The sequence below is a fragment of the Melozone crissalis genome, unplaced genomic scaffold (assembly GCF_028551555.1).
Source record: "Melozone crissalis strain CALT ecotype California unplaced genomic scaffold, PUWL_Pcris_2 ptg000061l_1, whole genome shotgun sequence".
In the NCBI taxonomy this organism is placed as follows: domain Eukaryota; kingdom Metazoa; phylum Chordata; class Aves; order Passeriformes; family Passerellidae; genus Melozone; species Melozone crissalis.
The window spans coordinates 9,494,671-9,616,917 of record NW_026535839.1 but is presented as its reverse complement, the minus strand read 5'-3'; the positions used below and the strand labels follow the sequence as shown (position 1 = coordinate 9,616,917).

The window sequence follows — 122,247 nt, the reverse complement described above, 5'->3', positions numbered from 1 at the left end:
TGAGTTCAACTAGGCTTTTTAACTGGGCCATTCTGAGTTCTGTCTGCCTCTGAAACACATTTCACTTGAAAGTAAGTTGATTTTTTCCTTGATTTATATGTGTTGGTTTGTCTCACATTATATTTTCCCCTTTTTCCAGTCTCTGCTTGATGAACCCAATCCAAACAGTCCAGCAAACAGTCAGGCAGCACAACTTTACCAGGAGAACAAACGTGAATATGAGAAAAGAGTTTCAGCTATTGTCGAACAAAGTTGGAATGATTCGTAACAGCTGCTGTGTTACTCTCCATCCTCATAATCATTATGTACAATTTAACTCTCAATAGAAAGGCTACCAGAAATTTCAAGTGCCACAGTTCTATGAATTTGCATAAAAACTCATTTGCAAACAAAATTAAGCCCTCCAGTTTAGGGGAAGCTAAAAGCTTGTGTATCTCAATTAACGTCCTTTTTATTGCATGGTAAGAACTAAGTTATTGCTACATAAATTTGTAATATATCCTGTTTGTATTTTTTTTCCAAGTGTATAATGTTGGTGTGGAGTTTTCATGACAGAATATACACATTTTGTAAATCTGTACTTTTTCAAATATTGAATGCCTTATTTTTGAATTCTTTAGATTTTTAAATTGGAGAAAAGCACTTAAAAAAAGTTTTTATATATGAATATTTCATGTAAAACTGTTAAATACATAACCTTAGTGCAAGACATTCTGCTCTCACTCTTATCTTTTTCCAAGGGCTTTTTTTTTGTCCATGCTGTTGATAACCCTGCACTTTACAAACAGAAAAGTTAATCCACAATGCAACTGTCTTCATGGCATGACTTTGCTTCTGCACCACAGCTTGACTTGACTCTGTGTGTCCTCAGTTGTATGAGGAAGAGACATTTTGGTAGCTGCCAATTACAAATGGGGAAACAGATAAAACTATTTTGCTAAAAGTCCCATCTTAAACCAGCAGCAGAATTGCAAACATAACCTGGGTGACCGGGCTTGATGAGAACATATTCTAATAAGTTTTATTTTTCTGAAATACTGTATTCTACAAACCTGGAAAATGTCATCTAAATCTGCCCTATATTCACATAGTGATACTGTAATATAGTTTTGAATATCTTCTAATAATTAAAGAGGTTTCCTATGAGTTTCCCTTGGGGGTAGGGAAAAAATTAATCACCAACAAAAGAAAACATGTCTGCAGATTTAATGGAGTTATTCTTTAAAGCTGGACTGTGTACTGTGTGGTCAGGTCTCATGTCTGTATCACAGAGGTTCCACATATTTTTAAATTGACAGTTTAAGGAACTTTGGCTTTGTTTTTGTGTTGATGTGGTAATTTCTTACTGTATTCTGTAAACCAGGCTAGCTGACTGCAGTAAAGAATTAAGCCATGTTTTTTCTTCCATCATTAAAATTGTAACAACTTTTCATAATTCCAGCCAGCATTACATATATATTAAACTCCCCAAATCCCATACCAGAATACATGGCCTTTGGTGCCTAAAAAGCAGTGGAAATTTATTTCGCCTAGAAAAGAAAGTGTTGTTTATTTACAGCAGTCATTACTAGAAGTTATTCTCAATGCACTGAAACAAAAATATCAATTTATACCTCACACCTGCTTGTAAAGGTCTGTGGCTTCCAGGAGCAGCACTGAAGTTTAGAAATGGCACTCAGAATACTGCCAAACCAGACTCTGACAGTAGCTTGTGGAGTAAACTGCTGTGCCTTGGATAAGCATTAGTGTACAAAGGCTCAGAAAATATCAATGCTGTGTAATAACTTTGCTCTCATTAAGTCAGTTTGCTTTCCTTGAATTGCTGAATTTGTATTTAGGAATTTTTCAATCTATGGCTGATTAATAACAGAAACTCCAAAGGATCCAATTTGCTTTTGGTTGTGGTGAAGTTTCAGTAACACTGACAAAGTGGTGCTACATGGCTTAAAACATCAATGCAAAGATTTTTTTGTTCATAAATATAATATGGAAAAGCTTCCCCCTTCTTAATCTAAACTTTGAATTTTTTTTTTTTTAATTTGCCTCCTCTTTCAGTATTTTTGTTCCTTTGACGTGTGCATGAGCTGAGATTTGCTGTTCATTAGCATTCACATTAATTTGATTTTTCCTGAACAGCCAGTTTGGCCCAGTTATAGATTGATGACACTCAGAACATGTTTATGTGTCTCTGGGACGTGTGAGAAACAAAATTGGAGCAGAGGTTTAATTAATGATGGGCACTGCAGGCTGCCTGTGCAGAACCCACACTGTTCAGGGACAGGAGTGTCTGAAGGTGTCTGAGAGCATTCTCTGCAGAGGGCAGAACTTGGAGCCTACACCTGGAAAATGTCCTGCTGTCCCTCAGACAAAGGTCCCAGGGTGGGGAGGTGTAGGGAGCTAGAATATAAGAAAATAAAGGGAGTATAGAAAGTAATCTTACCCCTAAGGAGTTGCAGCTGGGATAATTATTAAAGATTAGGGGTAGCCCTGATTTTAACAGGCCACAGCTGAAGCCAATAAGAAGAAGAGTGCTATAAAAGAGTGGGGTGGCTGGTTTAGGGGAATTGGAGTCAGTTGGCTGCTGTGAGAAGGAGTCAGTGCTTGGAGGAGCTGTCCATGAGAAACACCAAGAAGGTATGGAACTTACAGTATGGAACCCCTGAAATACAATGACAACAGGGAGGAGCATTCCCTTGCTCACCAGATTTCCCACAGTAACATTTGCAGGGAATGTGGGAATGGTGAGAATCCAGGCTCCATGGTGACCTGTGGGGACACACTGGGACAGAGGAGCTCCTGTTTCTGCAGGTGGCATCCTGGAGCAGCTGGGGGCTGCACAGGACATCCCCAAGGGGTGTGGGAGAAAGGGTGACTTCTGTGAGCCCTCCACTAATGCTCATTAAAACCAGAGAGCACAGGTTAAAATCTGCTAAAACTTGCTAGAGAACAGATAAATTACCAGGCAGAAGGAAGCAGGCCAGAGGTCATGGTGTACAGGATGCAATGTGTGTGAGCTGTCAGCACTCACTGGTGCTGCTCAGGGCCACAGATTCCTCTTGAAACCTTCACATGCCCATGTTCAGCATCTCCAGTGGGTTTAGATGCACTGACTGTTCCGGCCTGTGTGTTCCTCACTGCTCCCACCTCCTGCCTTTTGGGACCATCTGATCACTGGGCTGAGCCCTGCAGGCTGCCCTGAAGCTGTGTGTGGGTGCTGAAACAGGTCAGGAGTGTGGGTAATGGACAGATGAAAGCCCTTCTACAAAGAGTAGGAGTGATGACAAAGACAAAAAGGTTCAAGTGCCCTGATTCACAAGAGCACTCAGTAGTCACAGTGGCACAATTACCTTCTTAAATACTATACTGGGATGCTTGATTTTTAATGTATTGGTAGATGTAATGCACTAAGCTTGTTAGGACAGTGGGATTAATTAAGGAAGGGCTGATGGGTTCACATTTTGGATTTATAGCTTCTCATGGGGCTTTCGTTCATTGATATTAAACAGTTCATAATCACTTCTTTTCCATTGGATTCTTATAAAGATTGAAAAACAGTGGAGATGTCTTTAAATTATTCACCCCAGAGTTTTTGTCCTATATATCCATGTCATTCCCCTGATTTTACAGTTGGACAGACAGAGGTGTTCAGGTTTGCAGAGTTCTTGTGTCAGTCAGGAAGCCACTGGTGGGGCTATGGGTGTGAACCATTCCTGGGCATTCCCCAGTCTGAGTTTCAGGTATAAAACCACCTTTGCCTTCAGGTTTATCACACTAACATTATTCATAAGAAGAATCAAACGCTGCACTGCTCGTGCTGCTTTCTTCAGATCTCATTTCCCTGAAGATGTCTCATCCAAATGCAGTCCCAAGCCAGAACTAGGGGACTTGGATCTTCAGAAATGTGATTAACTTCACTCGTGTGAGTCGTCCCATTGGGATTCTTCACCATAGTACAGATAAATGTGTGTAATTGAAGAATCAAGGCCTTAGGCTGTGAGAAGTGAAGAAATCACAGCTTGAGGTACTATATCTGCAGCTTCTTTGTGGGAGGTTTTGTATTAATAGTCAATTAATTCAGTGTGTCAAACAAATAAAGCTCTTAAATATTTAGAGATTAGGAGGTGCCTAATAAAAAATTTACAGGAAAAAAGGAAGATTCCCTGATCACTACAGGGGCATTGAGATATTCAAAATAAAACAGGTAGGATAATGTAGACAGTTAAATACTTCACATTTAACATGTCAAGAGTCTGTGAAAAGAGCTTTTGATGTATATAAAAATGCACCAGGAGAGGAAGAGACTTCTCATCCAGTCAGACTTCCCCGCCTGTGTTTTTGAGGTTTTTACTGTTTGTGGAAGCTGTCCCAGGCAAATACTATGCCTTATTTATTTGGAATTGTTTTCTGGAAGAGGAAAGGTGTAATCAGCAGGCAATCTGCTGTAATGTGTGAGTTGGCAAAGCAGGTTCTCCACCTCTGCTTTGGATGGGGCTCCGTGGTGAGTGGGAAACAGTGACCAGAGACTCTGGGTGAGTGGGCAGCATTTGTGTGAGCAGTGCCAGCTCCAGCACTCTGTTTAATTTGTTGTTTAAGTATTAAAACAATTATCTGACCTCCTCTCCCTGATTTTGTTAATCTTTCTAATGGAACAGCTTCAGCACAGTACAGAATGTGTGTGTCCTATTGTCACACTGACAATGGATCACAGACCCTCCTCAGCACACCCAACTTCCTTAGAAGTGTAAAGTGGTGTAAACCCTTGGATCCAGCCTTGGGCCATATGAACACCCTGTAGCTAGAGCAGTAAATTATTTAGGAGGTGTTCTTTTTATTTCATTAAAGTTTTGGGGATAAAACCAGTCCAAAACTAGAAGACCAGCAAGGGAAATGTGTTATTGCAAGCAAGTGGACAGTTTTGTTGAACATAAATCTTCACAGATAATCTCTGGAAATCTCTTCATATTCATGATGGTGAAAGAGGTGAGAGGAAAAGGAGCTAAATCTAAAAAAAAATTAAATATGCAGAATCAATGAGCAGACCCCATTAACAGGATGCTGCACTGCTTTTGCTGTGCATTCAAAGGATATGAGTCTTCTAGAAAATAATTTATCTTGGATTATATGTGTGTATGTACATAGGAGAGGGCTTTTTGAGCTATTGTAGAAACTTTAGGTAGTAGTGTTTGAAAATAATTGGGCTTTAGGATTTGAGGAGTTTTTGCTTAGCATTGTTATTGCTCCTTGAATTCATCTCATAGCTCAGCCACCATGAGCAGAGAACAAAAAACAGGCAGAACTTTTTAGACTTTCTGATAATGACTGAAATTAGCATCACAAGCTATGGAAATTGTGATATTCCCTAAAGCTTTCTTGTCATTATCCTCGGTTTCTGCATTGAAAATAAAGATTTTTAAGACAGGGTATCTTCTGTATTTGGTACTATCCCACTAATGGTAACATTCAGCCTCCGTGACTGCGTGAATCCATTCTTAATGCTTGTGTCTGCTGTGGTCTGTGTGAAAGCTGCATCCTGCCAGAAAGCAAACATGCTCCTCCCAAGCAGGGGATGTTGTTCAGCATCCAGATGAGCCCTTTTTCATGATGTGGTCAGAGCATGCAGTGCGGGATTTTCTGAGCTGGTGCAAATGTTATTAGAAGAAAGTTTGTTTTAAAATCCCACTATGTCAGTGTTTCAATCAGGAGTTCAGTGAGGTCATAAAATAAATTATTTTTGCCCTTAAACAAGTGCCAGAGCTGGGTCCCACCACACTGCTGCAATAAGGGAGATGTGATTTGATGGCACTGATAACAGAGACTTGGCTGTAGAGGCTGTTAGCACTGAAGGTGGGCAGATGTCCCTGCCCCAGCCTCCACCTGTAGCACAGGGTGTTCAGCCCTCAGCCCCTAGGACTGAAAAGATCTTGTGTTTCTTCCCCTGTTTTTCAGTTTGGGTCATTAACTGCCGTGTCTGATGCATTTCTAAGCTGAATAATTTTGACAGCTGCCAATTTGGTACACATACCATGGGCTGAGCTGGGAGCCACCAGGCTGGGGAGGATTCTGGAGCCTGAGCAGAGGCTCTACCTGGCACAGCAACAACCTCAGGCACAAAGGGGGCCCTAAATAGATATTCATCAGGGAAAAAGTTGGTCAGAGAAAGGTCACCCCAAGCATCTGAGACCCACAGAGGTTTTTATCCTGGATAAACCTCTGCTTGCAAAAATCATTGAACAAATTCACATTGTTTTCAAACCCCTGTTGAACTTTTAACCGCTCTGCCTCAGTGTTAGAGTATTAATTACACTGTTCATTATCATCACATTTATTTATTCAATAAATAATATTTTTTATATTTTATGACTTTTTTATAGTTCTGTCAATTTTGAAATTGATTTGGTATGGCTAGAAGATTATGGGTTCAGAGGTTTGTCTAGAATTCTGCCAGATAACTGCAATGTCCAGTAAATATAAATATTGCTATTTTATTACTTCATGTTAGTTCTATCATTATGGGACTTTAGGGATTTAATTCTGAAATATGATAATTCACACAGGCTGAGGCAAATTGTCTTCAATGACTGATCAAAATGGGAAGAAGGCAGAAATGCCATCTCCTCTGAATTAATTATGAACCACACAGCTCTTGTTATTATCTGTTTACACATTATTGGCCTTGTGATGTGCTGGTGAGAGATTTTCTTTCACTGTCTGGTCCAAACGTACATGAAGACCAATTTCATTAAGAAGGCTGCTCGCCTGCCCTGTTGAAAGGGTCATTGTGTTAGTTATTACAGTGTTTTCTTTGTGCTGCCTTCCCCCGAATTCCAGTAACTATTTTGTAGAAAAGTTTGAAAGTGAACTTTTGATGCCTGTGAAAGCTGCTTCATTGACTTTATTGACTCCAGAGCCTGAAGTTCTTTATCCACAGAGATCTTTTAAAGGACACTAAAAAGTTTCAGCCAAAGCTTATAGAATTTGGTACTTATAGTATAGTTAAGTATTTTAGACCCAATGCTGTTCCCATGGAGACCTAAAGGAATTTCCCCATTGAATTCAGTGGTAGCAAAGCATCCCGTTTATTGGGTGGGAAAAGGACTGGACTGGAGAACTCCATTTGTTGTTCCCAGTTTTGTTTGTGTGCTCTCTCTTCTGCATAAAGAAATAGCAAAATTAAATTTTAGGCATTTTCAGTGAAATTTTAAGTATTTTCATTGTGATTCATCTGCTTCAAGCTTGTGTTTGTGGATAAGGGAGTGTGTTGTTGTAGGGTGATAACCCATGGCAGGCAAAGGCAGAGCTCTCCTTTCACTCACTGCTGGTGCCTTTCCAGGCCGTCTGGGATGTGAGGAGAGTTTCAGTGTCCCACTCTCCTGCTTGGGAGAGGTCAGACAGAGCTGGAGCTGTTGGCAGGTGGTGTCAGTGCATCTCTCTTGGGTTCTGTGCCAATATTCTTGAGGACACTTCATGTCAATTTGTGGAAGCACCAACTTGTTAGCGCTGGAATTCCAATTCTTTGCTTAATACTCAAAGAAATCTCAGGTAGACTCATATTTAGAACGAGCTTTCCCATGCTGGAAGTTTGGGATGTTGCTCAAAGGGTTGTTGAAAGTCCCTGCTGCAGCCATGGCTTCAAGTGGGAGCTCTGCTGCAGGCTCATGGCCAGATCCTGCAGCTCTGGGGTACAAACTTACGGGAAAAAATAAAATTGAGCTCTCAGATAATACAATACGGTGCTAAAAAGTGGTTTTGGTTGAAGCTGTGTCATTAAATCCTTGGCTACTGAAGTCAACAGATTTATGATTGATTTAGCCAGAGTGAGGGTCTTGTCTATAATGAAGTCCTTTCATTTTGTCTCACTGAGATTCCTCTTGTTCTTTCTTAGTGCCTTATGACACATTGACTCCATCCTTGCCTCAAACAAAGAGAAATTATACTATCATGATAGCCCTTTAAATATTTTCTATTTGAGGACCTACTGAAAAGGCTCCAGAGGCAAATTCTTGGTTTAGAAGTTGCTATTTATGTCTAGACACATCTGAATGTTGTTACTCTTTGAATGTCCTGGATTGCTTGCTGCTTTCTCTGTAGAGATGGATGAGTCAAGAGAGAGAATGCATTATTTTAAATTAACTTGAAATAAGCTTTAACCAGCTCAGGGTTCTACTTGTTGCAACTGGCTCCCTTGATAAAAATACATAACAGAATAAGTGACACCACAAGGAAAATCCTTATTTATTGATGTTTTAAAGCAGAGCAGAAACAGTTCTCAATACATGGCATTGGATTCTGTTTGCATATTATTATTTGAATTATTATAGTGTCTCAGACTCCTGGATATGGCAGGGAGCCTACATGGGCTCTACACAAACAAATCCAGTGCCTTGTCTTTCCTCAGCACAGGTGTAAGGCAGGTGATGACAGGAAACAATCAGGCACAGAATGGAAGAAAATAACAAAACCAAAATTAGTGCCAAGAGAACTACTGGTCTCTCTTTGCTAACCAGTTATCAAACATCATAATAAATCGATAGTTAAGCTTGGTAATTTATATATTTCATTAAAAATATGCACACCTGAAGTAGAAAGCCAGATTGTCGTCAGTGTGTGTATTTCAGCTCCACAGGCAGGTTACACAATACAATTCTCACAGACCAGCTGATCTCCACCTCTCTTTTTCTGCAGTTCTGCATTTCTTAAAGTATTGTAAAGCACCACAAGTTAAATTGCTGCTTGTTTCTGTTCCTTCCTGCAAACTGCATTTGCTTACCAAGCAGGTGAGAGTTATGAGGGTCAGCATGAAGAGCAGCCTGGCTCTCCAGCTGTCCTGGTGCACATCCATCTGAAAAAGGATGGACTCACAGCTCTGAAATTACACCTTCCTTGCTGTTTTGTAGGTGTTTATCTCACAGCATTCCTGGGTGGGTTATATTAACAAATACTCAGTTCTCTAGGATTTTTACTTCATGAGAAACAGTTCCTCTGGGTCAACCACAAGACTTCTTGTTTCTGAATTTGGTACAGGCAGGGCAGGACTCACTGCAATATTAGGAGGTAAAATGTTCAGTGTGTACAGGTACAGAAACAGAACAGAACCATGGAATCATTTAGGTTGGGAAACACCTTTTAAATCATTGAGTCCAACTGTTAAAATCTCCCTATCTGCCCTGGACCTCAGGGGTGGAGCTGCACAGACACTGAGGGTCTGTCCTGGCTCTGGCATCCACACTCAGCCCAAATGGGAGCTTGGGCAGCATCTCCAGCAACATTTCATCCTTAAACCTGGCAAGAGACAGACCAGTTGTATGCAGGAGAAGTGAAACTCTGGGTTTACATCACTTGAAAGACCACAAAATGTCATTAAATCTCTGCATATTAATTTCTCCAGCTAAATTGTCTCACTGCTGACTGCATGCTGGGTTACATCCATTTTCAAAGGATGAAGCAAATATTCCAAATGAATGATCAAAAGAATATTTTCCTCTTTTTGCATTCTGAGTATGGAGTCTATGAAACATTTATTCAGGAAATGAAGAATTAGGGCCTGACAGATATCTCTAGTGTCACAGAGTAAGCAGGTTATCTGGAGATTTCTAGTGCAAACAATCCTGCACTTTGATGAATACACGAGTAATTGCCATTACAAGGGGTTGAAAGCAATATTAGATTGAAGTTACAGTCGTTTCAGCAATTATAAATAAATTCTCAAAATTAAGTCGATTAAAATGAGAAATATCTTTTTTTATCTGTGCATTTCTTAAGAGAAGAATAACAGAGAATTGTGGTTTAGAGTGTAAATAATAATATTTTTGTTGAGCAGGGGGCTGGATGTAAGGGAAATAGATTGATGCCTGGTGTCTTAGGGAATTCTGCAGGAGGATCTGTGAAATGCTGCAGTCCTACATGGTCATAGTTTGTTTGTCCTTGATTTTGTGTCTGACATTCGTCTGGGATTCTGACACTTTATTTTCACTCAGTGTTGTCGTCAAAATGATGCAGACCTTCTCTGTTAACTGGAGTGTTTAGGAGCTCTGAGACCTTAAATTGTAATTACATTGCTTCAAATGTCAGGTTCTTCAACATCATATCACTGCTGGTGATAGAAACCTAAGCAGCTTAGGTGATATAAACCTAAGGAGCTTAAATAGCTTCAGGATGCCATTTAATGTATGGGGAATCTCCCTGCCCAGGGAACCTGACAGGGGACATCTGAGTCACGGTGACAGCCTCAACAAGCAGGCAGGAGGGTGTGATGAGCTCAGAGGAGGTGAGCTGATGATGGTTTGCTATTTATAGATGCACAAAGAGGCTCGGAGACAGGAGCTCCAGGCAGGGGCCACTCTGCGCTTGCTACGAAAATGATTCCTCGTCAGAGCTGCAAGCAAAACACAATTTGTAGCTGGCAGAGTCTCGGGGTGCCCTCCTTGTATGAACACATGGGCATGCCACAGCAGCAGCAGCAGCAGCTTTTGATGAGAGCCTGAAATACAGCACGTTTTAGCAATTCACTGCTGAATTTCATCTCTCTGTTCCTTGGTGTGTTTGGTTTTACAGTGAAGGAATGAAATGATGCTGTGTATCCTCTACACTAAAAGCAGCCTCCTCTCATTATTTTAAGCTGAAGGAGTGCCAATTTAGATCAGATATAAAGAAGGGGGTTTTTAAAATGATGGTGGTAAAATACTAGCACAGATTGCCTGGAGAGGTGATGGGTCCATTGAAACACTTAAGGCCAGGTTGGACAGGGCTCTGAGCAACCAACACCATGGCATTGATGTCCCTGCTCATTGCAGGAGGTTGGACTAGAAGACCTTGAACAGGTCTTTTCCAACTCAAACTGTTCTGTGATTATGATAGGATAATATTCAGGAATTAATTATTCCAGTTTATTTACTGGAAGACTCTCTTCTCAACCAGTCCGGAAACTAGAGTTGTAGCACTTAAATCCAGTAACCTTCTCTTCAAAGAAACACTGATGATTGCAAAAACCAGTTGTATCTAGCATCCCCATCACCTTCAATCAAAACCAAAGAGATTGTGTTTGTTTCAGTCACTTGGTAAAAAGGTGCAATGGTTTAGTGATTTCCTTAAAAAAAATAAGGGCAGAAAGGGCAGACTGAGCTCACAGTTCCAGCTAGAAGCCTCACAGTCATTGCTTGGAGACCATGAGCTGTAGCTGTGGCACTTTCCAGGACCATTTGTGTCCTAGGTAGGGCTAAAGAGTAGTTTGGGCCATTTTCAAGCCACGGTTTGGCCATGCCCCTCTGCACCAGGGAGGGGATGGCATTAATACTAAAGGTGACAGCAACCCTGTCCCCGCTACTCCCGGTTCCAGAGAGGAGTCTAGCACCTTCCATGCAGTCAGGGAGGCGCTCCCTTTTTACTTGAGAAAAGAAAACATTCAATTAGATGAAGCTATAAATTATTTTCTCAATACTCATAGAATCATAAAATAATTTGGTTTGGCAGGGCTCTTACAGATGATCTCATTGCGATCCCCCTGCCATGGGCAGGGACACCTTCCTCTATCCCAGGTTGGTCCAGCCCTATCCAGCCTGGCTTTGAACATTTCCAGGGATGGGGCAGCCACAGCTTCTCTGGGCAACCTGTGCCAGGGACTCAGCACCCTCACAGGGAAGAACTTCCTAACATCAAGCCTAAATCTCTCCTCTTTTAGTTTAAAAACCATTCCCTCTTGTTCCATCACTGCCAGTATAAAAATCCCTCTCCCTCCTTTTATAAGCTCTTTTAGGTACTGGGAGGTGCTGTAAGGTCTCCCTGGAGCCTTCTCTTCTCCAGGCTGAACAACCCCAATTCTCTCAACCTGTCTTCACAGCAGAGGTGCTCCAGCCCTCAGAGCATCTCCATGGCCCTCCTTTGGAGCTGCTCTAATAAGATCTTTCCTGCCTTTCTGCTGCAAGAAAAAAATAAGATCTTTTGTGCCCCCACCCCACCTCTGCATGCCTGAACGCAGCTCTGCTTCTGCTGTGGCTCAGACCCATCCCAGCCCAGGATCAATGTCATGCCTGTTTCCCAGATGCTGAGCCAAGGGCTTAGGGCTGAGCCCAGAGCCTGCACACTGTTAAACCCCCATGGGATGAGCTGGGAGGGAGCTCATCAGAGGGAGCTCATCACCTCGGATCAGGCGACACTGAAGCCACTGAAGCCCCTGTCACAAGCTTAGAAAGGTCAGCCCCATATTTACAAAAGCCCATCAGAGCTGAATTGTGCCCTGATTGAGATTATACTGGAAGGAAGACCTGGATGTGCTGATGTTGACATGATTTCCTGAGAAAGTGAAATTGAGGCATTTATTTCTGATGGTTTTGCACAGCGCAGAGCTCTCAGCCTGATTTGTATTCAGCTGCTGCATATTAAGACTGGTCATTGCTCTTGTAAATGGTAGATAGGAAGAATTGCTATACAGAGAAATATTTTCTCTGTTTTAGGGTAGATTTTAGCTATAGCCCTTCAAGTCCTGATAACCAAAGCCAGAGTGATGTGTCTGGCATTCTCTGCCCTGCACTCCCAGTTATTTATTCTGTGATGTGCAGGAAGGAAGGAGACGTGTGCAATCTCCATTCTTGTTACCAGGAATTGTGCACTTAATTCTCTGTGCATTGTACTGAAAATGAACTAGTAAGATGTGTTCTGCATCAGCAAAAAGGCTCCCTTATTCAGCTGGAATGAGAACATGCACACTTTAACTCGGGAGTAAAGAAAATCGCTGTAAACGATTTCTTTAAACAGAATCTGTTGGGTTTTGCCTTCAATTTTTGCTGAGAGCGAAGATTCTGCAGAGTTTTTTTCTCCTTTTTCCTACCCAATTGCTAACCTTGCTGTTGCATGTGTTTTTGCTGCTTCTAGCACTTTTCATTCTGATGGCAGTTTTTCATCTCTTCACTAGCTTATGGCTAAAACAGTCCTGGTAACAGGAATTCCAGTTACTCACTCTCCAGAATAATTATTTCCATTTGTTCCCACTCTGGTCCTGGGGCAAAGGGCTTCCTCGTGTCTGGCCTTCATGGATCTGTCCTCCCAGTTCCTCTGCTTTGTTCAAATGTCTTTTCTGCAGGCGTTAACACCAGGTGACAGCACATCCCTGAGATGTATTTTAAGTCATTCCTAGCTAATAGGTGATCTGTACATATTAGGACTTATTACTAGGACTGGAATTTCCCAGCTGGCTACTCAATTAATAAAAATGCATCAGCATCCACATGCATAATTATGGAAATGTGTGTAATTCTGTGACTTATTCAGTCTGAAAACTTTGCAGAATGCTTCACAGACGGGCTGTGAAGTACCACTAATCACAGCACAAACTCCAGACACACACAGGGAATGGAGTGGGTTTTCCTCACACTGTTACTCAATAAGTCCCTAAAATAACCAGGGAAACATATTCAAATCAGGATTTCCTCACCCACTGTTCTTTGTGTTAGCTACTACCTAGATCCAAGGTGTTGTTTCTGTAGCAAAAGTTAGAACAGAAAATTGCAACTCAGAGATTTTTACTGAAGCAAAGTCATTGGGGCAGTGTGTGATTGTTTAACAGTACAGACCTACAGCTTTATATGGTGCCTAGAGCTTTGAAAATTACATGTCTTGATGAATCTGAAGCATCTGAAGCTGATAGATATCAATTAATGAAAGAATCACTAAAATTAGAGAAAGAGTAGCTTCTTACCTGCTCCCTCCAACTAACAGCTGGGCACTGCTCTGTACAATCTTTTCCCCATCAAGGTGTGTAGGGTGAAGGTAAAACCACTGCAGTTCTGTAAAGGCAGATGTTGGGGTACAGCATGAGCACCTCCACACCAACCTAACATGTTCCAGGGAAAGGACCAACATTGGGAGCACAGGACAAGGCACTGCAGGGATGGCAGAGAATCCCTCTGGGGACAGAGCCCCCTGTGCTGGCACTCACTGAGTGTCCTCAGCCTCACAGCTCAGAGATCACCTACAGGACAAAGCCACCTGCTACACCTCATCTCTGAATTTCAATCAATACAAGTTAATATCAATTTTTCCTGGTTTGGTTGGGCCCACATTAGACTAACCTATAATCAGCCACTTTATATGGAAATCAGTGTCAGTGCAGTCCTGCTCCAGTCGAGCTGTATCAGTTTATGGATTCACATTAAGTTCTGCAGCAATACAACTTTCCTCTGCAGCAAAGCCCTCAGAGAGTCATCAGCTTCCTGTAGCATCAAGGCATGGAAATATGAAGTGAAGGCTTAGGACATTTCAGCTGCATCAAAGTTATGAATTCTGCCTGAATTCATGAGGCTGCTGTATTATTTAATGCCTCGCTGTATAAAGACTCAGAGCTTTGTTTCAAAATTTATGTTGTCTGCTTCAGGTCTGAGCTTAAAGAGTTTTGAGAGGAGCAGCCCAGTGTCACTTACTGCAATGATCTGCTGGAGGGAGGTGAGGTTGCTGACCTGGGTGAAAGGCAGAGCAAATCTGGGCTCTGACAGCAGTGGAAAAGCCCCAGCAGAAAGGAGCAAAAGCAGATGTGTATTTAAGGGCTGTGAAGAGTGGATGTGTCTGGTGATGGGAGGAGTGGTTACAAACACATTGAGGGCTGGAATCATGAAGCAGCCCATGCATGCCCACGGAGGCCAGGAGGCAAATGACAAAATTAAAGCAGAAACCAAGTGATGATGTGGGTTCTGAAGGGCTCAGAATAGCCTGGAGACGTTTAATATGCCACTTAAATCTGTGTGCACGCTCAGCCTGTGAGTGAGTAAATGCCTTGTGAGCCTGTCTGCCTTCCCCTGAGAGCCCTGAGCACAGCGAGCCGGCTCGGGCTTTATTCCTCAAGGGTTAAACTAGAAACTGAAGTACCCTTGACTCTGAGCTTAAGTGAGGATGGTTTTGAGCACCCAGCAGTCTTGCAGCAGCTGGAATGTGGAGGCTCATTCCTGAGCAGTAATGCCTGTGCACAGAAACTGTGTCTGTAGAGACACACGGACAGCAGACACACGGACAGCAGGGACACACGGACAGCAGCTCCCAGGTTTGTGTTGGTCCTAAGCCCCCCAGTATTGATCAGAGGGGTTTCAAGGGTGCTCACCTGCATAAAAGTGGTCTTTAAATACTAAATAAAATAGCCATTTAGAGTTTCACCACTTTGAGGATCTTTTGCTTGCTGGGAGCAATGTCTGGGCACTCATGGACTGTAGAGCTGCTTGAGGAATGAACCACAATGGATGAGCACAGAAAAATAAAATACTGACCCCAGATCATAGCTTCTAAATTCTACCCAAATCCCTTTGGCCAGTGTTTCACACTGGCCAGGCTTTGCTGGCAATAGGCACAGGGACCAGAGAAGACACTTCACACTTTATGATAAGAAAGAAGAAAGACTTCATCCTTTATGAGAAGTAACCATGTGAAGTCAGAACATTCCAAGAGCAGAGGCCTCCTTTGGCTGTTTCCAGCTAATCAACATTGTAAAGTCAATGCAGGCACCTTGGGAGATCTTCCTGGGATGTGGGGCTGGGACACTGACCTCTCCATACCCATCAGGAGCCAGGGCTGCCCACAGCCTCAGAGCTGGCTTTGTGTCTGGCCTCCGTTAGACCCCCATGCAGAGGTACCCAAAACTGCCTTTCAGGTTATATCCAGGGAAAGGATGGTTTCCCTTCACCCTCCAGGGTTTGCACACCTAGGCTGGAGAACAGCAGGCTGTGTGACCCTGTTCACCAACACATCCACACACAGGGCCAGATTTCTTTATTTTTGGCTGCCTTGTGGTGTTTTTTCTGTCTTCAGTCTGGTGACTCTGTCCTGCAAAGGAAGTGTATTTAGGGAGGTACATCTATAGTTGCAGCCTTTTCATCATGTTCACTTTCCCCTGTAGAGAATATTTAACTGCTACTGCTGGAATGATTCTCCAGTGGTTCACTTACTAATTATTGAACACCCATTACAATTAAAGTACTCTCTTCTTTCAACCCTGGGGATAAATTTTAGAGTATTAAGATTTATTTTCTGTTTTTCAAAACCAGTGCAAAGCCGAACTTTCTGTGTTGCCCCTGGGTTTCACACTGCAAACTTGGTCAGTCAAGCATGCAAAAATCTGGTAAAATAAACCCTGGAGACCAGGTTTTAAATGGCCCTTTCACCATCCAGAATTCTCTTCTGCTGAAAGTAGTTGGCCAAACCCAGCACATAAGGTTTAATAATAATTAATTACTCTATGCCAGATAATGAAAAAAGTGGTATGGACAGACTCCATGTACATGTACCAGTTGAAAGCATTACATTTATTTTCTTCTGGTGCAAACCATCAGTAACCAAATTTCCATTAACCAGTGATGGGTGTGAATGGTCAAGAAAAATACTTAGTCAACAGAATTCCAATTAGAGATCTGTGAGTGTCCTGCTTTAAATATAGCAAAGTAAGGAAATATTTTCCCAGGAGGATGGTCCTCTGATGAGTAAGTGTGGTTCTGGGTACTTCACTGTAGCAAGTATTTGGCAGGAGCAAGACCAGTGAAACAAGCCTCTCTAAGTGCCTGAAGAGAGAAGGAGAAGTGGTTTCCTTTGTGAATGAATCAGTCCTGCTTTGAAATTGTTCTATAAAACATGGAGAAGCTTAAAAGTATGGTGAGACTGTCTCCCAAACATGACTTTTCATGCTGTATTTACAGCACGGTACTATTTATTCCATTTCTTCTGATTTGGAGGTACTGCTCAGATTTGGATGGTTGTTTGTGCCAGGTGAAGGATGCTATGAGAAGCTACAGAATATAATCATTGCTTGGGAAACATGAGCAGCCATCCTTGCAGCTGGGGAGGAGGTAGGGTTGGGTTTGGTCCCAAAGACGAGGGCGTCAGGAGAGGGGAGCTCTGACTTCACTGCAATCCTCACGCATTTCACAGTCATGTAGCTGGGGTTTGCCTCAAAACTCTGCCTTAGCTGCATCACACATGAGTTTGAGACATAATTAATATTAATAAAGCCCATTATGTAAAATTAGCCATAGCCAGGAGATTCTTTAAAAGGTGAAATCATAATAGTCATGATCAGAGTGTCTGTGTTGCTGGGAAACTGAGAGCTGTCCTGGGCTGCTCCTCAATATTTGCCTTTCATTAAAGATCTTTCCTCCCTACCTGTGGAAAATGGGGTTTTAAAGGAGAGAAATGACAATGACTACAAAGAAAATTCTTTCTCTGAGTTTTGGTATTTTTTGCAGTTGGGTCTCAGGTCTGGCAGGTAAAAGACATGTGGAGATTCCTTAGCAATGCTGCCCTGCAAGGAAAACCAGCAGCAGCACAGGTGGGTGTAGGGCATGATGCTTGTTTGTTTGGGACTATTTCTGGGGGATCCTCATTACTCATTCTTCCATTTTGTCTTCAGAAATTGTGGGGCAGGTCCCAATCAGGTGCTGTACCTGCAAATCCCTCCATTTCCCAGCACAGACCTTGGCCACTGACCGGCAAACACCTCCTTCAGCCACTCCAGTATCTGTAGATCTGCCACGAGCATTTAGGTGCAGCCTTCAAATAGAGCAGCTACACACTCTTGAAAAACCTGCAGCAAAAGAACCTAAGCTTAAAAATAATCCCACAAGTGGAGCATTCAGCTAATCAGGAGTTCAGATTGTCTGGTGTTCCTGTGCACAAATCAGTTGTATTTCAGAGGCTGGAGCAGGGAGTCACCACTGGAGCCTGATTACAGATTTTAAGTGCTGCCTGATTAAATTAAACTTGGTGCTGTTTAAGGCTGATTTTGAGCAAATGGGAAAAATCAGAGATGCAATCCAGGCACTTTAAGCTGATCCAGATTTTGAGAGTGAAAAATTCAGGACTCAGACCTAGATCCAAGTTTTATCCTGAGGCCCCTTTCTTCAGAGTGGGCTGATTCAAAATCTTGCAAGGAAAGTCTCTGGGCTATTCCCCAGTAGTAAACTTATATTTGCTTAAGAATAAATTACTTAATTCTTAAGGGCTCTGGAAGGCTTGTGTCCTCGGCACTGAGTTCACCAGAACAAAATGCTAAACCACTGAGTGGTTTACTCAGACACAGAAATAGGCATCAGCAGGTATTTCATCAGTTCCTACAGTACAATCCAACCTTTGCAGGTTGGCACATGTATTCTCTTTCAGCCCTTTGATTAACTGCATAGTACCAAAACCATACGTATTTATAGCTTGCAGAATTAGATAAATTCTCCAGATGTGGCTTCCTTTTAGTTATGCTGAGATGACTGGAGATCAAAGCCTTTGATCTGCAGCCTGACTGAAACCTGCTGCTGACACAAGTCTAGAAAATGATGCAGTGAGGGGAACTGGCCACTCTCAACTTGCCTCAGAAGCATCTCAAACAAAATGTATGGGATGAAACTTTGTGAAGGATATTTCTATACACACCATTGAGTCTCTACTCCTGAAAGTACAAGGCAGTTTTCAATGAACCTTTTACTCTTAACAACATATTTAAATAGATTGATTTTCTGTTCCAGCTCAGAAGTGATTTAAGACTTTTCAGTGCATGCATGTCCTCTATGATACACAGAACTGGCAGGAAATGTCATCATGAGCTAGTTTATAACCTCAATTAAGGCCATTTCCATTGCTCCAGATGTGTAAAGCAGACTTATAGCTGAGTTCCTGGTATAGGGAACTCCCTGATGCATCCTAGGCTCAGCCCTGCCAGCTCCATGATATCTTCTTCATGACCCTTGGAAAAAATGATGAATAGCCAGGGAATTGCAAATTCAGGCTGAATTCTGGCAACATGAGCACTTTGTACAAATCTTACTGGTTAGGCAGATAGCACAGCCTGAAAACCCTTATCTGGCACCCCAGGCTGGTCCAGCAGCCCCAGTGCAAAGTTCTGTGTGGCCACTCCTGCCTTCTCTATCCCTGCATCTTCCCAAGCCCCACAGCAAGGCCATGAACCCTCAGCTCTTTGGGTGATGCTGCCAAGTTCTGACTCACATGGCCACTTGCATGAGCTGTTTGCTGTGAAAGAAGCTGATAACAAAACACAACACACAAAACAAACAAAAATAAAAACAAACAAAATAAATAAAATATACAATATATTAAATATATATAATATTTTTATATTATATATAAATATATAATAATTTTTATATAATATACAATATCTAGAATATATATAAAATATACAAAAGAAACAAAATAAATAAAACCAAACAAAATAAAACCCAACCAACCCACTACAACCAAAAAATACCCACTCAAAAACCTTATATTCAAACTTCAGTAAAATCAGAGAATGGACAGATGTTCATTGGAGAGAATACAGAAATGTACTACCCTAGAGAGCACAAGAAATGCAATTTATTTACTAAATCATAAATTCTTTATCAACATCAGAAAAAGAACTATAATTTTAATATTACTGAAAAATATCATAAAATATTAGCTCAAATATATAAGGGAAAATTCAAAAGGTAGAAAACCAAATCAAAAAGGTAGAAAAACAAATGAAAAAGGTATAAAACCAAATGCAGTCAGCAAGAGACATCAGGGTCAACAAGAAATAGTCCTTAAACCCATTAATAATGTGAGGAAAAGCAAATGAAAGGTTTGTCCTCCTGAGGGGTTTGGACTAAATGATCCTTGGACCTTCTTTTGGACCAAACAGACCTCAAGGTTCATTCCAACCCATTCTATGCTTCTATGAATTAATGCCTATTTCACAATATTTAGTAGAAAGTAAATAGTGAATAAGAGTTTACTAAATTAATACTGAGGAAAAGAAAATTCAGCACAGATTAGGGTAAAATCAGGTTAAAGAATACTTAGATAAATTAGAAATTTTGAAATTGGCTGGGGCTGACTTAATCCTGCAGTCCTTGAAGAACTGTAATCTCAGAACTATTAATGGTATCTCTGAATTCCTGGATGGGCTGGGGTGATAGCAGAGAACTGATGTATTGCCCATCTTTAAAAGGTGGGAGAGGTGAAAGAAAAAAGAACAGGAGAATTGTACGACAGCCAGCTTACCCTCAAAATCTGGAAAAATGCTGCAGCAAATAGACACATATCTGGAAAATAAGAAGATGAGCAACATCCAATACAGATTTGCCAAGCACAAGCCATGTCACAGAGCCCTAATTTAATTTTAAAGAGTGAAAGGCCATGGGGATAGAAGAAAAAGAGGAAATATCATATATATTGGCTTCAATAAGGTTTTTGACACACTGAGGGTGTTCTGCTTTTTGTCCTGTGCAGAATTTCCCTTTCTTATATAATATCTTTAAAAAATAATCTAGAGGAAAATGAAAATCTAATATTAACCAAATTAAAAGACTCTTTTAAGTTTAACAATTCAATATAATGCATAAAACAGAGGATAAAGATTACAATTTGTGAAGGCTGCCAGGACAAAGTTCCCCCCACCTTTCAAGAACCCTTATGGGGGTTCACACCCCTCTTAGGTGATGAGATTTTGTGTCTGTGAAATGCATGAACACAAGGAAAGGTGTGAGGAAGGAGATCTTCCCATTGCTGGCTCACCTTAGACAAGGACACCCTGTTTGCTCTTTTTTATGGTGTGGGTGTTTGGTTGTTGTTTTTTGTTGTTGTTGTTGTTGGGGGGGGTTGTTTTGTTTGTGGGTTTTTTGTTTGTTTGCTTGCTTACTTGTTTTGGGGCTGGTTTTTTTTTTCTTCTTCTTCTTCTTCTTTTTTTTCTGGAAGTCTGCTGTTCTCTGTTACAACCTTACCTAATGGAGACCACTAGGGAAATAGGGAATGGAAAAGGGTGAGACTGCAGAGAATGAGCAATGGTCTTGTTTTTGAAATAAGCACAGTGCAGTAGTGCAGGGGAAGCAGAGATGAGCACAGCAGAAAGTCAGCAGTGAGCAGAAAGATAAATGACAAGTGCAGAGCTCACAAGCCAAAATATGGCCCTCTGGAGCTGTACAGAGTGAGTAATGGGCCCTTGCACAGGCACAATGTGTGGTCTGAGCCCTCCAGCCTCTCAGGGCTGCCCAGCTGAGCTGAAGGCAGGAGCAGGAGAGCTCTGTTGTGTCCTGCAGAGCCCAGGCACTGCCCCCAGCCTGATATTCTGACACACTGTGCTCTCCGTGGGGCAGACTTTGCCCTCCAGCCTTTGTGGGATGTCCTGCTGCCACGCCAGACCCAGCAGCCTGCAATCACCTTCTGCAATTTTATCTCTCTCTCTATTTTTATGGCATCACCCTCCATCCCACTCCACCTGTGTGTCCTCATTGCTCTTGGCTTGCAGCTCTGGAGCACACAGCTGCCCCATCAGTACCTCTGTAATGAAAAGAGTTTACAGCCTCCAAAAGCCCCAAACCCATATGGTTCAACATCTGATTTGCTTCAAGGCACTTAAGTCACAAGTTAAAAGCCCTGCCTTGTGCACATGCCTGGGAGTCAGGGTGTGGATTTCTCCAGGAAAAGGTCTCCTGCCTGCCTTTAAAGGGAGCAGCTTTGCTTTGATGTAGCCACAGGTGAGGAGCTGACCTTGTCTAACCGTGTGCTCCCTCCACAGAGCCCTGGGCTGCTGGGCATTATTACAGCTCATACAGAAAACCAGAAGCAGAGTCTCACAGCACCCTGCTAACCCTGCCCAGGCTGGATTTACAGACACCTGAAGCCCAGTACAGATGTAGGTTTGGGTACTGTCACATGCAAAGTATAGATATTGTCACATATTCTTCACTTTTAAGGGAAGTGAATGTTCTCACAGCTCCAGGTCAGGTGTGGGCACTGACAGACATTAATGACCCAGAGCAGCTGCTCCCTCTCAGCTGGGGCACCCTGTGCCCAGGAGCCCATTTCAGCTCAGCCCAGGAGCCTCCACCTCTCCCTGAGCTGTGCCAGGGGGTGCTGGGCTCCAGCTCAGCCCAGCCTGTGCTCCCTGTCCCTCCCCTGCCTCACCCCAGCCTCTGCTCCCTGTCCATCCCCAGCCTGTGCTCCCTGTCCATCCCCTCCCTCAGCCCAGGCTGTGCTCCCTGTCCATCCCCAGCCTGTGCTCCCTGTCCATCCCCAGCCTGTGCTCCCTGTCCATCCCCTGCCTCACCCCAGCCTGTGCTCCCTGTCCATCCCCAGCCTCTGCTCCCTGTCCATCCCCTGCCTCAGCCCAGCCTGTGCTCCCTGTCCATCCCCAGCCTGTGCTCCCTGTCCATCCCCTGCCTCAGCCCAGCCTCTGCTCCCTGTCCATCCCCAGCCTGTGTTCCCTGTCCATCCCCTCCCTCAGCCCAGCCTGTGCTCCCTGTCCATCCCCTCCCTCACCCCAGCCTGTTCTCCCTGTCCATCCCCTTTCTTAGCCCCAGCTCTGTGCACCTCCTGCCATGATGGACCTGCCTGGGAGCTGCTGGATGCTGTCTGACCTGGATCACCTTCCCTGGGCCTCACCTTGACCTGTGGGTGTCCTTTGGGCTGCCCCATCTCCTGATGGTGTGGGCTCCTGGCTGTGACCTGTGGGGCTGCTCTGCCCCCCTTGCTCAGGTACTGGGGGCTTTGCTGGGTGTGTTACCAGGCTGGGCTCCTGCCTTCCACCCCTAGAAGCATTTTTAAACCTTAAATCTCTTTGTTCAAAGTTAAGTTTAGTAAAATGACTAGTGGCAGAGGCTGATGAAGTCAGTAAAATATGAGCCTTCCCCAGGACTACAGGGCTGGTGCTGGGGAGATGATGTTGTCCAGGGCCACCTTATAGCTGGTAAATGAAAGTTTTATTTTGGGGTGTAGGTGGATTAGGCTTACTACTGCAGTGTGGGGTATGACATGCCCTTTTTGGGGTGCAGGAGGGCAATGGGAAGTTCAAAGGGAATTTCAAAGGGATGCACCCACAGACTCCAGCTGACACAGAGCCACCACATGCTCCCAGAGCCCTGTGCTCCTGAAGTATTATGAATTTAAAAAAGGAGAAAAATTATATTTATAGGAGATATGAATGATTGAAAACACAGGTACTGTGTGTCTAGGTTGTCAGTGTGGAAGATGTTGCCTGACTCCCTTGGCATCCCAGCCAAGACTGAAACCCAGGGATGTTGGTGTCACCAGGAAGGGAGGCAGGCAGTGACATCTGTGAAGCACTCTTCAAACGTCTGACATTTTCCTAAAGAAGGCCACATGATATGAAAATTACCCAGCATTTTATTCTGCTGGGTAATGGAACTGATCAACCCAAATAACTGAGGGTTTATCCCAAACTGAGGCTGAATCTAAATTCTGACAGTTACTGCTGCCCACAGCTTGTACTTTTTTTTGTACTTTGAGCCATTTCTGCTGCCTTTGCTCCCTCCCAAGCAGAGGCTTTCCCTGTGAGCCCTGCAGACCTGCACAGCTGAGCACTGCTCCCATCTTTCTGCACCTGGTGCACATCCACTATTTTGCCTGGATTAATCACTGGCTGCAAGTTGCAGTTTTCTGCACCCTAACGTTGGCACTGAGCTCTGTCAGGGGGGGAAAAACCTCTTTTCTGATTATTAAATTGTCTATCCAAAGTTGAAAAGTGTGTTGCAGCTGAAATGCTGATAAAAGCCCTAAATGTGGAGCTTGCTAATACAAAGCTCTAGCAGCAATTTATCTGGTTATCAGGCAGTAAATAAGACTTACCTGCTATTCTTTGATCAACCTTTTTTCTGTTATGAACTGCATGTGTTGACAAATTATGTCACCAAAAAGAAATCCAAGTCTTTGATGAAATAACAGGAAACATGCATGTGCTGGAAGGCTAAAAATTTAAATAAGGCTGCTTTAGGATTTTGGGTAGCAGTGGTGGATTTGCTAAAGGTGCATGAGGAAGGGCTGGGCTGGACATTGGGGGGCAGGAGAAGCTGGAGTGGCCTCAAAGGCACCCTGAGCCCCACACAGGCTTTGAGCAGTGTTTCCAGGACAGTGGAACTGCAGCCACCAGATGTGACTGATTCTCTTTGGGTTTGTAACAATAAACTGGCAGTTTCTGTGAATGGATGCCTCTTTGGAGGATGTGTGCCTCAAAGAGAGCTGCGCTGTGCAGTACCCCACTGTGATAAGCAGCTCTTTAAGGGTGAGATTTGGATCCAGGGCTCTGACACATGAAACATTATTATTATTAGAATGCTAACAGCGATGCTTGAAGGGTCCAGTGGAGCTTAGACATGAGTCTTGGTCAAATTCCAGCTTTCTGAGCCATTTCCCAGAATATCAGACAGAACTGAAACCAATAGGTTTCCACGGCTGCTGCTTGAAAAACACGGCCAGAGAGCCAAGTGAAAGGAGATACCACAACAAGGGAGAAGTGTGAAGCTGGAAAGCACAGATTTGGCCCTGAATTCCCCCAGAGTCTGGAGGCTTTTAGATCCAAATTCCTCATTTGCTCCATCTCAGAGTGTGAGGCTGCCCCTTGCAAACTCTGCCTTGAACTCTTCCCAAGAGCAGGAGAGAGGCTGGGACTCTTCCTGAGGTCAGTTTTTTCTGCTGTAACTGAGCTCTGCAATCAAAATCCCCAAAAGCTGGTTCTTCCCTGACTGCAGGCATGTGACTGAGATCAGCTTCTGTCAAGTGTGAGAGGTCCCAGACTGTGCCATGCTGGGGTCCAGCTGGCTCAGCCTCTCCCTGTCTCAGAGGCTGCATCCAGGAGCTGTGGTGGTGGGGTGTGCACAAAAACCTGTTCCCTGGAGTATTTTCTCCCCCTAGATGTGTTAGTCTAATACTTAGGGGGACTGGCTCAAAACTTGATCTCTGGATATACAGTTATATTTACCCACACAGGACTTGGGGCTCTCCTTGGTTGTTGCTGATTTATGAGCTTAGGATTTCTTCCAGCAGATCCAACAGTGCACTTTATCACTTTTGAGTTCACCTCTTCACCTTAATGAACATTAGTTGACTACTAGATCAGGTATTAGGAAGAAATTCTTCCCCATGAGCATTGTAAGGTGCTGGAAGAGGTTTCCCAGGGAAGCTGTGTCTGCTCCATCCCTGGAAGTGTTCAAGGCCAGGCTGGAGCAACCTGGTCTAGAAGAAAGTGTGGCAGAGGGATTGGGATAAGATGGGCCCTAAGGTCCTTTCTAGCCTAACCATTCTATCATGATTAATTAAACAATATTACGGTTAAATTATCCTTTATGTAGTAATATATTCAAATTAATAAAAATTAAGCCCAGAGGAATTAAACAGGAATCTTTCACATATTTTTCCAGTGGCTCCAGCACTCATTGATCTGAGTCCTCATCCCCTTTTACTGAACATTTCCCATGTGAATGGGAGCTACTCTGCCAGAGCAGCACTACAAATTGACCTTGTCCAGCACATTTTAGCCATGGCTGCTCTAGGAGTAAATTCATTTCTCCTTCCCCACTACTGGCACATGCAGGATGGTCAGGTAGACCCTGCAATTAACAGGGAGAGACTCACAATTCATCTTCATCCCTCTCATATGTAGTGCTCAATAAATGCATTTGATTGCAGCTTTGATGGAGCTGCTGGAGCTCCAGAGGGCTCATGAAATCAGTGTGTTCAGTCAATTTTTAACCTGCAGAAGCAACCAGAGAAAGGTGCAGATCCATTTGTTGGGAAAACAGCTGAATTGGAGAAATGAAACATCTCACCAGGAACAAATATTGTTTGACAAGGTCGGGGGTAGCAAAATACTTTCCACGGTGTTTTTCTGCCTGAGGCACCTCCCTTTTGCTGCCAGTGTAACATCCAGGAGGGGTGATGGGAACAGTGCTGAGATGGGGACAGCTTTCCCCTGCTCTTTCTTCTTTGCCTCTCATCACAGCCACCAGCACAGCATGGGGAAAAACCCTCAATGCTCCTTTGCTGCCTTTTTGCTAAATTAACCTGCACAGGGGTGATAGCCATGGAGGAAAAAGGGGATTAGCCTTTCCAAATCCCTCTGATCCTCAGTTCTGCACGATTCCTCTGGAGACATTTTTCACTTGCAGTAAGTGTAGAAGCATCCATGGGCTCCTCCCAAAGGTCTGGGAATGGTTACTGAGGAAAGCCAACCGACTGCAGCCCCTTAGGGGAAATACTGGGGGTTTCTAAGGTGGAGAGGCTGCTGACCACCCCTTGGGAGAGGAGGCACAACCAGGTGGAGCTGTGCCCCTGCCCGAGCCTGCTCGCTCCTGGGCTGTGCTGCACAGACTTGCCAGCTGTGGCTGCCCACAGAAACAGGCTCCATAACCTAGAGGGAGCTTTGTGATTCCAGACAAGCCTTGCTGCACCACCTGTGCTGGGGCAGGTCTTTCTCCTCCCCTCTCCTTAGAATTCACCCATTTGTTTTGTCTGCATCTGCTGGATCTGGCAGGAGAGTCTCTGTAAGCCCAAGGAGTAGGAGGTCACAGCTGTGCAGGAATCAAGGACCTTTTTAATTTAGGAAAGGGCCAGAACTGCCGTGGGAAGCCTGGGATGGATTTCTTCTAAAGCTTTTTTGTACTATTTGGGTGATGTGAAGAGGACTGGACATAACCTGACTCCATGAGAAAGCCAAGAGACCAGCCCAGCTGTGGTAAAATGTCTGTGGTCTCCAGACCTGCCCTAATTTGAACTTGAAAGTGAGCTCCAAAGCCCTGCTGCTCACTTTTGAAACTACAGCCTTCTCCTTGTGCAAGTGAAGTTCAAGCAGCTTGAAGGCTCTTACATCCCCATCCCTGCAAAGAATAAGCTCTGCCTTCCCACCACCCCTCTCTGCAGGGGAACATCAGTGCCCGTGGATGAAGCTCTGGGAGGATTTTTTTGAGCTTCCTGTAGTTATCTCAAACCTTCATCTCTCAAATGCAAAGGCTTTTATAGCCTTTGTATTCTATTAGTGTAACACTGAATGCCCTCGTTCTTCAGGTATTTATAGCAACTTCTGCAGCTCCCATAATAACTCTTGGTGGCTCAGCACCTCACAACATGATGTCTTGTTATCCCCATTTCACAGATGTGGAAATAGGGCACAGGGAAATTAAGTGATTTCTGCAGGATCTCCTGTAACCCACTGCAGTGCCTTGGCTGTGCCACCACCTTCAGCTGGGTCTCAGCTCAGGTAGGATATTGTGGGCTTCTGCTGTTCTCTTCATTTAAGATTATATAAAGAGACATAAATGCTAATTCTAGAGCAATGCCCTGATTTTCAGCAGCTCTGAGGAACCTCACATGTCTCTGGACTCAATGCAGACATCCAGGAACTCAGAAAATTAGGCTGAGTTTCTGTTGCCTAAATACTAAAGTGGTGAACTTGCTGGCAGAGCAGGGGATGAACAGGAGGGTTTGGTTAATTCCTGCAGCTCCCCTTGGTCTCAATGAGGAGCTGAGCTGCAGGGAGCCAGGGCCAGGCCCTGTGAAGCAGGGCAGGGGTGCAGGGCTGCCCAGGAGCTGTGTGGGCACACAGGGGATCAGGGCATAGAGCAGCAAGGATCTCCCCCCTGGCCTGATGAGGGTCCCAAGCACACTGCTCTGCCTCCATGCCTCAGTCTCCCCACCCACACATCATGCATGGTAATAGTTAACCACCACACTGAAGTGACAAACAGCTGGGTTATTTTCCAGCTTGGGTTTCAGGTCTTTGACTATGTGACAAGAGTATGATGCAGGGGCTGGGCTATTTGGATACTTGATAAGCATGATGTTGTTTTGCAAGGTGATGCCACGTTATGGATTAAGTTCTTTATTCCCTAATGATGGAGCAGCTTTGGAATGCTCTGTGCATGCAGGCAGTGAAGGATGACTGCTGGGCAAAGGGCTGGTGTTGGTATAGGAATATTTCTCTAAGCTGATGGACAAACAGCTGCTGTGGGATGGTCTCATGCATCCAGAGATGTTTCCTTTTTTTCTGCACAGCAGACCATCACAAAGCTTGTGCACCACCAAAGAATCTGCTTTGCTGGTGCCATCAGTCACAACTCTGGCTAATCACAGAATAACAGAATAGTTTGGGTGGGAGGCATCTTAAAGATCATCTACTTCCATTCTCCCTGTAGTAGGCAGGGAGACTTACACAAGACCAGGTAAAAGGTCTAAAGAATGGCACTGGACAGAGCTGGATCAGCAGGTGCTCACCATCAGTCCCCATCCTCATCAAAAAAACATCCAAAGCTGAACCTTCAGCTTTTTTGAGGCGAGCCTGCCTTGTCCTGAACCACACTGCACTTGAGACTGCTTGGGGAAATTCCAGGAAAATGGCTTCTCCCAATAAAAAACTGTATCAAGACAGCTGTTGGTAAGGTTTTCATTAACCTTGCTCTGGGAATGTCTATTATTTCCAGCCACAGTGTCTGGTACTGCTTGGTACTGAGCACACGTGGGACAAACCCCTCCTGCCCCAAAAGAGCAGCAGAGCAAAGCTGTGCCTGCTCTGGAGCCGTTTGCACAGGACATCAAAGGTCTGCAAACCCCTCTGTGTCAGTGCCACACAGATGGAGTCCTGGAAAACTGGCAGGTACCAGCACAGGACATTTTTGGAAGGATTACATTTGGTACAGCACAATAGTTCCTTTATAGCCAGGGCTTGATGTGCTGCTGGTTCACGATGGCAATTAGCTGGATTAAGTTGCACCAATCTAAACAAAGTATTAATGAGACAGTTCCAGTAAATGGAACAGGCAGCACTCAGCCTGTGCCAGCTGCAGGGGCACTGTCAGGCATTTGGGATGCAATGTTTGTGGCACTGGGGAGGACAATCACAGCCAAGCCATGAACATCCACCTGCTGTGGTGGCCTCTGCTGCTAAACAGAGCAGGATGGGGAGCAGCAGCACTGCTGGCATCCCAATCCCAGCAGGCAGGATGGATCCAGCCCCCAGACAGGCAATGACAAACACTTCATCCTGGGCTCAGAGGAAAAGGTGAAGCAGCAAGGCTGGAAGTAGGACATAAAATCAGATTACAGCTTTGCTGTGTTTGAATTGCATTGTTTAATTCCAGTTTCTGCTGCTCTAAGACTAGACATCAAACAGAATGTTAAAATTATTTGAAACCAAGCTACAAGTCTCAACATCAGAATGCCTATTATACTTATCTGTGACCTTCTCACCATTAAAACCACCATATTATCATTATTGTACATTTTCAGATTATTATTAGGCTTCTGAACTCTGCTGCAGCTTGATTTATAGAAACTGCTTAGTCACTGGCAGCAGTGCTGTGCTGGGAGAGGCAGAGATGCTCGCTGGTGTTTCAGCACAGGCTCCTGCCAAGAAGCAGGCACTGCCCTTGATAGATCATTGAGAGCTGGTGAGCATTTCCCTCTCATGTAAAACTCCTGGAACAGCTGCAAACCAAACCAACCTTCTTCCCTACCAACAGCAGGGGTGAAAAGACTCAAGGCTCAATTAATGCACCCCCTCCAATTGTTTTGGTAGATTTGTCACCCTTTGCATGGAAAGAGACCTTCTGGTTTGCTGTGTGCCCTGCTGGGAGCACTGCTGTGGCCTTTGGGGAGGCAGAGCTCCTGTGAAATTGGGATTTAGGCCTTGGAAGGAGCAGTCTGATGGGACAGGAGCTGTCAGCAATGTGGGAAGGAGGCAGGTTGGGATGGGAGTGGGGGGGGCTCAGCAGGTCCAGGCACTGAAATGTAATGTGGAGGAAGCACCTGCTGCTTCAGGACATTAATGATGTTTCTGTGACCCCATGCAGGGAGCAAATGCTCTGAGCAGAAGCTGCAGACAGGCCCTTACATGAAGGGTGTTTTCCCTGGCTTGTACACGCACCAGGGCATAGTAAATGCTAATAACTCACAACCCTCTGAACAGGCCAAACTACATTTCTTTTAGTTACTTGCTGAGTAATGACTATGCTGAGCTCTTTATAAAGTGTAGACAAAATCAGAGTCCTCAGCCCTGTATGCCCTGAACAGGTAGGGAGTGATGTTCACCACTGCTTCAGTCAAACTTGCATCATCCCCAGCAGCCCTCTGAAACCTGCAACTGAATTGAGCTGAAAATAAAACAATGGGTATCAAACACTTCCATCCTGATTTGAGATTTGAGGAAATGTTTCAGCAGCATTAATGAACTGTGCCTGTTTGCAACATGCCGGTATCCTGGAGATTCAAATCCAGCACTTCAAAGAACACACATTGGTTAAGTAGCTTAGTCTTTAGTTTTATTCATGCTGGAGTAAACCACTGCCAGATATTTTCAGGGAGCTAGCAGGAGAGAAACAATGGCTCTATTTGGCAGAGTCCAGTGGATGAAAAGTATAAAAGTATAGAGTCCTAAACTGCTGAAAATAGTGAAAAATAACGGATTGGTTCTTCTCTCTTCACTCAATACCTTCATTCTTTTTGACATTTATTTTTTTATTGCCTTTTCTCCTCTAATGCATTGTGGTGACTCATGTGAAAGGTCTGTGATAATGTTCCATTGCTGTGAAGTCACCAGATAACCACCACTCCTGCTCAGGCCCTGCACACATGTATGTTTAGAACATAGCCAGAAATGGGCTGACATTAATAGAACAGGGTAAAATGAGAGGTGGAAAGAACATTTAAAAGCAGGTGCTGAGGAGTCCCACAGCCAGAAGACAATGATTTCTATATCTGTTGGAAATCAGAAAGGGCATGCAGTAATCCGATACACAAAGATATTTCATGGGATAGCTGGTGCCACTGCAGCTCACTTCTCTCTCCTGTTCAAATAATTGGACTTGCTCACAGATACAATGCTTGAGTCAATATTTTCAGGAACTTTGCAGCTCAGGTCCAGACAATATCTGGCACTTTTTGCTGTCTCAAAGAGCAAACCCCATTTCATGTAGATCCTGCAGATGTGCAGGGCTGAGCTGGGATGGAGCTCTGGAGAAGGGACCCATTGCTTGGTTCAGCCTTGGATTTGGTGCTCAGGAGGGAGGTGCCACCTCCCTTGAAGTCTCTGTGCCCAGTTCTGAGTTTTCCAGCTGGTTCAGAACCTGGGTGTTGCTGTAAGGAGCAGAGAGCCTGTTCCCAGGAACTGAACTTTGCTCTCTTAGCAGGGACATCCGAGGGCCATGTTCCAAGTAGAGACATCATGGCTTTGTCTAATAATAAACCTATTGACCTAGGGCATTCGGGGGCATGAATTCAATAAATTTGTGTTTTACTGAACATAATGTCAGCCAAATCCCTTCTAGCCAAAGGCCATCTCTTCTGAAGCAATCAGGGCCTTAAATGCAGCAAAATAGAAAATTTATAACTAAAAATGGAGTGAGAAGTGCTGGCTTGACAATACTGCACAGGCCTGCCCCAGTCTGCATTCAGTTCTCAGCTATTCTCTGCCTGCAGTCCAATAGTAAAGTCATATTTATTTTCTTGGCTCTGCTGTGTTAATGAAAAAGCCACTTAACAAAACAAATAGAAGGAAGGACATTTGCAACCAATTATGGTATTGCTGATCAGTCACATTGTGCTGGAAATTACACACTGAAGTTCAGCCCAGGCAGCTGATCAATGACCTGGTAGCTTGGCACCGGTGCACGCCATCAACTTAATAAATCAATGTAATTCCAGTCCCTGTGCCAGCATATATATGTGCAGTCAATATGACATCAATATTATATAATGATGGTTAAAACTAATTGCCCAAACACTGAGGTTGAGGTCTGTTATCTGCTGTGCAACCCCACCAGCGCTGCTCCAGCGGGCAGGGTGGAATTTGGCTGTTCCTTAAACATACCCCTGGGCATCACTGAAAATCATGGGTTTAAGGTTTTTTTTTGTTTTTTTTTTTCTGGAAACCACAAGGGAAGTCAGCACTCCAGCATGTCATTCAGGGCTGCCCAAGCTGCCAGCCAGCCCTCAGCCTCTGGGAGGACGTGGTGTGCACGCCGGGGCCTGGCACGCGCGGCAGGAATGGGCTTCTCCTTGGTGGCAGATGCACATCTTGGCTGCTTTATGCATGGCTTCCTCTTCTTAATTAGCTCTGACATTTTAGCTGTTGGAATATGGGTTTGGTTTAGGAGTTAAGGCTGAAAACTCTGGGAGTTTTCTGTTGGAAATGAAGTTTGGTTTAAGTGCAGGGAATCTGGGATGCTTCTAACTGAGTTTGAGCTCTGTGGGCCAGGGAGCTACAGGAGCTTCTGAGAGTGCTGGGGTCACTTCCTCCCACACCTGTACCCCCAGCTTCAGGGCTCTCTGCTCTCGTGGTTCACTCTTGTCACAGAAACTACATGGTTTGTATGTATAAGAAACCTGCAATTTATATTAACTATTTAGAAACAGCTTTTTTAAGGGTACCTGGACACTGAAGACATCATAATAGGATTTTTGTAAGTCCCAATCCTCTCAAGCCAAGTGATTTACTCATCTCCCCACCTCAAATGTTTTATACACAATATCTTACCTGGAACCACAGCAACATCCACTCTGGCACATAGACCAAGCCATGGCTTCAGCTTTTCTGGGAACACACCTGGCCTTGTGTTATGTGGGACCTGCTGCTTGTCCCACATCATGACAGCAAGTAAAGGGACATTTGGGCTGTACACACCCACCTGGGCACAGTAACTCTGGTTGTGTCCTCACACCTCAGCTGCATTTCTCAGATTCATCATGTCCTGGAGCCACTGGAAAGGTATGTGAGAGATTTCTATCTCATTCCTCTGTGCTTAATTCTTATTAATTCAAGTGTTTTACCACATGAAGGATATTTTAACTGTAATATTGATTAATCAGTCATCAATGAATCATGATAGAATGGTTTGGGTTGGAAGAGACCTTACAGTACATCCAGTTCCAACCCCCGGCCATCTTCCTCTATGCCAGGGTGCTCCAAGCCCCATCCAATCTGGCTTTGAACCCTCCCAGGGATGGAGCATCCACAGCTTCTCTGGGCAACCTGTGCCAGGGCCTCACCACCCTCACAAAGAGGAATTTCTTGTAATAACCAACCTCTGTCAGTTTGAAGCCATTTCCCCTCATCCTGACACTCCAGGCCCTTGTCTGATCAGGCTGATCTCCTGTCCCCCTCTGCTCTGTGCCAGTGCCAGCTGCAGCTCACTGGTGGCTCCCAGCCCTGCTGCACCTTTCCCTCAGTGAATGCTCTGTTATCAGCACATGTTCATATTCTGGGAGCCTGTACAGGAACTGAGCCATGGCTCTGCAAGGTGCTCTGAAAAGTGGAGGGGAAAAGGCAATCCCTGATCTGAGTGTCTTCTGTTCTGTTCTGCAGGCACTTGGAGCCAAGGGGATACACAGCACATGCACACACACAAAATATATGTGTGTATATATATATATATATATACACACATATATATGTGTGTGTATATATGTATGTGTGTGTGTATATATATATGGCAATGACCTTTCTTTGGTACCATAATTTGATTTGCCTAATGCTTAGCTGAGAGCAGAGATATGGAGCAAGGAAAAGAGGGAAGAAAACCCTGATTCACGTTGCCCAGCCACAGCTGAAGCCAGGTTTGGCTGGGATTTTGGCAGAAGTGAGCTGTGAGGATAGTTCTGAAGGAGGAGAAAGGAGTGGCTGCTCAGATTTTATCAGGATGGTTTTCCCAGGCTTAAAAGAAAGCTGGGCAGAATGTGAGTGTGAGCCTTGGGAAGGAGCTGACAGCAGCATTACAGAGCCTGGTGGGGCAAAGGTTGTGGGCTGGCCATATGTGGGTAGGTGGTTGGTTCAGCCAGGTAAGAGGAGATGTGCAAAGGTAACAGGAATAAAGACTAGAAGGCAAGAAGCTCGTAAATTATGTAACTGAAGGGCTGGTATGGCTGTGGAGTGAATTGATGTGGCCTTGAGGGTAGCTGCTAAAGCTGAAGTTTGTAATAACTGATGGAAGAAGAGAGAGGCTTGGAGGAGATTATTTTAAAAAATAAAGTTTTAGACATGATAAAAAGAGTGAATTTGAGACACAGTTCCAAGAAATCCAGCCTGGTATCACTTTGTTGAGAAGGAAATGGAGAAAAGAAGGAGAATGGCAGAAAGCAATTACTGACTGGGGGGTGGAAAACACTGACTGGGCTGCTCTATAGAGCTCTTGCAGTCTTTCTGAGTTATTTGGGTATTTTCCCAATTTATTTTTTGATTTATGATTTTTTTTTAATATTGTAGCTGATCCTGGTAACTCACCCAGAGTCACAAAACATTGGTGATTGTGGGTGTGCCCAGCCTGGTTCTTCCTCATGGGACACCAGCTCCACACCAGCTTGGTTTCTTTTGATATTTCCAGAAGTTCATAGCAGAAAAATACTCTGAGAAAATTTTGTCTTGTGGTGGTTTATGCTTTATAACCCTGGCCATCACTCAAATAAAAAATGGCAGCGGTCTGTGGAAAAAAAGAAAAATAATTGAAAAATTGATTCTTACTTATGTTTTTCCAAACCACCAGAGCAGTTTACCATTTCTGGGAAAAGATGCAATCAGGCACCATTTCCCTTAATGTCAGAATGCAGAATAATGCTTAGATGAATTTTTCAAAGAAGACACTTTTATATTCATGCTGTCAAATGGAGAAGCTGATTATCAGCTTTTTCTTTCTCTTACCTTAAATATTTACATGTAGAAATGTTAAGTGGATTTGTTTTCCTTCCTTAGTGTGCTTGGTTTGGAAAAAAAATGGGATTTTACATTGATTTTTCTGGTTTGTTTGTGTTGGAGTATAAAACCAGAATGTAGAACAGCTGGAATTGGTTTGGGGGATTTATCAGTTACACTTGGAGGGCACCATATCTCAGTATGGTACAATGGGTGTGAAATTCTGGATCCAGCAGCATCAGCAGCAATACTTCCTTCAGTTTTCATTACCTTTGTTAGATAAGAATAGAATAACTTGTACTCCTTCAAGGTTTCTCCAAAATAAGTGACTTCTTTGTGATCATCTCCAAACTGGAAGCTGCCTGACTCTATTTGAGCTCCCAACCACAGCAGCAACACCTGTGTTGGTGTGTAGAGAACCCTTCATCACAGCCTGGGCTCAGGGTTTGCACAGGAGACCCCAGATTCCTCCTGGGGATGGGATGGGATGAGATGGGATGCGATGGGATGCGATGGGATGGGATGGGATGGGATGGGATGCGATGGGATGGGATGGGATGGGATGGAGGAGCAGGGATGCTCCTGATCCCTGGCAGGAGATGTGGATCACACCTGGGCCGTGCTGAGGAGGGAGCAGCTCTGTGTGCTCCAGCATCATCAGCTCCTGAGAGCTCTCCTGAGGCTCCTGTGCAGCCAGGAGCTCTCTGAGGCTGCCAGGAGCCTCTGGACCTGTCCCCACAAGCTGTGACAGACATTTCCTCTCCACAGATGGTGATGAGGAAGGTGAAGTGATGCATCCCAGACTCTGTCCCCACCAAAAGATGCAGCTCCCGAGGCTCCAGTCTGACCAGTGGACCCAGAGCTCTGCAGGAGCACTGTCTGCTGACACACACAGCCCCAGAGGAGCCCTGTGCCTGTCCCTGTGTGTGGCACACACACGTGGGCATCTCCAGCAGCCTGAATTGCAGCTCCTGCCTCTGCCATCCTGGTGACAGCAGCACATTTGCATCAGGAGCCTCCGGGTGAGTAATCCCTGCCTCTGCAGCTGCAAATCCTGCAAACTCCCTGTGGCAAACCTGCTGCTGCTCTGGGCAGGGAGGATGCACTTTACTCCCAAAGCAGGGGATGAGAGACTCTGTGGCAAGGGCTCCTCTTTGAAAGGGCTGAGCCCAATGCTCTGCACTGTTTATTATCAGAATCACTGATCTCCAGAGCATTAATGCCCCTGCCTGCACACACTGCAGCCTGGCTGCCTTCTGCTGAGTATCTCAGCCTTACTTCAGCAATGCTGCTGCTAACTGCAATGAAACACTGGATTGAAGGGATTCACCTGTTTCAGCCACTTGTCAGGATGGTGCACAGTGACAGGAACAACCTGAAATGGCCGCATTTGCCCAATTCCTGAGCTACAGGTGTGCAGCCAGGCAGACCTGTGCCTGTCAGCACAGAACTGTCTAAAAATTAACCAGATTTGCACCTTCCCTATCTGTCTGCAGATAAGAGTGTTACCCCAGAGGCAGGCAGGGGATGTTGCTGATAGACTGAACCTGGGTGCTGGGGAACTCCTGACTTTGACCTTGGCACTTCTATCACTGGAGCAAAATTCTGCATGCTTCTGTTTGCTTACATGGAGATAAGGATGCTGGTCTCTGGATTAAAAGTGTCATTAAGGAGGCACATTATGATTATAATTATTATTTTACAAGCTGGCAGGCCTGCTGCTGAGGTTCTTCAAGGAGTGTGTGCCTTTGCAAAAGGCTGGAAGAAGCTGTACAGGAGGATTTTCTCATACATAAGCTGAGGAAAAGGATTATCTATGAAACAGCTAACAGTTTTTATTTACTGTGAAAATCTGAGTCTCGCTCTCAATTTCCCATCAAGATAAAATGCAGGCATTTGGTTAAAATGGTAACTTAATGCTCCAGAGGTTTAATTACCACCACTCTATAATCAAAATCAACACAGAGTGCAAGCTGTAGCTCCCAACTGCAACAAGAAATGCAGCTTCCCACAAAGCAGTCAATAAAAAGAAGATATATAGCATGTGCTTGGATTTTGTGGTCCTTCCCACAGCTGAACTTGCAAATCTGTTATTGCTAATGGTTTTCTTTCAAACCTCAGGTTCTCCCTCAGCTTTTATCAAGATCCAGAGCTCCTTATTTCTATATTTTAACTTTCTCTGGGTATAATATCTATATACAAGGTAATGAATTAAGGGAATTTGCAGTGCTGGAAGCTAAATTTCAATTTTTTTTTCCTGTACCAACAGAAAGCACTGAACTAATATCCATAGTGGTTATTATTGAAACTTTATAAGGGCCTTGGTTGGAAAAAGTGTCATGAAAGCAGGGATGTTTTCTGGGCTGAGGCTGGTGTGATCCCTGGCATGGATCTCCATGGATCAAATGATCCATCCTCCTCCACTGCAGTTCCTAGTGCTTTTCTTTAAGGACTTCAGGACTTCTGGGTCACAGGACCAGCTTGGGTCTTGCTTAGGACATATTTCCCTCTGCAAGTTGAGATTTCTTTTCTCCAGTGCATTTTCTGAATGGGGCCATAGTGCTGTGCCAAGTGATGATCCCTGAGAAAATTGCACCTGCTCTGTATTTTGTCTGTTCCCTTGCAGGTCAGGTTCCTTGTGAGCAAAGCTTTTACCTGTCCTGCCAGGCAGAGGGCAAGGTGTCCAGCACAGGAATTGTTAACAAGGCAATCCTCTGCCAGGGGCTGAGCCCTGGATTTACATCCTGGGATGCTCCCAGATGCTGCAACAGCAAGCACAGAAGTTGCTCTCCAAAAAAAAATTTTCTATGGTTTCTGCCCTCTAAGCAAGGGTTAATTTTCCTCCTCATCAGCCCCCCATTAAAAGCAGCACATATTTTGTGACCTGCTCCTACCGACTTGTGGGAATAAGAGATACCCTATTAGCAATCCCTGTCCAAACAGTGCTGCACTGGTTAGTGCCAGCACTTTCCATCCAGCACTAGTATTTGTTTTTCCATGCTCTTAATCTTAGAAATTGAATTGAGTCTGATAAAAGTGACTTCCTGAATATTGCATAACAGTTTACGTCTGTCAGGAGCGAAGACAAACAGACCTGACCTTGAACTGGAAAAGTTTCCTCCCAGCAGGTAAAAGCTTCCAAAAGTCTGAGCAGGGGCTCCCTGTCTCCTCACTGTCCTGGGGCAGCAGTGAGGCTTCCCTGGCAGCCATTCCCTCCATAAAAAAGCTCAGTAAAATGCTGTGGATCCTCCTCTGGGACCTGAGAATCCCCCGGAAAGAGCCACAGCAGGAAGGCAGCTCCGTGTTCTTGCTCCGAAAAGGAGGCAGAGGAGAAATCCTGTCCATATCTGGCAGGGTTTGGCCTCCAGGGATTAATTAAAGGCTTTTTCAGTTTTTCTTTCAAACCTCACAACATTCATCCCCGCCTCACTGAATAGGGAAAAGGGAGAGGCATTTTCTCTGGTGAAGCACCAGGCTGTTTCAATTTTCAGTTTTACATTGCAGTAATGTGCTTTTCCTAAGGGAATACCACAGGAAGGGCAAACTTTGGCTTCTCACCACTGGAGCATTACGTCATTAAAACGAGCTGGAAATCTGAGCAGCGGGCAAAACAAATTCCCTAAACTCAATAATTCCCCCTTTCCTTGGTGCTCCTGTCCCTCTGCCCTGCCCAAGGCAAGGCAGGTGGAGGTGTTGAGATGGGGACCAGTGAATGAGGAGTGGGTGATGATGCCACAGGAGCAGGGAGGTGTCCTGCAGCTTCTGAGCTGCTGGCACTGCTGGGGCTGGGACCAACAGAGCTCTGGGGAAGCCAAATCCTTTTTTCTTTGCCTCAGGCTTTTGGTGGTGGCTGCAGTGGGGGAAGAAGGTGGCTCTCAGGACTCCCTGTGAAACATTTGGGATCTTATGCACAGCTTTCCCACTGCCAGAAAAGTGCAGGGCTTGGGAGACTCTGGGTTTTGGGCAGCATCCTGAGGAAGCTGCACAGCTCCCAGCCCACCCTGAGTGTGTGTGTGGTGCCCTGCAGAGCCCCAGCTGTGCCCTGCAGGGTTTGTTTTCTGACCCATTACCTATTCCAGTTTGGTTTTCAGCTGCTTAGGCTTGATTATTTTAAACCCCTCTATCTGATTATCAGCAGCCCAGCCAGGCCAGATATGGGGGTTCTGGGGGATCCCCAGCAGTGTCACAGAAGGATCATTTGCCTCATTCATGCTTCTGAGGGCACTGGGCAGCTGAGAGGGCAGGGGGAAGAGTTACAGGGATATTCCAAACAGGGGAAGGCAGCTCCCCATGAAGCCCCTGTGCCACAGCCTGAGGAATCCCAAACTCTGCTGCAGGATGCAGGACCTTGCTGCATCCCAAACTCTGCTGCAGGATGCAGGACCTTGCTGCCATGGGCATGTGGGTGTTCCTGTCACTGTGCCCAGCACCCCCAGGAGACCTCAGTGCTGGACACCATGGCACACACCAACCCACACTGGCACAGCAGGATGCTTCTGGAAGCAGAGCAGCCCAGGGACACGCTGGCATGGCAGGGTGCAGCAGATTGGGACCCAAACCAGGCATCCCCGTGCAACCTTTCCAGAGCTGCCTCGCTCCTGCTTTTCAGCTTCCTATTGTTGTCCTAGAGCTGTTTTTTCCTCCTCCTCCCCCCAGCAGGATGAAGAAGCCTCCAGCTGGCCTAGGAGGCTTATCAGCTCTGTCTGGCTGGGTGTTAACAGTTTATTTGCATAAGTACCTGTCCCCGTCATATGCCGCCTGCCTTTGTGACTCACTGGAGCTGTTTATTTTTCCTCCAGCAGCCAGGCTCGGGCTGCTGCTCCCTGAGGTATGCCAGGGCAGATGCCACCACCCCAGGGCATGTGGGATGCCTGGCACGCTTGGGGCAGGAGCTCACCCTCGCTGCCTCACCCGCTCCTCCTGCCCTGCGGGACCAGCTTGGAAATTAAATGTAAAACTGGTCGGGTCCTGATTTCTCCTGGCTGTCAAGATAAAATTAAACTGAACTCCCTCCCATTTCACACCTCAGCAGCTGTCCCTGGCTGGAGAGAGCAAGGCTTCACCTGGGACCACAGTCTCACCTTGAAGGGAAGGTGATGGGCAGCTGCCTCCTCCCTGCTGACAGCACTCATTGGAAGGGACCCACACAGATCAAGGAGTCAACTCCTGGCCCTGCACGGACAATCCCAGAAATCCCACCATGTGCCTGAAGGCGTCGTCCTAAAGGAATGTGGACAATGTCCAAATGCTCCTCGGCTCTGTCAGGCTTGGTGCTGTGACCATTCCCTGGGGAGCCTGTTCCTGTTCTCAACTTTCCCCCAGGGGAACAACTTTTTCCTGATATCTTTATTTTAAGGAGCTGAATGCCTTAAAGCATTTTCTGACCTCAGGCCTCAGCTCCAAAGGCAGAGGCAGCGTAACCTGCCAGACAAACCCTTGGGGCTGTGCTAAAGCAAGCACTGTGGAGCTCTGCTCCAAGTGTCGGTGCTGACCGTGGAGTCACCTCCTCAGCCAGGAGCCAAGCGATCTTGTTTCTGCTCATTAGCTCTGAAAGGTTTTTCCATCCATAATAAGAAAGTCATTAATGTTAAACTTCCACTGCCAGGTAGGATTGATTTGAAGATTACAAGCACTATAAAGGGGGGATGCATTGCATATACAATGTGTTAAAGTCCTGGCGTGCGGGAATTGTTGCTTCAATGGTTGCCTGTCATCTGTGGTGCTCACCAAAGCTCATCTATGGAGCTCAGGCAGATGTGGGGCTGCTCAGTAGCCTGGAAGGGGTAGCAAAGAGTGGCTACTTTCAAAGGGAAAAGGTAAATTCAAATCAGTAGCATCCTCTGCAGAAGAGCTGTAATCCTGTCCCAGGAGATGACAGAATTGGTGATTTAACAAGTCTCCATGCTCTTCTTGCTGTGATATTTTATTAATATGGCGCATAGCCCAGATGTCCTCAGTGTTCACAGATGGGAAATGCTCAGTATGAGACCCCCCTCTCCAAGGAGCTACCAAGACTGACTTATCTTCTCCTGAACGTGGCCCTGGGTGCTGTTGTGCGGTGTGTTCTGCTGATGTGTTCTGCTTCCCCTCCATGGCTGATGTGTCAGTGGATCAGCTGTCCATCCATCCACCCATCCATCCACCCATCCATCCACCCATCCATCCACCCATCCACCCATCCATCCATCCATCCATCCATCCATCCATCCACCCACCCACCCATCCACCCATCCATCCACCCATCCACCCATCCATCCACCCATCCATCCACCCATCCATCCATCCATCCATCCATTCATCCATCCATCCATCCATCCATCCATCCATCCATCCATCCATCCATCCATCCACTCTTGGATGTAAAAGTTATTTTAGACATATATCATTCATCATATGAAATGCTTTTGACAGTGAGCAGTGCAGGTGTGTGTTGCTCCTCTCACTGGGAGATGGGATGGATGGATGGATGGATGGATGGATGGATGGATGGATGGATGGACGGACCTGGTGAGCAGAAAGAGGGATTTGGCTCAGCACATCCAGCCTCAGTTCTGACTGTGTGCTGTTACAGGGCAGACCAAAGTGTGTGAGGAAGAAGAGAGCATGGCAAGGCAGGTAACCAGTAATTTCCTACGAGTATGATCACGGAAGAGGATCAGTGGATTCAGTTTGTCCAAAGAAAAATGCAGAAGAGAAAAGAGAGAGAGAAAGAAGCAACCAATACAGCATATGAACCATTCAAAAAGTGGTTAAAGGAGCAGAACCACAGAAAGATAAATTCATGAAGCCAGGAGAGTGCTGCTGCAGGAATCTCATTATAAATATCATGTTCAGTTGTAGATCAAGAAATCCTCAACTTTCCATCTTTATCTCTTCTCCTTAAATGCATTAGCAGCTGATTTGTCCTTCTGGCTACTCTCAGGTCTTTCTGAGATGTTGTTTCCCATTCCGTGTACTTCCCTCATCCAGGCTGGGTTTGCTGCATGGCAGCACTGATGGAGTGTCCATGTCAGCCCCTCTATGGTTAAAACCAACCCTGTAAGCAAAGCTTCATAATTTTATTTATGACTTTTGGATGAGATAATGCTTTTCCACTTTGAAAAGAAAGCTCACTACTTCAACATTTATTTTCTATAAATGCCATGGCATTTATATTGCAACAGGAGACTATTCAGTGACATTATCTGATAAATATCTTGTTATACAGCTGCAATTTACAATGCATATATTTTTAACGGTGCTTCTAAGCTAAATTAAATGCTTCTAAAATATGGTACTTAAGGAAAACAAATGTCTGTTCTAGCAATTTTGTTTTTCAGGGTGCACTAGTTTTTTTAAAACCAGATACCATCTTCATCCTGTCAGGCAGTAAATTATGCACTTGCACTTTCATAAACTCTCCCCTTGGGAACTTAGTCAATGAAATGGAAATGTCTTTTTCACACCCTCCAACTCCAGAGAAATACAGGGAAATAGCCAACTTGGTTATAAACTGAATGTCTAGAGGGAATCCATATGAAATGTGGATTAATGCAGTCCTGATGCACGTATTGTTTAGCATATGTACCATTCACTCAAATGGTGCATTGAGTTGTGACTGGGATCATTAATGTCTCCTTTTTTTTCTGAATTGGGAGAGTAATTGCATGTTCCATGGTGGGATCTGCAGGTGCAAAGACTCTCCCTGGCACTGGACTGTGAACCTCCCTCCCAAGTAGGACACTGCAGGAGGAGGAAGGCTCTGCTGGCCTGCTCAGGGAGTGGAGCACGACAGCATTTACACCTCAGCTGGTCTTTCCTGTGTTGAGGGGTGGGATTGGGCAGGACAAGGGCTTGCAATGGCATGTCCTGCTTGAGGGACAGCCTTTCACAAGGGAGAGCAGAGCTACTGAGGCAGCTGAATTTGACGTTCCTTGTACATCCCTTCTAAGTGAATTATTAAAATCTACTTCTGTTTTCACCATCCATCACCCAGAACCACAGAGTTTTGCCTGTAGCCGTCAAATGTCTTCACATGAAGCCCTGTGTGGTCCAAGGAGTTGTGTTATCCCCTCGCCACATCGTGTGTGCAAAGTGTGAGAAGGCAGCAAGAAGCCAGCAAAAGAAAAGGGAGGCAGGAGGGGATTTGCAGGGGACTCTGCTGAGATGCCCAAGGACCCCTCAGAAGCAGGAGGAGCTACAGCAGCTCTCCTGAGCCAGGAAGGGCACTGAAGCTGTTCACCTGACCACTGATGGTCCTCATTTTCCCTTCAAGAGCCCTCTAAAAGCCCCAGCTCCTCCACTCTGGGGAACGCAGGAAATGTGAGGTGTATTAGATGCACTCAGCAATAGCAGCAAACTTAGAGAAAACAGGAAAATCAACAGCAGCAACAACAAGAAAGGAATCTTGAAATTTGGCAGGAAAAAATGCAGTGCAAGCCCCACAAGAGCATGAGTATCTTTGCACAAAGCCACTTATGGATGCATTCCTTAAAGGTAATCCCTTCAGACACTGTGAGGCTGCCATTTCTTTGAAAGATATTAAAGCAGCTGTTGCTAGAACACAGAGAATTACTGAGCTATCTGTCAAGGGATGGACATTTGTAATGCTATATCATCTACTTTTTTTTTTTTTTAATTTACAGTTTGTTTTCATACCAAATTTCCAGCTAGTGAAGGTAATTGAGACTGCAAACAAAATCTCACTATCCACTGATCTGCCAAATCAAATTTTTTCTCCTGTAAGTATAGTGTATTTCCTTAGCTTCAGAGAGGAAAAGAATTATGCAGAATGAATGAGAAAGAAAAGGGGTTAGTTTAGGAAGGGATTAGTTTATATAATGACCATAGCAGCCATCTCTCTGTTATCTGTCATAGTTCATTCCCAAAGATGTGAATTATTATCATTGTCATTTAGAACAGAGCTTGTCATTTTCCTTCTGCTGCATCTGCTTACCACTGTCCAAATTAACACAGATTTTAATAAAAACCAAATATCCTGACTATAGCTGGGATATTGGATGACCCCATCTGTGATATGGATGCAGCAAGATTCTCATCATCTTTGTGTTGCCCTCCTGGAATGACTGTGCACTGCCCTGGTCCTCCAAAGGAATTAAAGTAGCCATGAGGTGTTTTGATGACTTCTGGCTACCAGAGGCCTCAAAAGAGGGCATCAAAGGCAGTGAATTAGTAGCTGTGTGTCTCCTGTGCTGTTTTCAAGCTCTGTGGTGTTTCTGGGGGGTCTCCAGGAGATCTCTGTCCCTGGAGCATCTCCCTGCTCCACGATGTCCTCCCCACACTCAGCACTGGGGCTGGGTGGGTGTCACAGCAGAAATGGAGCTGAGCTCCCCTCGTGGCCTTTTCCCTAGCCAATGTCAGAAAACAGAATAGTTCTAAAGATCTTCAAGATGACATATGATTTTTGCTCTCTTTGGGGACTACTTGTACTCCCATGGACCAGTCCCATCCACCTGGTTCTCCTGTACTATGGCAATCAAATTTGACGCCAACGTGGCAATTGGGCTTTCCTCCTCCTCTCTCCTGTCTGCACTGAGATTTTCACTGGTCTCAACTCTTACTGAGAGGTGTATTTCAATCAAAGTCTTGAAGAGCAACTATTTCATATGATTGTTCTCCTGAAGTTGCTTAAACAATTTTGTATTTCTAAGGTGAGCCAATTCACCCCTAAAATTCAGGTACTCACACCTCATCTGTCCAGCAGGATGCTCCTCCAAGGTGGGAAAGCAGCCCTGAGGTGACAGCTCTGCAGCATTCTGGGGGACTCAGGGTAAGTGATGGGATAACTCTGCAGAACTCACAGAAAACTCACAGAGACACTGTCCTTCACTTCAAAACATCTGTTAATTCTACTTTTGTGCTCATCATCGAAAGGCTGCCTATATTTTTCCTTTCAGGTTTGTGAAAATAAGCACCGGTGAATGAAGATGAAAGAGAAATGTTGCTGGTTTCTTCCCTGGAGATCGTATTTCTTACTTGTTGCATAACTGCTTATTTTAGCATCAATCAGCCAAGCCTTTGTTGTGCAGACAATTCTGTCCTTTTAAAGGATTTGTGCAGTATTGTTTCTTCCAAAATGCTTTTTTTTGTTGTTTTTATTATTAGATTTATTTCCTCTCTTAGCAAATGCCAACTGACAACACCCTGCAACACCCTGTCAGAGCTCTTCATAAGTGTTACATAGATGTCATACTATGTAAACTGAGCGTTGTATGTAACATACACATGACCTTTCTGGAGAATCATCCATCAGGTGCTGCATGTGCCACATTTATACATTTGTACACAAACTGTGTCTAAGTGTGCATATATGGTAGCCAAAAATCTCTTAATGAGAGTACTCAAAAAGCAGAAACGTCTGAACTTTGTCGGTGCAACTTCATCTACACCCTTTTGCTGAAGCAGAACAAGACTTCAGTTGCATGTGCAGACACTCTTTTCCATCTGCATGGCTGTGTGTGCAGTGAGATGGTCAGCGAGGGGCTCAGCAATGCCTATTGTTCAGCACATGAGCCCAGGCAGAGCACATTATCCAGAGCATTATTCACATGTCTGACCACTTTTGGATTTCACAGCAATAGAAAATGCAGCTCCAGTATTTCTCCGTGCAGTTTTCAAAGCAGAGCAAGGTGCTCAAGTTATGGATGGTAAAAATCTACTGAGGGTGCAACCAGGCATGCTGTGGACCTGCCATGCCCTGCTGTGACCTTCTTTAGAGGTGTACCCCAGAAATCCTGGAGAAATGGCCCAGAGGGTGGTAAGGCTGTAGCATGCAGCACAGGAGCAGAGCAGGGACCTGCAGGTTCCTCAAAAGACAGAATTATTAATTTCCTCGTGGCTTTTTCTACAGCACTTTCCACTAGACTGCCTCAGTGCTTCAGCACCTTCATTAATCCTCCCCAAACACTCATTCTGAAGATGGGTCAGAGTGACACATGGATGGATTAAGGTCAGTTTTGACTAATTCAGGGTACTCCATCTGAAAAGCATAACGTCTGCGTTTTCAGAGCATTTAACATGATACAGCACTTCATACATGCAAGCACAGCACCCACTGCTTCCAGCTGCACAAAGATGGATGTCAGCAATTCAGGCTAAAGGCTTCCAGCCACACACCACAGTGTGGGCAACACGGTCATCAGCAGCCAAAAGTTTGGGTTAATGACTTGGAGTGTTACACAGCCTGTGGCAAGGGCATGTAAAGAATCTCCTTCTTTGGGAGAGTTTTATCCTTTTGTCACAGTCTGCCTGTGTCCTGCAGCCCTTGCATCACTCCTTGGGCAGTCTTTGGTGATGCAGGTAAGATGAGAACACGGCCACAATTTGTTTCCTTTTTGACTTACAGAGCAGATCCGTGCTGCGCAGGTGTCACAGAGAAATCAGATTGTGACAGTGTAACTAAGAACTGCATTAGAGAATGTGTGCACAAGAAAATCTCCAGAAATTGGTATGGAATGCCTCACTTTGGACACCTCTCATGTCCTAACCAGGTAACACAGTGACCTTCACAACATCCCTTAAAGCAGACTGTGCTGTAGATGGGGTGGGATCTGCAGGTGAAGTCCTGTCAGGGTCTGTTCTCATGAATCCCATTGCTCTTGTAATCCAAGAAATGCTTTTTAGTCAGTAGCTGGTGTTTCCTGCTCCCTGGGGGGCTGCTGAGAGGGCTCCGAGCACCTGAAGCAGCAGGTGCCCCAAGAGCAGCATTTTGAGAGATTTCAGCTGCCAGAATTGGGCATGTTTATTGCTGTGTGGTGAACTGCTCTTCAAAACCCAGTAACACGACTAATTTGGGTGGATTTATCTAAAAGACCATAAAAGGCTGCTTCGTGCCAAATTTCAAGACCTTATTTCCAGTGTTAGTCCTAAGAACAACAGCAAGCTCAAGAATGACCAAAGTGATGCTCTTCCCCTACTCTGCTTTCATCCTTGGAAGCGCCAAAGGACTTGGAACCTTTGGAAAACATCCAACACAGACTGCCAAGGCAGAAAGTTACAGCCTAATTCATTCAAGTTTGGTAATTTATAACAAGCCACAACAGGGATGTAAGTTGGGGAGCATCTGGCTATTGTAGCTCAGGTTCCTAATGGTTTATAATTGGTAAATCACAGTTTAAGGGCTGACCAGCTTAATGAATCGAAAGGGATGATGGCAGATTGTCACTGAAAGAGGGTCTTTAACTTGAATTTTAATCTTCTGCAGCATTGGTTTAAAACAGTGCAAGCCAACTTCTGTAGGGCCCCTGGGAGTTGGGGCAGATATATGCTCTACATCCAATTATTATTATTATTATTTTAATTTAAGAAGCCGTTTCTATCCCGAAAGCACTGCTGTCGTTGTTTTTAATCCTGTGCAAAACAGCTGGCAACAGGCAGCCCTGAGCCACCCAGAGCCCGCAGCGCTCGTGTGGGGCGCGCACGGCAGGGTCACGCCGCGCGGAGCCGCCGCGCCGCTCCGCACCTCTCCGCGGAAACTCTGCCAAGTTTTCTGGGGGGAACGCGCACATGCACACACAGCACGGCCCGGGGGGGCTCCTGTGCTGCGGCGCATCCCCAGCCCCGCCGCTCCTCGCCCCTCCGGAGCGGCCGCGGTGCCGGCGCGGAGCCTCCGCGTCCCCCCCCCGCGGTTCCCACGCCCCGCGGCCGCGGAACTTCGTTGCGCGGGTGCGGGAGGGAGGCAGCAGCTCCGCGCCGCGGCCCCCGCCCGCCCCGCGATGGGCAAGAGCCGTCTTTTTGACGCAGGAGAAATGGCAAATTTTAAGTACGTCATTAATATGGCGCCAAAACCCTTCTTTTTTTTTTTTTTTTAAGTATAAGCTTATTTTTTATTTATTTATTTATTTTCTCAAAGGTTGGCGAAGCCGCCCCGTGTACGCGTGTGCACAGCGCGGAGAGGGGGAGCGGGCGGGCGCGGGGGGTGGGGGGGGGCGGAGAGCGTGAGTGTGTGCGGGTGTGAGTGTGAGTGCGTGTGCAGGGCCGGGCTGCGGGGCGCCGGGGCTGCGGGCGAGCGGCGCTGGGGCTCCGGGCAGCGCCATGGGGCCCCGGCGGCCGGCGGGGGGGTGACGCGGGGCGGGCGGCGGCGGCGGCGGCGCGGCCCGCGATGGGACCCGCGCTGCCCGCACCTGGCCCTGCCGCGGCACCCGGGGAGGGGAAAAGGCGAAGAAATTGAAGATTTGGGGCGGCCGAGGCGGGGGGGGGGTGGGTGGGGGGGTGGAAGCACCGCCACCATTATCCGTCCCTGCTCCGAAAGTCGCTTCCCCGCCTCCCTGCCGGAGCCGGAGCCCGGGCGGCGGCGGGGCGCGGAGCGCCGGAGGAAGTGCGGGGTGAAAAAGAAAGAGAAACAGGCGGGCAGGGCTCGCCCCGGCCGCGGCGGAGCGGCCATCTCGGCTGGGAGCGGGACCGCATCTATGGAGTTACCGGGCGGGCGCTCCTAAGGAGGGCCCGGGCGGCGCGGCCCTGGCAATGACACCGGATTGAGCCGCCGAGGGGGCTCTCCCGGCCGGGGACTGCGGGAGCATCCCCCGCCCCCGCCTCCTCCCGCCTGTCACCCCAGAGACCGGCGCAACTCCGGGCGGACACTCCTGGCCAAGGTAAAGGCTCGGCGGGGTGGCGGCGGGAGCGGGCTGGCTTTGCAGCGGATGGTTATTTTGCAGCTCCCCCTGCTTTTGCTGTATATATGTCTTTTTTTTATTATTATTTATTTTTTTCCCCTCCCTCCCCCGGCTGCCGGGCGGGGGGATGTGCAGCATTCCCGGGGCGGATGGCGCACGGTGGTCACTCTCCTTTGGAAGTGCGGGAGGGAGGGAGGCGGGGGGACGTAAACAAGAACTTTTCAAGGCTCGGTTCGCCGCTTCGCCCCTTTATTCCCCGAATTAATGACTGCGGCAGCGGCCCCGCGCCCTGCCCTGCCCGCCGGGGGAGCGGGGGACGCCCCGCGGGGCCGGGGCGGGCAGCGGGGGCTCGGCGGGCGCAGCGCGGGGCGGGCGGCGCGCTCGGAGCGCAGGGGCCGCGGGCGCGGAGCGCTGCGCGGGGCCGGGATGGCGGTGCCCGGGGGCGTGGCGGCTGCCGGCTCCCGCCTGCCCTCCCCTTCCTCCCCCCTTCCCTCCCCACCGCGGGGCTTTCCCCGCCGCCTTCCCCCGCCGCACCGCGCCGCGGGGTCCCGGGGCTGCCGGGCGCGGAGGCTCCGCCGCTTTTCCCCCTATGGCATCACCCGCGCTCGGAATCATCCCGCGTCCTCCCGCGCCGTTGTCCCCCCGGGCCGCCCCTCCTTCTCTCCCCGGCCACCTGCCCCTTCCCTGCTGCATCCTCCGTGCCCCCGCCGTGCTCCTGCCCCTTCCCCACCTGCCGAGCCGCTCCCAGCCGGGATGCGGGGCTGGGAGCGCCCCCCCGGCTGCCCCGCGCCCGGGGTGGGAGCGGCGAGCTGGAAGTTGGGAAGCGCTGGAAAGGCGGGAGGCTGCTGGATTGTCAACCTCGATCGCAATTAGGGGGAAATAAATTTCTCTCTCTCTCTCTCCATACCTATACGTTTTGAGCGCTTTTTGAGTGGGAAGAGAAGGATGGCATGGCATTCGCAGGGAGAATTCTCAGTGCCTTTCTCAGCCCCCACAGTGAAAATTGTTTTGAAAGGCTGAAGCCAGGACACTCCGACCGCTTGGACAGTTCTATGAGGAGGTTTTGCTTGGGGGAAAAAAAACCCAATTATCTGTTCTCAGCCTTCTCCCCAGGGGTACGGAGCCCAGCTTTTAGGAATGGTGTTTGACCTTTAAGCATTTATTGGCTACTGGGGTTAAAATAAGCTTGAGATAGGAGTAAAAATAGCTTGCAGAAAGGTTAAATCGAAGGTTAAATTTGTTTTTCTTAAGAAAATTGAGGCTGATGTTCAAAAATGTAGGCTTGGAGCAGAGGATGGAGGGTACGTGTTAGGGGATCTGTAGGCAAGGAGATGCAATTCCTTTAAAGTATTGATAGGGTTTGACACCCAAGTTCTGAAAGTTGGTGGGTGAGTGGATTCAGACCAGCTCTGGTCTTTACCTTTCTGTGGGTTTTCATGATTCACAAAGGTTGGAGTGTCTGTAGCTCCTGTTGATTTCCTCTGAGTTCTTGATGCTCAAGAGTCCTGCAGGATGGGACAGCTGGCTGTGGGCATGGAGCTTTGCTGGTGTCCCTTCTCATGCCCTGTGTCACTGCCTGCACCTTCCCCCAGGAAGGCAGGGGTGGCCCCAGTGCCCTCAGTAACCTTTCTGATTACCTGTGCTCTGTCTGGGCTTGCTAAAGAAAAAATAGATAATTATAAGGTAACGAGTAAGAAAGGCAAGTAAAGTTATAAACGTGAGTAGTAAAGGAAAAAAAGCCCCTTGTAGGTGTGGAGAAAGGCAAAGCACAGGAAGTAAACGAGCGCTTGTTTTGTTTTAAATTGAAATGAGATTAGATTTTGCCCTGGGGAGCCAAGACAGCAGCGCTGGTATGGAGGAGAGGAGGGATGGCTTGCTCCTCACCTGGGCACCTGAGCTTTTGCTGGAAAGCTGGGGCTGGCAGCAGCCTGTGGAGGAGGCGAGGGACAGACGAGCCCCGGCAGGCAGGGGCAGGCTCTGCTGCCCAGAAAATGGTTGTTGTAGGTACCAGGATCCTGCTCTTTAGCATTTGCACTTCGCAGGGTTACCAGGGAGGTCAGGAAAGGCTCCTCCCAGATGGAGGGGCTGAGCACCTCGGTTTGCTGCGGGTCTTGCTGGCCCCGCTGCCGTGCATCCTTCGGTCCAAAAGTTTGTCCTGTTACTATGAAATTCGGGCTGTGCCAATTTGGGGGATGCTGCTGCTCTCTCCGAGCCTCCCGTGGCAGCGCTTGGCTCCGGAATTTGCTCAGGGGAAAAGGCAATGGGACGAGGACAACCCTCCCACGGCGTACCGGCTGGGATGTTCCAGCCCTCCACCCTTTTTATTGCACTTTCTAACAACTGGCTGGAGTTCCTAGACAGAGGATAAAAAGCACATTAGAGCAGAGGGGGAGCGCTGGGGGGATGCTCGGGAGCAGCCCCAGGCTCGGTGCCAGCCGCGGGCACAGGTGGCCCCGGGACGGGGTCCCCGAGCGGGGTCGGTGGCCGGAGCCGCGTGCGTGCCGCTGGGGGCACTATGTTCTGTTTGTGTTCCTATTTCTGGGCTGGAAGAACAAACAGGGAAGTGGTTTTTCTGCAGTCTCATTGCAGCTCACAAACAGAGCACATCATTGAGCCGGTGTTGCTCTCAGCGTCAGAGGTGACGGCGCATCGGGACCGAGCGCGGCGCATCCCTCGCTCAACCTGCGGGAGCTGGGAGGAGGTGATGACCAAACCCTTTCCTTTTTTTTTTTTTTTTTGCTGCAACTTATGCAGGTTTCTGTGCCTGTTCCCTGTGGAAGTGGAGAGCACAGGCATGTATGAATTTCTCTGTTTGCTTGCCACAATTCAGAATGGTTCGTTCTTGGAAGCAGTGGAAACAGCCTCTGCACAGGGTGCTGGGATGCCGCTAAGAAATCTCCAGATCGCACGTGGAGTTGATGTGCAGAAGAGTTTGCAGGGAGCTGGGGAACATCAGGGGGCTCTCCAGAGCGCAGGGCTGCTGGAGGGGTCTGCAGAGGAAGATTTCTGTGCTAGCTGGAGGCTGGATGAGGCATTTCGGTTCAGTGTGGATGGGAGCGGGTGCCTGTCCCTGGCAGTGTGCCCAGTTCACCTCAGGATTTGGGCACAGGCATCCCGGTGTGCCAGCAGTAGTTGCCTTCACCTCTCCCAGGTTGCATGGGCTGGGCAAAATTACATTGCCAAGAGCTCCTCTCCAGCCTTCCCCTGCTGTGAGGCAGGACCAGCCAGCCTGAGGCCATCATCTCCATTTTAACACCAATCCTGGTGCTAATTTGTCCAAGGACATAGTGATTTACATTTGTTTAGGCTGATGAAGGGCCATCATCTTCCTTGGTTTAGCATTTATCTGCCTTTCTCAGCTTTGAACAAAGGCAATGCTAAACATGTGTTGGTTTGCAAGCAGTTCAGTTTTTGGTTTCCAGGCATTAGCCAGGGCTATGCCTGTGGATTTGAGTTGCAGACACTTCAGGGGGATGTTCATTTGTTTATAAAAGAAACCCACATCTGTTTCTGTTTGAATTTTTTAAGCAAGCCTACATAGAAACCTTTCACTTGGTTTCTGGCTCTGTAAAAACTAGATTTTGGGCCAAGTTTGACCTAACAGTGACCTTTTCAAAGTATTACAAATTTTTTTGGTATTTGTTTATGACTTTATTAATGATGCCATGTGGGGAATGGGTCAGTTAAAGGTGAAATTAACTTCTAATGTAAACAAAAGATTAATTTTGGAGCAGAGATGGTGTTTTGCTGGGACTTAAGTTGCTCAGTAGTTCACCAGCTGAATTGCTCCTGAGAGAGCTTTTGGGAGCTGGAGCTGCAGCCCTGGGAGGGATGTGGGCAGTGAGCCCTCCCCACCCCCAGCCACGATGCCAAAAGGGTGGTGGGAGCTCAGCCACCATCAGACTTTATAACTCTGGGATACAGATGGGGAAATGGCCCAATTACCCCTCTACAGTAAATTCCTCTCTTTAGTGCCATGTGGTTTACTACTGTTTGGCTGCTCTGAGGATGAGTCCCTCAGAAACAGCATCTCCTTAGCACAGCCTGGAATGTAACCATTTTCTGGAATAGCCTGGTTTTGGCCAAAACTTTTGTTCCTTTCAGGCACACAGTACTTTGTGTGCCATCCCCTGCCCAGCCTTTCAGTGCTGCTGTTCAGAGATGTCTGTACTTTGCTCAAGCCAGAATTTCATTCACAAATTTAATGCAGTTTGGTTTGGAGGATGCTGTCTTGCATCCTGCCAAACAGTGGCAAAATGATTTACTGAAGTACAGATGCTATTTTTACCTGCAATGTGAACCACTTCTGTATGTGAATATCAATTCATCTTGTTACCTAGTGAGTGTGTTAATTCTGTAGGCAGCTCTAGGGCAGAAGCAGGATGCAGGGACAAGTTCAGTGAGAGGGATGATCAGTGCATCTCCTCACACATACCAGCCCAAACCAGTGCCAGCCTCCTGCTAGCTGAGCATTGATTGCAACCCTTTTTCCCTGCTTGGAAGGAGAGTGATGTCAGTGATGCTGCCTTGCTGTAAAAGCAAAGATGGGAAACCTGGGAAATCTCACTGGCTATCAGTGGCATTCCTTTGCTTCACCTCAGGTGGTTTTTTTTCCCCTCCTCTTGGCTTTGGCTTATTTAATCTCTGTGATTAGGAACTACAGAATCAATGAAAACATTGCCCTGTCTTTCTGCTCCAAATGTCTGTTTGTCACTTCAGACCAGTAGGAACCAGTTTCAAAGGTTGAGGTAGGATTTTCACTACAAGTAAGTAAGCTGCAGTTGGAGCTATCTTCAATTTCATTTCCCCCAAGCAAAATCTAATGGCTATTTGGAACAAGGCTGGTTTAATAACATCTGTTTCCCCTTGAATCACCAGGGGAAAAGTATTGATATTGCCATATTCTTAGGGAGTGTTTTAAGTCACATTTTGACAGGGCAATGCCTTACCACAACACTGATAGTTAAAATGTTCAGGATATTTTGTAGTATTTTCCTTTATAATGCTGTGATAGCACATATATTGTAAAATACACCTATTACAAGGTTTTTATATGTTTATGTGGAACATTTCCTGATGTTTGGGGGGAAATGTCATGCTCTAGCTTGCTGTCCCACTCTGTGTGCTGCTTGTACCTGTTGCAACCAAACCACACAAACCCAGTGTTTCATTATCATTCCCAGTTACCATTTGTGGAAGCAATAGTGGGTATACCATATGAACACATTCAGATTCTTCAAAAATATCTCAGAAATACTAGGAAGATTTCAATGAGGTTAAGACTGATTTCTGTGGATGCATTTTTGGCTTACATCCTGTTGGATAGCTGTCTGGTCCACAAGTAGCCCTTTCCATCCAGAGCTGCCCAAGCCCTGTATTGGGAGCCACATTGATCAGCCACATTGGTAAAATCTGGATTTTCAAAAGTTAAAATACCTTTCTTCTTTTTTTTTTCCCTGAAGCGCCTACTTTGAGTTCCGAGTGCTTGGTTCCCAAGGGGTGAGTTCAGGACAGCCTGCTGATTTCAGGCACTCCTGTGGCTTGTTCAAAGTCTCAAAGCAAATCAGCTGAGCTTGAAGCGGGTCTCCTCATCAGTGCAGTGGTAGCTGCTGCTGTGATTTTAGCTCTGGGAGGATGGAGAAGTCAGGGCAGCTGAGCAGGAGGCATTTGCCCACCCCTGGGAGCTCCAGCAGTGACAGTGATGGGGAGGTGCTTCCTGTGTGACAGATACTCCCGAGCTCTTAAAAGAAATAGCTGGTGGCTGAATGGGAAGATGAGTCACAGGGTAAAACCCCAGGCTTGTGGTACCCAGGGGTTCTCTTCAGCTCTGGGATGCTTGTACTTCCCCCTGCAGACATACCGAGAGTGTGCAGTTTCCATTCTCCTGTCTTCACACTCTGCAGCTGGGACAGGTGGTTCCCAGGACATCTCTTCCCCCATCCAACAGCACCATGGTCCCTTGAGGACATCCTCCAGTCCTCTTGGAGCTTCCTCCCTTGGCAGTGCTCTTCAGAGGAAGAGACATTTGGATGCAAATCCTGCACAGACAAATTTCCATGCAAAGCTGAGTGATCCACATGCACCCACTGTAACTACTGGGAGCGGGAAAAGCTGGTAGAAAGACAATTAAAGTTTTTTTAAAAATCCATGACAATTGTTTTCTTGCATTTCTTTCAGCCTCTGGGTAGTTGTCTGTCCTGAGGGTGAGGACTGACTGGTGCTGGGGTAGGAGGGGGTGCAGATATTCATGTAGCAGTGCTTTGGTGCTGAGATGAGTTTTCTGGACATGAAGTGTAATGTTCAATTTCTTTTGTTCCAGATGGAAGAAAAACGACGCAAGTACTCCATCAGCAGTGATAACTCGGACACCACTGACAGTAAGACCTTTCATTCAAAGCTTTGAACAAGACTCTCACCTCCAGCAGTCAATTATTCAAAATGCTTGAATAATTACTTCACAAAGAGTGGAGGAAACTGCATTTACTGGGAAGTCTGCACAGTGAATAGTGTGCAGGGCTGGGTTTGTCAGAAATGCAGCAACAAGCTGATATCAATTTATTTAAACACTTGGCTGTGGCTCCTCTTAACTGATGAGAGTGTCTCCCTCGTGTGAGGAGTCTGGGCGAGGAGAGCTGCTGATTGCAGATCTGCTAACCAAGCAGCAAACACCCTTTGTAGATGAGTTGTCCTTTCCTGTGAGCTGCAGTCTGAGACTAGTTTTCTCTTGATTCGGGTTGTACCAGGGGAAAGGGAAGTTTTTCCTGGAGTCAGAGTAAAACTGGAGCAGTTTGCGTTGTTCCCTCCTTGAAAACTGGAGAGTGATGTGGGAAAAGGGATAAGGCTCAAGCCAGCAAAACCTGCAAGCCCACGCTTGCTTTTCAACATCTACGTCACTTCATCCTCATTCAGGAAGGCACAGAAGCATGTGTTCAACAATAAACATGTGCAAATGTGCTGAATTTTGGCTATAAATAGAGCACTCTCCTCTCCCACCTATTCCAGGGTTTCGCCCGCTGCACACATAGCGCAGTGCCTCGGTGTTCAGTACCCTCAAGGCACCAGCCTAATCCCTTGTCTGGACTCTGGAGTTTCTTACTAGTGGCTCTTGGTTTCTTACAAATGTCACAGTAATTTCATCTGGGCCGTGCTGGGAATTTGCTCTCCACACTTTACAGGATCTGGCTGCTGGATATCTGAGAACGAAAGGGACTTTAGTAAAGACACTAAACTTCTGGGCTTTTTCCTAACAGGATGATGGAGAGATTACAGGGGGTTATGGAAAGGCTGATCTTGCTGGGTTTGGCTGCTGTTCCCACAGCTTCAGCCAAAAAAATTGTCAGTGTGAGTGTAGTTAGCACCACAACTGCAGACACGAACCTGCTGTTCTGCTGCCAGCAGGGACCCCCGTCCTGCTGGAGCCCAGGGGGCCTGGGGCTGAGCTGTGCCTACAGAACGTGTTTCAGGCTCTGTCAACACCCTTGCTTCTCGTGAAATGAAACATCTCTGTGTCAGAAAGGAGTTTGTTTTGGAAGCCATGCTCCAAACTTCCCGTCTCCTAATCCCCAGATGCTCAAAGGCTTATGGAGCCGAGCTGTGCTCGCTGCCTTCCCTGCCTTTCAGGGGTAAGGCATCCTTAATCATGGTATTAAACAACATGGCCTTATCTCTATGGGGCTTGGATATTTATGCTGCAGGTGATATCTAAGCTTTTGACAAATGCTCTCCTGCAGGATGGTTGTAAACAGAGTGGTGACCTTCTTTTTCATGCCTATGCCAGCAAAGGGTAGTTGTGTGTTATCCAAGCCTGTACAGCTGTAGCATCACATTGTAGCTTGAGAAGAGGGGGCAAGGTGGAAATCAGTGGCTGATCTCTCCATGAAAGCTGTGGAGCTGCTGCTGCTGCACTCCTTGGAGCAGCTTGCTGAGTAAGGCAGTGTGTCCATGGGGCTGCAGCATAGGGGTGTCTGCTCTGGGCTTTGTCCACACAGTCCTGTTATGCTCTGAAGTGTTATAAAGAATTTCATTTGTATGGAACCCTCTTTATTAACACCTGGCCTGCAACTTGCAAAAACAAGCTGTGTTTTGGGAACAGGTGATGCCACCACGTTTGGCCTTCATTTTCTGAAGTACAAGAAAGTGCAGTGCAAGTAGAGAATACAGGTTGGGCTGGTGCCTCTTCCTCTGCCAGGAAAAGTAGGCATGTGAAATTTGCCTGGGCTCAGCTGCCTGAGCTGGAGGAAGAACAGTTTCCCACTGCAGTGGTACCACAGCCTGACCCCTGAGTCAGCTCAGCTCCTGGCTCCAGCCTGTTTGGATGTTGCTTATGTGCACAGTGCTGTTTCCTCCTGTTTAGCCCTCCAAGGATAAAAAAAATCCGTGTTAAATAGGCCTATTGGTAGTTATTTTGTTGCAACCTCACAGAAACATTTTTATATACTGTAATATGGAGGGTTGTACCACGGTTCAGAAGACTGAACCGTTGTCATTATGATACGGAAATTCCAATAATCAGTTTGTTATTTATTATAACAAATAGAGTCTTACATTTAAGTGAAAATGACACAAATGGGTTGGATAAAGATAGTAGTGTATGGTTCCAGCACATTTCAGGCTTTAGCTACCCTTCCCTTTTGGGGTGGCAGCAGTGGTGATGATACTGCACCAAAAAAAGTCATGTCAAGGTGTTATTCCATCTTAGTGCTGACCCAGAGTGTTGGCTGGGGCTGGAGCAGAGGGGCTGGTGAGCTAAGGAAAAGCTTTGACTCTTTCCCAGGTAACCTGTCTCTGTTGCCTTGTTGCAGGTCACACCACATCCACCTCCAGATGCTCCAAAATTCCGAATACCAAATCCCCCTGGTCGCGGCAGAAAGAGAAGAAGCCCTCTGAGGTACGTGGGCTTTTAGGCTTTCCCCAAAGGAGAGGTTTCCCATGGGACTGCACTTGCCCAGCTGTGACAGCCAGTGTGCCCATGGCTTCTGTGGGCAGTGGGTGCCAGGACAGGATATCCCCAAGAAAGCAGAGCCACAGCTCCCAACAGCTGTGTGAACCCAGCTCCCATGGGGAGGGAGCTGATGGGGACACACAGTGAGCATCTCTGCTGAAGGCTGAGGGTCCTTGTGCCCTTCCATCCCTACTGAGGCAAGTAAAGACAAGTTAAGTTTGGTGGGGCTGGTAGGTCCTGCAGTATTGGGGTGTTTGCATACCAAGATTCCCTGGTTTGGGTGCCCCTCTGGGTGCCCTTTTATTGATGGCACAGGTCACAGCTCTGATGGCAGGGGAGGGTGATGTGGAGACTCCTCCCATGAGCAAGTGGGAGGCGTGGAGAGCTGTGAAATGAGAGCACAGCTGAGATGCAGGTTGTGCTGTGTTGGTTTCCCCTGTCACAGGCTCAAGGACATCAAGCTGAGGCCATCAGAGCCTGACCTTGCTGCAGGGTTCCCCTGGCAGGGGTGGGCAGTGCTGCCACTCTGGGGACACTGCCCAGCTTCACCTGCTGGCTCTAGTGCAGGGTCTGGGCCTTGGGTGGGAGGAGCTGTTTGTCCCCAGGACTGTTGGGAGGGGTGGTGCTGTGTCCTGTTTTTCCTTTTGTGCCTCGGATACATTTCCACTAGCCATGGAAACTATACCAGGCATGAGCTGCTGTTGTAGCAACCGCAGTGTTTGGCAGTGGTCATCTTCATTTCAGCAGCAGCGTGAGCAAAGCCAGAGGGACATTGTTCCCACATTCCCTTCCCTCTGCACTGGGGTCTGGAGTCAAACAGTGCTAAGTTTAGCACCAGATGAAGCTGGCATGGCTCCTGTGAACTCCCCATTTCACCTCTCCTGACGCTGTGGCCTGGTGAGCACAAACCTCTGCAACATCCTCCTTTTGCATCAAGCTGAGTAGAGATTTTGAGGTTTTCCTGTGGTCACTGCCTGAATTACAGCTGCACTTGGTTCTTACTGCTCTCATAGGTTTACATTGAAATATCTGTGTTGGCAAAGGACACAGACTGAGAGAGTTGAAGTTATTTGTGCATTGGGTAAAGAGAGGGACTGGAAAGCTGTTACTGCCAGCTGAGTTAGTTGGAAATACTCCAGAGAGCAAGAACCAGGGGTGCAGGTGTCACTGACTGCTAACAAGGCTATTGGAAAATTGAATATTAGCACTGGTAATGTTGGGTTTTGATTGTAGATGTGTCTCTCAGTGTGGGTGTGGGGGAGATTTCTGTGAGCTGAATCCTCCTTTGGAAAGAGAAGCATTTGGAGCATCTCCTCCTCCTGTGGCACTGTTACCCCTCTCTGAAATAACTGCTCATCCCTGTGCCTGGTGTGTCCATAAAGGCTTAGGTGAGCCCTCTAGGTGCTCTCAGGAGTCTCTGCCACAGAGATGCCTCATGTTAGATGTGGGAAGATGTGACTCATGTCACAGCAGTGTCACAGCTGCCACCCTGCTGCTGCCCAGTAAAATCCTTCTCCAAGAGTTGGGGCATCTTTCTGATTCACTGGTGCAGACACATTTCTGTTATTAATATGAGTTAGTTTAATCATCCATGTAGGATTTTACCTGGCTGCTACTGAATATAAGTCCAAGATTCCAAGTGAAAATGCTTCTGGACTTGATGAAGTATGGTAGGAGCTGGATCCAAGCTGCTGCTCTACAGCAGCTGGAGTGAAAACTAGATATTAATCCATGGCACCTGGGGAGACATCAGATGCCTGCAGAGGGCTCCTCCCTCTGCTTACTGCTCCATTATCCCCCAAGGAGGGTTCTCAGTGAAATGTAGCTGTGGAACAGATAAAGTGGAGCAAAATCTGAACAGGTCCCAGCTTAGCAGCAGTTGGGACAGAAAGTGAACCTCTGTGGCTTATGTGAACTGAGACTCTAGGGGAATTTGGGGAGGCCATGTGTGATTACTCAGGCTGGAGTTTGGCCAGGATGCTCAAGCTGACAAACCATCTTTTGCAAAAGCATGGTGGGCACACAGGCAGATGGAGCAGTGCAGATCTCAGCTGTGCTCCCCTCTTGCTGCTGTCTGGGTCTGCTGGAAATCAGCACCAGTGAATCTCAGGGCTCAGGACATTGTTGGAGGTGGATGGAGTATCACCCCAAGACTTGCAGCTGTGCAGGGAGATGGTTTGGAGATCACTCCTGTATGAATTTCCTCTCCAGCAGCATCTTCTAAACTTTTCCATGAGTGACCCAACTTCTGCTCTTCCTGTGAGCACCCATGAATGTGTCTGGTCCAAGTACTGTGGGGTTTGGCACATCCTCCCAGGAACACTGAGGGATTTCAGGCACGGACTGTGACCTGCATCATGTCCTCTTGGAGCAAGTGCTGGGAGCTGTAAAACACAAACTACACTGCTATCAAAATACTTCACATGAAATAGTGAATCACCTTTTCTTTTGTCCATCCTGCTGAGGATGGATGTTGATCTCATCATCACTGACAGATGGAAACCACAGGAGAATAATAGGGAGAGCAGGATGAATGCATTAGCAGGTATTGAACCCCCAGCCATTTTGGGTCTGGACACATCTTTTCAAACCACAACTCGAACTCCAGCTTTACACATTGTAGCTTTATCAAGAGCTGCAGTGGGTGCAGGCCTGTCCTGAGGGATGGCCATGCTGGAGGATGGGCTGGGCAGATGGCAAATGGCCACCAACCTGTCCTGCCCTTCTCCAAGTCATGTCCCCTTTCTCTGGGAGCTGCTGTCCCAGGGGAGCAGGCATTCCTCCTGACAGCCCAGGCAGGAGATAAAAAAATCGAAAGCATTAGTGTTACATAGTTATTAGTCAGGTCAGGGGGTGATGTTTATTATGAAAGACTCTGTGAGAAGGGATTAACTATACACATTAAAAACCATCGGATACAAGGCATCTGGAAAAACAAGCTTCTTAACATGGAAAAGTACTGAGCTGTTTGTAAACATCCGCAAAGGGGCCATTGCCAGGGAGGGTGATTATATTTATCTGTGCCTGTCACGGGGCTCTGCCCGGGCTCTTTCCTGACTGTCCCAGGCACCAGGCACTGTTTCCTTGGCTCTGTCCCTCGCAGAGGTGACAGCTGTCCTTCCCTGCCCCTTGCCTGGGCAGCAGAGCCTTCAAGGCTCAAAGCTGGTGCTGGTGGTGCCCTGGGCATGGCTCTGCTGCACTGCTCTGCCTGGAGGCAGGGATGAACGTGGGCAGCTGCCAACAGCTTCTTGCATCTGCACTGATAGCAGTACCAATCTGGTGATTTTAATTAATCTCATTAGTGCTCGTTTGTCTCTTAACTTGTCTGCAAATGGAGCGTGCTGGCTGGTACCCATCTCCCCGCGTCCCTGCAAGGAGCTGCTGGTCATGCTCCCCACCCTGGCAGCTGGAAGGAGAGGATGCTCGCTCAGGTAATCCCTGCCGTGGATCTGGATCTGCAGCAGGAAGTAGCACACGCCTGAAGCACGGATTTCTGCTTCTGTTAGTGGCACATCAGTGCAATCCTGCCCCCGGCTGTAGAGCTGCTGGGGATGTGAGCACGAGCCTCACATCCCTGGTTTGACTGCAGCCTTCAAGCCTCTCTCCTGTTCCTGACAGGGAACAGTTGTCAGTGTCTAAGGAGAGAATCTAAGAACAAGGCAAGTGTGTAATGCTAGTCTGTGGTTCTCTCTGCCAGCTCCCAGCCATCAGCAGCCCAGGGACTCCCTCGGATGCTGCCTCTGAGTCACTGCCTTAGCTGCTGTGTTAGTCATTACCTCCAGAGCTGTTTGAGATCCACAGCGCTCACCTGCACTGCTGGAATATATTTGGGAGGGACAAAAGCCTGCTGTTTTGTGCAGAACACCTGCCTGCCAGCCCTGCAGCCGTCCTTCCTCAGCTGAAGAGCCCTGTGCAGTCTGGGCTGTGCTGTGCAGGTGCTGCTCCCACCGGACATCCCCGCTGCCCTTCTCCCTCGCTCCAGACCTTCAGGAGGAGAGGGGGCTGCAGCTGCAGGCAGGGCTCAGGATGAAGGGGAAACCACAAATTTATACAATTTACTTTATTTTCTGCTTGCCTTGTTTAGATATTACTTCCGTGTTTTGAAAGGCGCCTTTTTATATCTCTTTACAAGGATTTAACTCCTTTCCCTTCTAAAATGTAATTCTTACTGCATTGGATCATGGTTTTTTCCTCCTGCATTAGGTATATAATGACCCAGTGCAATGTGAATTTAGTTCCTGTGCTCTTCTGTGCTTGGAGAAGAGCTTTAATGGATGTGGCCAAGCAAGACTGGACAGGCTTTTATGGGGCTGGATGGGGAGAAAATCCCTCTCTGTTGAAAGGTTTGACTGCAGTTTGGCTTTGTCAGTTTTCCCTTGCCAGCGTGGGGATAACAGATTAAAACCATTGTCTTCTGAATGCTGAGAAGGGCTGGACAAAACTGCTTCTTGTTCCTATTTTGAGTTCTGGTGTTCATTGAATCTTTAACATCCAGCATTTCAAGAGGAAACAAGACTAGATGAAGAGATAGGAGGCTGGCTCCCCAATTGGACATGGGAGTTCAGGATTTCTTCCCCCACAGGCAGATGGTATCTCCTTGCAAACACACTCCTGGCACTGCCACGTTTCAAAACCTTGCTACCGACTATCAACTCTCTGCTTATATTGGAAAGGGCTGGAAAAATGTGATAGAGCAGCAGGGATGTAGGACTGGGAGGTCCAGAGGGCAGTGGGATGGGGCAGCCAGGGCTGCACCCACAGAAGTGCCATCTCGAGCTGATATCAAGACAGTTTGTACAACCAAAACCTATTCTCAGGGCTCCCATTGTTCCCGTTGTTTTCTCTTTCTCTAAAAATCCTTGTGACTCATGAGCTATAACAAACAATTTTATGCTTGAGAGAGTGAAGGGCTAAGAGAGCTAGCTGCAGTGAGGAGGGAGTCCTGTGCATGAGGCAGCTGGAGGCTTCCCTGGTCCCAGTGTGGATGGAGGAAGGTGGTTGTGGCTGGGGGTATGCAGCACTGCCAGGACTGCAGTCAGGGAGGGGAAAAAGAGTGTTGGGCCAAAGCCTGAAGAAAACTTGTTATGTCAGTGTCAGGAAGCAGCCCCACACCTGCCTGCAGTGACCTGCTGCTGCCCCTGCTTGGAGCAGTGCTCACAGCAGCCACCCACCACCCCTGCTTGCTGTGGAGGGGTCATCACTGTGAGACACACGTGGCTGCTGTGGGTGTGAGGGCATCAGGGGGGATTACAGCTCTGCTGGGTGATGGAGGGAGTGAATTCAAAGGTGAGATCTCGGATACAGGCTGTGACCATCCCTTCTCACCTCTCCTGTCCACCCTCACCCTAGTGAGCTCTGTGTTTTCGGCACACACTTCATTTTGGGCTGCTCTTCTCTTACATTGTGTGCCACTGCTTTGGAAAGAGTTCTTTTCACTAAAAGTTTTTAGGGACAGAGATGTTACTGTGTATTTAAAAAATGGCATCCCCTCCGGGCATTTGAAGGAGGAGGCACTGAGCTTGCTTATTCCTATGCCCCAGGAGCAAGGTCTGAAAGCTCCAGAGTGAGCCGGGTGCAGATGCAGGGGAAGATGTGTAACAGAACTCCTGCCAGCTCAGGAAGCCTGGTGTGCAGGGACCCAGCCTGCTGGAGCCCATCTGTGCTGGGCTGAGCTCTCTGCTCCCTCTGGGGCTGTTGTCTCCTGGGCTGGCTTGCAGCAGGCGCCGGGAGCCGAGCGCCTGTGCCAGGGATGCCGGGGCTGTGCTGGGGGTGCCGGGGCCTTGCCAGGGATGCTGGGGGTGCCGGGGCCATGCTGGGGGTGCCGGGGCTGTGTTGGGGGTGCCGGGGCCTTGCCAGGGATGCTGGGGCCATGCTGGGGGTGCCGGGGCCTTGCCAGGGGTGCCAGGGCCGTGCCAGGGCCGTGCTGGGGATGCCTGGGGCGTGCTGGGGATGCTGGGGCTGTGCTTGGGTTGCTGGGGCCATGCCAGGGATGCTGGAGCCGTGCTGTGGATGCCAGGGCCGTGCCAGGGATGCCGGGACCGTGCTGGGGATGCCGGGGCTGTGCTGGGGATGCCAGGGCCATGCTGGGGATGTCAGGGCCGTGCCAGGGATGCCAGGGCCGTGCCAGGGCTGTGCCAGGAGTGCCGGGGCCATGCTGGGGATGCCAGGGCCGTGTCAGATCCGGCACAGCAGTCCCAGGCTGGCTGCTGCTTTCGAGCTAATTAAAGCCAGGGCTAGACGAGTGTTTCTTCTCATTTCGATGGAAAGCCTAAAACAGATCCAGCTCTGGCTCTCACCCAGGAGCTGGTTTGGTACAAGAGGGAAGTCATTACTGCAGGATCAGAGTTTGGTGGTTTTGGGTCTGTTTGGGGCAAAGGGGAGATTTGGCAGGCTCAGAGCCACAGTGCAGTCACTGGGAAAGGCAAGTCCTTGACAGAGCACATGGAGTGGGGACTGAATGGCAGGGAGATTGCTGGCCACTTCATTAAGAGGGGTTTGTGAGGGAATCACAGAGCCTAGAAATTGATGTGAGAGTTGCAAGGAAAGGTGGTGGAGAGGCTCCCAGTGGGGCTGGGTGGTGATGGGGCAGAGGCAGAGAAGGAGGAGAATGCTGGAAAGCAGCACAGCCTGGGAGTCCTTAGCTAAGGGAGGGATGGGAAGCAGCATTTCTGATGCCTCATGGCATGTCCATCATCCTTCCTGTTGTGGTGAGGCACTGTGTCCCTTGGCATCTCCCAGGGGTACGTGTTCTTCTCTGAGGTTGTCCAGCTGTTGGACAAATTGATGCTGATCCATGGAGAGCTCCCAGAGATGCCTCACAGGTGTCACAGGGAGAGGCTGCAGGGCTGTGTCCAGTGGGAGAAGCAGCAGATCCGCACCAAGGTGGAGCAGCTGATGTAAAAGGTGCCAGGGGCTCAAGGAGGAACCAAATCCAGCCCTTGCCTTGCAGGTTTCTGCCATACCTGAAGGAGCATCCCGCCAGTGCCAGGCTGGATCCCAGTGACACGTTGGGATGTGAACATCAGAGGATGTCACAATGGATTAGCTCAGGGTTTGGTTGGGTTTTTTTGGGTGGTTTTTTTTTTTTTTTTTTTTTTTTGAGATACAAAAGGAACACAGCTTTTGCTTTAAAATAGCAAATTACAGAAATTACAAAAGTACTGATGTATTGTTGGGGAACACCCAGTGACTTCTCCTGTTACTGGACTGCCAGGACTGGCCCTACTGGTGTGTCAGTCCAACACCACAGACAGGTTGGCAGCAAGGATGGGGAGGTCCTAGGGGTAGTCCAGATTTGTCTGGCCTGTGGGATACAAGGGAGATTAAGGTTTTTCCCATGTTCCTTTCTTTGCCTGGAGTCTGAGGCTGCACAACCACACCGACCTGGTGTGGACTCCATGTCCATTTCTTTTGGAAATATGAAGGAAAAAATATCTTGGGATTTTGAAATTTCACCTTCTTTTTAACTGTGTTTAAAGCTGACAGTAACAAAGGGAGAGGCTGGCCCTGGGCACTGGTGTGATGCATCCTGAGCATCACTAAACCTCCATGAGGTTCCTGAGCAAGCAGAGGTAATAAAGGAACGTCTTGGTTTGGCCTTTCCCAGTGCTGGCAGATCGATAGGCAATAACTGAGATCCCATTCAGGGCTGAAATGGGAGGCCAGAGCCTGGCCAGGGCTGTGGTGGAGGAGGAGAGAGCGGGTGCAGGGCAGCAGACAATCTGTCAGCTCCCACGGCCGGGGAGAAACAGTAAACACTCCTATTGAGGGAAAATTGCTTGTTTTCTGGTACCCAACTTTCTCTTCATCGCCAGGTCCTCGGTTCATCAGTGCCCAATTTATCCTTTATTTGGTTTTCATAAATAATTCAGAAGAGTTTGAGTAGAATAATTGAGTCTTTTCCCAACCCTAATCCCAGACAATTCAAAACAAAAAGACATTTAGATTACAATTTGAGCGTATTAGCTGTTGGGAGATTTCCAGACAACTGATCTGCTTTCCTTTACAATTTCTGTGCTGTTCTATCATTTCTAAAGTGTTCTGCTTTGATAGTTAATAATTTGAGCATATCCAGTTCTTCATGAAAAGACAGAGGCGTCGCTGTGATAAAGTGCGGGCGCGCGTGCTGCCGTCGGATGGGTGAGCTTATCTGTTTTCCAAGAAGGACTAAATAAATGAAGTAGTGAGATTGCAAATCCAGCCTGCAATGTGCCTTATCTTCAGGGAAATAGATACAATCATGCTTATTTGGCTTAAAATTAAAACTAAGCTTCTATTCTGGTGCGAGCTGAAAGGCCAGAAGGGATGAATTTGGGGAAGACTTAATGCAGGAAACCACAGGGTTGGGATCTGCACCAGGCAGAGGGAGGAATTATACCAAGGGCTGGTCCCATTGCTGTGCAGGTTCCTCCATCTCCCTCCTTATCAGTGGGAGGAGGGTGATGGGCCAGGATTTTGGCACTGTTCCATGGATGCCCTGGTGTTACCCAGAGAGACAGGGCTTGTCTCCTCACTGCTGGTGCTGACCTAGCAAAAGAAAATGGTGATTTTTGCTTGGGGTGAGGGTCTGGGAAGGCCACAGCTGCTGTGGGTGCCTGGAGGCCTCAGGGCAGGGTAATGATGTGGCTGGACCCTCCCAGTGGTTGGTTGTCCTGCAAAGGGCAGTCCCACTCCCAGTCCCACTCCCAGTGTTCTGCACTGCTCTGAGCTGGCTGCCAGGTCTGGGCGCTGAGGTGGAAGCAGGAGCATGATGCCATCCTGCCCTGCACTGCCCTGAGCAGCTTCCTGCCAGAATTGGGTGTATTTGCCTGCATGAAAGAAGGATGCAACGCTCCTGCACCCCACAGCATCAAAGGAGGTGTCCTCAGGAGGCACCTGAGCTGGCATTGAGGGAGGAGGGTGCTCAGTGTCAACAAGATCCAATCCAGGTCATTCAGAAAAGCTTTTGGGTGCCCTGCACCTTTGGAACCATTCCTGCTTGCCTTTGCCCACAAATCCCTAGGTCATGTGTGTTCAAAACAGTGTTTTCTATAACAATATCGTGCTGTTGCCAGGTGAAGGTTAGACTGAATATTAGTAAAAATTTTTCACTAAAGGGTGGTTAAGCACTGCCACAGGCTGCCCAGGGCAGTGGTGGAATCCCCATCCCTGGAGGGAATTAAAGACAAGTGGATGTGGCTGTTGGGGATGTGGTTTAGTGCTGAGCTTGGCACTGTTGGGTTGAGAGTTGGACTTGATGATCTTGTAGGGTTGGACTTGATGATCTTGTAGGGTTGGACTTGATGATCTTGTAGGGTTGGATTTGATGATCTTGTAGTGTTGGACTTGATGATCTTGTAGGGTTGGATTTGATGATCTTGTAGGGTTGGATTTGATGATCTTGTAGGGCTTTTCCAGCTTTAATGATTCTGTGCTTTGGGGATTGTGTGGTGCTGGTGGCCAGAGCAGGGGGTGGCACCTACCCCATGGTGGCCTCAGCCCTGTGTGGTTCAGGCGCAGGAGAGCATCTCATCCACCCAAGCCAAGAGCTCTGAGGTGTGAGGGATCACTCAGGGTTGTGTTGTCCTCGTTGGAGCTGGGCACTGGGTTAAGGAGAGGGTGTTGACCCAGGCTGTGACCTGTCAGGGCTGTCAAGAGCAGGGTGTATTTCTACCCTTTGTTTTAGAAAACACTCTACAGTGGGATTCCTGCACTTGTTTGGATCACAGACCCACACTGCTGAAGGGACTATAATATCTCACATATCCCTTCTCATCTTTAATTAATGCCTCTCAATATTTTTTTAATTTCCCACACTGGCAGTGTGTTAAAAGGTTACTGTGGTGTTTGTAACCATGTGTGTGTAACACACAGAGGCTTAAAGGACCCTGATCTTTCCCAGACTGAGCTGACTGCAATATGTAGGCTGTTAACTGTGTTTGTGGAAGGATGTGCCAAGACTGGGTCTGACCAACTCAAATCAGGTTTATATGGGCATAGTTAAAAATGTCTCCAAGCAGCTGCATCAGAAGGAGAGTACCAGTGAAATTCAGAGGTCCCAACATAGCAAAGGTTGTTTATATATTGTATTAACTCTAATTGGGTTAGCAGCTGAGGCTCTGAGGATTAAACAAACTGACCTAAATACTGGTCTCAGTGGTCTTACTTAATGTCTCGTTTCCTGCATTTCAGTCGATTTGCGTTCCCAAATACTCTCCAAAGTGTGTTATCTTTGTGTCAAAAAATGTAAAACTATCCTGTATTATTTCTTGTGATTCTGACAAAGCAATTCTCATTTGGAGAGCAGGCTGTGAAGAGATTAAACAATATCCAAAGAAAACACCTGATCCACCCCAGCCTTGTGGAAGGAATGCAGAAGTAGCAGGGAGGGAGTGAGATGGTGTCCAGGCAGGATTGCTGGCACTGGCAGTTATTATTCCAGCTAATAGCAGATGGTAGAGAGGAGAAATCATCCATTTTCATTTACAATTTATTTTTGTGCTGCAAGAGGCAGGATTGCTCGAGTCATTGCCGTCAGGCAGCCCTCTGGAAGGAAAACCTTACTTACCGTGAGGGATATTTTTAGAATGAGTTTTTCATCCTGTCTATTGGGAGAAGATGCTGCAGGGCCACGAGTGAGATGGAGAATGAGCCCATTCACTGAGTGAAGGACTGGAGGATTTTCCTGCAGGAGGGGACCAGTGTTGATCTCACAAGGGGTTTATTGAGTCAGGAAAAATCTGTGTGGATATGTAAGCAGCACCTAGATCACATTTTAGCTGGATAATTTCTGTATTAAGCTTTTGTCTGTCCCTGTTTAGGACAATGAGGTGATGTGATGGAGACATGAGGGTGCTTGGGGCAGTGAGGTGGCCTGAAGGGGACACAAAGGTGCTCAGGATGGTGAAGTGATGTGAGGAGGATATGAAGGTGCTCGGGACAGAGTGGCTCTGTGTTTCCCATACCTTCATTCAAGACAAGAACATTTTCTTGTGGCCTGTGAAGGCCAAATGTGGAGAAGCCCAGTTGCTGTACATCCCTTGGCATTTGGAGTAGATTTGTGTGGTTGTGCTGAAACCATCAATCCTCTAAGATAAAGCAGCCTGTTTCTTCAGTTTAAAACTAATGTTTGGTCTGCATCTTGTCCAGGCTCACATCCTGTGGCTGGATTTCCTGACTGCCCAGTATGGGGAACCTTGAAGGGGTTGCAGCTGCAGGGCTTGGGCTCTTGGCACTGCCTGGCTGGAGGGGAGTCCCTGCCTGTTGCCGTGTTCTCCTGCCCAAAACTGGCCCTGCAGGGGCTCAATTTGACACCCTGAAGCCACTCAATTGGTGATGCAGACACCCCTGTGCTGTGCCTTGGGGGCAGTTCCCCTGGACACCCTCCCTGGACCCTGCACTCAGGACGGTTTATTCCCCTGCAGGTGTTCAGGACGGATCTGATAACAGCCATGAAGATCCCTGACTCCTTCCAGCTGAGCCCTGACGAGTACTACGTGCTGGCTGATCCCTGGAGGCAGGAGTGGGAGAAGGGTGTCCAGGTACCAGCAAGTGCTGAGGCCATCCCTGAGCCTGTGGTCAGGTAAGTGAGCAGGATCTCCTCCATCTGTTCTGTCCATGGGGAACATGGTCCTGATTGGGAATCTGTCCTCTCTGTGGGGTTCCCTCTGCCTTGGTGGGGTGCACACCATCTGGGAGAGCACGTAGAGGTGATGCTCAGGATCCTGGGCTTGCACAGGGATGCACGGGGACCTCCCACCACATCCTGAGAAGTCCCTCTCATGTGTGTGGCTTTTTTTGGGCAGTGGCCAGCTGGGACAGCTCCTTGTTTGCTCTTGGTCAGGAAATTTTAAAAAAGATGTGATAAAATTGAAGGAACAATAAAAAAATAACAACAGAAACCCGTGCAGAATGCCAGCCTGTGCCTGGCTGCTCGATGCCTCTCTGTGAGGGAGCACGTGGTTGTACCGCTGGTATTTCACGGCAGGGGAGCAGGAGTTGGCCCTTAAATTAAAAACTTCCCTCTTTACCATGTTTGTGCAGATTGGAGACGTGCTGGGCATGCTGAGATTCAGGGCTTGGGAAAAGGAGCCCAGCAAACACAGAAGCATCTCCCAAGACCTTGTGGAGACGACGTCTGTCAGCAGAGATCGGGGGCTCATTAGCTATTTTAAAATAGGGAACTGAGGTTTAAAATAGACACTCAAACAGCTGCTGAGGCGAGAAGGAAACATGGGGGAGCTGCTACTCCCTGTGACGTGTGTGGGGGATTATCCCAGGGCAGTGGCCAGAGCTGTGGGGGAAAGGTTGGTGCTGCTGGTGGGGGCAATGGAAAAGGCTGGGAAGGGACCCCAGAACTGGCAGGGTTGGACCTGAAAAGTTGCAGGATCAGACCCAAAACTCCCCACAGGGTTTAGAGGAGCTTTGCATCTCTGGTGTGTTCCCTTTGTGACGTGTGACACCGTGTGTGCATCGTGCAGAAACACTCGTGCAGCGTCGTGCCAGGGCAATGCTGGGGCCGCTCACGGGAGCGGGGTGGCTGCTGCGGGATGTGTTCTGCCAAGGGATTTGGGCACAGAGCAAAGGCTGGTGGAGGCTCTGCTTGTCCCACAGCAACAGCAGCTGCTGCTGCTGCAGCTGCCGACCCCGCTTCTGAAATAAACTTTTGTGTACGCTCCCCTTCCTCCCCCGGGGAAAACAGAGAAAGAAATGAAACTTTAATGAGTCTGAACACATCAAAAGGGAAGTTGTAAAGGGGGCTGTTGAGTTGATTTAATCCTTGGGAAAAAAAAAAAAAAGCAACCAAAAAAAAGAGAAGGGAAGGAAAAAAAAAGCCTGTGTGTGAAATATCTTTTTTTAGTTGTCTTTGATAGCTAACCACAGTCTGGCCTCACCAGTGCTCTGCTTCCCAGCTGAGGGCTCGTGCCGGGGCTATTTCCAGCTGAAAAGTGATAGCTTGGCACTGCCTGGGCTGGCAGTGCCCATGCAGAGCTGGGAGTGCTGCTTCCCAGTAGTGGGATTTGGCACCCCAGACCTCTCAGCCAGGGGCTCCTGGGGTGCAGGACAGGCTGGAAATGTGCCTCTCTTCTTGGCTCCCACCCCTTGGATTTGGGGGTGCTGGAGCAGCCCTGCTGCATGTTTTCATCAGTGGATATTCCTAGAGTGACACCTGGAACAGGTCGCTCCCTCCCAGGTCCCCATCCCACCCTGTCCTGCTCTGGCACCCCCAGCACCATGATGGTGGTGGTGGTGTCCCCCTGTGGTTTCTGGAGGGGACATCCTGGTGCTGCCCACTCACCCTGAGTGTGAAGTTTCACTTCCAGTGACAGTTTCTCTTCCAGTGTTATCCTCTGAAGAATTTCCTAATTCTTGGGATTATTTTACTTGTTTGATTATTCTAATTGGCACTTTTCCATAATCCTTGATGAATTGCCTACTGAAATAGTTCCAGCTCTTTCTTCAGTACCTCAACACTGTTTTTAGTTCAAGCCTTGCTCTACAAAGCGTTTGTTTTCTTTTTAAAGCAACAGATATTAGGAAGAAATTCTGTCCTGTGAGGGTGGTGAGGTGCTGGCACAGGTTGCCCAGAGAAGCTGTGGCTGCATCTCTGGAAGAATGTCCAGGCTACACAGGGCTTTGAGCAGCCTGCTCTAGTGGAAAGTGTCTCTACCCATGGCAGGGTATTGGAACTAGATGACCCCTTTAAAGTCCTTTGTAAGTCTGTAATTCTGAAATCTGACCCATTCTCTATGACCTCTCAGGTACTGATTGCTGACTCCATCACTCCCAGCTCATCCCAGGTGGATTTCTGCATCCCCTCTAGTTTGTGTCACACCCTGCTCATCCCAAGCTGCTCCTGAGCTGCTTGGAGATTGTGCTGCTTGCCCACAGCTTCAGCTTCCTCTTATTTCTTCTGCTGTTGTTCTTTCTTGCACTGTGTCTCAATTGCCTGAACCATCTCTCTCTGCTGGAGCATGGCCTGGAGGGCTTTGTCCTCGGATAGACTCCTGTTTGGGATATTTTGCCTTCCCCAGTGTGATGGGAGGGAAATGAAGAGCTCATTTTACAGCAGTGTTAATGGCTGCACCTGGTTTGTAGCCATGATGCGCTCCCAGGGGGACAGGCAGTGACACTGCCAGATTTTTTTAAATCAGGACAGAATGCATGCCAGAAGGCACAGCAGAGTTGGTGTGTTCTGCTGAGCAGCCGTGCCTCCCAAAGCATCCCTGCCCTCAAGCTTTTCCCACTTGGGCCACTGATGTGAGAATGGGAGGTGGAAAGGGCAGTGTTGGGCTGCCAGGGACAGAGCAGACTGCAGTAATTTTGCTATCTCCAGGGTTAGACAACTCCTTCTTGCATCTTGCCCTGTTTTGGAGAAATGTCAAGTGTTTTTTCACAAGAGATGACTCTATTTCATCTGCCTTAAGGGAGCAGCCTTAAAAGGCCTTACAGCTCCATTTACCTCCCCTGTTTAACTGCTTTAATTCACCCCAGTCTCCCTCCTTGCTGGTCCTACCTGGCTGCTGCTTTTGCCCCCACCCCGTGGCTGCTGCCCCATGGTCTCAGCATCACTTTCCTCCTTTGCTTCCAAATTTTCCTTTTTCCCTACTCAAAAATTTTTGTCTGAACCGAACATCCTCTCTGTGTTAGCTGTGGACAATCCAAATTCCTTTAATCTGCTGAAAAAAGTCCCAGCATTGATGTTTTTTGTGGACTGGCAATGTGGAGCCCAGTGGCTGCTGCTCTTCCTCGCTGTCAGCGCTCTGCTTTCCCCATCTCAGAGGTGTGACAGAGCATCCTGCCCTTAGGGGGGGATGCCTGTGCTAATCCAGTCCTGATGTTGTCACTTCTGACAGCCACTTCCATGTGAAACTCCGAGGAGGAGGTGGGGAGGCTGGAGAGAAGAAACTAGAGCCCCTGGAGCTGGTGAGCAGACAAACATTGTCTGCAAAATAATAGCCAGCCCATGGTGCTGCTGCTCAGGAGCTGGTTCCTGGGCTGAGCCGTGGGCAGATTGCTGGTGCTCTGGGGTGGGAGCTGCTTCCTGCTCTGGAGATGGAGCTCGTTGTCTGGAAGGTGCCATGAGTTGGAGCAGAGGTGGAGCTCATTGTCCCAAAGGTGGTATGAGTTGGAGCAGAGGTGGAGCTCATTGTCTGAAGGGTGCCATGAGTTGTAGCAGAGATGGAGCTCGTTGTCCCAAAGGTGCCATGAGCTGCAGCAGAGATGGAGCTCTCTGTCCGAAAGGTGCCGTGCACTCAGCCACTGCTGCTGTTTTCATCTCCCTCCTGGCTGCTTGGAAACCAGCTCTAGGTTTTGTGCCTCCAAAGCTGAAAATGAGATTTTTAAAACATTTTGTTTTCCTGGAGCTGTAAAATGTCAAAAGCTGGGGTAGAGGCAGAAGGCAAGAGCTGTATTTTAAGGAATGCTTTCCCCAGAAAGCATCTGTCTCCAAATGCCTCCACTGAGAGCCACCTTAAACTCCAGGGTCCTTTCTAGGTTAGCACAAATTGCAGTGCAGTTGTGAGGAAAGCAGAGGAGGAAGAGGTGCAGCATATCTTGGCTTGTTATCTCAGGAGGATGCTGCTGGCAGCCACCTGGATGCCAGGGTCATCAGAGGCAGCACAGGAGATCAGCTGCTTCCTCTCCACAATTACTTCTGGCTCACGGCTATTCAAAAGGGTTTTATTTGAACCTGAGAAATTTATTGGCCTGAGAATTGCCCAGAGCTTGAAGGGCTCCTGTGTGGAGATAAAAGGCACTTGCAGTCAGATGGGAGCTATCAGAGCAGTGAGCAGTCAGGGCAGCTTTCCCTTGCAGCAGGCAGGCTGCCATCCCCTGCCCTGTGTCACCCACCTGCAGTGTGGGTGCTGGTGACACTGCATCCCCCTGGTGCTGTGTTCCACCTCTGCTAGAGACCATAGTGGAAGGATCTCCACTGACTTTTTTTGGAGCAGAGCTGAGCCTTACAGCCCCTGTGTGAACTCTGCAGTTATTTTACACGTGTGTAAACAGAGGGATAGAGATTTCCAGCATGAGGAGATCCAGATGCAAGGTCCCATTCTGCTGTGGGATGCAGTTGGGTGTTGGAGGCAAAGTTGGCTCATCTCAGTGCAGCCTCAGGATTAAATAAGGTAAAGTAAGGGTAAGAATTATCAGCAGTTTGGGAGCATCAGGGCTTTGGGTACCTCTCCTGTTGTAAATGGGAAGATGGGAAAAAGTCAGATGAGTTTTGTATTCCCAGAGTCACACCATAACAAACCCCACAGGACTTTGCTGGTTGATGGGTACTCGTAGGAGGCTGTGAAGCCATTTTTGAGCAGTGGATGTGCCAGGCACCTGGGCTTGTCTCTTCCTGCTGGTGGCAATGCGTGTTGAGCTTGCACAGCAGAGCTTCACTTCCTAAAGCAGCGGCACCTACGTGGGATTTTATGCACCTGTGCAGGTTTTATTTCCTCCTTTATTTAATGATTTAATGTTCTTGGCATGTGGCTCCTTCCCCAGGCTGACAGGGATGCAAGCAGGATCTCAAGGTGGCTCTTGGATCTCGCATTAAGCCACATTAGTATGTGCTGTAGATTCTGTTTCCTGTGAATTTGCACACAGCGGGAGGACGAGCAGGAAGGCTGCTTCTTGCTGGCAGCCTTCCCAGATATTCTTGGCATTGCAGATCTATACTTGCATCGTCGCTGTGGCCCTGTTTTAACAGAAAACAGAAAGTGCTGTGCTCACAGGAAGGCACAGCCCCGGCGATGGCGGCACCGGCACAATCCGTCTGCCGTGCACCATGGCCCTGTCCCTGTCCTGTCCTCCCTCAGCCCCCTCTGTCCTCCTCTGATGGCCACACACAGGTCAGGCTGTGCTCAGGGAACACATCCAGGTGGTGCAGGGCTGGCTGGGCTGGGTGGTGTGGCACTGCCCACTCAGGTTCATCTCTCCAGGCTGTTCTTTCCTGGACTCCCATCAGGAGGTGCCCCCACGTCTCCAGGAGCTCCAGCAGCTCTTTCCAAGATGTGCATTGCTGGCAGGTGGTGGTTTTGTGGTGCCAGTGTCACTGGCAGAGCAGGCACACGGAGCAGGTCTGTCTGTGGGAAGCAGTGCTGGAGATGAGTGTGCTGAGGCAGGGAGAGGAGTGAACTGGTGCACCAGCAGTGGGTGTGGGACTGGGACACATCCCTGCCCCCATCTTGCACTGAGAAGACACCTCAGCTCCTCCTCACAGGGCTGGGTGCTGCACCCACAACACCCAGCAAAGGGAGAGAGCCCCTGCAGGAGCAGTCTGTGCTGCAGTGTGGAGCGTGGCAGCCCGAGGAAAGGAAAGGCGGCCAGGCTGGCCTGGCAGCAGGGCGGCACGCTGCAGATGTCCCAGCGTGCCTGGACGTCACCTCTCCGTGTCCCCTGGGAGTGCTGGCTGGCAGCCAGGCTGTATCCTGCAGCCTGGGGAGGGCTCCCCGAGGCTGCCTGCTCAGTGTGTACTCCATGAACCAGCACACTTTGTTCTCAGTGCTCACATTGGACTTCCTCTCCTCGGTCGGCGACGCAGGCTGGCTGTTGACTCATCAGCTGCTTCCCTTGGGCTTTGCTGCAGAAGGGGCAGGCAGGATTCTGCAGCAGTTTGAGGAGCTTTTGGAGCACAGCTTTTTTTTTTTCTTTTAACATAATCCTTTTTTTTTTTTCTCCTGTTTTTTTTTCCCTTCCCTCCAGCTCATCATGAAAAATGTGTGAGTTTGGAGCTTGCAGATGGCATGCTGGCGATTTTACAAAGGGCTATTTCTTGGGTTGGTTATCCCTGTTCTGTGGCTGCCTGCCCTTGAATGTGCCTGGGTTCTGGTGTGCTCCAGAAATACATGTACACTTCCCTCAGAGACTGTGCTCTGATCAAAAGAAATGAAAATCCCAATTGCCCTAGGCCTAAATGTTTTGATCACAAGCCCTGGGCTGTGTGTGGGTAGAGGAAGGCTCCCTGCCTGCCCATTCCTGGGGACCCCCACAGTGACAGCTGGGCTGTGAGGATGGGCTGGCCGGTGGCACTGATCCAGGGCTGCAGAATAATCCCAGTGATGTAACATCAGTGAGTTTGGTCTTCATCTCTGCCCCTGGCCAAGGGAGGTTTCCAGTCAGATCTGCTCAGGGATCCCTTGTCCCTGCAGGCAGAGGGGAGGGATGGTCTGGGCACAGGGTGGTCTGTCCTGCCAGGGCTTCAGGGACCTGGTTTGGGGTGGGATGAATCACACCAGGGCAGCAGAGGGACTAGGGCATGCAGAAGGGGGCACTGGTGCTGCAGAGGGGGCACTGGGGCTGCAGAAGGTGGCACAGGTGCTGCAGAAGGGGCACTGGGGCTGCACAGGGTGGCACAGGTGCTGCAGAAGGTTGTTGGCTCGTGCCCAGTGCCTGTGAGTGCTTTGCAAAGGAGGGAGTGTGATTTACTCTGCCTGCTACTTGTCATCATTTCAGGTTTACTCTCTGCTTGACAAGTTCTTGTGTGGGCTTTCAGCAAGTCCTCACCTTTATTAGTTTGCTATGGGAAATGTGCTAATCCAGCCTGTTCTTACCTCATTCTGAGCCACTTGGACTTTTATTTTGAATGTTTGCTAATCTTCCCAGTGGATGCCTGTGGTTTATACTGGATCAAGCACACAGAAAGTCAAGTGTACTTCAGCAGTAAATGTATAGAACGAGTGAGCTGGATTTCCTGCTGCTCTGTAACAAGGTTTGCAGCTCTTGGGACCCACTCTGGTTTGGTAGAGCCTTGGGAGCCTCCACAGCTCACTGCATTGCCTCTGCTCTCCATCCAGAACCGTGGATTTATTGTGTAGCCAGGCAAACCCCAGCAGCTCTGACTGCTGGGCTTGCAACCACAGCCCTAATGAAATCACCTCCCAGTGATTTAGGGCACCTTGGGTCCCCTCTGAACAATGCAAGCAGCTATTGCATTTAAGTGCTCTCCAGAGTGATGGGAGGAGAGGGATAGCCCAGCAGCAGGAGCAGCTGCTCAGTTCTGGTGCTGCTGTGGGTAATCCTGTAGAATTTAGGTGGGGTGTTGCTGGAAAGTGAGCTGCACTGTTACCAGACCTTGGGGAGGTGAAGGAGAGCTGTAGGTGGTTTCTCTCAATGCACTTGAAGAAGATCTGGAAAATCTGATCTAGTAGAAGGTGTCCCTGCTCATGGCGTGGGGTTTGGATTAGGGGACCTTTAAAAGTCTTTTCCAATTCAAACCATTCTGGGGTTTCATGAGGTGCACCCAAAGCTGCAGGGGATGCTGGAAGAGGCAGATGGATCCCTCCCTGTTCTCTGGGATGGGCTCTGAGCTGCTTGGAGTGTCAGAGCTGTTCTCATGTGCTTCAGGGTTCACTGTCAGTTCAGTGATCCAGAACACATTAAGAGAGTCTGGGTGCTGCGTTTTCAAATTCCTCAAAGCTTTGCTTTCACTGGGCTGGGTTTCTTTAAGGAGACCCATGTGCAGACACTGCTGCTGGATGGGAGTTGTTGTCATCTTGCGCCTGTGTCTGTGTTTTGAGCTCTGCCACACTCAGCCCTGTGAGTAACAGTGTCAGGGGGGTTTGTGCAGTTCTTGGTCTGCTGTGGCTCCTGCTCAGACCCTGGCAGGTGCAGAGCTGCCACCATTGCTCATGTCTTCTGTTTCTGGTCTCCATTAGTAGGTGGATACAAAGGCAAGTGGAGCTGTTTGCATTACTGAAGTAATTATGGAAACATTATCTGGCTGGATAATTAATTCCAGATGCTTTAATGTTAGTAGCTTGGCTTAAGTTACATAAAGAAGCAACTTTTTTTTTTGTCTTTTTATATCCAGAAAACACACACTCAAGTGTCCCTGGCTTCTCTAGTAGCAATTCCAAGACATATATTGCTGAAATGGGAATGAGCAGGGTGCTGGCAGCCTGCAGGCTGGGTCTGGAGGAGGTTGCTGTGTGACCCACATGGGTCCCTGAAGGGCCATGGGTGGGTCAGGGATGCTGTTGGAAAGGGGGAGAGCAGCCCCTGTGGGTGCTGGGGCTGCTCTGCCCTGCTTGCCTGTAGGGAGCTGTGTGAGCATCCCCTGCAGCTGCCCTGGCACTGGAGGCTGCTGTGTTTGCTGTGTTCTGCTGGGTGTCAGAGCCAGGAGAGCAGCACAGGCTGTGTCACCTCCCAGCAGCAGGGCACAGTCCCCCTGCTGCCTTCAACACCACTGTTAGAGCTGAATGGCACAGAGAGAAAAGGGGGAAAGGAATATGGAGAAGATCTTTGCACAGCATCAGAAATTAAGTGTGCATTTTGCTCTCAGCCCAGACATTGCTTTTGTCTGGTCTGCCAGAAAAACATCTGTGTTTTGTTGTTGCAATCAGCCCACCAGCAAAGCACTGCCCAGCCATTGCTGTGTCCCTGCAGCCCTGGTTTTCCTCTCTCAGAAGCTGTGGAGATGAACCCTCTGGTGCTCTCCTCTGCCTTGGGAAAGCAGACACTGCTCTGCACCTGAATCCTTCTGTACCAGGTCCCCGCTGCCATCTACATCAAAATGATTCTCTGGGCACTGAATCAGAGTTGCAACTTAAATAATTCATTTGTTGAGCTAAATCTCGGTGAGATTTAGGCTGGAATATAAATGTGAGAAAGACAGGGACATCAACACTGGTCTTCCTCTAGTCTGCTGGGTATCAGGCTTTTTATGTGGCGATAAACAGCTCAGAAATGGAATTGGAAAAGCTGTCTGGGTTTCACAAGATGGCTGTTTAGTGCCTCCTGTTCACTTGTTTTCCTCTTTTTATCACATCAAAGAAGAGTGAATCACTTTCTCCTTAGAGGATTATGTTATTCCAGGGGCCTGGAAGGACCCACTGTGGTTACAGGCTGTTACAGAAGGAGATTTCAGATGGGGAGGGAGCAACTAAGCATTTTACTTACTGCACCTGTTAATTGTAATTGGGAGCTTCAGCTGCATTTGTGTAAAACTTCCAGAGCCTGCCTATGTAAATCCTAAACTGCCAGCAGCTCGGGAAGGGCCACCTTACCCCATCCTTAACGTTCTGCATGGAAATGGGAATGGGATTGACACAGGGGGATTTCCAAGCCCACAGAGAGAGCCCTTGAATGATCCTGGGAAGGAGTTTGGCTGTGCCCTGCAGAGCTGTGCTGTGCTGCTCCCGGATCAGATGCTCCCCATGGCTGGGGATGCTTTAATAATGAAAATTTCTGATGTTCACTGGGCAGCGCCGAGTGACAGAATTCAGCTGGGGAAGAGCAGCGGCAGCTGAAGGGGACACCCTGTCCTGGGCTGGGGATAGCAGGGTCCCTGGGACATGCTGGGGTCCCTGGGACATCCCGGGGTCCCTGAGGCATCCAGCAGGAGGGCTGTGAGTGCAGCCTGCCCAGCCAGCCAGCATTGCTGCACAGCACCCAGCATTACGTCACCTGGAGCTGCACTCACTGGCTGCTGGCACCAGGGCAGGAGCTGCTGCGAGCAGCATTAACCCCTTCCTGAGCATCCTCTGTGCCACTCAGGCAGCACAAAGGGACCTTCCCGGAGCTGAGCATCAGGCACTGGTGTCTGTGCAGTCAGGGGGTGCATTTTGGGCACGGCTGTTCCTGTTCCTGGATGCTCCTGGGATTCAGCTGCTTTGTTCTCTCAGCACAGCAGCAAATGGCAAATGGAGCTTCATGGCTGGACTGTGTGTGTCACTGCCTGTGTGGGTTTTGGGACAGGCACTTAAAGGAAGGTTTGGGTTGTAGCAAAGGGCAGTGCCAGCCCAGGCACCCCCTGTGCCCATCAGGGCAGTGCGGACAGACTGCTGGTGGCACTGAGCTGTGTGCCAGAGCAGGGATGTGCATGGGAGGGGCTGATGTTAAGTTCCCTCCATCAGCCTTTTTTGCCAGGAATGTGCTTGTTGCAGCCCCTGCCATGAAGACAGCCTACAAATGATTGCAGAATGGGTGGCAGATGGGGCCATCCAGGTTTCCCTTCATCCATCAGCCATCACAGGTTTCCCTTCACAGACCAGAGGTTCCCATTCCTGTGGCTGCTCTGTTGATGTATGTATGCATGATTTGCATAGATTTTCAGAGGCTGTTGCCAAATCTTGAGGGGGTTTTGGCTCTAGCAGCCAATAAGGAAATACTGCAAATAGTTTATTTTCTTCACAAAGTGGTCCCAGCGGTGCCATCTCATTCTTCTCAGGTTCTTGTTTGTTTTAAAATAAGAGGGTTTGGTGACAGTGCCCTGTTGAGATCCTCTGTGTCCCCTCTCTCCCTCCCTCTCCAGGACCAGCTGCCCCCAGCATCCCTTCTCCATCCACAGGAGGATGTGTTGGCAGGCTCTGGGTACCTGTGGTCCCTCTGCAGGGTCCAGGGTCTCTGGTGTCAGGTTCCTCATGCCAGGGGTGCCCACAGGGCCCTGAACTCTGTGTGCTGGTGACCAGGGTGCTCCAGATGTTCCCTGGGGTATCTGCAGCCAAGGAGGGAAGGGTGAAGTGCTCAGGTACCTGTTAGCACCAAGCCCTGGGTGAGCCTAAAGACACTTTTGGGCTCATCCAGCCGCTCAGGCCAGCTTGCTTGCAGGTCTGAACCTCAGGCCAGTTAATGAAAACCTAAATATATATTATCTATATATCTAAATATATATTATCTTCTTGGCCTTCCCTCTTGTCTTTGAGCCCAGTTTTGGGAGTATAGTTTTTGGCTCATGGTTTTATAGCCTTTACTAGAAGCCATAAAAATACAAGAAGTAGGAGTAACACGGTCAGTAAATCTGGGAGTGGGAATGCTGAGGATCACAAACCCTTGTGTGTGGGCTGTGGCTCATTATTGTGACCATCCACCACTATCTCCAGCCCTATCCTTCACCCTTATACCCCCAGGCACTTTTTCTAACTTAAATGCTTAAATTCTGCTCTGCTGTTGAGAGGCAACAGCATGTATAAAATCTGTTAGCTTAAGTTCATAAGAAAGTGGGGCATCCTGTCCAAATGGCCTGCTAGATACTATTTTTAATAAACAGAAAGTGAAAATCATCCCTTTAAATTGCCCTTTTAAAGCTGTTGTGTGCCACAGGAGAATTCCCCATAAGCAGAGCTGGTGGTAGGAGCAGTATCAGCACTGAGGGCTGCTGGCAGAGCTGTCTTTGCACTGACTTCCTTAAGCTGACTTATTTATGGACATTGGACAAGACTAATTTAGGCTGGAGTGGAGGTAAAGAAAAGATTACTGACTAAAGTCTTCGTTGTAATAAAATTAAGTATTTTTACATGAGAAACACTATGCAGGATTAATTATTTCTGATATATTAAAGGGAGCATATAGGAAAAAAAAACCTTCTCCCTTCAGCCAAGTGAAGCATTCAGTTTACAGAGATGATTAACCATGGGAATTTGCTGAGTATATTTTATTACAGTGTAATCTTCTCCAGGGATAGATGTGATCCTCAAGAGTGTTGGGGTCCACTTACTTCTTTTCCTCAAGTGCCCTTGAGACCCACTTTCAGACTAATGGCCTCAGGTTTGTTGTGATTTTCAGGCTGATCCCAATTTCCAGCCCTTCGTTTAAAGGAGCCTTTGATGGATACAGGGTTTTAAGAAAATGCTGTCTCTGGATAAATAAAGGAGTAAATGCTCCTCCTGCGTAACTGAGCTTCTGTGAATGGTCTGGCTCTTGGTGGGGGCTTTGCTCTGTGATTCTTTGCCATGATGGTGAATTTGGGTGGGTTGATGGCTCCTGTGCAGACTCCTCATCACCCAGCCTGGGTATTTCTTTGTCCACCAAGCAAATTTGGGAACATGGTTTCCCAATGGATTAAGACCTGTCCCTGCACAGAAGGGGAGCCCTGACGACATCCCCAGCTCCTGGAGCCCAGCAGGAGATGGACAGATGCTGCTGAGGGCAGCCTCTGTGCTTTGTTCCCTTTTTATTGCCAGGTCTCCACTGCAGCGCTTGCACAGCACAGAGCTTAACACTTTTTGGGCTCCAGTTTCTTGAAGCTGCTGGAGGTGAGGAAGGTGCCCAGCTTGGTCTGTTTTCTGTATTGCTGTGAGGCAGGGCATGGTCTTTCCCAAAGGATTGCTCTCTTGTCTTAAACTGTAGGATCTCTTCCTTCCAAAGCTCCTCCTGGCCTAAGGCACTGTCACTGCACTCACTGATCTTTACATCTCAGCACCAGGAAGAACTTTGCAGGTGTGTCAGGAAGGAGTGGGTTGCTTTTTAGGAATGTGATTTTATCCACCAGAGCAGATGCAGGATCAGTGGCAGGCTGTGCATCTCTGGGGCATTGGGGTGCCCCATGTGAGCCTCAGCATGTGGCAGCCTCCAGCTCCCCTCGGGGTGGGAGCAGTGCTCATGGGAGCAGGCGCAGGCTCTCCTGGGGTTTGCTGAATTGTTTGCCAGCCATAAAACCCTTGTGTGTTTAACTGAGTGCTGCAGATGAGTCAGGGAGTTGATCTGGACCAGGCTTCCCTCAGGTCTTCATAGGGTTATACAAGTTTTTCACTGTATAAAAACTAATTTAGCAGCTATTTCAGTTTCTTCATTTCTGACCTTCTTTGTTTGCTGGTATTTGAAATGGTGAGAAAATGGCATGAACATGTCCCAGCATCCCCAAGCCTGAATTAACTCCAGGGGATCCCAGCCCTTGCTGCCAGACCAGCATGGGGTTATGGGGAAGAAACCTCAAAAGTAAAGTGTAGTGATCCTCTTAGGAAGATACTTTTCATATTAATTCTTATTCCTTGTAGGAAAGTGTCTGCTGAGAGCTGCAGCACCTGATCATCCCTCCCTCATCCCTGTGCTTCCAGATGGGGAGAGGCACCTGCCATCCCTGCACTGGCATGTTTCAAACCTTTAACAGAGTGCTGGTCAGCTTGTTAGATGTTGGTATCTTCATTACCTTGATCTTCATCATCAGTGACGTGGTGAGAGGCAAAATGTCACTCTACAAGTGCCAGTTCCCATTAAACCAAAGCAAACTGCATTTAATTACAATGTCAGAAAGAGCTGGACATTGAGCACTGGTGGAGCTGCTACCATCAGTGAGCCCCTGAGCTCCCTGCGTCACCAGGGACTGTGCACAGCCAGGACGTGAGAGTCTGAACATGAGTCCAGGTTTGAGAGTCTGAACATGAATCCAGGTTTGAGAGTCTAAACATAAATCCAAGTCTGAGACTCTAAACATGAATCCAGGTTTGAGAGTCTGAACATGAATCCAGGTTTGAGACTCTAAACGAATCCAGGTTTGGGGATATTGGGAGCACTGGGAGGTGGGTACATGACTCGAGGGGGCAGTCACTTATCTCCTGTCTCTGAGCATCAGGTTCAGCAAAACTTCTCCATGAGATTCCTGCAGAAAGGAGGTGGAGCTGTGTGCCCAGGTGGGAGGGGATGTGCCCAGGCTCAGGCAGGTCCCACACACCACTCTTGGTGGGCAGTACCCTGTGCACCGTGTGAGGTAACCCCAAGGGGTTGCTCCATGTAGGGGGATAGAATGTAAGAAAATAAAGATAGTGTAGAAAGTAATCTTACCCCTAAGGAGTTGCAGCTGGGCCAATTACCAAAGATTAGGAACAGGCCTGACTTTAACAGGCCACAGCTGTACCCAAAGAGAAGAAGAGTGCTATAAAAGAGTGGGGTGGCTGGGTGAGAAGGGAGCTGCAGTCAGTTGGCTGCTTTGTGGAGAAGAAAGAGTCAGTGCTCTGAGGAGCTACCCACAAGAAACACCAAGAAGGTTTGGAGCTTTTGTGATAAGGTGCCAACAGCATGGATCCCCTGCAATGAGATGTCAACAGCTCCAGCCACGTCAGCATCCTCATCACACTGAGTGCATTTCAGTGATGTCAGTGCAGTGAATGACCTGTTCAGGATACTCCTTTGATATGCACACAGAGCATTAATCTTTGCAGTTTCATGCCAGGGTAAAAATAGCAGCTCTTTGCTCCTGCCATCCCAAGCATCCGCGGCTGGCTCGGTGTCAGAGCATCACCTGTTGCAGGGGCTTTGGGGTGAGCAGCTTGTGTAACTTGGCTTAGTGAGGGCTTATGGCCCTGACCTCGTGCTGCTCAGGCAGCTCTCCCCAACAGAAGCATTCATTGCAGGTGGAGGAGTGGTTTTTTCTCTCCTGTAACACAAGGCTGTGCCCAGCCTGGCTGCTCCCACACCCAGGTTCTGTCTCTGTGAGGGCTGACCCAGACTTGGGCTCATGAAAAGGAGAGGTTCAGTCTGATGTGAACCAATTGCACATTGCACCAGCAGCTCCTGCTTTGTTTTTTTGTGAAAAGCATCTTCCAGTGGCTAAAGGGGCTACAAGAAAGGCTAGACAGGGAGTTTTTAGATGGGTATGTAGTGACTAGAGAGAGGGGAATAGCTTTGAACTGACAGAGGGCAGATTTAGATTATATATTAGGAAGAAATTCTTATTTGTGAGGGTGGTGAGGCCCTGGCACAGGCTGCCCAGAGAAGCTGTGGCTGCCCCATCCCTGGAAATGTCCAAGGCCAGGATGGATGGGGCTTGGAGCAACCTGTGCTAGTGGAAGGTGTCCCTGCCCATGGCAGGGAGGGCTGGAACTGGATGATCTTTAAGATTCCCTTGACATCCATCTTTTGTGTGATTGTCTGAGTTTAGGGGTTTGGGAGCTCCTTAGATACCAATCCTGAAGCTGTGGCTGGAGCATCCCTCTAATGTCTGCATTAGAGAAGTCAGGGAATCCCCAGGTGCTATCCTGGTTACAGTGAGATTGTTCTAAAATGTGGGGACTGAGCTATACTTCCATGTGGCTCTTTTTGGTTCTTTACCTTAAATTTATGGATGTACTCAGGATATTAGGTCACATGTTTATTTTCAGTTTACTGCTGGGGAAAGTAAAGCAAAAGAGATAATAAGAACCCATTTCTTGATGTTTCCCTCTCTGAGCCATTAACTGTTGCTTCTCCTGCGGGTGGCTCTGGAAGTGCCTCCAGTGTTTGTGACCACAGAGAACAGCAATTAAACTGCATGTCTGGCTCTGTAGGAGCTCCACATTCATTTTCCTGCCACAGATTTCCTTCCCAACCTTGGCAAGACAGGCAGGGTCTCATTCCCAAGGACGGCTGGGCTCAGGTGTCTCTCCTGGCACATACAGACCTTGGAGCACCTGGTACCACAGCTCATCTGGTTCTGTGATGGACACCATGGCTCTGCCCCAGACACATCCCAGAGCACAAGGCACTCCATGCTCTGACATTAGCTTGCATAGCAGGACAGAAGGCAGATAAAAGTCTTGCAGGGACCAGCAGCCCTCCCAGCTGGCCCTGGTGCAAGAGCAGGGCTGGGTTCCCCAGCTCTGCATGGGCAGAAGCTGTGCTGCAGTGAGGTGTGTTTGGTTGCTGTTTCTTTGCAGCATCTTTCTGACTTGCTGTCTGTGCCAGGAGCTGGATTTCAGGGGAGGAAATGTGAGCTGTGCAAATCCTGCAGCAAGCTCCAGCTCCCAACCTCTCTGAGATGTGTCAGCTGGCACCACAGGCTGCTTCTCATTTCCAGCCTGTCCTCTGCTTGCATGTCATGAGGCGTGACACTGCTGACATGTGCATGGCAAGTCTCATGCATATTGCTGCAGAGCTGCCAGGGAAAGGCAGAATTGCTGACAGCCAGAGCCTGGTTCCTCTCTGTGCAGGGAGTTTGCAGCACATGAGGCAGCTCCTCTCCCCATCCCCATGGTTGTGATTAGAGAGCACTCAGAACAAATCTCACAGGCCACCATGGGATGTTCCCCAGTGCCAAAGAGCTGCCCAGTGGATGTGGCACTGATTGTATGGCACAGTGGAGGCGTTCATGGAGCAGGTAATGCCTGGGGGCTTGCTGTCAGTACTTGGAGCATCATCTCCATTGCACCTCATTTTTCTCATGTAAAGAGTAATTTCTGAGGGTGAATGGGAACAGTCTTGCTGTAGTTGCTCTCCTGAGGCTGTCTGTCAGTGCTTGGATTGACTTTAGGTGCAGTGGCTTTGTTTTCCTTCACAGAGTCAGGTGCCCAGTGTGCTCCCACCCTCCATGGCAAGAAACAGGACATTTTTCTGAGCTGTAGTTCTTTCTGAACCTCCTCTTCTTTTCTTCCAGGATCATCCCCCAGCTGGAGAGCTCACTCTCACAGGTTTCACCCAGCAGCCTGCCTGGCTCTGAGATCTCAGAGGCTACAAGGACTTACCTGCAGGGCATGAGCCGCTATGACCTGGACGAGCTCGATGCCTGCTGGTTGGAGCTTGTTAACATGGAGCTCAAGGAGATGGGTAAGTATTGCTGCCTTTGTTTTCTTTCTGCCCTGGGTGTCCCACAGTGGGCATTCAGGATTCTTGAGTAAGCATGAGGAACTAAAGGCCTTGAAGAAGAAATGTCAGAAACCCTGGTTGTGATTGTTTCCTGTTCCAGGCATCTGTGGATATCACAGCATAACATTGCCTGCATCACTGCTGTTATATCACTGCATTCTTCAAATGCTTTAGTGGATTTTGGTCAAGTGCAGCTACCTGAGCTTGGAATTTGACCACTGGCACTGGTGCTTAGCATGGTCTGCTGGGCAGATTTGTTGGCACAGACCCCTGGGTGTGTGTAGCCCTGCCAGACTGTGGAGGGATTTTCCAGTCCTTGTTAGGGAAGCATTGCTGTGGTGTGGCTGCTGCCCTGCAGGTAAGAGCAATACCTCAGTAAAGCATTCACCTTGTGAGGTCAGTGAGGGCTCAAGTGTGCCTGCATGAAGGGTTAGTCCTGGTGGCAAAGGCCTTTCAGGAGTGGGGGAATGGATTTTACAGGTACTTGAGCAGATGGGATAGTGCCCTGTGGAGCAGGAGGGTTGTGCTGGCTCTCACAGGCAACTGGTTGAGGGCTGCAGCAGGATTCAGGATGAGGTCAGGAAGATGCAGTTCAATGAGCCTGCATGAAGCACAAAGAAGCTCAGAAGTTCGCAATGACAGTGACTGATGTTGGTTTTGGAAGATCTGTCCTTCTGGTGTACTCATGGTTTACAAAGAAGTTTTGTTACCATGACCTTGAGAAAGTTTTAGAAGCTGCTTTTGCAGTTTGATTATCTGGTATAGGTATCCTGTATATTGGATTTCCCATAATCTCAACACTGTGGAGCCTGTAGCATCACAGAGAAGTCACAAGTCAGTTCTGCCCTCATTAGCTGCTCCTGTATCAGCAGCCCCAGCTCTGTCATTAGCACACACAGGTTTTGAGGCACTGGAGCTACATTGAAGTCCTTGTGCAGAGCAGGGGGTGCAGCTGGATAGAGCCAAGTGCCTCAGTCCTGCTCAGGACTTTCAGAGGATCCATCCTTCCTAACCATGCACAGCTGCTGCTGCTGCATCAAGAAACCACCTTCAGCCACACTGGGCATCATCCTGACCTCACTGTGCCTTCACTGTACCCCCTGCTACATTTCCCTCACCATCTCCACAGCTGCATGGCCATCAGAATGTCTCTGGGCTCCAGAGAAGCATTGTCTCTATTTCCACTTCCTCTTGTGTGTATTTCATAAGTCTCTAGAAATGAAGTGGGCAGAGGTTTGGCTTCTCCAGCTCAGTTGGATTAAATTTGCCTTGCTTTATTATTTCTTCAGAGTATTCTGTTTCAAATGCAGTTTCCAGCTGTGGAGCTCCTGGGGTGATGGAAGGTGGAGATAGTTGGAAGGTCCCTGCCCCAGGCCAGACAGGAGCTGGCTGTCCCCATGTCACCTTTGGGCTGGCAGGTGCCAAACCCACGAGTGCTGGGGTAGAGGGGCAACTTCTCCAGCAGCTCTGCCTTGGGAGTGAGTTGAGTTTAGGAGGGGAGGTTGAGCTTCATCCCAGCCATAGCCCTGCTCTGTGCAGGTGTGTGTGGTGTGGCTGGCACCTCAGCATGCCAGGGAATCCATCCCAGGTCAGGACACAGGCAGTGCTTTGTGCTGACCCCCAGCCATTCTGAGCAAGCTGCATTTTTTCCCTCCATCTCATCGTTTATCAGCCAGTCACCTTTTCCAAGGAGTGTCCTTAGGAGATGTTTGTCCAGGGCTGGGCTGGATGAAACCACAGAATCTGAGGAAGCCCTTGAGCCTTCCTGCCATCACCAGCTCTGCATGGTGATAGGACTGAGGTGATCCCAGCAGTGGTGGTGCAGAGAGCATCACTGCCCATTCCTGCTTCTCCAGCCCATTCCTGTCACTGAGGGGGCTCTGTCGTTCCTGGCTGAGCCTTAAATATGCTGGGGAGAGAGTGGCTTTGAAAACCAGTGTTGGCAAGTGAAATCCACTGCAGATTCAGCTTCAGCCCAATGGATTCTGGTATCTTTCCCCCTTCCCCAGTCCTCCCAAATTCTCTACTGGTGGTACATTTTTTCCAGTGACTTGGAAGAGATGTGGCTTTGATAATGCCCCATCCCTGCTGCTGTGGGGAGCTGGGGGTTTGGCAGGTGGGAAGCAGGGTGGGAGTTGGTGCTCCTGGCTGCAGGACCATGGTTCATCACCCTTGGGAGCTGTGCCTGCTGCGGAGCCTGGAGGTCATTGAGCTTCTTTGAGGGGATGCATCTTCCTGCCCGTGGAAGTGATGGGGTTTGGGTGCTTGTAGAGGAAAGCTGCTGTGGCAAATCTGTTGCTGCTCAGCTCCTCGGCTGGGCCAGAGCAGGGCTTTGCTCCCTCTGCTTCGGGGGTGGGAAAAGCCAGGGTGGGATTTGGGTGCCCTTCAGCACCCAAGGCAGTCCATAAATAGCTCTTTCTCCCGGAAGCCCTTGACATTAATGACACTGTTAATGACTCCCTGAGATCTCCAAACCTGCTTTGCTAATCTCCAAGATCATTAACATGACTTAAGTAGAGAATGGCAGCCTGTCCTCCCATTCAGAGGAGCCAGGAGTTATCTCCCAGCGTTAATTTAGGAGGTAGGCAGAAGTTTAAATTCTTCATGGGTGTTTGGCTGAACTGTTGTCACTGGGCTGTGCAGGGGCACAATATGTCATTCCCAAAATATTTAATGACAAAGAAGGATCCGGATCTCTGACTGGCTCCTGAGGATGTGTGGGGAGGAGAGCTGGAAAACACCTATGAGATCATCCAGCTCGCCTTTCGTGGCTCTACGTAGCACACAGCACATGCCTTTTCCAGTCCTTTTTAGGTCACCCCAGGAATGGAATTTTATCACCAAGATCAGATAAACCTCCAGATAGCTGCAGCTCTCTGCATTCTGCCTGCTGACTCCTCTCCCAATTAAGTGGAATTGCTCCAGAAAGCAAAGGTTTCACATGAAAAGCAAAAGTTTTAAACATGAAACAGCTTTAAATAGTTTTAAACCCCCTAGTAAGATGCCTCAGTAGCTGTTGCTGTACTCGATGGAAATGTGCTGTTTAAAGAACCTTTGTGTCCTAGAGATGAAGTCAGTATTTAGGCATGCCTAAGTGTTTTATTTGTTGCTGCTGCAATATGAGATTGTAAAAAAAGTGGATCTGAAGAAGACTGAATGGAGCCTGGAGCCAGATTAATGTCCATGCCACTCCAGGCAGCAAAGGCCTGTCCTTTTAGACAGCAGCCATGCCATAAATCTTCATTTTTACATTAACATTTTATGCTGTGTTTTGTGATCTCTACTAAATCCAAAGCTATTGTAAGAGTGCAGCTAGAGAGACTTCAAAGAGCAAGGCTGAAAGATCCTTTTGCAGTGATGAACACTTCATAAACACACGGAAAATCCTCAAGAAATTGCTAAAATTGTTGTCGGAATCAATTTTGCTGAAGGCAGAGTCGAAGTTTCTAAGTATTCCCTTGACTTAATCCATATGGTGTATTCTGCTCACATATGCCCACCACAGCTTCTATCTTTGGAGCTGGAGGTGTTCCTGGTATTTTATGGCAGGAACATGCAAAGGTCACATGGATTGCTTTTGAAGCTCCGGGGGGAATTCAGCGCTGCGTGCTTGAGATGTGTCTGTGTGCTAATGAGCTGATCCCTCCCTGCTGGAGGTGAGATTGGTGGAGTAGATGTGGAGGAAGCTGCAGTCAGTGGGGCACCCTGGGCACGATGTGCTCGGTGGAGCAGCGGGTGCTGTCAGTCCTGTGAGGGTGCTGTCACTCCTGCTCCTCACAGAGCGGCTCCTTCCCACCCTGGCATTCCTGGGTGTCACACTCTGAGGCTGCTCCCATCCCACTGCATCCTTCTGGGATTCTGGGAGCCGCTTTCTCCCCCTGAGGCACAAGCTGGCACTGCCCAGGCACAGCCTGTTGGCAGCTGCTGCCCACCACCGTGTGTCCATGTCCCACTGTGCAGGACACGCCAGGACAGAATTGTGGAATGGTTTGGTTTGGAAGGGACCTTAAAGCTCATCCCATTCCCACCCCCTGCCATGGGCAGGGACAACTTCCGCTGTTCCAGGCTGCTCCAAACCCCATCCAACCTGGCCTTGGACACTTCCAGGGATGGGGCAGCTTCTCTGGGCAGCCTGTGCCAGCGCCTCAGCACCCTCACAGGGAAGAATTTCCTCCTGATATCCAATCTAAACCTGCCCTCTGTCAGTTTGAAGCCATTCCCCTCTGTAAAACATCACAAGCCTCTGGATCTGAGCTTATTTATCTCCTCAGAGATACAGATAATCAATACCATGTGCAAATGACTGTACTAATTGTTTGTATGCGATGTATTAATGTATAGATTAGCAGGGTGGGAGATCAGTGGGACATTTTCCCTCCACATTTTCAGCTCAATCAGTTTTTAGTCAAGTCGCTGTTGTGCTGTTTCCATAATTCCTGGCAGTAATTGCAGCAGTTTCCAGCAGCACTCCAGTTCTGCTGCTGATGGGGTGAGGAGGCTTTCATCAGGAGTGCTCCAGGACAGCCCTGTCAGAGCCCAGCATCGCTGCAGCTTCCAAAGTGCCTTCTGAAACATTTTGTCATCATCTTAAATTTGAGCAATAATTGATGTCGGTGGGTGGCAGAAAGGGTGATAATTGGTTCTTGTAAATCTTTTAAGTGCATTAGCAGGCTGTGTTTGTAACAAAATGTCTGGAGGTTTCGCTGTGGATGCTCAGTTCAGTGTTTGTGTGTTGGTCACACTTTACACGCGGGGTCTGTTTATAAATAACACTGATAAAAGATCAATGTACAACTGCTGCATGGTCCAAGGGCTGTGTGACTGCAGGTGGTGGGCTGGAGGTGCTCTGGGAGTCCCAGTGCTCTGCTGTGGTGTTCAGGTGGTTGGTTGGCTGCCATCCCCTGATGTCCCTGCAGGATGCCCAGGGGACACTCAGCCTGGGGCAGGGTGGCTGGTGTCCCCACAAGAGCACACAGGTGGCTGGTGTCCCCACAGGTGACAAAGCAGACAGGTTTGAAGTGGCTTGCCCAGGGCGAGCTGGAGGGCCAGGGAGCTGGAAGGAGATTCCTGCAGTGTGTGGTCCCTGTACCATGTGTGAACACCCCATCCCAGCAGGGACCTGTCATTCTTTCACCTCAGGTTTGCAAAGATAGTCAGAGACAAGCCTACATCACCTCACAGTTGCTTTCCCTTTTTAATTATCATTTTAAAAAGCAGAAATGTTACTTCTTTTAATGTATAGAAATATATTTTATTATATATTAATAAATTAAAATATTGTATATTAATTATATAATATATAAATATATGTGTGTGTATATATATATATTTCCTGAAAAGCAGACTCCCAGGTTCATAGTCTGTGAATCACTGAATGGCACAGCCTGCACTCCTGATAGCTGTTTGTTCATGAGCTGTTTCCATCTCCAGGTGTTCTCCACAGTGGGAAAGGATTTATTGTTTCAGTAAATTGGTATTAGTGGAGCACAGTTCAGTCAGAAGTAGTCTCTATTTTGTGAAAGGTGGCTCTCCAGCTATTTTTTTCCTCCCCTCGCAGTGAATTGGCTCCCACCACGACAAGGAGTAGCTGAGAATTCATTTAGCAGAAGAATATTGCTCCTTCATGCCACATAAATTACAATATTACAGGAATAATTGTAGGGAGGGCGGTGTTGTGTGAAGGAATGTGCCTGGTGCTTCTCCCCAGCGTGGCTCTGTGGCTGCAGGGCCAGCCCAGTAACCCCAGTTCCTTTGGGACACAGGGTTAAAATTCCGTGTTTCAGGTGCTGTGTGGGCAGTTGTAAGGGCTGAGCTGTGCAGTTGGGAGCCTCTGGGGTGATGGGCATGCTGAGGAGCTGCAGGGATCACTGCAGACCCTGACACAGACACACAGAGATGACTTTACTGCTTGGAGCAAAGTTCTTTCATGTTTTCTTTTCATGAATCAGATCTGGAGACCTCCTGTAGTGCATCATTATCTGTCATTTCTCCTCCATTTCTGAAGAAATCCCATTTTCTGGTGCTTCCCTTAGCTGGGAAGGTGCTACCCTGCAGCGTCCTGCCCTGTGCAAGCAGGGGACAGATTCCTCCTCTGAGATGCCGTGGGAGGCACATTCCCTGGATTACACCCTTCCCACTGTGGGGCAATACTGGGCTGTTCCACCGAGGCTGGGTGGCCACATCAAAGCCCATCATGGTTAATGAGCTCCGTGTTAATGGGGAAAGGGTGTGGGTGGCCTCCTGGAAGGGCTGATGGGACATTCTCCCCCTGTGTCACTATTTAGTTCAAAACACTATTTAGTGTTTTGAGCTAAATAGCCGGGGATTGTATTGGCACGGGATTGAAGCCTCACCTCTGCCTGTGTCCCTCCAGACAAACTGTTAAGAAGTTTATGGCTATCACTGCTATCTTCTGTGGGGGCTCAGAATAACTTTGTTTTCTTGCCTAAGACCTTGACACAACCAGGTGTAAATGCTGTTCTCTTGGGCAGCAGGGAGAGTCTGCTGATGTGGGAATGATCCCAAATGTGGACATCACTGGATTTTTTAATTGTAGCCAAGATCAGTTGTCTGTCTTTGCTTTCCTTCTCTGGGGACAATAATATTGTCACTTGTGCATGTACACACAGGGAGTGTTTTGGTGGAAGATATTTTTGTTTGCTGTTTAGCTGGCCACGATCAATAAAGAGAGAGCTTTTGCAGCCAGAAAGATGACAATTTTATGAATGGAGTTCAGTAGCACAAACTTCATGCGATACAGAAGGAGATAAATGGAGCACAAATGGAAAAAGCACTTCACCCCCAGGCCCCATTGTTTAGTGTTTTACAAACGATTAATCAATCGCTTCATCCCCATCAAGTGCAATTGTCAATTCAATGAGCTCCGAGGTGTTTGGGATGAGGCTTGGCAAACACATTCCTGATGTAATTACACCTAAATGGAGTGGGAGAGTGCCTGTGTGTGTGTGAGTGTGTGTGAGATCCATACTCCCATCCAGGGCTGCAATAGCTGCATGCTGGAACCCCACCAAGGCACTGCTCTCCCTCTGCCTCTGCCCTTCCTCTGGCACGGGAATTTTGGGATCAGCATGAACTTTCTCCCCAGGGTTAGGCAGGTGCTGGTGGAAAATTCAGGAGGTGGAATGGGTGCTGCTTCTTTCCACTGGAGGTGAAGTGGAACAGTGGCAATACCAGCCTGATCCTGACCCTGGGCAAGGTTGAGTTTGTGATTCCTGTGGAAAACCCCTTCCCTTTCCTTCCTCATGCTGCCTGCAGCTGCCAGCTCTCTGCCTGCCCTCTCCCATGAGCACAGGGCAGCTCTGGAGAGTGTGTGGGGAAAAGCACTGGGAGCACCTTGATGATCGTTTTGCTTTGCAGAAGAGCAGAGCCTGAAATGTTGGGAGGAATGGAGTAACTCCAGACTGACACTCTGGTGCCCAGGCTCATACTCACAGATGGGGAGTTGAAACCCTGACCAAGAGGAGGATATTCTTGCTGGACTGGTTTAATATTCACATAAAGTCACATTGAGCAAGTGCACCTCGGGTGGTGTGTTTGTAAAGGGACTCCATTAAGGCAAAAATAATGCTCTGACTTTCTCTGTAACATGCAGACAATGACAGGACAAGGGGGAATGGCTTTGAGTTGAAAAAGGATCGATTTAGATTAGATATTGGAAATAATTTTTTCCCTGTGAGCGTTGGGAGGCTCTGGCACAGGTTACCCAGAGAAGCTGTGGCTGGAAGTGTTCAAGGGAACACTTGGAGCAGCGTGGTCTAGTGGAATTTGTCCCTGCCCATGGAGGGGAGGCTGGAACAGGAAGATCTTTAAGGTCCCTTCCAAGCTCAACCCTTCCACGTTTCCATGACATCCAATCGGAGCGGTGCCAAGAGCAGGATGGAGGCTCCATCCCAGCCCTGGTGCTCAGAACTCGCCGTGCTGGTGCAGGATGCTCCACATTGCTGAGCTGCAGAGCCCCAGGCAGCCTGTGCCAGCCTGGGGCTCAGATCCCACACCCATGGTGGGGCTGCTGCGGAATCCAGCAGGTATCAGCAGGTTCCTTGGCACGCTGCAGCACAGCAGCCCCAGCTCCTGCAAGGGCTGAGATAGGGAGTAGTGTTGTCTGTCTTAGATGGTATCTCAGACTCCACATAGACGTGTAAAATGCCAGGCTGGATGTTTGCAGGGACTTGTCAAGCCAAGGGAAACCGTGCCAGGGAAGCATTGGGGAAGAGCTTAAAAAGGCAGACAATGGTGTGTGTGCTTGCCGAGCTCGCCTACGTGGTGCTTTCCCCCTTGACAGAGCTTTTTCGGTTGATCAGTGGCTATGGGGGGAAAGATGCAGCCTCTGCCAGCCCCATCCAGCCTGAGGTGCTGGTTCCTCTGCAACCCCATCCCTTGGGGCTTTGGAGCAGCCCAGAGTTCAGCCCAGAACAGGGACATCACACTGTGGCTTGAGAGATGACCAGGATGCCAAAATTTTCACTGAACACTTAATTAGTAACTGGTCCTTAGGGGCTCTTCCCCAAGCCCTTTTTCTCCATCTCTGGTTATAAATGAAGTATTTTCTTCCATTGCTTTGCAGCAAGGAGGGTGGACAGCAGTTTGGGTCAGGCTCCTCCACTGTCAGCCAGTTGTGGATATTTCACACTAATGAACTACCAAGTCTAATTGTTTTGTATTGCATCCTGCTGGTACTTCTGTTGTCCCCATCCCTTCTCCTCTGATGACATGGAGCTCATTGGGACACAGGGTGTGATGGGGGCTTAACTCTGCCTCTAAGCCTTCAGGGAGAACCCTACCCCTGCTCCTGACAGATTTTCTTCCTTGCCTGGAGTGACCTCACATTGCATTTGTGGCCCCAGGATCTTTGTGTGCAGGTGGGAGGCAGCACTTCTGGGACAGGCCTTCTGTGTGGCACCATTTTGGGGCTGCTGAGCTCCTGGCAGCAGCATGTCCTGTCTAAAGGCAGCTGGGTGTCTCTGTCCTAGAGGCTGCTGCTCTAAAAAGCCTCTGCTAGTTATTGACCTTACATTCCTGGTTGTCTCTGTGGAGAAAGCTCTTGTAAAGCATCTCTGCCACATCTCTCCATTAAAGATCCTAGTGTTGGGGGAAATAAAAGACCCACCTGGGTCTGACCTCCTGATTTCACTAAACCCAAACCCAAAAAAACCCCTCATTTATGCTCAGTTTCTGCCTTTGGCTTCAGTTTTATATTTCTGTTTAATTGCCCTTAAAATGGTCAATTTTCAGTCTTAACAATTAAAGCACTGACTTTGCGTTGCCAAAGCTTGTCTGAGCCCTCTCTGCAGAAAGCATCTTTGCAAACTTGTCTCCTTGAACATTTAAACTGTCAGCCCCAATTATCCGCATTGCTTCAGCTGAATGGGTTTCCCTCCTCTCAGCCAGCAGCAATATTTTGTTCCTGTCTATGAAAGACAAACTGTGTCCTGAGGTAGGAGCAGCCTTTTCATCCTGGCTGTGGATTTGCTCTTGAGTTTCCATCTGAAATGCTCAGCCCCTGGTAGAACACTGCCCAAAGGTGATGGGTGCCTGTGCTGGGGCTGCTTCAGTGGCTCTGCCTTCACACTCTGCCTTCACACTCTGCCTTGTGCCTTGCAGAAAAGCCTGAGCTGGACGAGCCCACCCTGGAGCGAGTGCTGGAGGAGCTGGAGACCATGTGCTACGAGAACATGAACATGGCCATCGAGACCGAGGAGGGCCTGGGCATCGAGTACGACGAGGACGTGGTGTGCGACGTGTGCCGCTCGCCCGAGGGGGAGGATGGCAACGAGATGGTGTTCTGTGACAAGTGCAATGTCTGTGTGCACCAGGTGAGCCCTGGGGGCAGGATGGCACTGAGATTGTGCTCTGTGACAAGTGCAATGTCTGTGTGCACCAGGTGAGCCCTGGGGGATGGATGGCACTGAGATGGTGCTCTGTGACAAGTGCAATGTCTGCGTGCACCAGGTGAGCCCTGGGGGCAGGATGGCACTGAGATGGTGCTCTGTGACAAGTGCAATGTCTGCGTGCACCAGGTGAGCCCTGGGGGATGGATGGCACTGAGATGGTTGTTCTGCATGCACCTGGGGTGGAGCAGGGTGGCAGCACGTGGCTCTGCTCATCACACTCTGGTACCCTCCTGTCGCAACCCAGGAAATTCCTCTGGCTGCCTTGGAGGGCTCAGAGACCTTGGCATAGAGCCCAAGACCCCTGTGCCTTTGATTTAGCCCTTGGAAAAAACAATTAACAACCTTTATATGAAGAATTACAAATCAAGAGAGTTTAAGTAGAATAATAGTTAATGGGGTGAAAAATAGATTTTTGGGATTTTTTAGAATGGGGGTTCAGGAGGCAAGATTGAGGAATCTGGGCGTGTCCAGCCTTTCTCCTTCTTCTTCTTGGCCTCCATCTTCTGCTGTGATGGTGGCAATTTTAGATTGGTTTAGAGTACAAGCTTACTGTCTAACATAGGTGATAGGTATGGGGAAGTTATGGTAAATAATGTACACATAGTTTTTAGTATAAAATATAACACCACCCCAAGGGTGGCCAGTGTGCCTCAACCCAGCCTGCCAGACAGACCTATGGTGGATTGGAGAAAGAATTTTATAGATAGGATACAATAAACAACCTTGAGAATGAGAACAGAAGAATTCTGACTCCTTCTTCGATGGCCAGGCTGGGAAAAGAGACTTTCTAACACATCTTGGGGTCACTGTGACCAGCAGAAGCCCTGAGACCCTCCTCCTCTGGGTTCCTCCCATCCCTTCCCCTGGGCTGCTGCAGACACCTGATAAGCTTTCCTCGTGGATCCCAAGTGCAGCTCCAGAGGAGTGGATTCAGCAGTGGGGTCTTGGATAGCTGGCAGACAGCAAATTTGCTTTTCTTACTTTCTTACCCCTATCTGGGAGTAAGAAAGTAGAAACTTACAGGAAGTTTTACCTTATCTCCTCTATCTTTGTGTTTCCCAGCATTGCAATCTGAATTTGCTGAAACTTCTGAAAATGAAAGAGATTGAAATTTTTACTGGCACAGTCCCCTGAAGGAGTGAGGGCTGCAGTGGCTGTCACTGCTTCAGTCAAGGAGTAATGAACTCTCAGGGAATGAGAAGGGCAAAAACACCTTGCAACCAAAAGAGAAGGATCAGTTTCCACCACAAATAGTGGCTGAGGAAGCTGTGGGAAACCCCAGCCTTCATCAAGAAAGAGGAAAACCCAGGGACACCTTCACTATCTAGGTTGCTCCAAGTCCCAGGGATTTAGGGCAGCCTGAGATTTGGGGCAACTTTCTTACCCCAACCATTTATTAGTGCCCACAGACACACACAACCAGAGGATGAGGTGTCCCTTCCTCGTTATTCTCTGGTCTCTGGGATATTTTATTTTATATCTCTTGTCCTTTAATATGCTTATTCTTCTTTACCCCCTTTATGGAGCCCCAGTGGGATCTTTAGCACATTCAGGTGACCAGCACTGTGTGCAAGGCTTGGCAGGTGGCTGGGTGGGATGTGGGTCTGCAGTGCTGTGCTCACCACAGGGCTGGGCTTGCACAGGACCCCCAGCTTCCTCCTCCTCCCCCTCAGCTTTGTCTGGGGAGTGGTTGGACCTTCCAGCTCCACCAGTGCAGTCTCACATCACAGGGTTTCTGTCCCAGCTTCCCCGCTGTGTGAGCGTGGGATTTCATTTTATTTTGCTGCCTGGAGGAAAATAATTTTATTTTTAGAATTGAGTGCTAATGCTTCAGGCTCTTGCTGGAGGGAGTCTGTGGGCCTCCTGCTTTTGGGGAAACCTTGACAAGGGGAAGGCAGCCACGTGAGGGTCTCCTGGGTCTCTCTGGACCCAGGGAGGTTTTACTGGTCGTGCTTCAAGGGGAAGCTGTGTGGTGCTGGGATGGCAGCAGCAGCACCTGGACTGCACCCTCTGTGTGAACGGTTTTGGGTTTTTTCAGTTCTAAAGAGAGCCATTTGCTCATCTTTTGGGCAGCTTTTCCATCAGTGCTTCCTGGAGGTGGGAGAGCACTGGAGATATCTATAGTTGCGGGTGGTGGGTGTTTTGAATGGTTTCCATCAGTGAATCAGATTCCACAAAATACCAGAATGATTCAGGGTTGGGTTCGAGGTATTTTTTTGTCTTGGGTTCTTTTTTAACAAGCCCAAGTGGCAGTGTCAGGCTGTGAGCTGCATGAGCCACAGCAGGGACTCAGGAGGAGCTGTGGCACCGTGTGGGCTCCACTTAAAGCAGCAGCCCCAGTGCTGCAGGAGGGGACACAGCAGCCTGGGAAGGAAAAGAGGGATTTTCAGTTGTTTTCAGGGAGCAAAGTCCAGCCCTAAGCCCTATGCCAGCCCATAAGCTGCCTGTGATTTAATCTCTGCCCCGATTTACACCCTAAGCCACGAAGTGCAGAGGCACAGAGCAGGGTGTTAGATGGCACCATGGTTATCTAACCTGCTCCATGCCTTTGCCAGCACCACGTCCAAAACCTGCTGGGAATGATTCTCTCCTGCAGGGTTGTGGGTGCTGGTGCCATGGGCTTCACCAGAGCCATGCCTTGTCCTCCTGCGCCCCGCTGGGAAGGGGCTCAGGACACACGGTGTGGGTTATGGTACCTGGTGATATCTTTGTACTCCCTTCATCTGCATAGCACAGGCCATGAGGCTTGCTATTAATTAATTAATTCCTATGAAGTGAAGCTTTTGGAAATCACATGCAGTTGTCCTTTTAAAATTGTCAGCGAGGTGGAGCCATGCCCCCCCCACTGCTAAATCACAGTTCATTGCTCTCACAGTGACAGCATCACACTTGTGTTTAGCATGGGAATGAGCCTCCTCCAGTTTCCAGCCACCATGCCATGGGCCTGTCATCGCTGAATTCCCTTTCCCTGGTGTGGCACATGGCTGAGCCCACCCTCTGTTCCATGGACCACACCAAGCTTGTCTAGGGCTTGGCATCCTCCCTGGTTTTTTGACATCTCGTTCTCAGTGATGTTGCACCCCAAATAGATGCAGCAATAAAAATAGCTGTGCTGCTCCTATTCAGCATTCCCCTGGCTTCATATTTCTGGAGCACCTTCTGCCTGCTGCTGGACTTGGAAGAGTGTGTTTAGCTGATAATGCACCTTGTTTCTAGAGCTGCTCCTTGTCTGGGACAGAAGACCTGTATTTGCTTCTCAGGAGCAGGATTGCACCTTCAGCTACTCTAAAATCACTAGAAATATATAACCAAGATCCATGAGTCTGCTAGAGATGGTCATAATTCCTGCTTTCCCCTGAATTTTGAGATGAGTCTGCCAGTTCATTCTGCTGCTAGTATATACCAGGCTGATTCCTGCCTGGTAATAAATCACATTTTATAAAACTGTGTTCCAGAAATGATTTATCTATCAGATTTGGAGGCACTGTGGAACACAGAGTTAAGTCTCTTTGAACCCTGTAGACTCACAGCAATAATATCTCCTCTTTTAATTCCTTGTTATCCCAATAATCTGTTCACAAAATGGCTTTTTCCACTTGGAAACCACTATCAGTTTGTGATTTGGGGCAACCTCAAGTCATGTTAGAGTCTTCTGGACCAGGAGAGACTGATGATGTACTTTTGCCAAGCTCACACATCTTCATGTGCCCTCTCTGTTCCTGTCCCCACCCACAGCACTGGTACTTGCTGTGACAGTGACCTGCAGCAGCAGGAGAAAAGGCTGCTCTGCTCTTTTTGGGGTAAACTTCAAGAAGTGGAGCTGATGAATGCCTGGGCTCAATTTACAGCTACCAGTGCTGGGGGTCCTTGTCAGCCCTGGCTGCTTGCCTTCTGCAGGGATGTCAGAGCAGCCAGATGTAGAATTAATTACATCTCCTCGCTTTAAATAGGGCCACAGCCCTGTGTTAGTGCCCAAGGCAGTGTCACCCTCTGAAAACCCTTTAAGTGTGAGTTATCAGGACCTGCCAGTTAAAAACTGTCTAGTTTTAGCAGTAGCTGTTTAATGCAGTCATAAATCATGGTGAAAGTGGGAAGTATTTATCATTATGTGATATAGCTTATCATTTGGCTCTTCCCCAAGCATAGAAGAGAAATATTTATGAAGCACTTTGGCTTCTCAGTGTCCTGCATGACCACAGCAGGTCAGGGAGCTCCAGGGAGCCCAAGTCCTTCAGTTCTCACTCTCTTGGCTGGAGACTTGTCTGTGCCCCCTTTAGATGTGTCATCCTTAAGATTTATTATCCTTTTTGGTTCCTCCCATCCCATTTACATTCATTACTATTGACTTCCCCTTTTTGCCTTTCCTTATTTATTTTTGCTTCCCCTTTGGGCTGTGCTGGGTTCTCTAACCAGTGTGGTCAACTTTCTCAATCATGGGCTTGTGGCTTTTCAGCCCTCAGTGACCTCAGAAGATTTCTCTGCACTGAAAAGCATTTCTGACTTTTCCCATTCCTCATGGGTCAGGAACGGGCAGGACATGGGCAGATGTCTGTGGTGGGGGCTCTGCCCACCCCCAGCCTGGAGCCAGGTTGTGCTTGGCATGGTGCACAGCACATTTTTATACTTGGCTTTTAATTAACACCCAGGACACACTGATCCAGCAGGAGCATCCATGTGAAAACAGGGAAGGTGGTAAGGAAGAATATCATCTCCCTGTCTGCTGTTTGTTGGGATGCAGCAGGAGAAAGGTGGGAGGGAGGAGGTTTGGGAGGATGTTCACCCTGGGCTGCTGGATTAACCCTGTCCCTCCTGTCCCCACAGGCGTGCTATGGCATCCTGAAGGTGCCCATTGGCAGCTGGCTGTGCAGGACCTGTGCCCTCGGTGTCCAACCCAAGTGTCTGCTGTGCCCCAAGAGGGGGGGAGCGCTGAAGCCCACCCGCAGCGGGACGAAATGGGTCCACGTTAGCTGTGCCTTATGGATACCTGAAGTAAGGGCTTTGCCAGCCTCCCCCTGGCACCTGGGTGGGCTCAGGGAGGTCTCAGGTCTTGGCCCAGGGGGTTCTTTAGCTGTGGAAATAACAAATGTGTAAATAACAAATGCAGTTTGGTTGTGCCAGAGCCACAACACAGGGCACAGGGCAATTATCGTGTGTTTAATTAGCAGCCAAGGAACTGCTAATTAAAGGAGGGCAGAGAATTGGGCTGCAAGGCCGCAGAGGGAAGGGCATTCCTTTGAGCAGAGTAAAGCTAATTTCATATGCCCATCTGAGATACACCTCAGATGAGGAATTCTGGCAGAGGAAAAGGCAACATAAATTTTTCTTTCTTTGTCATCCAGATTTGTTTCTGGTTTTGGGGGGTTTGGGTTTTTTCCAAATTACAGGTGACCCTGAAGAATAAGAAATATAATCCATCCCTCATTCAGACTGCCACAGACACCCCCTTGTAGGAGATTTAGGACCATATCCAGTATTTACAACTTGTGTTCTGTCTTGTGGCCAGGTTAGCATTGGATGTCCTGAAAAAATGGAACCCATTACGAAGATCTCACATATCCCAGCAAGCAGATGGGCTTTGTCCTGCAGCCTCTGCAAGGAGTGCACTGGGACATGCATCCAGGTATGTAACTTGGCACAGGAGAAGCTCAGAGCTCTGAGGTTGTACCTGTATTAGCCACTGGAGAGTCTTGAGACGCTGAAGGACAAGGTCTGAATGACTCTTATTTCTGTTCTGAGTAAACCTAATGACAAGAGCCTGTCAGGCATCATCAGATGTTGTTTGCAATCATTTAATGCACTGAGTGCTAGAAATCTAGATTAACTTTATTTGCATAACACAGTGGTGTTGCTGTAGTGACACTAATTACTGGGACTGCAAGTGACCTTGATTTAGATCAGAAACCTCCAGGAGAAGGGCTTTGTGAGGCTGCCAGGAAAGTGAGATGTTCATGGGATTCGTAACACAAGTATTTCACAAACCTCAGGGGTCAGCACAAGTATTTCACAAAGCTCAGGGGGTGAGCCTTTCAAGTTGTGGGGATATCAGGGTGCACCAGGGTTGGATACTCCTCACTGACCTCCTGGCTGGGCAAATAAAGTACTTACATGTTTTACATTTCCACATTTTCTGATGTGCCACAACTAAACAAATCACTGCAGATTCCTGATTGCCTGCTCTCCCCACAACAGGAGAGGCAGAAATTCTGTTTTCGGATAGAAATCAGAATTCTACAGGCTTTTCTATTGCAAAAGTGGGACATAGCTTCCCACACCATGATCTCTATTCTTGGGGAGCAGAGCAGGAGCTCCCATCCATAGTGCAGCACTCTTGGTGTGAGGGCATTTGGGGAGCCCTGCTGAACCCCATGATTCCCCCTCTTCCTCCTGCTTGGCCAGTGTGATGTCTTGGTGGTCCCAGAGAGCAGCCATTAAGCTTTGAAAAATTGAGAGAAATGTAGGCATGTGTCCTGACCCCAGGGGTTCAGCTCTGGTACCTCAGCAGGAGCTGCAGGTGGAAGTCAGTGTTTGCAGCAGTGACCATGGACCAGGAGCTGCTGGCTGGTGGCAGGGATAGGAGCCCTGCAGTGCTGAGCTGTGTTTGTGCTGTCATCTTGGCTTTAATACCTTAAAGGCAGCTATTTAAAAGTAATCCCCATAGTTTGAAATGAAATCTCACAATACTTCTTTAAATCTGTCGCATTGACTCATTTTTTTTTTTGATGGCTCTGGGTGCTTATTCACCCTGCCAGATGGAGATACTGTGTCAGAATGGCAACTGCTTTCAAAGAACAGAGGGGCAGGGAAGGAAGCAAACAGGCTTGGCAGCATCAAAAAGAATTCAGTGTCTCTCAGGCTTCATCCTCTTAGTGCCGTCGTGACATGGGAGCTGTGAGATCCTGAGAACTGAATGGATTTGCATTAAAGGTCACCTGAGACAGAACAGGAGCCTTGCTGCCTCATGTGCTGGCAGCCGATGGTTTGTAAGTTTTCATGAGATTGCCACTGGGGCATTTGCCAAGGCCACCCTGCCGTGTGCAGGATGGTTTTGCTTCAAGGAAAAGGGGGAGAAGTGACAAAAAAGCAACAGTGCCTTTATGTAAGGATTTATGGGGTAAATTAACACCCCTAGGTAAATAAATACACTCTGTACTCATCCATGGTACAGAGCTCTGTTTTGAAAGCTTATGTTTATGGAGCATATTTTGTGGAGCATACTTTATGGAGCATATTTTTGCTAGTGCCTGTTTATACAGGTGGGATCTACCCTTGTCAGCATTTTGGGTTTGTGACCCAGCTCTGAAAGGAGGATGTTGTTTTCTGCAAAAGCATTTTTTGGGTGGGTGTTTGTTCCTGGCAGCAGCAGTCAGGTGCTGCAGGTGGGCAGGTCTGTGGAAAGATGGAAGCTGCTTCCAGGAGAGGCTTTTCCAAGTGGCCAAGAGGGTTTTGTGAAGGTGAAGTCTGGGAGGCAGGCTGGAGGAGTAGAAGACTGTCATCCAAGCAGAGCATCTCAGAGGCAGCACTGCAGCTTGAGAAAACACCTACCTCAGCCACATTTGCAGAGACAAACAGGACAAGTCTTTGTGGGGACCTCTGTGTGTGTAGGTTTTTCCCCCATCCAAATTTGACCATCAAGAGGGAAAGAATCTCAGAAAAGCCTGAGAAAGAGCTCCCTGCTGCTGTCCATGCCTGTGCCCTTGCTGCTGCATGTGACTCAGCCCCTGCTCTGTGGTACAGAGCTCTGAACCCAGTGCAGCTCAGTGTGATTGTGACTGAGCCTGAAGAACTGGATGCTGTGCAGGGATGCAGCTCTGGAGACACCCCTTGCCTGAGTCCTGCTCAGGGGAAGTCATTACTTCATGGTGGTTCTTGTGGTCAGACATCAGGAGATGCCAGAGAGCTCAGAATGCAGGAGGAATTTTCTTGTTTGCATTTCTGAGATGGAAAAGAAAGTGCCAGGAGCCAGGCTCCGGTGCAGCCTGAGTCCTGACCATGCTTTTTTGGGACTCCTCCTTGCTTGTCACAGTGACTGGAGGAGCTCACCGAGGCAGCACAGAGTGCCAGGGCTCTCTTGGTTGTTGGCAAGCTTCTCCAAAGAAGTCATCATCTCCCAGCTTTCTTTTTGCTGTCACTTTTTGGAGAAAAAGCCCTTGGAAATGTCCTTCATCACTCCCCCGTTCATCATCACTTCTCTGCCCACTGCCACCCCCTCCCATTAGGCAAGCAGTGCCCCTGGTGCTCATCCCCTGGGATAACTGGTGGTTCCCAAAGCTGTCTTCTGCCTGTAGTCCTGGAAAGGCAGCACGTGGCACCAGGGATAAGAGCAGGGTGTGCTGCCCCAGCCCCATCCATCCTCTGCCCCTCATCCCCCAAGGAGTCTGAGGCTGAAATTGCCATTTTTAGCTGAGAAGCTCTACCAGGCTCCAGACCATCTGTGGTCATGAAAAATCACATGGTGGATTTTTAAGGATGCAAAAGTGTTGTGTCTGATGGCTTGGCCAGTGTTCAGCACCGGTAATTAATTTTTCCTTCCTGAGCTCCCCTTGCAGGTCTGTTGGAGGAGCTGCTTCCTTCCCCTCAGCCCCAAACTGCAGCAGAGCACCACTGCAAGCTGCTGAACTTCTGTTTGAGTGACCTTGGCAACTCAAATCATCTCTGTTTCTTCCCAGTAAGAATGATTTTAGGACTAATTAGGAGCCCGTGTTAAATCTCTGGGGCAGTTTTTACCCTCTCTCTCTCTCTCTCAGAATTTTGTTTGGAAATGGATTTGCCTGGATAAGCAAAGTGTGCTGAAGTGCTTGAATGAAAGGTGCTGTAAGATAATGAAGCACAATTGATAATGAAGCAGGGACTGCTCCAGTGTTTGAGCCTGGTTCATTCTGTGTGGCAGATCCCTCCCTCCTGCCACACGTGGCTCCGTTCCAGCGCCATTCTGGGATGGATCAATATGTTTTTATTGTTAGTTTATCCAGGGTCCCTCAGTGGCTGTAGCCAACCAGGTATCTTTCTTTGTTGCCCTGTCAGCTGAAGTGCCTAATTATTTTCTGTTTGCATTTTGGGCACAGTTTCTGACAAGTGCTGCTTGCCATCTGTTGGAGTAGAGAGATCCAGGATGAGAGTCACTGGATTTGCTTTATTCCTAAGGTGGAGTGATGGTCATTCCTGGTAGCAGGACACTGTCCTGGCAGAAGACATGGGCGTGTTGTTAATGCTGTTTTTAGCACCGATGGCAGAAACAGAAGGGAAGGGACAGCACTGTGTGTGCTTTCAAAGCCAGCATGTGATATACTGACTGCCCTGAGTAAATCTGGAAGCTGCAAGTCAGGCTGGGCTCCCTCTGTCCCTCCTTCGTTGCCAAAAATAAATACTTGGGAGCAGAGCTGGTGCTTCAGCTGTGTGTGGCTGTGACAGGGCTTGTCCCAGGGGAAGGGCAGGGTGGCAGGGCAGGCACCTTCTGCCCACTGTGGTGGTGAGTGCCCTGGGCTGGCACAGGGAGCATCCCTGGGTCCCTCACAGTGCCAGGCTCCAAGCGAGTGCCAGCAGCACAGCAGAAGGAGTTGAGTTTTGCAAGTTACCAGATATTTTTGTGAGCAATTTCCGACTGAAATTAGGACCAAATGGCCATTTTTAAACAGGATGAGCGTGGTGTTGGAGTTCATAATCCGCTTGTTTGTGGTGCCTGTGGGAGTTGGTGCCCAACATTGCTGCCCAGAGCCATGCTGGTACAGCCAGAGCTGCATCCAGCTCTTCCCGCTGCTCTCTGAGGCTTTGGAGCAGGGCCTGGAGAGCTCTGGAAGTGAAGGATTTGGACAATGCTTGCCTAAGCTTTTCTTGGTCCTGGCAGCTTCTTGAGCACCAGCAGACTCATTAAAAAAGTCAAAGGGAAATATCTAAAATCAGCAACGTCAAAAGTTCGCCCCCGGGTGCCTGAGCAGGATTCAGGGCTGATGGATGGGGTGATGATAAAAAGCTGTAAAATTTCTGTTCCTCAACTACTACCAGAATATATTTTTGAGATTTAAGGTGCAGCAGAGCCCCAGTAAAACTAAATGGTTTGTCATCAACATTCAGGAAATTTCACATGCCTCCACCTGGTCCTTCAGGCCACAAGTGCATCTTCATCCCCCATCAGAACAATTCTTCTATTAACCCAAAGTAGTGCCTACAGTAATAGCCCACTTAAAAGGTCTAATTATTGCAGTTTAACTGGTCATTAGCAGCTGGAATAGACTGATTTCTTATGGATTATGGTTGAAATAATTACCTGACACTCTGAGCCATTAAAAACAGTTAATGAGTGGAGGGGGAAAAGGTGCTGACATGGACATGGTACAGCAGTGGCTGGTGGGAGTTCCTCTGTGGGACACCAGGCTAAGATTTGTTTCCTGTGGGATCCAAAGTAATTTAAGCCTGAGTTAAGTTCAGAAGATCATTAAAAAATCGATCTGATGCAAGTTTGACAACACTGTAGCCCATGTACAAGTTCTAAAGCACTCTGATGTTTTGCTCCAGTTACATTTTTCTTTCTTTTTTAAATGGAGCAAGTCAGAGGCTGTGTAATTTCCTGAGGAGGAAAGTATTTAGGAGCACTGGCTGCTCTTAGATCCCATATTCACTCCTAAACCTTGCCATGTTCTGTATGCTTCCAGTAAAAATGGCATGCCGGCTTTAGATGTGATAACAGAGTGGGAGTAGCTTGAGGGTGAGATACAGGTGAGCATTTCTCCATCAGGACAAATCCACTGACAGTCCTGGAGCATCCCATGGGCATGAACTGTTCTTTGGCTTTTGACATGTCTTGTTGGAAGAACCGTGTGAAGCTTCTGGTTGTGGTAGGTGAGGGATGAGCAGGGCCCATTACAGAGGTGGATTAAAGAAGGTTAGGTGGGAAAATGCCACCTCTTGAACCCTGGGGTTCTTCTGCTTGTGTTTGTGGTGTTGGGCTCCTGGGTCTGTGTGACCGGGGCAATACCGGCGTTCCTCCATCAGGAATTCCTGTGGTGGAGCATCCATCACTCCATGGCAGGTGTCACCCTGGTGCTGTCCCTGGGTTTGTGGCGTGCCCGTGTCACCTGTTGTGTTGCTGAGTGTCCCCTCATTGCTGTCCCTGAGCCCTGTCCCTCTCCCGCAGTGCTCCATGCCCGCCTGTGTCACCGCATTCCACGTCACCTGCGCCTTCGACCACAACCTGGACATGAGGACCATCCTTGCAGACAATGACGAGGTGAAGTTCAAGTCCTTCTGCCTTGAGCACAGCACCGGCGCCACCAAGTTGCCCGAGGAGGCGCGGACAGAGCCCGACCAGGCCCAGCTGGACTTGGAGAAGGTCACGCTGCGGAAGCAGAAGCTCCAGCAGCTGGAGGAGGACTTCTATGAGCTCGTGAAGCCTTCAGAGGTGGCAGAGAACCTTGACTTGAGTGAATCACTGGTGGACTTTGTCTACCAGTACTGGAAGTTGAAGAGGAAAGCAAACTCCAACAAGCCGCTGCTGACACCAAAAACAGATGAAGTGGACAACTTGGCTCAGCAGGAGCAGGATGTTCTCTACCGACGCCTAAAGCTCTTCATGCACCTCAGGCAGGACCTGGAGAGGGTGAGTACAGCTTCTCCTTCTGTGCTGTGCCCCTGTGCCCATCAGGGCTGCTGGCACCCACAGGCAGCACAAGCCCTGCTCTCCCTGACTCAGTTACTTGACTCCCCTCACAGTTTTGTTCTTCCATCTTCATTCAGAAATTTAGCAGTGCTCGGTGCATGCACATCATCACTGCCTAAACACTGACATTGATGGAATAAGTTAGTGTTGGGCTCATCCAGGGGTTCAAAAGAACAAATGTCTGCAGGGAGAGGTGCCTTGGCAGGCTGGCTGGGTGGGAGGCAGATGATGCTGCAGCTTGTGTCCACTATACCTGAATAGTTTCACAGAATTATCCTGTGTTGTCCCTCAGGTGCTTTGCAGCAGCAAGGCTTGGGAACACATCATTATTTACTTGCATTAAACATCAAAGATGAGTGAAAGCAGAGTGAGGGCAGGGCCAGTGGGACTGGGCATGGCTGCCCTGCCGCAGCCAAAAGTGGGTCAGCTCCTCAGGGAGCAGAGGCAGAGCCGGGCCAGAGGATGCAGACAGAGGACGCAGCACCTGCAGCTCCCAGTGGTGCAGGACAGCCTGGAATCCTCCCAGCCAGAGCAGAGGAGGCAGCAGCCTCCACAGCAGCTTTTTGGGTGAGAGGGAGCATTGGTGGAGCAGCAGTGCCCAAGTGGTGCCTGAGCTCCCTGGGCTGGGCTGGCTGCCACCCCGTGCAGCTGCCTGTGGATTTGGCTGTCACGGCTGCACGAGGGCAGGAGCAGGGATGGGGCAGAGGCTGGAGAGGAGCAGCAGCTGGAAGGTGAGAAGCAGTGAGAGGAAGAGGCACAGGGGAAGAAGCAGCACACACAGAACCTGGGGTGAGCTGGCAGAGAGGGGACAGGTGCAGTGGTGCTGCTGCTGGGAGGAACACGGGTGTGGCACACTGCAGCAGTGGCACAGGGACAGGGACAGGCAGGGCAGGGATGCCAAGCTTGGCACGCACAGCCCAGGCTCCTTCACTTCCTTTGATTAATACCCAAGCCCTGCTGGTCCCCTCTCTCTGCTCCTGCCGGAGGGGTGAATCCATTGCCCTTGCCCAGGTCCCTGTTAGACCCCCACCCACAGCTCAGGGAGTCTATAGGAGCAAGGAAAGCAGGAGAACAGCATTGTTCTGACCTGGTGGATATGGTGCTGTGGTTTCCTGAGCTGAGGGTGCAGTAGGTGACATGCCCTTCCCTGGGAGGTGAAGGTGGTGGGGGTGCTGCCCCTGCATGTCCCTGAACCCTCCCTTCAATCTGGTGTTGGTCTGCAGTATAACTGAACAGGGTGGGTACTGTGTTCACGTCCAGGTGGGACCTGCCAGCCCTGGTCCCTTGCTGCACCCACTCCCATGTGGATCCTGGAGCCAGAGAGCTTCTTCTGTATGGAAATAGTTGGATTTGAACCTATTGGTCTATTTTCTGTGATTCTGTGGCTTTCATCCCTGTGGTCATCATTGCCATCCCTCTGCCAGTCTGCCTCCCCTTTGTTCCTGCCTTTACTTACCACATTCCCATCTCTGTATTGTGCTGGGCTGGTGCCACCATTAGTGGGTCTCCAGCAACAGGCTGCATCTGCCTGATGCAAGGGTGACAAGTTCAACTCACTTTTCCCCCTCATCTGCTCTATACTGTAAATCTGAACCAGGCTGCTTTGCCTCCTGCTGCTCCCTTTTGTTGCCAGCTTGGCTTTTCCAGCTGCACTGAACCACTGTGCATCCCTGGGTACCATGCTTTGCTCACGGCAGCTTCTCTTTGATTCCTTTGTGTCAAAACTACGTGTTTTACCAGATTTCTCATTTCCCAGAGTTGCCTCCAGGCTTTGTGGGGTGTGCCCATCAGCATTCAGCCTCTGCTTAGCAACTCCCTGCCAGGTTTCACTGCCTGTCCCTGGAAGAGCTGTTTGTTTGTTCTGCTTCCAAGAGTGGAACAATAAACACCAGCCAGATCAAAGTCCAGTGCTCAGATGGGTGATAGGGCTTTAAATCCAACTGTGGGCAGAGCATCCCAGGTATCTGATCCTGCACCTGGCAGGTCACTGCCACCCTGGCTCACTTGCAGATAGTGAGGAATCACATCAAACTGGGATCAGAGAAGAGCAGCCTGGAAGGCTCTGAAGGCTTTCAGAGGGTGTCTACAGGATGTTGTGTTGGATTTTAGCAATTTCAGCACTTAATCTGGCAGAAGTGATTTTGGGGCTGGTCATGGTATAGGGGATCCAGGAGTTGGGGAGGCAGGAGCAGAGAGCAGATGACTTGGGGACAGCCATAGTGATGGTGGTTCTCTCTGTCATTTCTTAATCCCTGACATTTCTATACTTCACAGTGTTAGCAAATTAAAGCTATTACCTGGGAATCCTAATACAGCCCCCCCATTTAATTTTGGCCTTTTTTTTAACCCTCTTTGCCTTTTTAAAAAAGCTTTTTCCAAGGACTGGGTGTTTAAATTAACTTTAACAAAAAGCTGTGGTTTCCAGGCTTTCACACTAGCATCTAAACTTGGCTTGGGGAAGCAGCACTGGGTGGTGTTGAGCTGTGTAAGTGTGGGTAAATACCAGCAGTCTCTAAGCAAAGCTAAAGTAATGTTTTCTTCCAGGAATATCAAATCATAGGGAAGAGATATGGCCAAACTCTTGGAGAGTCAGGTTGCCAGAAGCAGTTGTTGTCTTCATAAAGAAATAGTTTGATGTTTTCTCCAATCCAGAAAGCAAAAAAGGGAACATAGTAAAATATGCTGTAGAGCTCCCTGCCTTGTATTTACAGCTAGGGGATTCAACAACAACAAAAAAAGAGCAGCTTCTTCTCCTTTTTTTCTAAACATTCCCAAATTGTCCTTAAGTGAGGCAGGGGTTGCCTGCAGTTGTCCTGCTGCCCTCACAGCCTGTGGTGGCAGATACAAGGTAAGTGTGGGATGATGTCCTTGCTTGCTGTGTTATTGTGAGAGGCTCCTGGCCACACTGGGACAGTCCCCCAAGCCTGGAAATACTCTCTGCAGAGAAGGATGTGAGCATGAGGAGGGGAGGAATCGAAGAGATCAGGGTCACACGTGGGTGTGGACATACCCATGTGCACGTTCCTCTGTTCAGGCCACCTCCCCCTTACCTTGTTACAGGCAGCATCAAAAAGCTGAGTAAATGCTGTCAAATCCTGTTAGCTGCCATTAGCATTTTATGCTCTGCAGCTGAAAGCCTCTGCTTGCTCCAAAGCCTTGATGTCCATTGTGGCAGCAGTGCCAGAGCCTGGCTCTCCAGCCACCCTTACGTGGGGCTGGCAAAGGCAGGGCATGAAACTCATCAAGTGCCAGGTGCCAGGAGTTATCAGCAATAATTCTGTCATCTTGTGCTGCTGGGGGTGTTTATCAGCAGCAGGGTTTAGCTGCTGGGCTCATGTGAGCTGTTATATTTTGTGCTTTGCTGTTTGTGTTTAAAGCTTCAGATAATCATAAATGGGCTGGGTTGGAAGGGACCTTAAAAGATCATCTCATTCCAGCCCCACTGCCATGGTTAATGAAAGTTCTTGAGCTGGGACAGAATGCACCAGTGATTTGCAGGTAACTGTGGAGCAAGCGTAAATATCCATATGGAGGGGCCAGGTTTGAGGCAGGGAGCTGCTGCAGCTGCTGACCTGGGCCAGCATTACCAGGGAATTTTGCTGTGTTTTCTGTGCTTTTCCCTGGGATCTGCTTTAGGGCAGTCCTGTGAACCTCTGCCATCCCCATCCCAGCTCAGTCCCTCCCCTGCACTGGCTGTGGGAGGAGGGTTTGTCCCTCTTGCAAAAGGTGCAGTTTGTGTATGAGAGCTGGTGGCACCGAGCTGCTTCATCGAATTTGGCATTTTTTGTGCAGTGGCCTTGTCAGGTGTGCACAGGAATGTGCAGGGTGCAGCTGCTGGGCCAGGGGCTCAGCACAGTGCTCAGGTGTTGGTGCTGGCCCTGTCCATGCCTGTGTTAAATGCTCCTTCTGCAGCACCTTCCTCATCTTCCTCATCTTCCTGCCCAGCCTCCCCTGCCCACCGTGGGCTCCTGGCTGATCCCAGGACAGAGCTGTTTGGGCTTGGAATGATTCACTGCATGGCTCTTCCCATATGTACCACACGGTTTGGGTCCAGAGCCCGCTCTGCCAGCCCTGGCTCACCCAAAGGGCCATGGCAGGAGGGCAGCACAGATGATGGTGAGGGGAAAAGGATGGAATCCCAGGGAGTGGGGATTTCCCTGGGCAGCAGGAGCAGCAGCACAGCTTGAGGGGACCTGCTGTGACCCTGCCTAAGCCAGACACTGTTTCTTGTGTTTCTGTAGGTTAGAAATCTCTGTTACATGGTGACAAGACGGGAGAAAATGAAACACACCATTTGTAATCTGCAGGAGCAGATCTTCCATCTCCAGATGAAGCTGATTGAGAAAGATCTTTACCCAGGTCAGTACCACAAAACTCGCTCTCACAGATGCTTCCCACTGAAGCCAAATTGTGTGCCAGGGAAGCCAGAGCTGCCCCCTCCCCTGATGTGTTATTTTGGCATGGCTCATATATTGACTCAGAAACACTCAATAAAGCCAGACTGGAGTGCTGGAGCTGTTTGCCTTCACAGATCCCTCTTGATCCTCCCCTTCCCAGAAATCACTCAGGACCAAGCATTTGCTTAGGTGGGGGTGCTGAGACCGTATTTGGTGACTTTTTGTGGTCTGGGGCTGCTTGGGAGGAGGTGGCACATCGTGGGCATGGGGCTGCTCTGCAGCGGGCACAGGCTGGAGCCCTGCTCAGGCTCTTTGCAGATGCCCTCGAGCATTCTGTCAGGAATCAAGGGTTAAGCTGCTGGTGGGGAGCCTGTTGCTCCAGGAGACCAGCTCCTTTAGCTTTGGTCAGCTGCAGCTCCCTGCTTCACATACCCTTAGTGGAGATCATGCTGCTGCCTGCAAAGCCTCTGCCAGCTTTTATTAAGGAGCTGAAATAAAGCTGGTTTCCTTTTGTCCTACTTTTTTTTCCTTTTGCACAAGCAATGCTGGAGCCCACAGCTCCTGCTCCCTCCTCCTTCTCCTCCTGTGCCTCCTGTGGCAGGGCAGAGCAGCCCCTGTGGCTGCAGAAGAGTTTTTCCAGCAGCAGCATCTGGTGCTTTGGCAGCCGCTTCCGACGGTTGTTGTGTTTGTGGCTTTGGAGTTGTGTTTGAAGCCATCACATGGTTGGGGTTTCTTCAGGAACTGTCTGGGCTGAGCTTTCCTTGACAAAAGTCTCCTTTGACTGAAGTTTTGGAGGCTGAGGAATGTGTGTGCTGAGATGTCTGTGAGTCAGGCCCATGCAGATTCCTGTTGATAACCAGGGCCAGGCAGCAGTGGGGCACAGGAGGGCTGGGGCGCCCCAGGGTGTGCTCTGGGCTGATGTGGGCCCTGCAAATCCCAGTCCCTGGCATACTGGCAAATCCCAGTCCCTGGCATACTCTGAGTTGCTCTGCCTGTCCTTACTGGACCAGAGGTACAGCTCAGCAGCCTGAACACACACAAATGGTATTTGCACTACTGGAGACCTCACATTGCACATCTATTCCCTGGCACCCAGGGTGTAATGTGCACATTATTCCTGAGCTGGACCCCCCCCTCACTGTCCCAGCCAGCAGCATCCCTGCCATATGCTGTCACTGCCAGCTTCTGAGGGTTTTGGAGGCATCACAGGGGACTTCAGGATGCTCTTTAAACCCAGCCCAGCATTGGCAGCTCTCAGAAGGAGACAGGCACAGGGTAGCTTGCCAGGATGGGTTTTTAAGCTCTCCTCTCTTGCAGACAGGGTGTTAGATAGCTGGAAATGCCCTTGGGGACCTGTGTTCCCTGAAATTCTCTTGGGGACCTGTGTTCCCCAAAATGCCTTGGGGTTCATGTCCAGCCCTCTCTGATGCAGCAGTGGGATGGGAGCCAGCAGTTCCTCCCAGGGACAGTGGGAGTAGGTGAGCTGGGAGCCTCACCAGTGGGGTGCAGATGCCAGCCAATGATGGGGAGCTGTGTTGAGGCTCTGATGATGATGGTGTTTTGGGGTTGTCTGCATTGCCCATTGGTGCTGTGCAATTGCCCTTCCCCAAAATGTTATGGGTGTACTTAGAAAAGCATGGCTGCTGTGCCCATGGTGTTTGTTCTGCCTGAAGGTGAGTGATCAGAGACAAACCCACAATGGGAGGGTGGCTTGGGCAGGGTTTGGTGTGCAGGGCTCATTTCAGACCTTGTGCTGCAGATGCCCTTCCCTCCTGCCCTGTCTGGCTGGTGTTTGCACTTTTCCACTGTGAACCGACCAAGCTGAGCTGCTTGTCTCCCCTGGGATGGACTTACTGCTTGAGCCTGAGCAGGGAGTGACTGCTTCCTCTGGGACCCAGCTCCCCTGAGTCCCTGCTGCCAGGGAAACAGCCCAGCTCCAGGAATTTGGTCCTGGCATCTCCAGGTGGTTTGGGCATCTGGGTCCTTCCCATGCCAGGGGGACATTAGGCACCCTTCAACATCAGTCTGTAGAGTGTCCTGAGCTCAGGAGGAGTTCCCCTGCCAAGACCACACCGGGAGCTGCAGATACTGAGCTTCCAGTGGAGCCAAAGCTTTGGATAACTCACTGCTGCTTTTTCCAGCATTACAAAGCACTCACTGGTTTGGAAGAAGGGGATGGTTCTGTTAGCATCCTCTCCACTGCTCCTGACCAGGATGCTCCCCCTCCATACCTGGGCTTCCTGGGAGAAAGGAAGAAGTCTCCATTATTTCACCAGGATGAGGGCAGTTTTTAGCTGCTGTACAGTAGCCATCCACTGAGATCTGTTGGGGTTGTTCCAAAGATGGTTTTGGCACAAAGGTTTTTTTGGACCGGCTCCCACACAAAACTCAGAACAGGAGGGGTTTATTTTTCCCGCTGTCAAATGATCATTTAAGCAGGAGATTCTTAATAAAATCAGTGAGAACTTCCCGTGTAAAATGAACCTTCCTCTCTTCCCTGTATTTTTCTTGCACTGAGTGGAAAGTAAACCCTGTCTGGCTTTGAAACACAGCTACTATTTTGACAGGTTCCTCTTCAAAAAGTGCTGCTCGGGTTTCTCTTTAGCCCCGTTGTGCTGTCTAAACAAAGTTAGATTTTGATTTTGTAAGCGAAGTGAAAAATGTGTCTGCCTTCCTCCCATTACTTGGCAGGAACGTAGCAAATACCAAATTTGCTTTTGCATTTCTTCCTTTCTTTCTGTAAGTCCTTTGGTCAGGAGAGGTTCCTGGCTGGCAACTCCAGGACTGTAAATCCTCTGTTAATTCAGACTCAGGCAGGTGCAATGCAAATTCCCTCCCCTGCCCACCCAGTACATTTCCACTGCTGCTGCAGGGGGAGAGCTGAGGTTATTCTCTCTGACCCCTCCACCCCGTGGCCTCTCTGCTGAGGATTTGCTGCTGGCTCACACAATAAACTGATTTCTTCCTTAAGATCATTGTTTAGCCAATGGGCCAGACTCTGTAAAACTGCCTGTTTTGCCTCCATTTCCACGAGCCACCCACATTTTGGTTTAAGGGCAATATCCTTCCCTCTCTGAAAATTAATAGAAGTTTTAGCATGGACTTCTAGGGGAGAATGGCCTAAAAGAGAGTAAGTAAAAACCGCTGAAAGTATTTTACTTGGCAATACAAGTTGTACTTTTATAGGGTATTTGTCCTGTTTACCCAAGAGGAATAAATCCAGTAGATGTTCAAAGCCATTTAGGAAATGCTAATTCTTAGCTGAATGTCTTTATAGCTGAGAGTTAGATCCCTACCTTTCCACAGGCAGTCCTGGCCATCTTTCCTACCTATATCACTTTAGGGTTTTTTCACTCCAGTACACTTTTGTCAAATCAAGGTTGGCTCTAAAACTGCTGGTACCTTTGCTCGGTCAGTCTGGCTGTGCAGCGGAATCCCCTCTGGAGATGCTCTTGTTGGTGATGGGTGACACAGCACCAGGTTTGTAGGTCACTATGGCTCCTGCAAGGTGTCTGAGCAGGATTTGGGGTTACTCCCTAGTGGGTCCTCACCCTATAGTCCTGCTCCAGGTCTGTGTCTGTAGAACCTCCAGCAAATCACCTGCCTTCAGTGGGGCTGGTCCTGTGGCCACTCCTCTCCAAGGCTAAAATCTCTTTTTTTTATAACCTACAGGATTAAGATTTTCTTAAAATGTAGAGACCTTATCCTACAGCTGGCCAAAGGATGGCCCTTGCTCTCCCTTTGGCTTGGAGGTGTTTGCAGGTCTCCACTGCAGGGGTGTGCCCAGGGGAATTCGCTCACCGCAGCATCCCTGATGCCTCGTCTCACACGGCGTTTTCCTTTTTTCCTAAAAAATGCCAGAACAAACTGGGAAGAAGACAAAGGGTAAGAAAAGTGACCCAAGAAGGAAAGGAAGAGATGGTAGAAAAAATAGTCCTGAGAAGACAGAGAAAAGGAAATCGGTCAACGAAACTGTTTTGGGCCAACTGGGTAAGTCTGATTTTATGGCGCAGAGCTGACCCGCGATGCTGGAGGCTCCCTCTTTTGGGGAGCAGGGTTGAGAGTCCCAGCCCCTGATCCCTCCTGCATGTAACACCGTGGAGTTACACTTGCCATCTCACTTTTGTGGGAATCAGCCTGAATCATCCAGGTCCTGCTAGAGAGACTGGCTCAGAAACATGCTGGCTGGCAGGGCAGGGGATTTAAAATTCCCTCTGTAGCTCCAGGGCAGGGAGAATGTGTTACAAAACCTGTGATGTGCTGCTGGAGCGGGATTTCACTTTCAGGTGATAAAATCAGACTTACCCACCCCATAGTAGGGCTGTTCCCTGTGCTTTCTGTGCTGTGCAGTGATGGTGAGTGCAGCACGTGGGCTGTGAGGTGTTCTGTACCATCCATGGCCATGCTGGTTGTGCCAGTGGTGCAGGAACATCCAGGAGTCAGGCACAAAGCTCATCCATCTCTTGAATTTGCTCAGGGGTGAGGAGCTTGGCCCTACACATGCTTCAGCCACCTCCAGCAGGTCCCCATCACCTAAAAAGTTTTTTGAACAAGGTCCTTGACAACTGCATGTGGTTTTTACGTGGAATTGGGCTGTTGCTTGACTTCCTCTGGTGCTGCCACCTCCACCAGCAGAGGCAGGAGGTGATGAGTTTGTGTGTGCCTGGCTGCCAGGGCACAGGGGAGCACTGGTCCTTTGGGGCTCTCAGGCAGCCTGGAGATGCTGTAAAACCCTCCAGGGGGTACAGAGCATTTCTGTGGGAGGTCTGATGGTCTGGACCTCCCTGCCTTGCTCTGCTTTGCACATTGCTCACCTCACTATGCTGCTTTCTGTCATCTCAGAGCTGTTGGAAATGGTGCTTTTGCACTCATTCTGTCTCTGCTCTGTTTGCTAAAGAAGTTTTGGATTTACTGGGGCAAATTCCAGCAAACAATGGAGGCTGGAGAATCTCAGAGGAAAGCTGCATGGCTATGAGCTTGGGAAACCAGGCAACTTGACCCAAAGTTTCACCAAGGTCTTGTTACTTCCTGCATTTTGTGAAGGGCTTGAAGCATCCCTTGGGGCTGCTGTCATCAAAGCAGGGCTGGGTAAGGTGAGCTGGGCAGTGCTCTTGCCCACAAAACTTGGGCTTTTTGGTGTTTGGGTACCACACAATGGCCAAAGTTCATCCTTGCTCCTGCATCACCTTCCCTGCCTTGGGCTGCTGTCAGGGTGGGTGCTGTCTTCTCCAAAAAGGCTGTGGTGAGTTGCAGGAGGTGCAGGGTCACAGCCTGTGTTGCTGCTCACAGGTGAGGGTGATGTAAGGCTGACAGTGCTATCAGCAAACCTTGTGGGCATGAGTCACCCTGCCCAGGCCACTGCTCTTTCCTCTCTGTTGCCAGACTGACTGTTTCAAAGGAAAGCTCTTCCTGAAATCCAAAATCAAACCTCATTTTTCCTCCATCCATAAAACCACCTCAGATGTTGAACCCGTGGGTTTCTGTTTCAGAGATTAAAAACTGCCTGTGCCTGTGTAGGTGTGTACCTTTCCCATTACTAATTGGACTCAATTAGCCCAGCCCACAATGCTCACTCTTGCTCTCAATGATCATTATCAGGAAGCTTTTTAGCTTTTTCCATTCCAGCCTTCATCTCTGCTCCTCTTCTTCAGTTTCCATGCCTTCTGAGATGTTCTCAGACCTGCAGATGTAGCAGTGGTCCCATCACCATGCTGGCTGCGTGGCTCTGGGGGTGGCCTTGCAGCAGCTGCTTCCTGGGGAACCTGTCATTCCCCTGTCCTGCTCTGTCACCATATTTTTTAACTTACGCTTGAATTGTTTGTCGTCCACCTTTTCATGAGAATGTTTCCACCTGTGCTGGGATGTGCCATTCCTTGTCATCTTCACTGAAGGAAGAAGCTTGGTTTGGGTTCAGGGAGGTTTGTGGAGAGTTGGATGTGAGGGACTGCTCAGGTTGTTGTGCTATGATCCCTCTGCACCCCAAGTTCGGCACTAGTGCTGGAGTAACCCCTGCTCTGTGTCCGGTGTGGTGTGTTGTAGTTGATCTTCCGAGTGTTTCTCCAGTGCCAGGGAGTTCTGGTGGAGTGGGTGATGGTGATAGAGGGCAACATGGCTGTTCCTGTTCCTGGCTTCTGAGGCAATCTTCCACTCTTGTTTTCCCCAGGCTTGTCAACCTCCTTCCCCATCGACGGGACCTTCTTCAACAGCTGGTTGGCACAGTCAGTGCAGATCACTGCGGAGAACATGGCGATGAGCGAGTGGTCACTCAACAACGCCCACCACGAGGCCAGCACGCCCGGCCTCTCTGAGGAGCTCCTCCAGGACGAGGAGACCTTGCTGAGCTTCATGATGGACCATTCCCTCAGGTCCCCGTTCAGGCAGAGCGAGACCACAAAGAAAGTGAAAAGCAGAACGAGAACAAACACTAAGAAAAAGCTGCCGAGGAGCAGCCCCTGTGCGGTGAGCGGGGGCCACCCGGAGGGCTCGGAGCCCTGGACTAACAACGCCAGCAACTTGGAGGATCCCGCCAAACCCTTCGCTCTGGATTCCAGACCCAGCAAGTCGGAAAAAGGGGCGGCCAAGCTCCCCACCGACCGCAAAGGGACGGGCGAGGCCAAAAAGGTGGCCAGGAAGGGCTCTCTGCAGAAAGCCAGCGAGCCTCACCCCCCTGCTGGGACGCGGGGCTGCGCCAGCAAGGAGGAGGAGGAGGAGGAGACGCCGCGCTGCGCTCAGCCGGAGCCCAGCCCCGCGGCCAAAGTGCCTGACTCCATAGGTAGCCCCAAAACCATCGTGCGGTTCAAATTACCAAAGGAGAGCCGGGGGGCGCGGCGGGCGCAGCCCCCCAAGGCCGAGGGCGCTGGCGGAGCTGCCCTGCGGCGCTTCGAGGCCGACACGGACGGATACTTCTCCGACGCCGAGATGAGCGACTCGGACGGGGAGTCCCGCGGTGGCCGGGCGCAGCGGGGCCAGCTGGAGGCGGCCGGTGAGGACATCGTCAGGATGAGCATCCTGGCTTCCTAACTCCTCCGAGCGCGCCGGCTCCGTGAGGCCTCAACCCAGTTCCAACTGCCATGTCCAATTTCTGCCTGGTGTCGCGGCGAGGGGGGTTTTTAATATGTGTATATAGTTGGAAATTCGGCACTGTTGTCTTTCTCTTCTCGAAACGCCTGAGATACAGCTTCAGCTTCACCGACATCGACGACTGTGACAGCAGTGGTCCCTCCCCGGCTCCCTGCCTGATCCCACTGCCTGGGAACGTGAGCCGGCACCCGGCAGGACCAACGTCGAGGGCGCTGAGAGGGTGGAGGGTGCCGGTATACCCGTGCTTTCTGCAGGGATGACAGTTAATTAATGGGCATTATTTAATGAGGGGCAGATTTCTGCCTGGGACGGTTGCCCTCAGAGCAGGGAGCGATAGAGGGTCCGGCAGTGGCCAGCTGTGGGAGGGGAAATTCCCACCTGTGTGTGCGGAGAGAAGGAAGCGAAATAAGCGATTCTAAAATAAATAATGACTAAAGCACAAAAAGCTTGTTGGAGGAAAACGCTTGGGGTGGAAGAGAGCAATGTTACATTTCTATTTTTAGGGAAAAAAACCTCTTGGTCGTTATTTTTCCCCTCACCTTTCCATCTGGTTGGGATCCGTCCAGGGGCCAGGATGCAAACGTCCTCCCCATCCATGCCCCCAGTGAGGTTCTTAGAAACATTGAAGGGATTTACTCAGGTGAATGGGTCAGAAAGTGGAGAATGGAAATGTGGGGCTGGATGGAGGAGGAAAGCATCCTTTAAAACCACCATGGGGAGTCAGGGTCGGTGTAACCTGGGAGGCTGAACAATTTTTTTGCCCATGCTTCCCTCCAATGCTGCTGTGGTCCCACCATGCCAGGGCAGCACATTTGAAATCCCCCTTGCAAACCAAAACCATGGCCCCAAGGCCAAATGTGCCGTCACTGAGGGGAAATTATGTTGCCACCACCATTATGTTTTCCTTCTAAATGCTACAATGGAAATGGTGAATTTATTCCTCTCCATCCTTTGTTTTGTTTTGGTTTTTTTTTTTTTTAACTTTAAATCCTGGTTACAAGCTGTTGACTCGTTGTGGGGGGGTGATTCACAGAAGCTGACATTATAAATATTACAATAATTTAATGCATAAAATGTCCCCAATAAGCCTTAAATGTTGTTTAAAAGCCCATGTTACCTATAAGTCAGGCGAATTTCCATGTTTGCACTTAATTGCACCATTACTTCGGTTTTGGCTTCAAAGGTCACAGTTAAGTCATGCTACGTGTTTTATTGGAGTGACCCCAGTGTGAGCTCAGGGAACAAAAAAAAAAAAAAGGAATTCACTGAAACTTTTGTTGTTGTTGTTTTTTAAAAATAAAAAATGTTTTAAAAAAAAAACTAAAAAAAAAAAAACAAAACCAACCCAAACCTGGGACACTTCTGCAACCGGTTAAAACCCATCACTAAACAAAAAAACCTTGCAATTGTCAAACCAATCAGTCAAAGAATTTTGTGGATGCCAAAGAAATATTTTGACAGTCAAGCAGCACAGCCAGAAACCGGAAACTTGTCATTATGAAAAAAAAAATTGGAAGTTATTTAGCAACCAAGGACTAAAGACACACTCATACCACACTGCTGCGGCGTTAGGTTCCAAGCTTGCTCCGAGGGATGCTGCTGCTCCGAGACCGCATCCTGCCATTTTGGTTTCCGATGCTTTTTGCTCATTTCACTGTGAGCTTTCTTTTTGAAACTCTGAGACTATTTCGATTGGTGTTTTAGAGTAGATCATCATCTTTATCAGCCTTCCAAAGTCCTTATTATTGATCAAATTGCAGCAAAGATCAGCGATGACAGCCCAGCTGATCCCAGACACGGCGACCGGTGGGGGCTGCGGGTGGGATGCCCAGCCCTGCCTGAGCCCAACACTCACCTGGCTGAGACTGACCGTGCCTGGGAAGGAATCTTCCTCAGATGGGAAAAATGTGACACAAGTTATTAGTGGGGGAAAAAACAAAAGAAAACAAAAAAACAGCAAAATACCAACAAAACAGGAACTACCTTTGTTATAAATTAGCATAATCCATTGAGGATGGAAATGAAAATCTGCTCATTAATTAAGGCTCAGTATGTTCAGATAATGTTAAATACAGTAAATAGGACTTAGTTTATCTTATCAGGCTTGCTAGCTTTAGCTCCAGTATCCTAGTATACGAGTCATAACAATAATCAATATGCTGCCTTTTAATGAATCTTGCTTCCGTGTGCTTCACTCAATTATGGTTAAAAAAAAAGCAATCCACAAATTTCACTGTACACAGTTCCATTCATCAGCTTCTGCACTACTTGTCTTCTCAGTACAGGAAAGCAAAAATGGGGAAACTTTAAAGAACAACCAACCTGGCACCTCCAACATTGGGCAATAGCGCAGTTTGAAACACTCCCAAAATATCAGGCATCACGTTTTGCCATCAGGAGATGGGGGGGAAAGCTAAACAAGCTGGTGGGGCACAGGGAGAAGAATGGGATGGCAGGAATAGAGAGGAGGAAAAGGACTCTGGTGAGCTTTGGGGCTGAGCAAGGGCTGGACCATGGCAGGATGGCTGCAGCCACCCCAGAGCATCCCCTGCCTGGAGCGTCCTGGGAGCAGGGGAGTCTGGTGTTCTGGAGAGAAAATGCACAAGGAAAATATTTTTGATGTTAATGTAAATGTATTTTGAAATGAATAGAAAGAGAAGAAAAAAAGGTTTATTTTAGTACAGAAATGTTATCTTTTAAGATGTATAAACTGCAGGAACTGACATTTGCACTGTAAGAGCACCTGTTTCCTTGGAGAAGCAGCCGCTGTTGAGATGAGGATGCAGAAAGCATCATTCCCTGATGGAGCACAGCCCCTCACCAGCCCCAGCCCTGATGGCTGAGGGAGTTTCCCCAGGACAGCTCCCATTCCACACTCCCATTTTCCCCACACCCATCTTTTGATATTTTTTTTTAAATTTTTCTTTTTTTTTTCTTTTTTCATTTGCACCTATGTTATGGGGTTAGGATGCCTGCTGTCCCATGGAGCTCACCCCAAGGTTGGATGCAGAATGGAGCCAGGATGGATGCAGGCTGCAGGAAGATGCTGCTACAGGGCAGGGCATGAGGTTTGGTTGTTCTTTAAGGAAATCCCCTGCAGTTTGCACCATTCCACATGCAAACCAACCCACTTCACATCAGTTACAGGAAACTATATGAATGTCGCAGGAGGAGAAACCCTTCTGTTTTCTTTGTTTCAAAGAACGTGATGTGCCATTTGTTAATACAAAAGAGAAATATTGAAAATATATTGAAAAGAGCAATTTTAAATTATTTTTGGCTTATGTTGCAATATTTATTTTCTTGTATTAGAAATTCCTTTGTAGAGAAAAAATGTATTTTTCATTAATGCAAAAACCTATTTCTCCTTTTTGTACATTTTCCATGTTAGTTAATCCTTAAAGCAATATAATGTTATCAAACTCGTTCTGTGTGAGACTGTATTATGCATGCTATTTGTGTTGCCTTGGAATAGCTCTGTCTGCCATTATTTTCATCCTGTTTAGATACAGTGTATGCTTTAATACACATTGGGACCATGGCCCATTGCTTATGAAAAGAAACCCCTTTGCATTCCTCAATGTGTTGGCTAATGCAGTCAATAAAGCAGTGTTTTCTGTGTACCTCGTGTTGGTGTAGTGAGCATGGTCACACAGAGCAAGCTCATCCCAGGGATGCAGGAATGCTGGTCCAGCCCTGCTGATGCAGCCACTCTGCCTGTGAGGAGCACATTTTTAAACTTTCATTGCATTTCCATTGCCAAATCTTAGCCAGCTCTTGGGGAAACACAGCTGGAGATGTTTGTAACAGCTGGAAGGGCAAGCCCAAGCAGGAGGATGTTCACAAAGTTCCCCATGCCTGAAAGTTTCTGTAATTCAAGGTAGCTCCCTTTCTGGTGGAGATTTAAGTCTTGTTTTGCAGACTTGGAGCTAAGCCCACAGAGGAAGTCCTGCTGTGAGACAGGATGCTCAGAGGAACAGCTTCTTGCACCAGGAGCTGCTTTAACAGGCAGGGAAA

At 48.4% G+C, this 122,247-nt stretch overlaps 2 protein-coding genes across 4 annotated transcripts in view; both read left to right on the top strand.

Moving 5' to 3' along the window:
- UBE2B (ubiquitin conjugating enzyme E2 B) overlaps positions 1-580 on the top strand; it is a 7,585-nt gene extending 7,005 nt beyond the window's left edge. Inside the window, exon 6 of the mRNA XM_054288188.1 lies at positions 140-580. Coding sequence (XP_054144163.1) covers positions 140-268 — 129 coding nt within the window. The 3' untranslated portion in view covers positions 269-580. The remainder of the gene's footprint in view (positions 1-139) is intronic.
- A 47,028-nt stretch (positions 581-47,608) lies between these two features.
- Positions 47,609-121,853, top strand: JADE2 (jade family PHD finger 2). Of its 3 annotated transcripts, XM_054287697.1 has the most exons (13): positions 47,609-47,982; positions 50,582-50,704; positions 54,323-54,380; positions 56,805-56,890; positions 68,347-68,504; positions 84,984-85,153; positions 94,814-95,025; positions 99,925-100,092; positions 100,607-100,723; positions 106,232-106,693; positions 110,995-111,112; positions 115,012-115,140; positions 117,314-121,853. In XM_054287697.1, exons 3-13 carry the CDS (start codon positions 54,323-54,325, stop codon positions 118,168-118,170), a joined length of 2,535 nt encoding a protein of 844 aa, XP_054143672.1. In that variant the 5' UTR covers positions 47,609-47,982; positions 50,582-50,704; the 3' UTR covers positions 118,171-121,853. The 3 variants fall into 3 exon arrangements, with proteins under 3 accessions (XP_054143672.1, XP_054143671.1, XP_054143673.1); XM_054287696.1 differs by lacking the exon at positions 50,582-50,704; XM_054287698.1 differs by lacking the exons at positions 50,582-50,704; positions 115,012-115,140.
- The last annotated feature ends 394 nt before the right edge of the window (positions 121,854-122,247 follow it).

Excerpts from the sequence above, each read along its gene's own strand:
- JADE2 (XM_054287696.1), top strand. The coding sequence starts at position 54,323 with ATGGAAGAAAAACGACGCAAGTACTCCATCAGCAGTGATAACTCGGAC. Across the intron at positions 54,381-56,804 it reads TAACTCGGACACCACTGACA|GTCACACCACATCCACCTCC; the intron begins GTAAGACCTTTC and ends GCCTTGTTGCAG. Across the intron at positions 68,505-84,983 it reads ATCCCTGAGCCTGTGGTCAG|GATCATCCCCCAGCTGGAGA; the intron begins GTAAGTGAGCAG and ends CTTTTCTTCCAG.